The 144179-nt window shown below is 40.9% G+C and overlaps 1 protein-coding gene across 1 annotated transcript; it reads right to left on the bottom strand.

The window, feature by feature from the left end:
* Positions 1–37213: 37213 nt before the first annotated feature.
* Positions 37214–132020, bottom strand: LOC124720437 (zinc finger protein 93-like). The gene is made up of 8 exons (XM_047245791.1): positions 131987–132020; positions 128331–128393; positions 111462–111533; positions 109807–109899; positions 90920–90967; positions 71069–71106; positions 38118–39767; positions 37214–37949 (listed from the first exon to the last, which is right to left on the bottom strand). The coding sequence occupies exons 5-8, from the start codon at positions 90965–90967 to the stop codon at positions 37862–37864; spliced, it is 1824 nt and encodes a 607-aa protein (XP_047101747.1). The 5' UTR covers positions 109807–109899; positions 111462–111533; positions 128331–128393; positions 131987–132020; the 3' UTR covers positions 37214–37861.
* Positions 132021–144179: the final 12159 nt, after the last annotated feature.

Genomic DNA, 144179 nt, shown 5'->3' with positions numbered 1-144179 from the left:
TGACGTTAGGGTAAACGAAGATGTCGTGAATGTACGTGAAATGGACGATAAAAATGTAGACGTCGGAGAACAGTCATTCCGTGACAACGAATCTGCGAAAATTGTTTCTGTCATTTGCAAGCCTGACTTGAACGATAATTATTTTGCGCGACTGATGGTAATTCACAAAGATTACAACGTATATGAAGTGCAAGCTAATGATATCACGGAAGATGTAGAAGACAGTTTGGATAAAGACAAACTAAAACGTACAGTACATAATTTGACTGCTAATAAAGATAAGCAAGAGGAACTCGTTACTATCGAATGAATTCAAAAGTGCATGAGCTATGAGACTGGCAATGACCTAGAATTTTCCAATAAATTAAGAAGGGCTTTCATGTTAGAACCAGACAGTGATATTGAAGATTTCGGCTTACAAGGAAGATATCATTCGGTCAAATGATTCAGAATGGGAAGAAAAGAAGCTTACTGAAAACCTCTGTCTTACACAAACAATAATGCCAGAAAATGAGTACATTTCGTGCGATAAGTTGCCGAAACAAGATATGAAACACGAAGAACTTGTTCCAGAAGAAGGAAAAACACTAGAAGACGAGCCATGCGAAGAAGGAATAATGCCAATACAGGAAACGAAAGACGTAACGGGGCCAAAGAGAAAGGAACCACTGTGCGAAATGATTAGTAACAAACAACAACTGAAGATTGTGAAAGAATTTGCGGTAAGAAAGAAAAAAGACCCACCTGACACTGATTTTAAAGAAATTTATATTTCATGGAAATATACAATGTTAGATTAGATGAGAAAAGGCTATGGAGGTAAAAGTAACTAAACAAACCCTTAATTCTGATAGAGGTTTATGGATACTAAATTAGAGCGTTACTGGACATTGGCTCTTAATTTAGTGCTTCATCTCAGTCCTATTACGAGTACATAAAAGATAAACCAGTCGTAATGTCTGTGCAAAGAATGAAAATTGGGGGCGCGACTGGAAGAAAAAGTACGCCGATAAAGATGAAGGGTTTAATAGAATTTGTAATACAAGAACGTGTTTTTACACACGTTTTCCTGGTGATCTCAGAACTTAGCATCGAAGTAGTAATGAGCATAGATTGGCTGCAGAAGCAAGAAGTAGTAATTACCTATGTAAATGAAATAGTTAACATTACGAATGGAGAAGGTGCCGTAAATATAGACTTTGAAGAAGCAAACGAAAGCATCGAACCAGAATTTCAGTCTGTGATGATCGATATAGATACAGAGAATGAAGTATTATCAGAATTATTTGAAGGTTACCATAGACAAAGCATCAAGAGTTTACACCAGATGTTCGAAGAATTTGCTACGTATACGAGAACAAAATTATATCATGTTTTCAGATACTCCTGATGGAGTGAAAAATTTCGAATATCATGTGAAAATACTGCCACATAAACAATTTTTTTGTTTACTCATATGCGGTAACGGCAGCAAAAAAAACAGGCCGTTGAAGCCGAAATTGACAGGATGCTTGGATGGAATGTCAGAGCGCAGCAACAAAGAATATAATAATCCACTGATTACTGTAGGTAAAAAAGATGATGGACTAAGAGTGGTAATTGATACCAGAACTTTGAATAAGACAATTAAGAGAGAAATAGATCGTCTTGAATCATTGGACGAAATGTTACAAAGATATTACGATATCAAATATTTATAATGCCTGAACACGACGGCCCGTTTCTGGCAGTCAGTCCTGATGCTGAGTCGAGAAAGCATACAGCTTTCCTTTTCAGCGGAAAATGTTATCACCACAAGGTAGTACCGTTTTACTTAAATACATCAGATTCTGTGCTCATACGTGCGTTAAACTGGATGTTAGGAACAGAATTAAGCAGCAGGTTCACAATTTATGTAGACGACACAGCAATGCAAAGGATATATTGTGGACAACTCTAACAGGTATTCATTGCATCGCAGAATGGGGAATACGCTGAAATTTAAGAAATGTGAACTGGTGAGAAAATAAATTAATTTTTTAGAACGTGTTATTACAACAGAGGGAATAGAGAAGGCCCCTGACACACTAAAAGCTATTGAATGGTGTCCTCCTCCAAAGAACAGGAAACAGTTGAAAGCTTTTTTAGGTTTCTGGAGATTCTATAGAAAATTTGTAAAGAGGCAAACTTTTAACATTCAAGCTTTAAACAACTTGTTACGAAAGAACAGTTCATTAGTTTGGACCTCTGAATGCCAAAGAGATTTCGAAGAAATGAAAAGCGAATTGCTTACAAACAATATTTTGCACTACGCTGATCATTACCATCCCATATGAGTAAGAATAGTAGCAACTATGGGGCAGGAGTAGAGACCTTTCAGGAAGTCGAATATGAATGGTAAATGCATTGCTTTAGCAAGCAACATTTTTGAAGGATTGAAGACTACTGAACGAGAGGTTATCTCGTTGGGCTTTATATCTACAGCAATATGACTATGAGATACTTTTCGTGAAAAGTTGCAGATTCACTTTCGAGACTACCTGAAGGCAAAGGCAAAACTAATCTGGAAAACAATGACTATAGAATATTTCAGTTATTATATCTGAAACACCTAGCTTGTTGCGAATCTCAATGAGCCACGGGTACAAATTAAATGTATTAGGACTTATTCAGCGGGAGAGGCAGCTGGGTGTACACTCCGGTACGGAAGCACTGCGACAGTGTTTGTCGATGATACGAGCCAGCGCCGTCGAAGCGGCGCCAGGAGACAAAAAACCTTACGTGACCAGCTGGACGCTGCAGCCGAGTGCATAACAGGGATCAAAGCAGCTTTCTCACATCACATGATGATGGAAATATACCAAGTACATGGTCAGCCTCCGGGGAGGAGGTATAGAACAGTCTAGAAGCTTTCCGTGACGCACGAAGGTAGTATAAACAGGGGGTCAGGAGCACCCTATAGGCAGTCGAGATCTGCTGAGTATAACAATGCAAGCTCCGTGTCGTTCTACGCCAGAAGTGGGAACTTAGTACGATTCGCTAGCCTCGGCTCCGCAACAACCAGGGAGATAGATTCCAGAGTAAGAGCTTCTACTGACGGAAAGTAGTGCAAGTCAGTGCCAGTACTGATTCTCAGTTATCAAACTGTAAGGGCTCTTATGAATTCTACCCTGCAGCAGTAATCATTCCTCACCGAATTCCGTATCCTGCACCTTAGCATTAGCTTGCTCCTTCTAGCTGTTGCAATTGCAGATGCTGCCCGCTCCTACTTCTACTCTTCGAGAAGATTGATTGAGGTAAGTCCCCTGAATCCGTGTCAATGTCACTCCCTCTCGGGACACGACAAGCTGGTAGTAAGACAACAGCTACTGTAATCTGGTACTCAGGGAGAGGCAGGATAAGGTTACAACTGTGGAAGGATCCGTAATCGGCTACCGTGGGTTGCACAGCAAAACATACACTTTATTTAAGGAAATAATTTTCAACAATCAATTTAAAGGAATTGACTGTAACACAAACAACATTGACAGCTGAAGGCCTCATCAAGAAAGAATTCAAGATTTTTTTGTCGGCTGAAGGCCACAATCAATACCACTAACAATTAATGGCTGAAGGTCTGAATTACAAGTCAGGAAGGGAAGTACACGCTGAAAATGTTAAAATAAATTTTCAAACAATTTTTCAGTTATTGACTGCTGACGGATGAAGGCCTTATTATGAAAGAACTCATAATTATTTGTCAGCTGAAGGCCACAAGCAATACCACAAACAATGAACTGCTGAAGACCTGAATTACAAATGGTTCAAATGGCTCTGAGCACTATGCGACTTAACGTCTGAGGTCATCAGTCGCCTAGAACTTAGAACTAATTAAACCTAACTAACCTAAGGACATCACACACGTCCATGCCCGAGGCAGGATTCGAACCTGCGACCGCAGCGGTCGCTCGGTTCCAGACTGTAGCGCCTAGACCTGAATTACAAGTGAGTCAGAAATTACACGTTGAAGATACTAAAACATGTTTTTAAAACAATCATTTTAAAAAAATTTACTGGGCAGAAGGCCTTATTAAGAAAATATTCAAAATTATTTGTCGGCTGAAGGCCAGAAGCAATACCACAAACGATTAATGGCTAATGGCCTGAATTACAAGTCAGGAAGAGAATTACACGCTGAAAATATTAAAATAATTTTTTAAACAATTAACACAATCTGACCAAATGAGAATGGAGTGATCCACAGACATTGCTCCAAGGATCAACCTGAGTAAAGTCCCTACAGGTGTAAGCGGTGAGACAGGCGGCCAAGAGTAATGCTCACCTAACAGGATGGTAACTTAAACTAGAGACGGTTTAAACGCCGATCAACCCTCTTACCAAATCCACCTAACGTCAGATAACCAGTACAACGAAGGAGTAATTCAGGCCAGGGCGAAGTGACCGACAGCACTGCTTCTTTAGAATCCGGTGTTTAAAACACCGAACGGCAGAAGGAACCTCTACAACGAGGGTAGACAAGAGAAACAATTATCCACACCCCAATCAAGGAATCTGTCAAATTACACGCCATGCCGGACAGTATCGGCAAGACGAGGAAAAGTCCACTGCTCCAAAATAAGCTAACCTCCAGGGCAGGTAACTGGGGCGTTAGCGGCCACTAGGCAGTAAAATACTGCTGGTAGCACTTGACCAATAATAACCCAAATTCGAAACTAATAACAAGCAGTAGAAGATGGCTAATAGATTCCGCCAGCTTGACACACTCCACTTGCTGCTGTTTGTCTCACCGACCCTGGGAGCGGCAACAGGCAAACAACAGCGAGATCTCAAACAGTGGAGGTTTCACTACTGGATAAAGTTCACTCAACTTGGGTGGACAACGAGGTCGTCACCCTCGCGACTACAGACCCTCGATCCGACAGTGGCTGCACGCCGCCAGAGGACTCGCCCTACCCTCGCACTGTGCAGACCTCCTCGATGCTTCGTCCCAAGCCAACTACTCAGTACGCAGGCAGAGTTAAAATAACTGCCCATTCAAAACCACACAAGATGCACACGGATCCGCTGAAACTATTCCACAAACAACTCAAACAATACTAAAACCAGTCACTGCAGAGCCACAAAGACGTATCACAAGTCGAGGCAAACACAGAGAAGCCAGAAGCGTTCGGTAGCCCAAATACACGTCGTCCGCTAAGGCGACCGACAGAACGACCAACCAACGGTCATCGCCGCTGAAGTCAGGCAAGGGAAAGGTCCCAGTACGAATCGTCGACCGACAGCTTATTCCATGAGGTCACTTCGGCAGACGGACACACACACACACAAGTGAATGTTGCACTGCTCGAATATAACGATCCATTCAACTTGCTGAATCCGGACCTCCAAGTGGTCGTGCATTCTCGCGATCACACCATTCCGTCGGGCAGTGCAAGTACGTCGCCAGTGCTCGGGCGAGTACTGGCTGTGCAGACCAAACTGGTGCTCCGTCCCAACTGAACTCTGACACACAACGACCAGGAAATACTATAGGTCGCTCCAAAGATAGTACCAGAGTACTCGCTATCGATATGCGCTGCTGCTGCCACTCAAGGAAAGACAAAACGAGCAAACGTAGTGCCGCCAGTGAACACACTAAGAAAACGAGAGGTCACAATCCCAATACACGACGCCAACCTGTCAATGGCACAAATGCGATCCGAAGCACGGCTCAGCTACTATATGTAACAACATCAGACGGTTTCAAAATGAATAAGTGTGGAAGTCAGTGAAGGTCAAAGTTGACAGTGTTGACTGACAACAGATACAAAAATTTTACAAAATCTTTAAAGATGTAATGTATAGCAACAAAGGAAATTGTAGTGAAGAATGACAAATTTGTAGTCATCACAATTCGAATGGAGGTAATTGATTACATCCATTTTGTTGAGTGGTACTAAAGATAGGTAAATATATTAGTGAAATCAATGTGAAGTGAAGTATAAATTAGAAAATAAATGAAAAACTTAGTTTAGAAGAATTACACACTGGCAAACACCGAACAGAGCAGCTGTGGTAACGTCCGGCGCTTGCAAAGTCAGCACGTTCTCCCCACATAAGCGGTCGCTGTCGATTCAGCCGTCTGGGCATCGCCCGACCGGCTCACGTGTTTCTTAATTGTCACATGTGATCAAAGGCCCTCGCCTACATGCCAAGAGCCAATGACCGACGTTAAGAAGATTTTCAACGTGACAGAAGAGGCAATGACCGTGAAGTAGTTCACCTCCAGTGAACTGAAGTGAATAAATATACATGAGATGCAATAGGCCCAAGAAGAAGAGTAGTTGTCAGTTCAGTTTCGGAGCTGAAGACCGTCATGCAGGAAGAGACTACATCATACACAGAAACACCAAGTCCGCCACTGTAATGGAATAGCAAGCAGCAGCCTCGGCGCCAGAAGACAGAAGTTAAAGGTATATGAAGTCTGATTTTTATGTACCCGGGTGACTCGTGAGGACGGAAAGGAGACGGCCTCACATCAGCAGTCATCTGTGGGCTGGGATGAAGATCTGACAGCCGAAGACTGGCAAGAGGGAGTCCGTTGTTCGAGTGCGGGACACTGGCCTTCCCCCACCGCGTCGCTCTGCTGGCCGACGCACAACACTCGCAGCTGCTTAGAGAAGAGAAACGCTGGGACGCCACATCCAAGGCATCACCATCCGATTCACGACTTCGTTCTCAATAATTAAACGGGCCACAGCACGATGCGCGTCTCCAGTCAAATGGGTGAGACGGCGACACGAGATACACGCCACCGGTGCCGCAGCAGAAGGCTTCGCAAACGACACAGCTGCTGCTCTCCGAGCCAGAACATCCAGTAAGGAAACAGTTGTACAAAACTTTCAATAAAAGTTATCTTATGTAAAAATGCTGTTTCATTCTACCTCATACCCGAGCCAAGGAAGAACCCACCCTGCCCACATGTTGTTAAGAGAGAAAAATTAATTTATTTAGTATTTTCACCCTCACATAATGCTTTAGAATCAAATGCCCTTTGCGGTAATGCTCATCCTGACAACTGACTAGCATCAAAAGAGAACACCCAGTTACATTTAGTGACAGAAGTGTTACAATTTAGCATATGGACATTGTAAGGTGAAAAAGTGCCATGAGAAATTCATTAGTCTCATTTTTTACTACACTTGCTATTTTCTCAAGGCACTTTTCCTCCATGACAACTATTACGATCCATATCACTTACACCTTGTGCTGGGCTTACTAGCGACAAGTTTTCGACATCAGGAGCAGTTTTGTCACTGGCTTCCTCACCAGGCAACTACGATTCCGGGATTTGTGTCATCCATCCCATTCACAGATGGGGCCACCTTATGCAGAGTAGTATCTTCAACTTTCATAACAGTAATCTGTGGGACAGTATGCAGAACCCCACGGTATGGCGGCAGCGAATCATCAGCATCGGTGCAGCCGGAATGTGTGGGTCGGAATAATTGACGACCGTATTTTGGGGCCAGTCTTCCCTCCATGTCGCCTGACCGACCGGAACTATAGGCGTTTGTTGTGGGTGACTTTGCCTTCCCTGTTGAAAAAAGTGCCATTGATGATTCGAAGGGTTATGTCACTGCTACATGATGATGGTCCAGCCCACTTCGCCGTTAACACCCAGACGCATCTCAATCGAGTCTTCCGTGGTCGATGGATCAGCGAGGGCATCCAGTTGCATGGCCTGCTCATTCATTGGATCTCAACCTGTGCGATTTCTAGTTATGGGGCCATCTCAAAAGTATCGTGTATGCAGAGCCCATTCCAGATGTGGAGACACTGGAGCAGCGTATTCATGCTGCCTTTGACACTGTTTGGATGTAGCTTGAACAATGTGAACATGTGAGACAGAACACGCTACGGCGTGTACACGAACTTGTCGAGGCACATGGAACCGATGTCCACCACATACTGTAACTTTGGCTCCATGGCATACTGCGTATTAGACCGCAGTCTTCATTACAATGTATGATTGAATAAATGGTCTGCAGCATGGAAACCATGCTTTCTGGACATAGGTTCATTACACCTTTTTGTTCCGCATCCTCTGATCAATCCCTAGAGTGTGTACAAGGCAGAAAAAAGGTACTCCAAGAGAAGAAATAGTTCTGCTAATGGAAAAGGCATGTATAACACTATTATATAAGGAATTGTGCATATAGTATAATGTTACGCCTTTCACAGGATTTTACCGTGATCAATGACTAATGAATATGGTAATCAGACTATTAGTTCCTTTTCCTAAGAGTTTTCTAGCTGTTAGAAAGAAACGCAGTAAAAATGGGTTAATACTGAATCTAGAATCTTTCTGCATCAAGTTCATTAAGTGCTTTGTCTAACAGATCGTCATCCTATCTAGGTAAAGGAATGGTTAAGTTTCAGAAAAGCAAGAAAAATAAAATTGTCTACTTTCTTGCTGTTCCCTAATATAACTTCACAAATAAATATAACATTGAAGATATGGTTCTGAGAAAGAGACAGAAATTTTTTAGCTACTACATCCACATACATACTTATATTGCTTCAGTCTAGAAAGGTCACAAATTTTTAATCATTGCTATTTGCTAAAAAAAAAAATTACAAATGTTGGCTGGCGGGGGGTGAAACATGTATATTTTTTATAACCAACAAATTAAATAGTTAAATATTCTAATAGCATAACACACACATTTAAATTTATTAATACACTTTGTTTACATCTTTGCCAAAAGCCAAATATAAGGAGGGTGTGATCACTCCATATTGTCATTCAACATTTATTTGCTACCCTACTTCAGTGTTATTCAGCCACATAAGCAATTTTGTTTTCATAACACTTTGTAATGCATAACACTTTGTATCTCATGTCTGTATTTCACTCAAAACTTAGTTACTCACTTTCACTTTTCAAAATTAGCCACAACAGTTGTTTTCAGACATTTATTCAAAGGTCAAAATTAGTTCTTGTAGATACTGAATAAATCACTTCAAATGTTTTTATAACAGCTTTACTCAGAATAATCAGACACCAGGAAAGATCCTATATAGGTGAATCATTAGTAATAAAGGACAGGGAGCTTCAAACATTATGTTTTAACACAATAATTAATCAAAAAATGTTAATTTATATGGTTCACGCTTCTACAATTCTAATTATACTGTTCTTAAGTTATTGGCTGAAGCCGTTGGATGAGGCGGTATACAGGAAGGCAGCCAGTCAAAGAATATTTTAGGGAGCTGGTTTAAAAATTTTTATTTCAAAGGAACCAGTCAAATCTTTACAAGTTTTCTTCCAGAGCAACTTCCGCTGTGCCTAGGTGACACAAGTTCCCTGCCTTTCATAACCAATGCCGTTCTGTCCAGTTAAAGCAGCTGACAAGAGACGCCTTGAGCTCTCTGCTGAAACTAATAGCCACTGGTTTTAGCCAATGGCGTGCGTGGGGTGCAGGTCACGTGTGTGGACTCTGGAGGGCTCTGCAGTGCAGAACACAGTAGCTTCTCTCTTCTGTGATCCAGACCTCGAGCAGAACAGACGTCTTTCTCGTAAGGCAGGGTCTCTGGCTCTGCGTTCCGTGACTGGCCACTAACACAAGGTAACAAAAATCGCCTCCTCTTCCACTGGCCACTTATTTTGTTGCTCCTCCTCCTAGACTGGCCTACACCTGGTAACTTCCTCCGTAGGAGCGCCACTTATATATCGTACATTGAAATGTATTCTCCTTATTTTATCTACTTTTTTGTACCATTATTTAACGGCACTCCTGGATGCCCACTTACAAGTCTTGACCGCTCGATCTCTTGTACATCGTCGTCCGTAGCCAATAGTAATGGTGGCTACACTGATCGTGATACGGCGTACAAGTTTCTTATAGTATGGGCTAATTAATTTTTCTTGGCGTCGTTTTAACACACATTACCCAGCCCAACAACTTGTACCGAAGCGGTGAGAGCTGAGTTTCTCCTGGCGTATACAACTTTCAAATAACTTCCGGCAATTCAGCCAGGTAACACTTTCAGCGACCGCCGATATTTCGGCGGGAGAACACCCCGCCATTTTCCAAGGCAAACTGCAACGGACAGGCGGCGTACTTGCAAATTTAAAACCTCGGTTCTCGGACTGAAGCAGGAAAGATAACACACACACTGAACACTAGTGCCACCAAAGATGACCGAAGTCATAGCTATCGATAGTGAGACTATGAACTCGCAGGTGAGGTAGCATTGACTCTGTCCCTCTGTATTTTGACAAGGGAGAGAGCCGGATTCCAAACAGAGTTTAAACAGAAACCTCCATCCCTGTTAACGGGGTTGCTTGCTAATTTAATCTCAACTGCCTACCTAATAACACTGTCCCAATAGCTGGACGTGCATGCCAATATCTCGGTGTTATTGTATAACATGAGGTGACCAGTATCCAAGCAATGTTCGGCAATAGCAGATCAATTTGGCAGCTGTAATCGTGTGTGCCGTTTATGCTCAATACATCGGTCCTCCACGGCCCTGATAGTTTGACCAATATATGCCATGCCGCAGCCACAAGGAATAAGATATACACCCGCCTTATGCAGTCCAAGATCATCCTTAACGGAACTCAAAAGTGCTCTAATTTTAGATGGAGGTCGGAAAACATTCGTATTTCCGTAAAATACGACCGATCTTGTTGGACGTGTTTCCTATGTAAGGCAAAAAGGCAGTAGACTTGGGTGTTGACTCAGAATTATTATCAGTCACCCGATGTACAGTTGGTCGATAGCGCAACGCACGTTCAATCTATCACTATAACCATTTTGATGAAATGTAACTACTGCCTTTTTGCCTTACGTAGGAAACACGTCCAACAAGATCGATCGTATTCCTTGTAGCTGCGGCATGGCATATATTGGTCAGGACCGTGGAGGAGCGATGTACTGAGCATAAACGGCACACACGGTTACAGCAGCAAATAGATCTGCTAATGCTGAACATTGCTTTGGTACTGGTCACCCCATGTTATAAAACAACACCGAGATTTTGGCATGCAAGTCCAGCTATTGGGACAGTTATTAGGGAGGCAGTTGAGATTAAATTAGCAAGCAACCTCGTTAACAGGGATGGAGGTTTCTGTTTAAACTCTGTTTGGAATCCGGCTCTCTCCCTTGTCAAAAAACAGAGGGACAGAGTCAATGCTATCTCACCTGCGAGTTCATAGTCTCACTATCGATAGCTATGACTTTGGTCATCTTTGGTGGCACTAGTGTTCAGTGTGTGTGTTATCATTCCTGCTTCAGTCCGAGAACCGAGGTTTTAGATTTGCATGTACGCCGCCTGTCCGTTGCAGTTTGCCTTGGAAAATGGCGGGGTGTTCTCCCGCCGAAATATCGGCGGTCGCTGAAAGTGTTACCTGGCTGCATTCCCGTAAGTTATTTTAAAGTTGTACCGAAGCTGTAATAACACAGGAGTCGTCACCCGAGACAACTACGCAACAACTTCCAGCAAGGCATCGCCTGCTCCTCCACTGCCGCCTGCAGACTGCGTCCTCTCGTTCCCGCTGGCGCTACAGGTGGTGCGACAAAACCCAAGCTAGTAGTAGAGTACAAAAGCACTCCATCTTTTACATAACACCCAACCTACACATCATCCCTAAACGTGTGTTAGTTTACACAAATGACAACTTGCACAAACATATAAAATTACACACACAAACATTTTCATTTCATTACTCCATGACGAAATAGTATTTAATAAATTAAACATTTCACATTTTTCTTCACGCAAGTTTCAAACATACATTTGAAAAGCACTCTAACATCACATATATCATACTTTCCAAATAGTCTTTGCATATCACAGTTATATTACGGCAATTTTAAGTGCAAAAAAAGTATAAATTCAGATGAATGAATGGATAATGTTATAGCATGCCTGCAGGAGCGCCACGTGGTTCCGTCATGGGCCCTGTGCTGTACTCTGTACACGCGTCAAAGCTGCCGGTAACTCCTCGTGCCTCTGCAGCTGTACACACCGACGACACTGTCTCCTACACCACGAACAGACGGCCGCACGTGGTCCACCAGTGGTTTGCAGGAAGCTTGTACAATCCTTGAAGCATGGACGGCTCGATGGTGAATAGGATTTAACAGCGCCAAAATTCAAACATTGATACTCACAAAACGCCGGAAACCAGAGGTACAACCGGTCCAGTTTTTCGGTACCCCAGTATGACGTACATCCACTGCAAGATACTTGGGGGTCTTATTGCGCACTAAACTGACAGTGGCCCATCAGTGACGTCAACACCAGGACACTGTAGTGGTTAGGAGCCCTCTACTCACCACTCAACCAGAACTTTGTGTAGTCCACTGACTACGGTCTCCACATTTGCAGGCTCCTCATACGTCCAGTGATGGACTGTGCATCAGCCACGTGGGGAAATGAGGCTCCGACTCAGATAAAGATGCTTCATATTACGCAAAACATTCATACGGATTTTCCACGCTCCCGCTTGCTTTGCGGCCGAATATATGAACCAAGCCGCAGGAGAGCAGGACGTTATGCACCTGATTGAGATGCCTGCTACGAACCTGTACGAGACGACTCGCAGGTCTGCTTTTTTTTGGTATTATGGTTTTAGGGCGCCAAACAGCTAGGGTCATAAGCGCCCATTCTCTTGCTTAGTGAAGATTAAAAATAGGTACTTAAATCATCAGTAATGGGAGCGAAACTCAAGAAGAAGGGAAAATAAAACGGAAGGAAATCCCAAAAAAGTGCTGTTGAAGAGGTGTTGTTTTCCTCGAAAAGAGCTTTAAATAACCGATGTCATCTCACTAACACCTATAAACTCACGGACGCGATCGGCTGAGCGTGCATCATCCGCTAAAAGGCAATATATATTACGCGATAGCTGTAAGCGGGCGCGTATCGAATTAAAATAGGGGCACTGAAGACAAAGGTGTCTCGTCGTCCACGACTGAGAGCAGTGGGGACAAAACCGCGGGAGGATCGGCACTTAAAAGATGTCGATGGCTAAAACGACAGTGCCTAGTCCGGAGTCTAGTAAAAACTACCTCCTCCCGACGACGAGGCCGGGAGTAAGAGGTCCAAGCGCTGAGAAGAAGTTTTATGTCCCGTAATTTATTATATAGAAGTGCAGACCAATATGTGTGCCATAAAAGAACAACACGACGACGGAAAACGCTCTGTAGATCGTCAAAGGGAACCATGCGAACAGTGGGCCGAGGAAGACAGACAGTAGCCGCTATATTGGCTGCTTCGTTTCTGTGTATACCAACATGCCCTGGGATCCAGAGGAATGCCACAGAAATGCCCCCCAGGTGGAGCATGTGGAGGCAGTCCTGAATCCGGTGGACAAAGGGCGGATGCGATAAAGAGCTTGGAGGTTGAGAAGAGAGCAGAGCGAATCTCAGCATATAATATACTCCATCCACTGATGGAGACGGATTTATTGGACAGTCTTGAGAACAGCGTAAAATTCTACAATAAAAAACCGAACACTGGTCGGGAAGGCGAAACCTAATAGGGGTGTCGTCAGTAATATTGGCACTCCCACTACCAAAGGTGGTCTTGGAGCCGTCAGTGTAAATAAATGTGGCATCCTCCATTTGTGTGCATAGAGCAGCAAATGACAGACGACAAATTATGTATGTGCATATTATTATCTGTAACTGAGAAATGCTTTTTGTAAACTTTTGACATTATTTTGATACTCAGAGCTTCCACTTGATCTTGTAGACTGAACGTTAAGCAGTTGCCTTTTGGATATCTGATGTGCTATCACACTGACTTCGGACCTAAAATTTTGGTCACTTGCAACTGTTTGCAGATTGCAGTCTAATCATCTGCAGTCTCTCTTTACCTGAAAAAGGAGACATCTGAGAACTACATGATCACCATAACCTTCCTCTCCACATTCACAGATTCGTGTGTTACCACATCCGACTGGTGCAGATGTTTGGGATATGGACAGTGCCCTCGACCTCGTCCACCATACCTCGTCGTTCAGTTTGAATCTGTTCCTGGTGCTTGACAATATGCGTTAAACACTTCTTGTAGTGCTCCTAGCGTTCGAATAAGACTGCTATTCATTTAACTCCCAGGCTCATAAATGTCTTTTATCAGTAATATGCATTCCTCTGATCTCATACACAAGATCATATTGCTCACACCCTCACCAAAACAGCACTGCCCTGTAACATACCACGATATCCATCAGACATATCCCGATTATCACCAACAAACCCTCTACAGGCGTAGTGCGAAAGGCACAGTGAGCTGCAGAAGTATGCTCCACTGAGTTCGTAGCAGTACGGTTTTGTTGCTCCCTAGTCTAAGACAATATGTCAATACGATGAAGTCCATAATGGTGTCGAAGTTAGCTCCGTGTTATAACCACACCACATGAAATGGTAGTTTATAGTCAGCACAGGCAATATTATGCATAATTTTGGCCGCTTTCTGAGTAACAGAGCGGGCCGGTGTGGCCGAGCGGTTCTAGGCGCTTCAGTCTGGAACCGCGCGACCGCTACGGTCGCAGGTTTGAATCCTCCCTCGGGCATGGATGTGTGTGATGTCCTTAGGTTAGTTAGGTTTAAGTAGTCATAAGTTCTAGGGGACTGATGACCTCAGATGTTAAGTCCCATAGTGCTCAGAGCCATTTTTTTAGTAACAGATTTTTAGTGTTCTTGACAGTTTCTTTCCTCGACTTGAAGAAACCGTAAATATGTACTAGCAGTACTGCATTTTGCAGGTATTCCGTCAAGCCTCAGGGAAGGATTCCTACTAAGAGAAAGCCTTCCGTTCAGAAGTATGTATGTGCTTTTATGAACAACTATAGTCAATTTGTTTCTCTTGCACCAACGCTGCAACTGAGCAAGCACATCGCTCGCCACTATCCCGACAAATGAGAAGTCAGCTACTACAGATCATTTATCCATTTTAAGGCACAAGATGAATGAAGATTTTGCTGATCAAATACGAGCTGTCTCAGGTGGCACATATGCGTTACGGTGGGATACCACACGTAACAACGTGTTAATTGAGGTAGCTACAGCCAGAACAATTGACGTCTTCATATGTGGAATAAATCTGCAGATATGTAGTGAAGTAAATGTGGCCTCACCTACTTCACTACATGAGGCAGTAAGACTGACACTTTTTTGCAAGGTTGTTGCAAGGTTCGTCTCTACTCTGTCGCAAAGCAGAAAGCTGTGCATCGTTTTTGTAAATGACACGAATTTCAAACGATGAAATGCAAGTACTGCCTGCCCAAAAGATGAGAGACAGAATCTTCAATAGCGCAATTCTCCACATGATAATAGACAAAATGTGAGTACACATTGGGGAAATGGTCGATGAGGCCCCACCACCCATCCTCCACGTAACGTGGGTAATGTATCCAGTCCAAGACAGAAGTGTAAATCACGTGACTAACATAACTTTAGAGGCCAATATCAGAGGAAGAGCTGCCAAAGAGTCAATGGTCAGTAGATACACGGACTCAAATTAGAGCATTATTTGTTTCTAATAATGATAAGAGTGCACTTAAGTCGTTGCGCTGTAGCATTAAAGGATTAAGAGAAGAAGTAATACTGCCTGCAGGAATATGTTTCGTAAAACCTGCAGACGCATGATAAGAATTATGGTTTTGTAAGGCAAGTTTGGAGAAGACGCAGAAGGGATTTCAGTGTCGTTCTAGAGAAGGATTTCCTACACTGGCACCGGGTGGTGGTAGATTATGGTGCGCATATTGTTCGATTCAGTGAGGCAACTATTTCGGTGGAACTCGCTACCCTCAATAGCTAGGAATTTGTGGGGTGAGGCCTCTTCCACAACCTCCAACAGAACCACATACATGGGCATTTGAAACTTACAAAACTGGTAACAATCAGCAGTGGCACAGCCCAGTGTTCACAATCCAAATGCTGCCTAGATTGGACTTTAACGTTGATACAATCGGCCTAAACAACGTTCTTTACAGGTCGTTGATTCATGTGAGAAGAGGTGTAAATAAAATAGAGACACTGGTAAGGAGATATAGAGATTACACGTGAAACAATACTTATTAGTGGTCAGGAAGTTGTAGAGGAAGAATTTCAGTGTGAAAATAAGTTAAAGTGTAAGAGCAAGCAGTTGACAGAAGGAGAATTTGCACAGTAGCACAGTAGCGACCTTACTTGAAAATCAGGCCTATGAGAAGTTAGCACATTTGCCAGTGTAAGTGTAATCTTTTGTACTCGATATTGGAGGAATATGCTTGGTTGTTCGAGGAACAGCAGTATATGTCAGTCACTGACGTTGTTTAACAAGAAATTCGAACTTAAGAGATGAGGCCAATAGCTTAGAAAAGGGACAGCTTCGGAACCGGACAGATTCCTATTTTATCTACAATCCATTGTTCAGAATGTTACACAACAACAGCTGGATGCAGGGATAGATCAATCCTCTGCGAACCCTTGCTTGGTCCCTATAGTTGTGGTACCCAAAAAGGCAATCAGCAGAGAGAAAGCCTATCACCTATGCATTAACGTAAAAGCAATAAACAAGGTAACTACCACTGATACCTACCCTCTACCCCATATCGACGAAACATTAGACAGACTGGGAAACTGTAGGTATTTTACTACCTTTTACATGTATTCTAATTACCACCAAATTCCGATTGCATCAGAATACCGAAAAATCGCATTTGTGGTTCCATGACGTTTGTATTAGTTTTAACACATGCCTTTCAGCCTTAGAAATGCGCCTGTCACTTTTCAAAGATTCGTTGACTTGTTGCTGAGATGACTGAAGCGTACAACGTCTTTAGGCTAGGCGCAAATTCAGAAGCGTACAGCACGTGTGACGTGACACGACAGTACAGCGCGACACGCACGTGCCCCACTGGTCGCGCGGGTGCAGCGCATATTGCGACGCTCTGCGCTGACTGAACCAAAGCGAGCGCAACCTCTTATCTTTCTCAAACGATTTTACGGAAACTATTCTCCAAAAATATATGATTTTTGCCTTACTTGTAGCGTTATATGTCAGCTTCGAGACGAAGTGCCCATCACCTCGCTAATGACCATTCTTATTGTAATGTACACATTTTAGTAAGGCATTACGCAAAACTCAAAAAGTTTGTAACGAAAATTAGGGGTCGCTATGATTTTCCGTTTGGTGCGTATTACACCATATGTTGCTGCGTATGAAATTTAGCTAACATGCTGAATTTTTGTTTAAACTTGGGAGAAGATCTCTATCTGCCTCCGATCTCGAGGAAATGGATCCCATGTAGCGCGCTCACTTCCGATCTCACGCCAGCGAGAATGAAATACTCGCAACATCTATCTTATTTCATAAACCGCTCGAGACATCGAAACGAAAGTTTTGCGAATGATAGCACACAAGGAGGAGAGTGTTTTGCCAATTATTAAACACACGGAACTTTCTTATCTATGGCGATATATCACTACTTATACTTCTTTTTTTATTTATTTCACTCCAGTGACTGTAATTTTTAAGAGTTATCGACAGCTAGCGAAACAAGAGCTTCCTAGTATGAAAATAAATATGAAATTTCTTCTTTTATGTTACTGCAAACCGATACTATGAGGTTTCTCGTAAGCTATTGAGCTCTGTGATTGCCAATTACTTGTTTAATGAGGCCCTCCGTTTCGGAATTCGGTCTCAATAGCTGCTGTGAGATGAGTTTGGCAAATTACATTGTGACAAAGGAAATACAATTAAACCAGTCACCAAGACAAATGTGGCCTTTCCTCATAAATGGTTATGCTTCTTCGAATGAGAAAAGGTTAACAACTCACACAAAAACAGATTGGCAATTCTGTTGGAATTTTGGTGGAATCCTCGTAACCCATCGTATTTTTAACACTGAGCGACTGGAATGGAAACATAGCAAAGGATGTTATTCCTTCTCTTGATCTGGGCAGTATTTAAGTAATGACGAGCGTTCCTTCAAGCGGAATGATAGGCACATGCCAGATGCTGTTTACTCACCTACGGCTTGCCAAACTGACAATGCGTGATCGCGAATAAAATAGTTGTTATTGAGAAAAATAAACAGTTGCTCTGTCGCACAACACAATGGTCAGTGTATTGTCAGCAGCGAAGGATAATGCCCGCGACAGGAATGCACAAGCTAGCCATGTGTGCCTTGTGAGATGGAGTTCGAAAAACATTGTCATGAAAGTAGATCTGCCTTTGTCAGCAGCACATTACAACAAATTAAATATATCTAATCATAACACTCTTTTAGGATATTCCTACCATTTTCTTTATTTGTGTAGCCTCTTGTTGTATAATTAGTTTATTACTGCTGATAATGTCCATGCAACAATTGACATGCTTTTTCTCATCACGGCGAACCAATTAAAACATTGTTATTTGTGACTGCTTTTCGACTGTTTCTAGTTTGCAGTGGAAATATGTTGTTGACATGCATGTAGTACAGCCGGCCGCGGTGTCCGTGCGGTTCTAGGCGCTGCAGTCTGGAACCGCGGGACTGCCACGGTTGCAGGTTCGAATCCTGCCTCGGGCATGGATGTGTGTGATGTCCTTAGGTTAGTTAGATTTAAGTAGTTCTAAGTTCTAGAGGACTGATGACCTATGATGTTAAGTCCCATAGTGCTCAGAGCCATTTGAACCACATCGTATTACATTATTACATTATTACATCCATATCAGAGTAATCACAGTGAAACTTCTATACTTCAGATCTTGGACGCCTTTTACCAGAAGCACAAAGGGATCACACCTGTGGAGATTATCCCTTTCAAAATTTTTGTAACAGATCGTACAGATACGCTAACTTACTAGGCAGCGAGAAGATAACCTTGCTTTACTTTCCTGCCTTGATTCTTAATCACATGATTTTATAAATTCCTTGCTTTCTTATTCACTACCCTCTGTCCCTTCTTGCGATCTGAAAACATCGTGGAGGCATATGGTGCAATTCCAACGGCCAATGGCTCATCAGTTACTGAAGTACACATTTTTCTTGACAGAAGAAAAACAAAACAAAACTGTGCACATATAAATAACAGAAAAGTATAACGTGGTAACGAAGAAAGCTGGAGCGTTTAAATGGCGAAAAACGAAACACTACCCAAAGGCAATAAAATTCAGTACACAGTAAGGCAAAATTTATCGAATGGGCAATATTACCACAGCTCATATGCGCCGTTCCGATGTGAGCATATGGCCGGGCTACTTTTCCGCTCCCCACCTCAAATTTCCCACGGTGCTAGCGATGCAAGCGCGACGCGCGGCGCGAGAAACTGTGCCGCAACCACAACGCGGCGCGACCTGGCGCAGGCGCGAGTCGCGTCCCAGTCGCGTCGCGTCGCAATTTGCGCGGCCCCATTTGAACCTGTGCAGTTACAAAAACGCGCGCTGCGCTGCGTCGCGCCACACGCGCTATACGCGCCTCAATTTGCGCCTAGCCTTAGTGTATTTAGATAATATCATATTTTCAAGGAGTACTGAGGAACATTTGGTGAGATTAAGGTACGTTTTATCAAGGTTAACAACGTACACATTTGAATTTAAAGTTTTTTTTCTGCACAGTCAAAGGCTAAGTACCTGGGACATATTATACCAGTTCAGGTGAGGTTAAGACAGATCCACAGCTAACCAAAGCAGTTGAGACTCTTCCAGGCCCACTAACGTTAAGGAGATTCAACGTTTCTTGGCCTCACTAATTATTATCGTCTTTGGTAAAGGTTTACACAATAACATCCAAACGATTAAATAAGTTGTTAAAGTAAGGTGCAGTGTTTGAGTGGACAGAAGGATTTGAATTGGCTATGAGGAAACTTAAATATGATTTGACAGGTTCTCATTATTAATATACTGATTCTGAGAAGCCTTATATCCTTTGAATAGACACCTCGAATATGCTGTTAGTGCTGTTCGTTGTCATGTATAATTGCTAGAACTTAAAGTTGGAGTCAACTATTTCGGATGTTGTCTGTACAGAAGAAAATTCGCTGTAGTACCTGATAATACTGCTCTTTTGTAGAGGTTCAGTTTAAAGCACCCCAGTAGTCATTTGACTCGTTGGGCATTAAAACCGTCAAAATCGGATTATGACGTATGCCACAAACAAAGCTGTTCACACCTGAACGCTGATGCACTGAGCCATATGGTCAAAATGATTCAGACTGACAATGTTTTAATAAAAGAAATGAGAGATGTACAGTGTCATTGGTACAATTCTCTTCCACATTTTGTCACAGTTGATTATATTCTATGCCATATAAATCCCCCTGAGCAACAGAGTCATAATTGCAGAGAGAGTTGCAAGCATGTATACTATCTCAGTATCATGACAGTTTGCAGGCATGTCATAATGGACATAAACCCATGAATGCCAGAATAGACACACGGTATTGATGGGAAGATAGACAGACTGATGTTCAGAAGCACATACAAAACTACTTGTCTTGTGGTCAGAGGTCAGTCCCACCATGAACTTAAATTGCCTTGCAAGCACTTCTAGACGCTACAGACGTTACAAACCCGTTTCAGAATGTTACCTCAGACATTGTCAGACCGTTGTCACAGACGACATAAAATAATAAATATATCCTATCTATCACTGATCTTTTCCTAGATATCTAATTCTAGTAAAAGTGTGCAGATATGACTACAGGAACAGTAACAAGAGCCTTTGTCAATAGTTAAGTTTAATCATTCGGAAGTCCTGATGATATTTTGAGTGAACAAAGGACTAATTTCTTGTACACCCTGTTTTTACAAGCGGACAAATTTCTAAGAACCAAAAATAGAGAAACACACCTTTTCATCCAAAAGCTAACAGCCACCTCCAATGTGTTCATCAAACAACAGTTCGGATTTTGTCTTACTACATAAACCACACAGTGACTGGGACAGGTAGGTCGCCTATGTAACGTATGCGTAAAATGGTCATATACATGAATCAACTAGGTATACATCCTATGAGGAAGTATATGGACGGCCTATGAGCTCCACATTTGAATATGATAAACTCCCATCTGTCGTGGATCTGGCAAAATTTGTCACCTCAAGGCTATCTGTAAGGAGATAAAGCAAAATAAATATAAGCTACGCAGAAACATGATGAACGAAGTAACAAAGGAACTGTGCTTTCTCAGTATAAACCTGGAGAACTACTTTTGATTCGTAACCCCATGATTAAGAAATGGAGGACTAAGAAATTCATGCCTCAATATGAAACCCCTTATTCCATCATATGAGTGATTTCTGTCAGTGCAGATATTCATTGTCTGACCATACAGTGGTAGTATATTCTGACTGGTTACAGCTATACCATGGTCAAGCTCTGCCACCCTCTACAGTGTCACTTAGTCCAGCTCAAAATAATTTATGAGAAGGCACATGTACTATCATGCAGAAATGCAGGAAGAAAAGGACAAGTTGCTGTCAGCATATCCTCAGTATGCCTTGGGAAATAAGCACCCTTATGCCTTAAGGTCATGGGATTGAGGTATTGTTTGTTTGAACAAGTTTCATGTGGTATTTTATTCTGTGTAGGAGTGATTTCACTATGGGAAGAAATGTAGCTTATTGATGTGGTTGTGAGTAATATTTCTTTTGTTCAGTCAGTCATTTTGACTGACTGGTGCAAACGAATTGTGCTAGACTGTAGAACCAGTCTCCAGTTGAGGCTAGATTGCCATCTTCCATTTGCAGTTTTTTATGCAAGAAGTTGCAAGAATTGCTTTCTAAAACTGGAGTGTGCCTTGCTGTTTTATAAGTTACTGCATATTAACAGCAAAGTAACGAGAGCAGTGATAATGTAAATGATTAAAGTGTGACCAGAAGTAATTGCTTATACAGTGGACAAGAGTTTAGAGAGATCAGTTATTTAGTAATAATAATGTACCAGTAAAAGAGAATGTGAGGGGTTACTATTCAACATCATCAGGAGGTTACTATGTTACTCAGTAAGGCCTTAGACGTTCCTTTAAGTGAGAAACACACTGTGGTGATACATGAAATAACTGTTTTCCGTTATATGCACTAAAGATTTTACGTCATGTGAAGTGAACTTTTTACGAACGAATTTACACTATTGCAAACGAGGTTTAATCAGTACTACATTCTTATAAGATGAGAATTACAGTTTTGAGGTAGAAGAATGTTTTACTGAACCAGTTCATAAGCGGCGTTGACATGAAATAGATAATTGGAGACATTATGTAACGAAGTGTCTTTCCAGTAGCTGCTATTAATAAAATGGTTTCTTTATAGGAATACATATTTTTCTTTTGCCGAGTTTCGTACGAAAAACACATACACGAAATTTCAATTATTATCAGATGTCATGCTATTTCCACGTTACTATCAAAATTTACTTTAGAATTCATAGTTCTCTTGTCCAAAATAGGCAAGTAAACTTCTTAATTAAATACATGAAGAGACAAGAGATAAGTGCATTCATTTATAAAACAGTTTAGAACCAAATTTGCAACAATCAGAGGACCTCTACATGAAGTGTTTGGCGTTAACACTAAAGACCAATTAATGCAATGAGTAACCTACAGAGATCATGTACTTGACACACTCGCCTAAAATCGGCAAACCACAGTTATTTGAAATTAACTAAAACTCTCGTAGTATACACTAGTGGGAAGTTATAATGTATAAAACAATATTATCTGGAAGTTGTGTTAGCCCTTTTGTAAACAAATAATAACTCACACTGCAACATTTTACTAGCAGTCAGGCTAACGCATGCACATAGTGTAGCATATGTTACTGTTTGGCAGCACCTTTGTACGTCAGATGACCTATATTCTTTGTATGTAAAGGATAACACAGCAAAAATAAGCCCTGGTCTTCGTAATTTGTGGTGGAATGTGTTGTGCCTCACGTGGATTGATCTGGTGAAACAAGCGATTTATGGTTACGAATTTTGCCATATGCCATTATAGGAAATGTATTACGCCTTTAAAAAGTACACTTTCCTTGATTCTCCACCTAATATACAATAGATTTCCGACGTGAAATCCTGAACATCACAGGTAAGTCCATTGTCAGAAGACACTCCTACATGTCGAGACCATAGATCCAGCATGACAAAAATATAGGGTATGAATGGTACCTCAGGAGAAAGAAAGCATAGATAAGTTGAATTGTATACTACTGCTGTATCAAAAATGACTTAACTCCATTACCAAACAATGATACTTAAAAGGAACTACGAACACAGAAGGTGTCAAATGTAGTTTCCCAGCAATGGTTTGCGAAAGGTAATGTTTAATTATGCCCAGTTCTATATGAAGTTAAGAGACAAACAATTTTCTAACAACAGTAGCACCTTCACTGTCATATGGATGAATAAGATTTACTTACGGTTCTGCAAACAAGGGTAGATGCATTGATTGTTGTAATTACACAGTGATGGGCTAACTGCTCTTGTCACTGCGACAGTTACTCTGAAAGCACGCCATTCATAGATGGTCATTTACATTTCACTTTAAATATTTTCATGAGTACCTCTTTTTATGCTTTGTGTTACTTTTTCTGTATTTTGTTTACTGTATTTCATGTGTGATAGAAATGATGACATGACAGTCACTCTCCCCTGAAACTAGCCAAAACCAGTAAGCTGGTTTGTTACACTATAATGTGATAGATTACCTTCCTTTAAGCTTCAACACAGTATTTCACTTGAAATACTCTGATCAGTCAGTGTGCATATTCTTATACAATAATTATTTTGTTTCTTTCTTTTATGGGTTACCCAGTGATTGTGATTTAATATCCTCCTGGGAAACCTTACTTACTACATTCACTACAGTGACGCATGTTATCTCTCCATCCACTTTTGGCATCATTAACTACATTGTGTGCTCTGGCCAAGTAATATAGTACTATATCTTAATTGTAGTTGCGCTTCTATTGCATCTGCCACTATTAAAATGTGTAGGCATCATTAAAACGAGTTGTTCCCACAAGACCTCGTGGTAGTTACCTGTATTACATATGGTTAATGTCCAAGTGTCATAATTTTGATACAACCCCACGGTTATGAATAAATATATGCATGAATCCATAGTTGTACCATTTTGTCGTTATACAATCCTATGGTGCTGGCATGTGATAATGAAGATTATGGTAGCCTCTTTTAATCTGGCTATCTGCTAAAAAATGCATGTAGTGTCATTGGTTCTCATATTCAGTAAACAAAGAGGAATAGGGACAACTTCTCAATGACGTGGTTTCTTACACTACTGCTAATGCACAGTCATCCTGTACTGCTGGAGAAATCCTGTAATCAGATATCATTGCAGTTAGTTTCTTAACCCTTCCCTGTTATTCCTGTCCCTACCACCATGTTCCTGAATCTGTTCTTCCGCTAAGAAGGGACTAGTCTGAGCTCATCTTGACCATGTCACTCTCATAGTACCATAGTACCAGTTCTGTTTCACTATTCCAGCCAATACAACAGAATTATGAGTGCTGCTTTGTTGCAGTGTCCGCTTTAGCTATTCTCCAGAGACTTACTGCATGGTATGTGCCGTCTCTCAGTTGATCAGTTAAGCAAGGAGGCAGTGTTATTTTCTATAGGAATGATTTGACACATCAGTTGTCAAAAAGTAAGTGTTTGACCAGTGACAGGAAAATCGCTAAGCACTCTATCTTGGCCTCCACCTACCTGTGATTTATTCACATCATCTTGGCTCATATATCTTGGCAATGGGAATATCGTCACTCCATTCATGTGTTCCGCAAATTAGATGTATGCCCTGTTAATTTTGGACTTACCACACCATAAGAGAATGATCTGGAACCTTGATCATTCTTTCAAGATATTCATATGGTATGTTTCAATTCGACAAAGGTGATTTCAGCAAGTTTAGAACTGGTTCCTGTGTGCATCCTAATCTGAAACATAATAGTACTGCTATCTCTTACACTCTCTTTCTTTACAACAACTTACATTTAACATAAGGATGTAAGACCATTAAACAATTATATAGTGTGAGCAATGTGATATGCCTTGTTCGATGCACAGACCTCTTGTTTATTCCATATCATTAACTGCTCAACAATTTATGTGTGAAAGGAACCAATGAGAATCGCTAGATAGGCAGTTAGCGTCATTCAACATCCACCCCATGCAAATGAGACAGGAGGATGTTGCTTGGCCTTCTGGTTCCTCCAGGGACGTCCTCCTAACACAGTGTGGTTAGCCATCACAGAGACTCTGGTCTGGTCACACCACTTACCTATGATTGTACTATGGTCGTTTCTGCCATCATTCATCTTGCTGTCACACAAAAACATGAGTGCCCCACTTGCACACTGAGAACTACAGTACCTCAATTATGGTTGTAGTGGCTCCACTCACACTCAACACAAATACCTATGAAACATAACTTTCGTCTCAAGACACCTACAGAGTGTTCCCTGAGTAGGTAACTATCTCTAATTCCTACACTATGGTGTTATTTTTATTCGTAATGTTTCACTAACCACTGACACTTTCCAGTTTGAACACTGATCTGCCCTTGGATATCTATCTGTTTAGTACATTTTTATAATAATACTGGAGCCTTCATTTGATGCTTATGAACACTTGTCCTACATTACTCGTCGCCATCGTGCAAAAGGGGATCTCAGACATTATCTACATACTCCATTGAATTAAATATGACATTCAGCAGCACAGAATCACATTTATCGAGCAGTTTCTAGCTGATGCACCTGACAGCACACGAATTTTAGACTTGTTCACTCCTTCAAGAAGAAATATGAATAATGAAGTCTTTTCCCTATGTGGCCACCACCAATGTTATCACTTACGCTCATACACTAATTAAATACTCACTAACCCACAATGTTGTGTACTTGTCCCTCCAGTGATGTGTTTCACCTGCCAGTTAGGCTCTGCTATTTTGATGAGATGAATGCAAACTCATCTGATGACGTTTACAGAAAGCTTTAGAATGGTTCGTGCAATCTGTTCAACTGCTCTGTGGTTCCCCATCTGTAACTAACCAAAAGAGCAGTGTATCTGGATATGCATACATTACTGACACAGGTTACTTTTTGACCCTTTCATTTCCGCTGATATGTACCACATTATACAATCACATGTAGTACATATAAATATTTATACAGTTGGACACACCACAGCTCCTTACACACCTACAAAGTCAATGTAGTACTTGTCAGCAATGCATCACTGAAAAAAAAATTAAATTCTTTGCCTCTTTTAACTCAATTATTTACCTCATGTATCTATAAGCATTTATGCACATTTCACGTTCCTTTACCACCTTTAGCTTTGCCATACTTTTATATCAGTAGATCAAAATTCTATGGCTTCATGACACAAATCTTGTATGGCAGCAGCACACTCACTTCGATTCCTACGGCTCGTAAGTTCATTACACCTTGATAGGCTGATGAGATGACGAAAAAACGTCTGATTCATCTAGCAACAAGGTACTGCCCTTCCTTTTGCTTCCCTTTATGATTAAATGTCAGTTGCAGTAATTCTAGTGCACAATGTCACCTCTTTTCCTGTTAATGTATTTCTGTTTTTCACTTCATACTGTCATGTTCTGCCATCTGTTTTTATCACCTAATTTAATTAGGACTGGCATGGACCAGTTAGGTCCCTCAACAGTCACAAGACTACAATCATTTTCAAAAACTGACTATTGTGAACGCCTGTTTTCAGTTCATTATATAGGCTACCCTGTGTGGTGCACAACATGGAAGTTTGCTTGAGACATCATAAGCTTGGACAGTTGATCATGGTTTCCTTCCTTGTTCACCTCCCATCCTTACGGCACCTTCTGTTATATTTTAATACATTATAATTATAAATGTAACCTATACTCTCAACTTTAACTTCGTTACAGATAATTGATGCTGATTTGGCCATTTTCCTAACAGCTAAGCCCTCTATTCTTTCCCATAGCTCACCAAGGAAGTTATCACTACTGGGTAGGTCTAGTGGCTCCCATTTTGACATGCTTGTCCTAAATCTAACATCTCCATAATCATGCCAGTTTACATAATGGACACTTCCAAAATTCAGTTTCATTCTCATTAGATTGTCAGAAAAATGGGAAATAAACTCACATTTGGTTTCCCAACAAAGTGAAGAATTAGCACAACTACAGTAAATCATACACGTTAGCGAACTGCTGACCTAATCCTGCAATATGCCAGGCTATAACGTCATCTGTTCTTTCTAAGAGCATGCCAAAAACAACTGGCTATGAATTCAGTCCGCTCAACATTCAGCCATACTCTGCATAAATCATCACTATTTTTTCGAAACAATAATAAACTTTTAAACATGTGCAAAGTTTCGAGACAACTAGCACCCGTGAACACACTATAAATACTGCTGATTAATAATCTTGACTGTGAAGCCATCAAACCTTGGTACCATGTTGAAATTGCCTCTACATAAGTGGTAACTCTTGCAATATGCAAGCAGAAACGACCCGACAGTGTGTACTGCGATGTCTGTCTTTTCACACTGATTTAATTCTCATTCACTGCATTACAGACACTGTTCATCCTGTGAACAACCAGTCACAGTACCACTTCACAATGTTATGCGAGTTTGCTTTAATGGAAGTGCAGCTGTGCTGAAAACAAATTTGGTACCCCTGATCAGATCGATGCTGATCGCTGTTATAAAGTTCCCCAGCGAGCTTCATTCTTTGTTACGCAGTATCATGAAATGCTAGTATGCTGACATGTGCAGCACAATCACACGGAAGACAACCTTTTGGCTACCAACTGACAAATCCATAATATAGCCACTGTGCTAATAATGCAATATTACCAGGGTGACATAATGACTGTACACAGGGAATGTGTAAACTGGCTGCAACTTTGGAAGTAACCAAAGCCTTAGAGATCTTGTTGTATAACACACATGCAACAATTGCATGTTAACACCCTGCCCACTACCATCAGCCAAGACTGCAAGAGAGACTTAGCCGTAACTTAGTGCCAGCTGAAATCTTCCTGTAAACCATAACTAATAAACTTTTTCATACATCAGTACACATGCAAATGATCTACTCCACGCAGGAATCAACCTTGTTGTAAAACTTCCTGGCAGATTAAAACTGTGTGCCGGACCGAGACTCGAACTCGGGACCTTTGCTTTCATGGGGAAGTGCTCTACCAACTGAGCTACCCAAGCACGAGTCTCGGTCCGGCACACAGTTTTAATCTGCCAGGAAGTTTCATATCAGCGCACACTCCGCTGTAGAGTGAAAATTTCATTCTAGAAAGATCCCCCAGGCTTTCTCCACAACATCCTTTCTTCCAGGAGTGCTAGTTCTGCAAGGTTCGCAGGAGAGCTTCTGAAAAGTTTGGAAGGTAGGAGACGAGGTACTGGCGGAATTAAAGCTGTGAGGATGGGGCGTGAGTCGTGCTTGGGTAGCTCACTAGTATGATGAATTGTGAAATTGCACTGTTTTAAGAGGAAACTAAGGAGTTCCCTTGCTCTCACACTATTGTTGCAGTGCACAAATCTTTATTTATGCCCATTGGGAACATATTACTTTATGTGCTAGCACAGTCAACTGTAGTAGCAGTTCTCTGCTGTGACCATGCATTTACACTTCAGACTTACCGAGTTTCTCTATTGGTAGACTTTTATTCAACGTTCTTATTATGATGTACCACACCCACCATTAGGTTATCTGCTCATTTAACTTACACACACCACAGCTTTGAACTTTTTCTGCTGATATTCCTGAAACAGCTTTTGTGCTGGCACCCAACCAACAGCCTGCCTACACTACCAAAAAAATCAAAGACTCGCCTTCTGCAAACCACTGATGAATGTTAGCTTGGGAAAATTGCAAGTTACCATTGACCATGGCACTGCTCACATCACTGAATGGAGTAACCTGGAACACCTATATAGAGTGGTTGCCAAGTGTCATCTCTCTTCCAGTCACTGTAGTTGTACTCAGAATGGTTATATGGGCCATATATGATCAAGGATAATTTGAAATATTCAGATCACCAAAATCAGTGGCGCACCTGTTGGGTAATTTTATACTTCAGTGGATTTTGGATCCTGGCGCAATTCAGTCACGACTGTCGTTTATGACTAAGCATTAGGAGATGAGATGCTAATATGTATTAGTTTGTTTCCATTGTATAATTTTATCATTTTGCGTATTTTGAAACATGGGAGAGCATTACATTTCACTTAGTTAAGGTCCAAACCAATGGCGTAGGGTTTAACAATCAATAATTAAGTACATGAAATAAGATTTAATAAAACAATGATTGTGTTGCAGTTGTCTTAATGAGATTAGTTCATTATGCATATATAATCAGTTTGTAATGTTGAAAGGTCTCTGTTGGATTCCTTTCATGTTTGATTTCTTAAATCTGTTGTCATTTATGGAATAAATTCCTCTTCTAAATTTACTGTGGCGTTTCTGACTATCTGGGAGAAGACTGAGTAGTGGAACGTGTTACTTTTACACGTAAACAAGAACGATCTGACACACTACTACACTTTAAAACACAGTTTATATGTAATTCATGTCACACAGTCTCATACGGAACCTACATCCGCTTTCTGTTATATACTGTATATGATAAGATACTGTCATCTCCCTTCCCTTCTGTGTGAGAGTATGAATGAGCAATTGTATTTGTAGTTGCATGCTTGAGGGTAGCAGACAAGCCTGTCTGCTAGAGAACAGTAGGACCAACGTCGGAACAGGTAGCTACGCTTCCTAAAAGCAAAGAGGTTTCTATCCTTAGTATGGTTCTGTCCGTCCGTTGTCATGTTGGTATAGGAAGCTGCCCCTCTGGCCACTTCCGTTTGTCTTTGTGAGCCACCCTCAGGAAGAACGCTCGGCAGTAGGCAGTGGCAGTCTGGCGGTGGCGAGCGTCTGAAGTGGTAAGATCTCCGGCTAAGCGCGTGTCTGCTAAGTCCATAGGACAATGGATTTGTTAAGTTCAGCCTAACTGAAAATTTAATCATCTTTATCTCGGGTTTAGCTCTAAAATATCTAAGGTTATCTTAAATTGCAGCGTAGTGTAATTCTCGTGTGAAGTTCAGATTATTTTGGGGTAGTTGGTTTGTCATTACTTTGCGAGTAAAGTGGAACCACGTGTTGATCAGTAACTCTAACTAAGTTCATCAATCTTAAATGTGAATGCTTGTGTGATTATAACGTCTCGTCTGGACAATATTTTACAATATAGCAACTTTTCTTTATGCTTTTCTTTATGTTCAACCCACGTGGAGTGTACTTTGCGAGACCAGTACCAGGTGCTTATATAACTGTTTGACCCATCAGGTTAATAGTAAGACGTTAGTAACCAGTTCAAGGTTTTGCTTTTGTCAATTGCTTTTCGATCTAATGTATTTTAATTATCAAAATTATTGTGGAGTTGTACGCTTTGTGTAAACCAAATTGACCACGTGGAGCATGTGGTGTAATCATCAAAGTAGCCCTCAGCTATTCTTTTTGCGAAGACTTCACAAAGAGTTAATATGAATTTAGTATACCAGTGTGTGGTAATTACATGACGGACAGGATTGTGGTATGAACGTAATTTCTTTGGGTATAAAAACTGAATCTGTTGGTTGTGGTTAATTTCTTCTTGCTTATGTTTCAATGTTCTTCGTGAGTTATTTTATGAATGCAGTGTCGTATGCAGTCTCCCAATCTTGGCTCCATATTTTATGTGTTCCGTAAGATTACAATCTCACATTTTTCAATCGTAAATAAGGCACCAGCTCAGTTATAACTCACGTATAATATGCTGAAATTTCAATGAACAATTTTAAAATAAATTTCCAAATATAAACTGATTTCTTTCTTTTTATTTAAATTCTCCTTTTTATATATAGATATATTACCGGTTGTTGTATGACTGTAAAAGATTATAATCAATGTTAGTCTGTTTGGGAATTTGGTAAACTTAGACTAGATACCTGATGAAACAGTTGCCCAGTAATCCACGGTTAACGTCCCCAGACAGATCACGGCTTTTAACCCACTTTCATTGTCAATTAGCACCGATATCAGCATAGCAAATTCATGTAACAATATTACAATGTATCCTTCAATAACCTTGTAATTTTAACTTTTATGCTACAATCCGCAAAGATTATAGGAAAGGTAACGAATCTTATCAATATTATTGAGCTAAACCTCTCTTTGTATTGAAATACCCAGCCAACCTTTGCTGATGCACCCTTTGATGCAGTTTTACAGTCTTTCGTGATCTGCAAGGCTAGACCTTCACAACTGGTAACAACACTTGGTGGCCCCCAATGCTGTCACTCCTGGCCAGAATACTCCATCACCACCCATAGGCATCACCACTGCAGCAGCCTAGCCACTGCCCAGCTGATGCATCTTGACAGCCCTCATCCTCTCCCAGCTGGCTCAGTACATGGTCGGAGCACTTGCTGCCTCTGCACTACCACACCACTGTACCAGTTCATTATCTCAGTTGGCTGCATATATTTCTACAATAACCAAAATTGGCCAATTCAAACTATAAATTATTGTACTATTTTCTTTAACTTCTTAAATTCTTTTGAGTTTTCTATTCCTGTCCACTTTTTGTACTACATTTTGGGAATTATTTGTTTCCCCTATTAAAACCTTGCATCGCTTAGCAAGAGCCACCTGCCCAAAGGAGCATTTTCAAACATTAAACTACTACTTTTGTGATTTTGAAATAATTAGCCTGATGCTATGGAGGGGGAGTGAAGTGTCCATGGTAGACTGACAGACTAAGTCAGAAACACTTTATGAAATATGTTTCACTGCAGAGCTGTGGCTAGGCAAGGGATGGTTCTGTACCAATTACCACTGTATATGCCTTGTTCACGTTCATACCATCCTGGCAGTGAGAATGCTGATGGGGTGACACTTCTGAGAAGCATCGCTAGTGAGGAATAGCTTCTAGAAAACCATCCAGCAACCAATTAGACAACTGTTAATGGTCACATGGGGCCATAAAGCATTGCTGGGATCAATTTGGCTCACTCTTAGCAACCAGCTTTCAGTCTCATCAGAGGTGCCCTTCCATCCCATTCTCCAGCACTATGCTCCTCAGTCTGTTAGTGGCCTTAGAGGTAAAGTTCTGATGTAAACACAAGTCAATTGTTTCAAAGCACTCTACATTGTTGTTTTTTTAAACAATATGCTCGATTACCATGTACTCCTGGATCCACATCCTACAATTTAGTTGTACTTGACAATTCTTGTACAACAGTTTATTCTGTCATGATTAGCTTAGGTTATGATTTTATTAGGTGCAGTTACACTCTTTAATTTATGGGTATCTACTGTGTTTATGTAGACTCAGTTCTCTGGGTGGTTTTCCACACAACCACTGAATATGTTTATTTTCTGCTTACATCTCGTGTACCAGAGAAACGCTAAATGACCCATCTTTAGCTGACACATTCAATACATATTGTGTACCTTTTTTAACATGTTACTACAAATTTTACTGTTTTACTTAGAGATTCACAATTTGTATAGTCGCCACACTTAGTAGTATATTTTCAGATTCAACTGAATATAAGCCTATTGGCCAGACACCCTGTTTTTCTTCCGTTTTAGTGGAAAATAATATTTAATACGAATGTATGTGGATGTTGCCTATTATGAATAACGTATACAGCAATTGTGGATGTCCTATCATGTTAAAGATGGAATAAAATGTAATCACATCACTACAAAGTGCCATAGCTAAAGTGTAGCAAAACAGAACAGTGCCAATCCCTTAATCACAACTATCTCCAGTTCCTACACATATGATGGGACATACTAAACCACTTTCACCAATAACAAATAGATAGGAAATCAAAAATAAAAACAATCGTTCTGAAATTAAAAATGAAGCATAAATACAGATTTCCAAAAACGTCATTTATTTATACAAATTAAGAAAAATATCCACAATGGAAACATCTTTGAATATAACACAAGAAATATTTAGTACAGACGTTCTGATGTCTCCCAAGTGTTTTTCTTGTGTATAAAAATATATGGAATCGAATTGTAACATCTAATGTTTGTTTACCTATTTCACTTTTAGAGAACTTACACAGTATTAAACGCAGAACAAATAATTAAGAAGTTTGGTGCATAACACTTATCTACATTATCTCTGAATCATGTACAAAGCTTTGTGAAACAAAAAAATTTCACACAAAATACGGCAGTTGTGCACTGGTGTAAAGGCAACCAGGCACAATGAATTTGTTAGATTACACATTTTCGCATCTGACCCATTGACGTGAAGATGAACAGATGAACATAAATGCCATGAACACTGCCCATCAGGAGACTGAATGCCGCATGTTGTTACACACATGATGCAATAAGCAGATTACAGGTATATAAACACACGAGAGATTAACAAGAAATTGTTCCACCAATTAGATAGGTTGTGAGCATATGAATCCAATGCTGTAAGTGACTTTAGCAAAGGGCAAGTTACAGAGGCATTGCAGTTGGGAACTAGCGCCTCAAAAGTGGTGAAGCTGGTTGGCTGGATCTATGCTACTTTTGTGAACATCTGTGGAAAGTGTCTGAAAGATGATAAATCCATAACCTTATGAAAAGGTGTAATACATCTATACTTCATCACAAATCATGGCGGTCAGAGGCTTGCCTGCTCTGTAAAGCTGGACATGTGGCAATGTGTGGCGTATCTAATGACAGAAAACAATGATGCAGCAGCCATACATGTTTTTGAGACACACAATTCAATGTACATTTTTTAACATGGGGCTCCACAACATACAGTCACTGTATGTTCCATACCGATCCACCAAAACGTTCAATTGCAACTGCAGTGGGCAAGGGATCATTGATGCTGGAATGAAGGTCAATGCAAATGTCAACTGTCAGGATGGGTGACATTTCCTGTTAGACTAGATCAGTTGTCACATCCAGATATGCTATCATTTAGGTGAATGATACCAGATGGAGGGCCAATTGTGCATGCGACAGTCACTTGGGCTCCTTTGGGACATCTGGTAGTAATCGAAAGCATCATGGCAGTTGCAGACTATGTGACCTATGTTGCAACTGATAGATTCGTTCATGCCTGATGTGCTCTCCCATGGTGAAGGCATCTTTCAGCAGGGTAACTGTCCATGTCACATGTGCAGAACGACTCCACAGTGGTCTGAGTAGCATGGTAACTAACACTGATGTCTCGACTACTCCATTTAGCTGATCTGAACGTGTGGAATACAACTGGTGCAACATACATCCAGAAATGTGTAAAAGACATGTCAAATCCATATCATGTAGAATTGTCATTGTATTGTGTTCCACAGGTGGACAAACATGCTATTAAGCAGGTTGCTATATCTTTTGATACGTTTACTAATGCAGGATTAGTACTAACAGAACATAAATGTACACACTATTTACCCATCAGTGCCGTGCGTTGCCATAATGCAATGTTTCTAACACTTTTTTAAAATCGTTGATTCCACGACAACAATGAAGCGAGAGTGTTGGCAGCACTGGATTCCGTTCCACAAGACTGTATAGATAACTACAATGCACCAGTTTTAACAATACATTTAAATTCTGCGGCGCAAGCAGTGTTGGAAGTCGTTGTTTGCTGTGCGACGAAGAAATATGGAGTATAATTTCGAGTAAGTATGTTTTACACAGTAAGTTACGATATATAATTTGGGTTTTTAGTATGGTTGTGCTTTAAATACTCAAATATATATTTTTTTGAAGTTACTGCTTGCTGTGAAATAAATTACGTTCATTTAGTCCGTTTGAACGTCAGTGTTGCCATATGGCAACCCTAGGCGCTTGTACTCAGTAAAAGGACGAATTTTTTGTTTTGTTTTACAAGAGGTTTCTCGCTTGCTGAGGCGCTGGAGATTTTTATAATGACGATATTGAAGGTGATGTGTTTCTTAAGCCCCCAGATCCGAATGTAGACACAGATGATGATTCGGGAGATGAACATGTTGGCGGGTGAGTATGCCTATCATTGGTTTGTAATTGTTTGTATACTGATGCCGACTTTATTATTATTTACTATTTCATTTCTTATTTTTACAGATCATTAGACAACCTGTCCTCTCGTCAACTATGAGCTAATGCCGAAATAAGAATGCCAAATAACGAAAGGATTGGTGTTGATTATGAGCACTGTAATCCGCCAGCACCATTAATGCGTACTGCACAAGATCCAATTGTACCTGAAACAGCTACACAACGTCCAAATATACCAGAGCCATCTGTATCTGAGGTAAGATCTACCCTATTATCGGACAATATCGTGATCTGGGTTTCTGTAAAAGATACGTGTGGGAGGCAGTGGGAGAAAGGAGCTGACTTTGAGAGTCCAATTACCTCTACATTTCCAAAACCTGACTACTCAAGCTATGGAAACATGTCGATCATGACATATTAGAACTTTCCATTGGCCAGGAATTTATTGAGCATTTAGCGAAAGAAACAAAGCTTTATGCACTATTTCTCAATTGTCAGGACTCAAAAATTACAGCAGACAAAATATCGTGTTTCATCTCCGTTTTGTATCTCAGTGGCTACAATAAGTTACCTTCTAAAAGAAATTATTGGGACTCAAAAGATGACATGAAAAACTTGGCTGTGTCTCAGTCTATGAGAAGAGACAGATTTCTACAAATATGCAGGTTTCTGCACTGTGCAGATAACACTAAGATCCATGGAAATGACAAGGCATGGAAAATTCGTCCAGTTATGGAGATGTTGAAGAAGTGCTGCATTGAGAATTTTGTACCTGAAGAACACCTGTCATATAACGAATTATATGGTGAAGTACTACGGCCACCATGGATGCAAACAGTTCATTCGTGGTAAGCCAATTAGATTCGGCTATAAAATATGGAGCCTAAATACTAAAGATGGATATTTGGTGAATTATGAACCGTATCAGGGAAAAGTTCCTAAGGGAAAAGCAGTCTATGAGCAGTTGTTTGCAAGTCGGCAAGTCCATTACCTGTTTTATTGGATGAAATTCCTGAAGTGAACAGAAAAATTTGCTACAACTTCTACATGAACAATCTATTTACAAGGGCATCTCTACTTTCATTTATCAAGTACTGTGGATACTCTGCCATTGGTACCATCAGAGAAAACAGACTTCCTAAGGAATGTATACTGGAAAACAAAAAATTATTTTCCAAGAAAGATTGGGGATATTTTGAGACAGCAATAGAGAAGAGTGATGGATTATTGTATGTGCGGTGGCTGGACAACTCAGTTGTCACAATGATCTCTTCTTTATGTGGTGCACAAGAAGTTGGCCAAGTCAAGAGATTCTCACAACTAAAAAAGCGAAATATATGAGTCCCAGACCAAAACTGGTAGCCAAATATAATACGTATATGGGAGGTACTGATCAGATGGATCAGAATCTAGCATGCTATCGCATTGCAATAAGAAGCAAGAAATGGTACTGGTGTCTCTTTACATGGATGTTAGTTGTCGCCATACAAAACAGTTGGATTTTGTATAAATAAGCAAGAAACCAAACCATTTCTCAGCTTGATTTGAAGACAGACATAGCAACAGTGTACTTGCAAAGACACCAAGCTTTACCAAAAGGAGCCGGGAGACCATCTGCATCAAGGGCATGTTCCAACAGCTGCATATCAGATTCAATTAGGTTTGATAAGACTGACCACCTCGTCCAGCACAAAGAAGGGAAGAAGAAGAAAAGGTGTGCAAACAAGGACTGTAAACCTATTGTGAGAACAATGTGTTCAAAGTGTAATGTGGGATTGTGTATTGACTGTTTTATTCCATTTCATGTAAAATAACGCTGAGTTCAGAGTTTGATGTTTGATTCTTAATTGTACTGTGCTATAAAGTATCAATTGTATGATGAAGACTGAATAATAAATTTGCACAAAACTTGTATATGTAATAAGAAATTTCAATAACCTACTTATTTTAGTTGAAGTTGTAATCCATATAAAATTAGGTAGTGAAAGCACCTATTGTTGCCATATGGCAACATCAAATATTTTGCTAATGACGGTAATGACTTTCGTCAAAAAACTCTGTTGTGTAATTTATGCCTTTTACAGACATAATAACGCAATTTAAAGAAAAATCACGAAATAATTAATTCCGGTGCTAATGGGTTAATGACATATACAGCATATTTCTTGAGGAAAAATACCTGAGTAAAATAATTGCCATAATCATGGATCTCCCGTGTTCAGTTTATGAACCTGAGTGAAGGAAGTGCCATGAATATATTTTTGCTGTCACTTTCTCAAATGCAGAGTTACAAGTACTACATAATGACCATGTTTGGAATAATAAGCAGCAAGTCATCACATTTCCTTGGCCTTATACTGAATATTGCGTGGTAATTATAACTATTGACAGTGTTAATGACAAAAACACATTTGATTAATGTTTCTGGAGTATTTAGTAATACAATTTCTTAACATCTCAAGCTGCAGATAGCGATTTTTATATTTCACATTATCTCTTACCTCAATATAGTACAGATTATTGCACTTTTTTCACAATTCTACAACACTTTAATGTTATTTCACAGGCATTACAATTTATTGTCCCCCTACTACAGTCATTATTTTATAGGCCTTTAGGGCACCAACCAGGAATATCTATTTGCATAAACTAACATTTACTTGTAGTTACTTTCTGATGTGAAGTAATGCATGTGTCTTGAAAGTACCCAACTGAGTGAAACTTTTGTCACAGATATCACATTTGTGAGGTCCCCTTCCCATGTGGAGTAATGCATGTGTCTTGAGATCACCTGATGTAGTAAATGATTTGCCACAAATATCACATTTGTGAGGTCTTTTCTAGATGTGAAGTTTCTTTCCAGTGTGAATTGTTATATGCCTCTTGAGAGTGCCTGACCTAGCGAAGGATTTCCCACAAATCACACATTTGTGAGGTTTCATTCCAGTGTGAATTAATGTTTGTCTGTTAAGATAGTTTGACGTAGCAACAGATTACCCACAAATATCACAGTTGTGAGGTTCCTTTCCAGTGTGAATTAATACATGCCTCTTGAGATTCCCTGACCTAGCAAAAGATTTCACACATTTCACACATTTGTGAGGTTTCTTTCCAGTGTGAACTAGTATGTGATTCGTGAGATAACCTGATGTAGCAAAACATTTCCCACAAATCTTACATTTGTAGGGTTTCTTTCCAGTGTGAATTAATACATGTGTCTTAAGAGAACCTGATGTAGCAAAACATTTCCCACAAATCTCACATTTGTAGGGTTTCTGTCCAGTGTGAAATAGTACATGAGTCTTGAGATAACCTGATGTAGTAAAACATTTTCCACAAATCTCACATTTGTGAGACTTATTTCCAGTGTGAATTAATACATGAGTCTTGAGACAACCTGATGTAGCAAAACATTTTCCACAAATCTCACATTTGTGAGATTTATTTCCATTGTGAATTAATACATGAGTCTTGAGATGACCTGAAGTAGCAAAACATTTCCCACAAATCTCACATTTGTAGGGTTTCTTTCCAGTGTGAATTAATACATGTGTCTTAAGAGAACCTGATCTAGCAAAACATTTTGCACAAATCTCACATTTGTAGGGTTTCTGTCCAGTGTGAAATAGTACATGAATCTTGAGATAACGTGATGTAGTAAAACATTTTGCACAAATCTCACATTTATGAGGTTTCTTTCCAGTGTGAATTAATACATGAGTCTTGAGATAACCTGATGTAGCAAAACATTTCCCACAAATCTCACATTTGTAGGGTTTCTTTCCAGTGTGAATTAACGCGTGTGTCTTGAGATAACCTGATCTAGAAAAACATTTTCCACAAATCTCACATTTGTGAGATTTATTTCCAGTGTGAATTAATACATGAGTCTTGAGACAATTTGATCTAGCAAAAAATTTTCCACAAATCTCACATTTGTGAGGTTTCTTTCCAGTGTGATTTAATGAATGCTTCTTGAGACTGCCTAACAAAGTAAAAGATTTCCCACAAATTTCACATTTGTGAGGTTTTATTCCAGTGTGAATTAATAAGTGTCTCTTCAGATCGCCTGACCTTGCAAACCATTTGGCACAAATACCACATTTGTTGGTTCTGTTTGCAATATATAGATCAGCCTGGGCACTGAGATTAACAGCTGTAGATAAAATTCCATAAGCACTTGTTTTCTCTGCATCTTTTGTCATGTGTCTGTTACACATGTCATTAGAGGCCTTCTTTGAAATTTTCCAAGTTTCCTTATATGAAGACTGTTCAATGTGTTCTGTAAAAGAAACTTCTGGCTCACTATCCAAGAAGATACTGCTTTGATGCTCATCACTATAGTCATATTTTTCATGGTGGCCAGCAGTTAAGACATGATAATTCTCTCTCATTCTCAAATGTGTTTTCAAACTAACCTTACTGTGAAATACCTCACCACACCACTTACAAACATACAAAGGTGGCTGCATGCCATCAATGTGCATAAACACATGCATTATGGGTCTGTATTTTGAAGGAAAGTTCTGTTGGCAGAAATCACAGCTATATAGAAGTAATTCCTTTTCTCTCTTACTACAGTCATATTGGGTGGCAACTGAGCATTCCTTGTCAATAGTCACATTTTCTGTACCAAACTCATGTGCTGACTTCTCCTTGTCTATCACCGAATCATCCTGGACCAGCCCATGGTGATAAATGTCTTCACATGATATGCCACAGCTCCCACCAGTAGTCTGAGTCAATCTGAAGAGTCAAGACAAGAATGTTAAATGTTGATATATATACAACAAAGAAACAATATTTGAGTGTCGATAAATGCAGTACTATAGGCCACAAGTCATAAAAGTGCATAAGAAATTGCATATTTAGTAACTGTTAATGATTTAAAATTACTATCTTCCTCCAGAAGGAAAGAACTGATGAGATAAAAGTGGTTTAAAACGAAATTAACCACAGGAAATTCAATAATGATGAATCTGAGTCACTGCTGATTTCATTTGAAATTTTAAGTGAGAGTTAAAATAATTCACTTTCATGTGTTACTATCTTTTCAAAATACTGTACTACAAGTTAACAGTTTACACCAATTTATTAAATGTATCAAAAAAATTCTTACATTCAAGGCATTTAAGATTTGAGTAAGAGAGATAATTTTTAAATGTTCCTCTTCCATTATCTTTTTCTGTTTCGCAAACACTTTCACCTTTGGAAATGATAAATTTATTTCACCTAATTAACAGATTTTTTTTGTTTGATTCCCAATGACTAAAGAACTAGTGCAAGCTTCAACATTTTGTTAGGTATCTAGAACGGATGTTAATCAGGTGAATAATGATGGTTCATGAACAAGAATCAATGTCACATCAATCAAGGGAACAATCTGCATACTGATGAATGAAAGTGAATGACACACTTGCAGATGGTTTTAATCTAAGACTGTGTTTTCGGCACTGCAACTTGTAAGAAGCCTTGCACAAATGGAAATACTGTCTGAAAAGATGGAAATAGTTGTAAATTTTCCAGTATATTTGCACTGAGCCTTTTTGAAAATTTCTACATCTTCCTAACATCTGATCATCTGGCATTGCAGAACACCATTGACTGAAGGACACACATATAAATGGCCACTTCATCACCCATACGACACTGCTAGCTGACACCACATATTGTGTGGCAGTGGTAACAGCTGATGCATGAGCTGAGTATCTGGGTCCCATTATTCCACCTGCAGTTAAACCCTTTCCCACAGAACAGAACTGTGATGCCTTTCAGGTCCCCAGTATGTGCATCATGTTGGACATGAAAGAGTATGAACTACTGAAGGCATGCATACCCAGTGTTATCTTTTGCTCTGCAACTTTTGACTTTTTTGCGTTTTGTTGGGGATATAGTTTTGCGTGGCATGATATCTGGTAAATTTCGAGTGTTTTTAAACTCTTAATTAGAATCACACGATTTTTTTAACGTAACTGGTATCATGGTGTGTGTCAGTTTCTAGAAGTTGACAACTGTATAACTAGATATTGTAACTTTTTTAAAACTCAATTAGTTACAACATGTATTTTCATACATATGGAAGAAAAGCAACTGAATGTTAATAATTAAGAAAGAAATCAAAAAATATGCAAGTAAGGTTTCAGACAAATAGCTTTCTTTTTCTCAAAGTACTAGATATAAAACTTACAATTAAAATTTTATGCTATGCCAGTGAACCATAAACAAACCAGGATAAGGAAGAGAATTTGTGGAAAAATTCAACAAAAAATGAAGTTTGATGTTAATTATTTATCAATTGTTTTAGAGACCTCCATGCAACCATTGTGTAGGTACTGGGTACTTGTGTCATATCCTTAATATTTACTGCATAACATTTTTTGTGGCAGGCACATTCATAAACTGTTCATGCAGTGATAATGGAAGTGCACATGTAATTTATCAACACTCATACTACAGCCTGGACAGTAACAGTGCTGATGGCTCACACCACATTTGTTCGAAATTTTGGCACTAAACCTGTTACCTCTACTTTATTCCTTCCTTTGTTCTCTCGATTCTCAAACCAAAGAGCTGTCATCATGAACAAATACCATTTCTTACATTCTATATATCTATACCGGTACCCTCAATCCAACCGCCGGATTTTATACACCCCAACTGTCTGCATCCAGTGTAATTCATGGGAAAGTGCGAATGTCTGCAAATGTTTGCCAGTTGTGTAACTGAGGTGAAACGTGGGGACCAGCCCGGTATTCACCTATTAGGATGAGGAAAACCGCCTAAAAACCCCTTCCAGGCTGGCTGGCACACCGGCCCTTCATCGTTAATCCGCTGTGTGGATTCGATCCAGGGTCGCTGTACCTACCCGAATCCAGGAAGCAGCATATTAGTGCTCTTGGCTACCCTGGTGGGTCGTTTGATACATTGCCATGAAATGATAACATCTGCTTCCATCTACTAAGGAAATATTATCAATGCATTTGATGTCAGGGTTGGAGACTGCTGTTAATGCAAGCAAGCCTATAAAAAGTTTTTATCTCAGAAACATCAATATCATGCAAAGAAGGTACGTTCTTTTGAACATTTTTATATTATCAAGATTGTTCCCACACTGTTGAATCCCATCTAAAATTCCTCAAGGGAAAAGTACACCTGATTTGTTGTTCAGTGTCTCGATTTCTACCCATCACACTACCACTGAGTAACAGGGCAGAAATCTGCAAAGCAATGTTATATTGTCTAGCACAAACATTGCTTGGGTTGTGCATTTCTCCATTTGAAATCGTTTCCCCTCCCATAGAAGTAATCATGGTGATATGACTATGTCCTCTGTTATCACCACCACCACCACCACCACCACCACCAAGGCCCTGTTGTGAATTTGTATCACCAATTTTACAGTCTACTTTTTTTACACAGTCCATTGTAGCCAATGTCACGGATGATGATGACGACGATGATGATGATGATGATGATGATGATGATGATGACAACACAAACACCCAGTCACCAGGCAGAGAAAGTCCCCAACCTGGCCACGAATCGAACCCGGGACCCCATGATCCAGAAGCAGCAATGCTAGCTACTAGACCATGAGCTGCAGACAGAACTCATGGAGAATAGCATGTCCATTCAGGCAGATTTTAATGATTAGAGAGACGTGGCACACACTGCATATTGTAAAAGACACTAACAGAAGACACAATAACTATTACACTGTAATAACAACAATAAACACAAGCTGTTGATAAAAACCTCTGCCGAGTAGCAATCATAGAATGAGTGTGGTATCTCTGCAAGATGTCATAGCAACTTTATTATGAATTTATTGAGGGGAAAATTGTCTGATGTTTGGGTGCTGCAGTGTGCGCTCTATACTTTGTAGGATGCTGTAACATTGTAATGTAGGAAAAGAGGAGAAACGATCAGAGCAATGATAATGGTGGTTCTGGTACATTTATTAGGATATGATCAGAAGTTACGTGTTCAAAATGGTCTACTGATTCTGCAACATGCTGTATCCATGACATGACATGGTTAACAGTTGCCTTTCAAGACACATGCTTTACTTCACATCAGAAAGTAACTACAAGTAATTGTTAGTTTATACAATATCCCAACATGCACATGTCGCATGAACTTAGGTTGGGGGATCTCTAAGGCCACATATTTTAAACTGCCTAGATATAATGCGGGTGATACCAAAGATTTCATGAAACCAATAGTTCACTCGACAACTGACGTATCATGCCACCCCATCTCACATCAAAATAATGGTGCAGACACTTGTGGTCTTGAAATGCTTGAATCACGTTACATAACAAGGTCCTTATAAAGTTCAGATGTCTCTGTACACCTAAGAGGTGCTTGACCTGTCACCTACAAGGAACGGTGACTCAGAATGAAGGGGATTGTGAAATCACACCACACTGTCACATAAGCTGAGTGCAGTGGATGTTCCTGCACAAGATTTGGGAGGACAACCCCACATGTAATAGTTCTGTGCACTCATGGCCCCATACAGAGTAAAATATGCCTTGTACTTCCAAAGAATATTCCCCAGCCAAAAGTCACTCTTTTCCAGGCATGCCAAAAATAAAGACAAAGTCACAGCGTTGTGGCCTATCCTGGGGCTTCTTTAGCAGCAAATTCTGAGCCTTATAGAGATACTAGTGTGAAATGTGCCACAAAATCTTTTGAACTGTTGACTGGGGGAGGCACGGTAAGAGGCAGTGTGTGAGTGTGAGTGTGAGTGTGAGTGAGAGAGAGAGAGAGAGAGAGAGAGAGAGAGAGAGAGAGAGAGAGAGAGATCCTGTGACAACTCTAACACTTAATGCAGAATTTGAGGCATCTGTTGCATGGTCAGCTAAAAGCAACTTGAATGACCGCTATGGGAATCTGCTGCACCACTCAATTCACCTATTTCTTCAAATTTATTGCTTGTATTCTTCACCATATTTATTGACATGGAGCTCTTCTCGGCCATTTATGTCAATGATATTCTTGCAATGCAGTGCTGCTGTTCTGATAAAACAACTGTACCACCCATACAAGGCGTCTCTTCTCAATAGGCATTTCATTTCATATGGAAGCCTTAAACCTTTTTAACTGTGTGTATGTCCAGAAAAGAAAAATTCACAGATTTCCCAGTTAGAAACGCGCTTTCCAGGGTGAAAAACGTTTTAATGGGTGGAAGTACATTTTTCCATCTTGAAAGATTTCGTTACCCTAGGAGCTGTAAACCTCATCAATCCCTTGAATGGTTATGGGTTTATAAGATTGTATAGAACTTTCTGGCAGTTTAGCAATTTCAACCTAGCAAAAATCAAAGCATTTATGAAAGATCTTTGATGTGTGGCAACATGTCCACTACATATTTTCGTATGACGAAAGTATGAACACGAATTCCAACAATTACATCACAGTAGCTTCTAAAGCACTGAAAGATTGTGACGTGCTTTTGTGGGCCAAGCATAGCTTGTGTCACATGATCTCGCCAGCTGATGACAGCAGATATTCAGAGCATAGGAAATGTGATGTCAGCCAATAACAAAATGAATGTTAAGCTGTGCAAACACACAAGCGAAAGAAGTTAATTGTTTAAATTACTATGCATCAGTCAACTACAAGGAAAGTTAAGTTTTCATATATAATATTTACTTCCTAACAGTTTTTGCTGTTTTTCTGAGGGCACCAGTTTCAATTTTAGCAGCTTTATATTTCTGACAAGTACGATTATAAATTTCACTGATGTGCACCAGACACTTCGTGGGTTACGTGGCTGGATACGTGTTCTGTAGAGCACTTCGACTTCTCCCATAGTAAAGCCAGTTACATGTGAAATCACTCAAGAACTTCGCTCTTGTTTTTGAAAGGAAACTATATTTTTTGCCAGCATTATTGCATAATCTGTCATCAATGAACAAACTATAATAATTATGAAAGACTAAACTCGAAACTTCGTCATTTTTTGTATTACCTTTTCAACATATAGCAAATGCAAGTGTCTCACCAAAATTTAAAATATAAGGCATAAATGGCTTGTCCTCTGGGCCCAAAATTTTTTCACATTTGCTGGTGGTCAGCGTTAAGTCTTGAATGTGAATATAATGCTCCATGATTTAAGAAAATCATCACACATTCTGACATGCATGATCATCTTACATAAAAGGAAATTTACTTCAAAAGTAATGCCTCTGAAACCAACATTCGAGATATTTCACCACGTCATGTAGAAATGTAATCAGTTGTGACTTCACTCATCAAAATGTGCCCAGGAATCAGATATATTGAAAGTTCATTGTTAGAAAATATTGTAGAATCTTTAACAGCGCTGTCGGCAGATGCCTGTGTGTGCATTTATTCTGTTTATGTGAATGGCTCATTTTCTTTGCAACGAAAGATTTATTTTGGTGATATTCCCTCTTTTGCGTTTTATTGCTGCAGTATTATTCTGCAGTGGCGAGCTAAACTAATTTTTTTATTAGTGTATCAGTTCTTAGCAATCAAAATTACAAAAATTTAACTGAAAAACAAAATTACAAAATTCCTACAATTCTGAAAAATTCCTTATCCGGATCTGAACAGATCTGAGTCCTTTTTGTGTGGCTATATTAAAGACAAGGTGTACAACAGTAATCCCAAACCACTGCTGAGCTGAAAAGCGACATTCAGGTGGTCATCGACGACAATGATGTTCTGACACTTCAGTGGGTATAGCAGAATTTTGCTATTTGGCTGAGCCACATCATCGGCAATGATGGCAGGCATATCGAACATGTCATAACCTAAATCTCAATATCTGTGGTGAAGTTTACATGTTGAATAAAGTGTGTGAACGCTGTAGTTTGTAACTAATTTACGATTTTTTGATATAGTTCAATAATTATCACCTTGTATGTTTGCTAAGTTACAGACTGGGTCCTGGGCTACATATCCCTCACTGCTACCTGTGTTTTGACTAAGTAATTCAATTACATATGTTAGTGTGGCTTTCTGCCCAAGTTGAAAGTGAGGTTATCACTTCCTTTGCCATAAGGCATAAGAAGTTGAAATCACTGTTAATGTTTGTCATCCTTAACACACAGTATCACTCCTTCACTCTCTCATTCTTTCATGGAAACAATTTTTGGTCAAGAGAAAATTTGAGGGACCACTGATTGAAGCTTTCCGCTTTTGGTGAGGTTTGTTTACTGGAGAGTGTATATCATCCATGTACACACACTTTAGAACCATTTACTCTAAATGTCTGATTATATATATTTATTTTGTGATTGATCAAAATGTTTGCAGATAATCACTTTATCGGTTAGTAGTATTAACTGCTCACAATGTTACACATTGTTTCAATGAATTAAAAATTGTAGTTTAATAATAAAACAATGAAATGGGTTTTCATCCAATTTTCCAAGTCGGCAGGTTAATGTGTAATATCATATCCTACTGAATTCTGTACTCTGTCTTCAAAAAATATATGCCTGTCTGGTACCCATGTAGGTACATTTCTTATACACCGGCTGTCAGATAGGACAAGTTACACAGCATAGAGGTCTAGTGAATCCCTTTTAGATATTGCTCAGAAGACTAACTTTCATGATCTACAGATGGCAAGTGCTGACTATCTACTTGAGTGTCCTCTGAACACAACTAATAAGACTAATAAGACCATTACAAACTTAATTTATCACGCACTGCTCAAACGTAACATTGACACACAGGTGGTCAGTGCATTCTGGCAATCATAGTGTACATAATAGAGTGATACCTTTTGAACCCCGGCAGAAAGTCAATCAGTACTTTCTTGGATCTTTGACACAGGTAAACCACATGCTGACCAAACTTTCAACATGATGATGTTTACAGCTGGTAAGATACAAATTATGATAACTATAGAGTTATGTACAGTCCTTGCCTGGTTTGATGATATTACACTACATTAATACATGTTCCACAGATCCTGAATATGTCACTTTGCAATGTGGAACTTGTGAGTTTAACATTAGGTTTCTTTACACAATGTATTTTTTTTTTCCAATTACTATTTCAATTTAAAAATTTATCTTCTGAGTAGATGATGTCCTCATTCATAAATACTTTTGATTTGTTTTTAGAAGCTGGTTGGCTATCTGTCTGACTGTTAATGCTACCTGATAGACGAACAAAGATTTTTCTGGCAGCGCAGTTCATCTCTTTCTGTGGCAAAGTCAGATTTAGCCACTGCTCTTTGCTACTATCTTTGAACTGTGATTCTTGTATTGTGAACCTCCCTAGTTCCTTAAACAAGTGTCTGCAATGTGATCTTCAGTGCTTCCCGACTATTATTCTGATTACAGGCTTTTGTGCAATGAATACTTTTTCTCTAAATGATGTGACCCTAAAACTTCATGGTATATGAAAGCAGTGAATGGAAATATGCATTATAAGTTAATTTACTGATATGTTTGTCACCAAAGTTTGCAATAACCCTAATGGCGTAAGATGCTGAACTGATATGTTTCATAAGCTCATGATGTGCTTCTTCAAATTAATTTTTTATCAATGCACACACCCAGAAATTTCAAATACTCTGCTTAGCAACAGATTCCTGTTCTAAATCTATACTTATCAATGGTATTCTGCCATTTACTGCACAGAACAGTGTACATTGTGTTTTCTCAAAACCATCTGTAGACAACCAATTAATTTACTGAAAGACATAATTCAGAGTTTCCTCAGCTAATTCATATATCTTTGGTGTGATTACTGCATCATCAGAAAAAGAACTAGCTTTGCATCTTCATGACTGTAGAGTGCCAGGTCATTAACAGATATTAAGAAAAATATGAGGAACAAACGTGAACACTGTGGGACACCATTCTTCATACCTCCTCAGAGGATGTAGTGTTATCAAAGCAACATTACCATTTCCGCTCATTCACATGACCGCAATGCAGCCATACCTGGATCGACACTAATAGACCAAAAGATTTACTGACCTTAAAAGAAAAGCAATACTACACAATAAAAAAAAAAAGATTCAGAAATGAAAGGAGAATGGTAGTGTTCCTCCCTGCCTCCATGCTGTGTTGGGTCCATCAGCATGATCGTAGGTTCTGGAGATAAACTGATACAAAATGATTGACATTAAAGTAATGAGGAGATGCAGATACTTATGGATAATTTGGCTATATAAGCACACGTTTTTAATGCTACGTACCTTTTAATATTAAGTTACAATGGCTGGTGCGTATTAACAAAAGCTTTGTACATAACAGGCAATACTTCATACTAATGTCCTCTCGATGGACCCTGTTAGTAATTAATTACATAAAACTACATGTTCTCTGATTGAAAAGACAATTAGGACATTTACGGAGTATTTTACACAAATTTTAAAATTTTTGCAGAACACAGCAAGTCTGCCTTTCATGGAATAATAACAGTAAAAGGTGAATCGCTCAAGGCTTCATTTGTCTTGAAATAACAGAATTCTTTTTTTATATCATTAATCGATAAGTGTACTTAGAGATTTACGACCGCCGGGTGAGAGTGGCAAAGATAAAGAATAATAGATTCTGCCACTGCTATTTGACGGTTAATTTCTTTTACATTACAATTGTTTGATAGCTTTAGGCCATCAGGCGTTTACCATTGAGCGTATACTAATGTTTGTAGGGCAAATATTACTAATATTACAAGGACTGCAAACTTTAGCACACTATCTCTACTGTTAAAATCAACCTTCTACATTCTTCCACTTAAATATGATTTAAACCGTTTGTGCATGTCCTGCTCACAACAGGCTTTTAGTACTCTGTTGGAAGTGCCATCAATTCCATGTGTGCTTCTACATTGAGTGAATTAATTATTTTCCTAATTTCAGTTCGAGAGGTGGTTTGAATTTCAATTTTATGAAATTGCATAGGTATTCCTTCCTCCATGTACAACCTTGTATTTCCTAATGAACAGCTGTATCCTAATTTCCCTACAACATTAAAAAAAATTATTATACAATTACTTCTGATTTTTGTTAAACTTTTCATTGAGTTTGATAGGAATAAAATCTTTCTGTGATTTCCACTGTCGTGTTTCCTTTCTAGCAATATCCCAAATTTTTTTCATTTTATCATCAGAGGTGCTAATCCGAGACATGGTGCACACACTTCTTGGCTTTTTAATAACTTTTCCTAATACAGTGCAACAGTTTTTTGTAATATTTGGCTCTTACTCGATAATTACTCCTGGCTGTAAAATAAATTTCGATTTTCTGTTTACAACATATTATCTGTTTAATAAGTCACAGCTTTTTAGATTGTTTCTTACAATTACGATTTGACGTTTCCTTTGGGAAATTATTTTCACATTAAATTTGAAATTAGCATCAGCTTCCCTGTAGATTTCATCCCATTCTGTTTCTAGCTGTACAATTGTTAAATTGAATGCACTATTTTGGAGGACTATTTTGCATTACTTGTATGGAACTATGTTATATAGTATACCTAGATGTGCATCCTGATCATAAGGATCATTCTCAAAAGGGGTAAGTATTTGACTAAATTTATATTCAGTCTGTAAAGTATCTTTCTTAGTGCTGCTTTCCTGTATGCAGCAAAATCTATAACTGACATCAAATTGAAAGAACCAAGAAATACTCCAATGTAGTTCTATCTGATTTCTTCAGAATATCTACATTGGAAACCCCGCAAACTATAATTTGCTTGTCTGACTGGCAGATGGCACAATAAAGATTCAAAGTATTTCAGAAATCGTTGGAAGTATCTGACTGGGGACCTATACACAGCTAGAATTATACAGGTTCCATTTAGTTTAAGCTCACAGGCACATGCATCTGCATGTTGCTCTAAGCAATATGTTTTTTAGTTTATGAATTTTTCATACTATCTTTAATTTTAACGTATGAAGTCCCCTCTACTTGCCCACTCCCATCCCTCTTGCCCCTCTGCTCGACACCTTTTCTCCACTGCATTTCTTCCCCCACCCCTTCCCCTCAATGGTACCTCATCCAACTTCTCTGCACTAAGAGGCAGTCTCACAATCTTGTGCTTCATTTCTGGTGCTAAGCTGTTCAGTTCATATCGATTATAAATATGGCAATGACACCTAATCACCTCCAATATCGCCACCTTGGTATATCAGCATTAAATAGAGTTACTCTTCCCTTCCAGCTAATGTGCAATTTCCTCCTACTTTGTTCTTGAATTAGAAAATTTCCCCTTTATTCTGTAAATTTAACTGGCATTGTCACCAATCAGAGCGCCCTTATTGAATTGTCTCAATAAAGGCAAACACAAGGATTCAAATACGTCACTGTTGAGTTCTTCGTGATAGTCATTGATTTTTGGGCATGTTCAGATCATTCTGCATGACAGACAGTGTGTGTGTTTCCTCTGCCATACAGTACTTTCTACCCATCATTTCTTTTTGAAGCTTGTCACATTTTGTTTATTGCACTATTTTGTTTGAGCCACATCTGATCAAAATAAATAATATGGAAACGGTTATTTCTTTTCCTGATGCTGTGAATTTATTTCAGAAGTAGCAACATTTAATACAGTATCGGATCCTCCATCAGAGACCATCTTTCATCTTTGCATTTGCTGAATGTGTATGCCAAAGGTTTCAGAACTCTTCCTCTCAATAATTAGCCCCCTGTGAAAGGTATCTTACAATTAAAAACATTACCTTCATTTTGTCTTGTAGGTTACTCGCCATGGTCATGAATTTTCAATATAATACAATGAAGAATATCTTTCTAGAGATCTTCCAAATCCGTTTCCATACACAGGTTTCCATCCACTGCACTTATGTATATATTCTCAGTAAAGTTCATGGTCGAACACCAGATACTTATGTTGTTGAAGTCTGCAGAGCTGATAAGATTCAGTCTCTTTTTGCTTTGTCTTTAAGGTCATGAAGAAATTCGTTTACCTTATGTAAAATACTCTTTTCTGGCTCTGTGTGTTTTGGAATCAAATCATCTTAAATCAGAAATAAAAACGGCAATATTAATAAATGGAAATCACTGCTCTCTTAGCAAACATATGCCACTGTCCAGTGAGCACAAGTAAAAGATGGATAGTGAGTGTCAAATTGTCTGCAAAGCCATGGCAACAGCAGCATGAATTAACCACAGCATTACCGTATGAACTTGTCTGTCTATTTCGAAGGCACCTGTTGTGGAAATGACACTGTGGCAGAAGTATGAGCTTAGAGACATGCACCAAGCAAAATATGCCCAAGAGTGCTTGTTGGCATTCAAAAAATGGAGGGAAGATGAAAGCTGTGAAAACTGGCATAACCCTCACAACCACTACTTGTTGCTCCTTGATGTAGAAAAGCAGAAACTTTATGCAAGGAAGCAATCTTGTTTCCTTTCACAACTTACATGTGACAAGTTTTTTCCAAGTCCTGTACACATCTTAGTGAAGTGAGAGATGATGTAGGATCATGGTGCAAGGGCTTAAGAAGGCAGCATCCGGATGTCATAATGGGTGGAACAGGAACTAGTATTGACATGAATCAGACCTATAGTATTGAGTATGACCTGCTACAAATAGGAACTGCAACAAATCTTACAAATGCAGGCTTGGTGCCTGCTTTCATGGGATTACATTTGCCCCAATTGAACGGCATTGTCAGGATGACCACGCGCGCAGGGTGGGGGGGGGGGGGGGGGCGGGCGGGGCGGCTGCGGGCGCGGGCTGTGGGGGGGGGGGGGGGAGGCGGGCGCGCGCGGTCGGTCGGGCAGGGGCTGTAGGGGGGGCAGGCGGGCGCGCGCGGTCGGTCGGGCGTGGGCTGTAGGGGGGGAGGCGGGGGCGGGGCAGGGGGCGGGGGCAGGGAGCGGGGCAGGGGGGCGGGACAGGGGGGGCGGGGCAGGGGGGGCGGGACAGGGGGGGCGGGACAGGGGGGGCGGGACAGGGGGGGCGGGACAGGGGGGGCGGGGCAGGGGGCGGGCGGGCGGGCGGGGGCAGAGGGGCGGGCGGGCGGGCGGGGGCAGAGGGGCGGGCGGGCGGGCGGGGGCAGAGGGGCGGGCGGGCGGGCGGGGGCAGAGGGGCGGGCGGGCGGGCGGGCGGGCGGGGGCAGAGGGGCGGGCGGGCGGGGGCAGAGGGGCGGGCGGGCGGGCGGGCGGGCGGGCGGGGGCAGAGGGGCGGGCGGGCGGGCGGGGGCAGAGGGGCGGGCGGGCGGGCGGTGGCAGAGGGGCGGGCGGGCGGGCGGGCGGGGGCAGAGGGGGGGCGGGCGGGGGCAGAGGGGGGGCGGGCGGGGGCAGAGGGGGGGCGGGCGGGGGCAGAGGGGGGGCGGGCGGGGGCAGAGGGGGGGCGGGCGGGGGCAGAGGGGGGGCGGGCGGGGGCAGGGGGGCGGGCGGGGGCAGGGGGGCGGGCGGGGGCTGCATATTCGTATTGTAATTCCTATGTATTTAGTTGAGCTCACAGCTTTTAGGTTTGTATTATTTATCGTGTGAACGAAATTTAGCACATTCCTTTCAGTACTCATGTGGTTGACTTCATACTTTTCATTAATTAATGTCAATTGCTATTTTTCACATCTTACAGATATCTTTCTCACTTCACAATTCGTTTTGATCATCTGATGACTTTACAATAACGTAAATGACTGCCTAATCTAAGAGGGCTGCTCAGATTGTCTCCTACATCGTATTTTGTACATCAGGGACAAGACAGGGCCTATAACACACACTTGGGAAACGTCAGATATTACTTGAATTACTTTCTATCAGTTATTACGAACTGTGACCTTTCTGGCACAAAATCACGAATCAGTGCACACTACTAGGATGATACTCCAGGGGCACACAATGTAATTGGAAGTCACTTGTGAGGAATTGAGTCAAAAGCCTTCTGAAAAAAAAAAAATGGAATCAATCTAATGTCATCTGTCCATATGAGTTATTACCTTGCGAGAATAAAGAGCTTGTTGTATTTCACAAGAATTATGTTTTCCGAATATGTGTTGGCTATTTGTCAACAAATGACATCTTCCAGGTAATTCATAATGTTCAAACAGATTATGTTTTCCAGTATCCTACTGCAAAGCGATGTTACTGGAACGGGTCTGCGTTTCATCGGATTACTCCCATTTCCTTTCTTGGGTTCTGGAGTAATTTGCGCAACTTTCCTGTCTTCGCGTACCAATCTTTCTGCAGATGAAGAGTTGTATATGACTTAAGTATCGATCTATTGCATCAGCATATTCTAAAAGGAACCTGAATGGTGTACAATTTGGACCAGAGGCATTGCCTTTCTTAAGATGCTCCACTGCATTTAGGATACCAACGCCCGAAGTTACAGACAGTTATTCTTGATTAGAATTCAAAATGGTTCAAATGGCTCTGAGCACTATGGGACTCAACTGCTGAGGTCATTAGTCCCCTAGAACTTAGAACTAGTTGTATGTATTCACGGTGTATTTGGATAGTATTAATCCAAATATACAATTTACTACGGAGGAAGAGAGAAATGGACAACTAAATTTTTTGGATGTATCAGTAATTAAACGGGCAGATTGCAGTCTAGGGCATAAAGTGTATAAAAGAGAAAAACACACACACACACACACACACACACACACACACACAAAAACACACACCGACCATTACCTCCATAAGGATTCGAACCATCATCCCAGGCAGAAGAGAGGCGTCATTAAAACACTGGTGGACACAACTAATAATATCTGTCAGCCAGTTTACTTGCAAGATGATCTAAATCATTTGCGAACGGTTGTTAAGAAAAATGGATACGCTGACAACGAGATAGATCAAGCACTTCATCCCAGAAGAAAAGCGTGTGACAACATTCAGCAAGAACAACTGTCAGCTGGAAGAGTTTTTCTTCCATTCATTTGCAATATTACGGACAGTATTGGGAAAGTTCTGGCAAAGTTTCAAGTTATAACAATCTTTAGACCCACGAAAACGATTAGTGAGTGTAAACGCAAGCTTTCACGGCCCTTGTCACAGTCAAAAATTCTTCTGGGGTTAAGGCCGCATTGTCAACTATAAAATTCTGACGTTTCAGCGGCTGTTGCAAGACGCCTTCCTCAGGGTGTCTGAGGAAGGTGTCTTGCAACAGTCGCCGAAACGTCGGAATTTTATAGTTGACAATGCGGCCTCAAATCCGGAAGAATTTTAGTGACCAAGTTTTAGTGTTTAAGATCGGCGAAAGATGCACTACACCTCTTAGCAACTCCTGAGGTGTATAAAATTCCGTGTGGCTGTGTGAAGGTTTATATTGGAACAACGATAAGAGTGTTAATACCCGCTAAACCGAACACAAAAGGCAGTTTCGACTGGAATATACCGACAGATCAGTTGTAGCAGAACATGTTTTTAAAGATGTCGACGATGAAATAAAATTTAATGAGAAAAACGTGCTAGCCAGGACATCGATTATTATGCACATATGTATAGGGAAGCTATAGAGATTCAGGAACACCACAATGATTTCAGCACAAAAGGGGACGGCTTAAAGTTAGGCAGGATATGGCAGTCAACTTTGCACCAACGATGTGACGAACTATTACATTAAATCGAGAATAATGACGTTAGTCAGAGACAGACTTACAGTCGGCCCCACGTGACTTACGCTGGTGCCCTCTATATAAACGGGAAATCCATGGCCTGGCAGCCATCGTTGACTCACCTCCAAAGATGTTGCCCGCAGTTGGCAACGAATTACAGATAGACTATAGCCTCTCAGCCTGGAACTTTTAATTGATTGCTATCTGTACTACCTCACAGGAATATCTACTTAAGTTTCATTACAAGGTAAACTACTTCGAACAGCAATGAACATTATACCAACTGAATTTCATCCATTCTTTGTGAACATGGTTAGGTCTCTTGAAAAATTTCAGCTGAACTTATTTCAATACCTACAAGGATTTGAGATTCAGTGCTTTTTGTTACCGCTTTGAGCTCTGTTCCTTTTATAATGCAGCTACCACAATTTACAACTACAATACTTATTGTGGTTGTATCTACCCTCCTTGGGTGTTCTACTTCAGCCTTTGAAACTGAAGCCCTTTCTGCACTTACCTGAGACCCTCTCACCTAGAAAAGCCCAGTCTCCTCTACACATCCCCTATACTCGTGGAACTGCTTTCTTTGCGTAGTTTACTCCTGACCCATTTAGCAGAACCTGTAAATCCACCACCTTTTGGCGCAGGTTGAGGAATCTGCAACCTACCCAGTTGCAGAACTGTCTGGGACTCTGATTCAGACCTTCACTCTACTCTGTACGAAATAACCACGTTCAGTTTAGCCCATGATGGTGAACTCCACCTTCATCTCTCAGGCAAGAATGGCAGTCTTTATTAGCTAGGCGCTGAAACCAGACAGAACCTATTTCATTTCAATGTGACACATGTAAGTTGCGTTTCATAAGAAATGCGACCCAATTCATAAAAAAATCATTTATTTAATATATTCGTACAAATAAAAAATTTTCAAAATAGCACCCTCTTGCGTCAATACACTTCTGGAGGCGGTGTTTCCATGCCTGGAAGGCATCCTGGAATTTCTTTAGAGCTGATGTAACATGGGCCTGGATGCTTTCAATCGTGTCCCAGTGTTTTCCTTTCATGACTTCTTTTAACCAAGGAAACAAAGAAAGTCAGCAGGAGCCAGGTCAGGACTGTAGGGAGGCTGAGGTACCAATGGGGTCTTGGTCCTGGCAAGCAAATCTTTTAAAATGAAGGCACTATGACTGTGTGTTGTCGTGGTGAACTTTTCCACTTATTCTTGCTGTCGCTTCGGCAGCACGAGACCCTCCTTTTCAGTCTTTTGAGCACTTCCAAGTAGAAAACTGAGTTCACTGTAGTCCCAGTAGGTAGGAATTCGTGGTGGACAATGCCCCTGACGTCCAAGAAGGCAATGTGCATGGTTTTGATCCTGGACTTGCTCATGCATGCCTTCTTGGGATGGGGCGACGATGGGGTGTGCCACTCTGAACTCTGCCTTTTTGTCTCAGGGACGTACTCAAAAATCCACGACTCTTTAGCAGTGATAACTGATTTTAAAAAATGAGGATCATTTTCACACATTTCCAACATTTCTTGGCAGCGTGCTTGTATTCTTCAGTCAACACTTTTGGGACAAGTTTGGCACACATCTTTCTCATGTTCATATCTTCGGTCACAATGCGGAAAAGGTTCTTTTTGACATGTTTAAAGTTTGTGCTATCAATTGAAGGCTCAGCTGTCAGTCAGAGTTCAAACAATCGCGCACAAGCGTCACATTTTCGTCGACTCATGCGGTTGATGGCCATTCACTGCGAGGTTCGTCAGTGATCTCCTCTCGGCCCTCCATAAACGACTTGTGTCATCGGAAAAGTTGCGATTTGGACAAGCAATCATCCCCAAAGTCATGCTGAACTAATGGAAACATTTTGGTGGCGGACTTCCTAAGTTTAACGTAAAATTTGATAGCGTACCATTCCTGTACAGAATGATCCATTGTGCCGAGTTACATAAACTCAAAACGGGGTTGACAGAAACGCACGTCCTGACTCTCCGGCAGCTTGCAACCGAATGAGACAAAGAGCATTTTGAAACTAACACCCCCATCCACTTAGCCCAGCAGGTTACAACACACTGTGGTGTACCATTGTGTTAGAAAGACATTGGTCTCATTACTCATGGAACGCAATCTGTATTGTTACCACCAACGTGAGTCACCACTTAGAGCTGGCTATGCCATGGTTTTCATGGCATTCAGAATCTGTAAAGACTCCAACCAGTATGCACACAGAATGCACATTGGATTCCTTCCCCTCCTATGCAGTCTTATCTCTAAATGGCGCCATTACACACCTAACATCGGAGATTCTAAGTACCAGTAATACTACCCTCTGCGAATGCTCAGTCTTGCACACTGAGAGGCTTCCTTTGGAACATGGCACACGACTTCATCTGGCTCATGGATTCCATCAGCCATAGACAGCTCCCAAATCTGTTCATCAGACGAACAGAGCAGGCTCTTCGATCAGCAACATGGAAATTCTTCCACTGCCTCCCACACGCTTGAATGACTTTCCACTCAACCACAAGTGAGAGGTCAATCTCAGTGTGGACAGTACCCAATATGACTGCAGCAGTGGACCAATTGGTGTACAACACTGCCTGGAGCTGTGAGCGAAGAATCAACTTGATTCACATCTGAACACAGAAATTACTATATCTGTCCATACCAGAATTGGTATGGTAGATACACAGACATATGCGAAAAATAGGAGTTGAAGGTAAGGAGCATTGACAAAATTTAATATAAGTCGCTTCTTATGGAAACATGTGTCAGCCCACAGTACTCTGATGTGCTACTGCTGCTACTATGAGAGCTACCACTGGATTGGGCGATCTAAGTGCTGCAAGTAACACAAAACGAATGATTCAATGCAGACAGTGGTTCTATGCACTACACAGTTACTAAAGCGTATAAATGTGCCTGATAAATACACAAATGTGCACAAAATACAGGGTTTGAAGCTAAATAATAACAACAATATTACAATTATAACTATAATGATAGTAGATGTCACGAAATATACTTACATCAATTGATAAATAATTTGCTCTCTTGTGACAAACAACAAATGATAAGGATGTCAAGTCATGCATCAGAAGTCCCTGTTGTGAGCCAGTTTAAGTATTAATGCTGACCCTGATGAACAGATAAAATGAGCAAATAAGCTTCTAACTAACACTATGTGCTTTCCTTGCGGGAAAGGTGAAGTCGTTGTAGCAGCAGGCATCTGGTGTCAACATAATGCTGTTCAACCAAACCTACTGTTTGAATACCAGTGGGTGTACGCATGTTAGTGTCAGTGTAATATCGAAAAGGGAGTTCTAATAAGTGGTATTACTTGAAAACCATCAATTTAGTGCTGACAAAGTAATATTCCCCCCCCCAATGAACCATGGACCTTGCCGTTGGTGGGGAGGCTTGTGTGCCTCAGCGGTACAGATAGCCATACCATAGGTGCAACCACAACAGAGGGTTATCTGTTGAGAGGTCAGACAAACGTGTGGTTCTGAAGAGGGGCAGCAGCCTTTTCAGTAATTGCAGTCTGAATGATTGACTGATCAGGCCTTGTAACATTAACCAAAATGGCATTGATATGCTGGCACTGTGAATGGCTGAAAGCAAGGGGAAACTACAGTTGTAATTTTTCCTGAGGGCATGCAGCTTTACTGTATGGTTAAATGATGATGGCGTCGACTTGAGTAAAATATTTCGGAGGTAAAATAGTGCCCATTCGGATTTCTGGGAGGGGACTATTCAGGAGGACATTGTTATCAGGAGAAACAAGACTGGCGTTCCACATATTGGAGTGTGAAATGTTGTGCAGGTACGTTAGGTAATTTAAAAAGGGAAATGGATAGGTTAAAGCTAGATATAGTGGGAACTAGTGAAGTTCCGTGGCATGAGGAACAAGGTTTTAGGTCAGGTGAACAAAGGGTTATAAATACAAAATCAAATAGGGGTAATGCAGGAGTAGGTTTAATAACGAATAAACAATAGCATCGTGGGTAAGTTACTACAAACAGCATAGTGAACACGTTGTTGTAGCCAAAATAGACACGAAACCCACACCTTCCACAGTAGTACAAGTTTACATGCTAACTAGCTCCGCAGATGAAGAGATTGAAGGAATGTATGATGAGATAAAAAAAATTATTCAGATAGTGAAGGGAGACGAAAATTAAATAGGCGTGGAGGACTGGAACTCGATAATAGGAAAACGAAGAGAAGGAAATGTAGTAGGTGAATATGGAATGGGGAAAAGGAATGAAAGAGGAAGCCACCTGGTAGAATTTTGCACAGAGCATAACTTAATCATAGCTAACACGTGGTTTAAGAGTCATGAAAGAAGGTTGTATACTTGGAAGAGGCCTGGAGACTCTGGAAGCTTTCCGATTGATCATGTAATGGTAAGACAGAGATTTTGGAACTAGATTTTAAATTGTAAGACATTTCCAGGGGCAGATGTTGACTCTGACCAAAATCTATTGGTTATGAACTGTAGATTAAAACTGAAGAAGCTGCAAAAAGGTGGGAATTTAAGGAGATGGGACCTGGATAAACTGACTAAACCAGAGGTTGTACAGAGTTTCAGGGAGAGCATAAGGGAACAATTGACAGGAATGGGGGAAAGAAATACAGTAGAAGAAGAATGGGTAGATTTGAGAGATGGAATAGTGAAGGCAGCAGAGGATCAAGTAGGTAAAGAGGTGAGGGCTAGTAGAAATCTTTGGGTAACAGAAGAGATATTGAATTTAACTGATGAAAGGAGAAAATATAAAAATGTTGTAAATGATGCAGGAAAGAAGGAATACAAATGTCTCAAAAATGAAATCGACAGGAAGTGCAAAATGGCTAAGCATGGATGGCTAAAATACAAATATAACAATGTAGACGCATATATCACTAGGCGTAAGATAGATACTGCCTACAGGAAAATTAAAGAGACCTTTGGAGAAAAGAGAACCACTTGTATGAATATCAAGAGCTCAGATGGAAACCGAGTTCTAAGCAAAGAAGGGAAAGCAGAAAGGTGGAAGGAATATACAGAGGGTCTATATAAGGGCGATGTACTTGACAATATTATGGAAATGGAAGTGGATGCAGATGAAGATGAAATGGGAGATATGATACTGTGTTAAGAGTTTGATTGAGCACTGACAGATTTAAGTCGGAACAAGGCCCCAGGAGTAGACAAAATTCCATTAGAACTACTGATAGCCTTGGGAGAGCCAGCCCTGACAAAACTGTACCATCTGGTGAGCAAGATGTATGAGACAGATGAAATACCCTCAAACCACTCTAAGAATATTATAGTTCCAATCTCAAAGAAAGCAAGTGTTGATGACGTGTGTGAAAATTACCAAACCGTCAGTTTAATAAGTCACAGCTGCAAAATACGAACACGAATTCCTTACAGACCAACGGAAAAACTGGTGGATGCCGACCTCAGGGAAAATGAATTTGGATTCCATTAATATGTTGGAACACGTGACGCAATACTGACCCTACGACTTATCTTCGAAGACACATTAAGGAAAGGCATTTGTAGACTTAGAGAAAGCTTTTGACAATGTTGACTGGAATACTTTCTTTCAAATTCTGAAGGTGGCAGGGGTCAAATACAGGGAGCAAAAGTCCATTTACAATTTGTACAGAAACCAGATTGCAGTTTTAAGAGTCGAGGGGCGTGAAAGGGAAGCAGTGGTTGGGAAGGGAGTGAGACAGCAAGCAGTAAAGGAAACTAAAGAAAAATTTGAAATAGGAATTAAAATCTATGGTGAAGAAATAAAAACTTTGAGGTGACTGTAATTTTGTCAGAAACAGCAAAGAACCTGGAAGAGCAGTTGAACGGAACACACGGTGTCTTAAAAGGAGGCTATAAGACGAACAACAAAAGCAAAACGAGGATAATGGAATGTAGTCTAATTAAATCAGGCGATTCTGAGGGTTGAAATTAAAATTTAAAACAGTCTTGATCGCAATCTTGTTAAAATATTTTTTTATTGGGGTATTTGTATGGAGTGTAGCTATGTATGGTTGTGAAACGTGGATGATAATTAGTTAGGACAAGAAAAGAATAGAAGCTTTCGAATTGTGGTGCTACAGGAGGTCGAAGATTACATACGTAGAATGCTACAGGAGAAGGTTGACAATTAAATGGGTAGATCATGTAACTAATGAGGAGGTACTGAATAGAATTGGGGAGAAGAGAAATTTGTGGCACAACTTGTCTAAGAGAAGGGATCGGTTGGTAGGACATATTCTGAAGCATCAAGGGATCACCAATTTAGTACTGGAGGGCAGTATGGAGGGAAAAAATCTTAGAGGGAGACCAAAAGATGAGTACACTAAGCAGATTCAGAAGGATGTAGGTTGCAGTAGTAACTTGGAAATGATGAAGCTTGCACAGAATAGAGTAGCATGGAGAGCAGCATCAAACCACTCTGGGCTGAAGACAACAACAACAATAACAACAACAACGATATTCTCCTCGGATTAATGACATTGAGCATGCAGTGTGTCAACGCAGATTTCAGCCTTGTTCCACAGAAAAGTTTGCTCTCCCCTGATGTTCCCTGATGTTACAAAGTGATCATACCATCTCTGTAGGGGATTCAGTCGGTACAGTTAAAATATTTAACAGAGGGAGCACAGATCTACAGGAGCTGATTTTTAACATTTAATGAAATGCAGTACAGGATGAGCTAGAGTGTTGGCAAAGATGGCAGTCACATATTCTCCAATTCTACGACACACTGTGCAGTAATTTACTGTCGATAGCTTGCCAAACTCTCCACTCATTAGAAACTGCCATAGCTCTACTCCATGATGCATTCTGTGCACTGAGGTAAGTGTCAATGTATTATTCAACATTACCAGATGTGGGCACTGAATTATGATCGTATTTAAGTTTGTTTATATGCCCAGCTGTAACTAATACTTTATAAAACCCCTCCATTTCAATGTAAATAAACAGTTACCACCATGACCAAGTGGACGAAAGAAACAGTCTCACCCCAAGGGTCTTTAAATGACTGGTCCTGCAATGATGAAGGTATAAACCAGAAGAACGAGACGAATGGATCATTACTTCCTGATATTAGAAATGCTTTGGTTATTGGGGCTTCATGCTGTGGAAAATAATCAAATTTTTACACTGTTGACATATCCTGTGGGAGTCCACTTAGAGCATGTACATATTTTTCAAAAATACTGTTTCAGTTAAAATATCAGCTACTGCAGGAGATTTTGCACGGAATTGAGGGACTAACAGGCAGTGATATTCACCACCTGAAAAAGTAAAACAAAACAGCACATTCTTATTTGGCAACATCTCTGTGGGAAATCAGGATATGTGCAGATATTTCTGCTTTGCTCACCACATGCAAGTCAATATATTTTATTTCAGTGAGACATACTTAAGCATCCAAAAGCTGTTGGTCTGGAATGCACCAACCTTGTAACTTTCGAACAGGCAATCTGAATTAAAGCGTATTTTTGAAGCACATCTAGGAACAGAAATGTTACTCAATGAATTCGTTATATGTAAGGATTGCTGGATTAACTCTCAGCATAGCTTGCTGGTTACAGATAAAACTAGTAAATTGAATGAGAGTCAATAGAAACGGAACTTTATCTAGATTCTTCAAAAAGGCAATGCACCAAAACGCACATGTGTCAGTATATTGTACACTATGTACAAATTTGCAGATGTGTTGCACATTCATTAAGAGGACGCAAAGCACGTGCATTTGACAAAAAAATGGAGGCAATCAACACTAAATTAATGGAACTGAAGGTCTTGTTAAGAGAGGTGTTATGAATTTGAGGTGTTGAATGTTCATATACAGAAATATGAACTGTGTGTCAACGAGAAAATTAAAGGAGTCAGTATAAAACTAATGTATGTGTGAAATATCGATGTGATAGCTAAGGCACTTCATGCCCGTCACCACCAATTGTCTCAAAGTGTACACAAGTTGTAAACTGTCTCAAAAATGGTGTAATTCAAAAATGGTTCAAATGGTTCTGAGCCCTATGGGACTCAACATCTGAGGTCATCAGTGCCCTAAAACATAGAACTACACTCCTGGAAATTGAAATAAGAACACCGTGAATTCATTGTCCCAGGAAGGGGAAGCTTTATTGACACATTCCTGGGGTCAGATACATCACATGATCACACTGACAGAACCACAGGCACAATGTCGGCACCAGTACAGTGTATATCCACCTTTCGCAGCAATGCAGGCTGCTATTCTCCCATGGAGACGATCGTAGAGATGCTGGATGTAGTCCTGTGGAACGGCTTGCCATGCCATTTCCACCTGGCGCCTCAGTTGGACCAGCGTTCGTGCTGGACGTGCAGACCGCGTGAGACGACGCTTCATCCAGTCCCAAACATGCTCAATGGGGGACAGATCCGGAGATCTTGCTGGCCAGGGTAGTTGACTTACACCTTCTAGGGCACGTTGGGTGGCACGGGATACATGCGGACGTGCATTGTCCTGTTGGAACAGCAAGTTCCCTTGCCGGTCTAGGAATGGTAGAACGATGGGTTCGACGACGGTTTGGATGTACCGTGCACTATTCAGTGGCCCCTCGACGATCACCAGTGGTGTACGGCCAGTGTAGGAGATCGCTCCCCACACCATGATGCCGGGTGTTGGCCCTGTGTGCCTCGGTCGTATGCAGTCCTGATTGTGGCGCTCACCTGCACGGCGCCAAACACGCATACGACCATCATTGGCACCAAGGCAGAAGCGACTCTCATCGCTGAAGACGACACGTCTCCATTCGACCCTCCATTCACGCCTGTCGCGACACCACTGGAGGCGGGCTGCACGATGTTGGGGCGTGAGCGGAAGACGGCCTAACGGTGTGCGGGACCGTAGCCCAGCTTCATGGAGACGGTTGCGAATGGTCCTCGCCGATACCCCAGGAGCAACAGTGTCCCTAATTTGCTGGGAAGTGGCGGTGCGGTCCCCTACAGCACTGCGTAGGATCCTACGGTCTTGGCGTGCATCCGTGCGTCGCTGCGGTCCGGTCCCAGGTCGACGGGAACGTGCACCTTCCGCTGACCACTGGCGACAACATCGATGTACTGTGGAGACCTCACGCCCCACGTGTTGAGCAATTCGGCGGTACATCCACCCGGCCTCCCGCATGCCCACTATATGCCATCGCTCAAAGTCCGTCAGCTGCACATACGGTTCACGTCCACGCTGTCGCGGCATGCTACCAGTGTTAAAGACTGCGATGGAGCTCCGTATGCCACGGCAAACTGACCGACACTGACGGCGGCGGTGCACAAATGCTGCGCAGCTAGCGCCATTCGACGGCCAACACCGCGGTTCCTGGTGTGTCCGCTGTGCCGTGCGTGTGATCATTGCTTGTACAGCCCTCTCGCAGTGTCCGGAGCAAGTATGGTGGGTCTGACACACCGGTGTCAATGTGTTCTTTTTTCCATTTCCAGGAGTGTACTTACACCCAACCAACCTAAGGACATCACAAACATTCATGGCGAAGGCAGGATTCGAACCTGTGACTGTAGCGGTCGCACAGTTCCAGATTGAAACACCTAGAACCGCTCGGCCACAACCGCCAGCAATGGCTTAGTTTACATCAACATGTTGATGAGAAAGTATAATGTTAAAAACTGGAAATTTGACCGAAGTTACTTTGGTGAAAGTAAGGTCAACTGCAACAAGACCATTATCTCTCAGTAATATTTAAGCCAGTAACTGACAGGCTGAAAGAGCTCTCATGTACTATGGATAGAATCAGAAATAGGAGGAGGAGGAGGAGGAGGCATGCTGAGTTAAGACAGAACATATGGGGTCATCAGGGCGAAACCATATTTCTTAGGTAAGCACACAATATGTTTAACCACGAAGGCAGTAAGAATTGTTAACAAGGAATTTGAAAGATTGCCTAGGCTGTTACAGTTAATAATTTTGAAAATGGCGAATGTTAAAAATATACCCTGTAACTATAAAAACACGTGGTGCAATATTAAGCATGACCAATGCATGTAAAACCCCGAAAGGATGAATGGATGTCTCATAGAGCGACAAATACAGGACTGTAACTACAGCAGCAGTAGCAGCTCCACATAGTGTAGGTAAAAGTCGAAGTTCAGCAAGAAAGACTAAACAATCTGCCTCTGAAGTATATAAATTATGGTAACTAAATGAAATCATAGCTCAATTATGACTGTTTACAGCTTCAGTTAGGCAAGAGATTGCAGATTACATGAACAAAATGTTATTGATCTTACCTGAGTTTAGAAAAATACGCATCGTCGAGTAATTGCGAAGAGAGTAGTTCACGAGCTTTACAGACCTGCATGCAGAATATATCTGATAATACGAGGAATGGATTATGCATGGCAGGCTGATCTCTTAGATACACAGGACTGCTTACAATCAAATAATGGTTTCAACTACATTCTCACAGTCACAGGCACACACGGTCACAGGCACAGAGGATTCTGAATAATTGTTGCACACAGGACTAAATCGACTGCCCAACCGACTTGACGCATATGATGGAAGTGAATTTTACAACAGGCATTTCAAAGCAGAATTGGAACAATGTGGGATAAATCACTATTCAACATTCTCTCATTTGGAAACTATTATTGCCAAATGGTTGAACTGGATAATTAGAAACCGAATGTAGAAGCAATTTAATCTTCAACGTACGTGCAAATGCCTGAACATACAGCCACAAATCATTTCAAGTATAATCACATTATTCACCACAGAATTAAAAACAAACCTATTGATGTTACAAACGAATTATGGGAACGCTTCGAACCCAATATGTTCCTCATACAGCAGGTCATAAGATGTTGAGGGAACAGGGCATTGATGAAATGGCTTAGTTTCTCATCAAAGCACTACAGCTGGGTGAACACTCGCATTTTGCTATGTAATACGAAAAGGAAAGCTCAAACCATGCAGTAGTGTGATATGAGTGCTAGGAAACGTATCAACAAAGTTGGAGGTGGTATTCTCAAGAATCTGCGATCAGAAGTTTGTATATCTGGATACAGTTTCTGCGGAGTTGGAACAAAATTGAAATAGCACCTAGCTTATGGTGATAAGGGCTTTGATGCTTTGGACAATGTACGCAAAGAGCACATGATCGCCTACACTACAAACAAAGATCACCATATTGCAGACCAAATATTCATTGATGAGGTTGTGCAGGTATGTCAAGAGATGGATATTCATGTAGGACAACCTATGTCTGCATATGTGGTTGATAAGGCGATGTTTGCTCGAACTTAAATTGGGTACTGGACTAACCTTCAAGCAAATACTGAATGCAGCTCACTGCATACTAAACAACAAGAAAAACCTATGTGATGTTTAAAAAATTCGTGACAGCGGCAAAACGAGCCTAGAGGCAGAAAGAAGGAAGGAAACGATGTGTTAAAAGGCATAGGTTGCTACCAATACCAAAGAGATCTGGTGGACCAATTCTGTTTATGATACCTCCATTTGCTGGGCTGTCAGCCACTGGTTTCATTAGCTAGGAGACCTGATATATTTCAAGCAGTACAGAACATCCAAAAATGCGAAAAGTAATTACAAGCAGCTAAAAGGCATAATATGACCATGGAGGCCATTGCTATGGGTAAAGGCTTATATTTACAATACAGGAAATAACTTTGGTTGTACATTTAAGAAACAGCCCACAGCAGTGGTACTGGAAAGAAGGATTAAAAACATAGATCTGCTTAAACTCGTCAGAAAATTTAAAATCGCGATATTTTACAGCATGTTTATGTAGGATACATGGCCTGAGACAGTGTGGAAACCCAAGAAACGTGGAACTGTCAATTTAGATGTTGTTCAGGGTATGTAGCGCTTTGTGATTTAAGGCCACATGAAAGATTGTGTTGTCATTTTACCAATAGGAACCAGCTGTTGTACAATGTTCGACACTACCATAACTTCAGTTCATACCTCTGAGGATATTTCTGCATGGTATTTTTCCAGAAAATTACATAAAAACAAGCAGTATGCAAGTTTCCACATCATTTGAGGCTGCAATGTAATTACGTACACTCTAATGCTAATTGGTCTAAATTGAAAGCAAACTACTTTCCTCCAATAGATGAGCATGGAGTAGTGATGTACAGAATCAACTGGTCTGGAAACACACATAAGCATAGCTAACGTCACTGAATTAATTATGAATTGTGTCTAGGGAATGGGGAAGTTGTGGCAATACTCCTGGCTCTTGCCACATTGTCAATTCATATGTACACTTGAAACGTTTTGCTGAGGGATTTGAGGTACATGTAAACGTTAATATGTTTAAATCAGAGATAGAAACGAAACACATTGCGGACTTCAGTCACAAATATTCAATAGGATGGTTACTACATTTCTCAAAGGGTCAAGTGATGGTGTATAATACTGATAAAATTTTTGAGTTATCAACTGGTGGCCATACTGTCAGTAAGTATAATTCGCATAGAGCATAATATTGCGACGAATTTCGTACCTTGATGACAGGTTAGTCCATACTACTTATCCATTTTTTCCTACAGTGGGTCCTGCTTATAAAAGTGAAGAAAATGAAGTCCACAATGAACATGGGCTGCTACACGAAGCCAAGGAGGTGAAGGGTTCACAACCATCACGAATGTGGCAGATACCGTGAAGTTAGGCTGCCAAAGCAAAAGCCAAAAGTGAACTCTGGGATGTAACAGAAGAATGGCATGTCCCATACTGGCAGGCAAGGGAGTCTTCAAATATGAGGTAATAGGATGAGTGGCCACACGTGAGAGAGATACAACATGCCTATCCACTGAGGAGGACATCATGCCAGTATGACTAGTAGTTCAGCATCTTCTGCACAGACACTCAACTGGGCTAGTGAAAAAGCCACCAGTGGCGAAACGTATTCCATGGTAGTGGAGTGTGTTAAGACACCATATGATGGACAGAGGTGCAGAGGAATAAACTAAACACCAATAGTCTAGTTATGAATGGACATGGGATAAAGAAAACGGAGCAGGGTAGTCTCATCAGCTCACCTGGAAGTACCACTTAGGAGATGCAAGACACTGAGGAACTAGGTACTATGTAGAGCCAAGTAAGAATACATGGGAGGACCAAGGAAGTTTCGTATTAGACATGAGCCCCAGGAATTTTCTAGTTTCAGCAAGTGGAAGAACAAAAGGCGCAAGATGTAGGATGGTTTAAGAAACTCATTTCACCGAGAAATGAGATAAGTTGATGTAGAACTGCAACAGATCGTAAAATCCTTGACAAAAAGGGAGGTGAGATGGCTGGTGGGAGAATCGATAATATGGTTAATGGGGATAGCAAAGACAATGATACTCAGATAAATGTGTCCGACAAAGCCAAACCATATAAACAGATGTATATGGATGATGGTTCAAAATGTGGAGAGCACATCTCCACAAGCGAATCACATTCCTGCACACCTCAGTCCACCAGGGACCAGGACATGCTACAGTAAACTTGAAGTGCACGGTATGGAACAGTCTGCAACGGAAAAATAACGTTCAGAAGATTCCTTACTTGGTCATCACAGCTATGTGAAGGTCGTGAGGGAGGAGTAAAGCCTCCAGTCGGCCTCAGAAACCTACCAACTGGGTTTGCACTCAGGTGGGGTAGAAGTCGGAAAATGGATAGCACACAGAAAGTGATCACTTGAGTATGTGTCAGAGGGAGTGGGCCATTCAAGATGACAGGTGAGCTGGACAGTGCAGAACGAGAGGACGAAATGGTAATAAATGTGAATGGAATCTGAAAGAAACATGGGTGCTCCAGTGCTAAGAGGGATGATTCAGAAGGTCAGCTAAGAGGTAACCTCTTGGACAGGTTCTCCGGGAGCCTCAAAGCGGATGGTGGGAACTGAAGTCACCAAGTAGCAAAAAGGAGTGAAGGAGCTGACCAATGAGCTGGAGTAAGTCTGACTTGGTAACAGCAAATAACAGAGGGGTGTAGATGTTACAAAGAGAAAAGGTGAAATGAAGGAGGAAAAAGGAGACTGCAACAGCTACCCAACGAGTGTTCAGTGAGATGGATGACCAGCATGGCTCCATGAGGTGGAATGCAGTCCTCGGGGGAAAGGTCACAGAGTCCCAGAACGAAATATGAGAGGTCAAAGGGGTTGTGAGGACAATTTTTTTCTTGGAAGCAGAAAACAAGTGAACACTGCAATTCCAAGAGCAGCTGTAATTCCTCCTTGTTGGATCAAGTACCACAAATGTTCCATTGGAGAAGAGTCATAATGGGGATTGGGGAGGAGGGAACAAATGAAGGTTAGTCACCTTGCGGTTGCTGAGTACCAGCCTTCAAAAATTCACTGCTACAGGGACAGAGGTTGGAGAATCCTGTTCATGAGATCTACAAACATTTTGTCATTCTCCTTGGGTCAGCCTTTGAATTCCATGGCAGAAAATCAGTAGGCAGTGGGCACCAGCAAAATGGAGGTCAGCTGGGTGAGGGTATATGTGCCAACAGCACTGAAGGGGATCTCTAAGTCAGGGAAGGAGAAAACTGTTCATTTTTGTTTGATTTCATAGAACTTTCTAGTTGGCAGATGAAGACTAGGTTTTTAGCTGTAGAAAGTATTTGCGGGAGTATTGCTTTTGTCCTTCCAGCCTGATAGTTCTGTAGCAAGCAATTTCGTCATCAGGGGCAAGGATTTGATGGCTTGTTGTGCAGCCGCAGGAGGAGAAGGAGATGCTACTGTGACCTGAGTGATTTCACTACTGCAATACTGAACTTGAAGTTGCAAGTCTGGGTGGGCATATTCTCCATTATTCATGGCATAGCAAAAATGATACTGTAAATGCCAGATGGTAAAATGCAAGGATCTTGACTACCAAACAACTGTGAGTGACAAGGTGGAGTTTGATGTCCTTCACTCAGATCTCCTGGATGGCTCACTCATTAAGACACATGGGACATTCATGGGATTACAACTGATACAGCAGAGAGGAGGCAAACAGCTGCCCTAATGAGCATCTCTGCCAAGAGTAACACATTTGGCCATGTTTTGACAGGATATGTGTTTTATTATAATGTTGAACTCATTTTGTTTGTAATGTATGGTTGGACCATGATGACTTCATAGCCTGCCTTAATCTTTGAGGCAAACACTACTTGAGCAAATGGTAGAAAAAGAGTGCATGTGGGCTTTAAGTTTGCATCCATCTTTTTCATTACTCAATGGGGCACAGTGATGCTATGATTAGAGGGAAGTGTGGATTTCTCCCTCGGTGAGGTCATCTAGCATCAGAATGTAAAGAACACCATGTGAAGAATTCAGTGAACGATAGTCCTCAACACAAACAGGATAACTCTGGAGGAGTGATTCTGTAAGCAATTGTAGGGCCTGAAAATCACAATATGTCTTCAGAAGCAAAGTTGTATTACATAAATGACAAAAGAATTTCACAGGGCCTGCAACTACAACAACACCTTTCAGAATAATGCAAGCATGAACCGTAGCAAAGGACTGACCACCTCCGGTACGTGATACCATGAGGAACTGATGTACAGCTGGTATGGCTTTGAAATCTTTAGCCTCATTCTGTTTATGTTTAGTAGACACACTCTAAGACGTTGATTGAGCCACTGCAAAAAATCCCCATGATTGCCAACATCTGCAATGGCATGCTCCTTCCAATTGGGTGCCCCCTCAGAGGGGGATTCACACACCGTAAATGACTGTTCACACTTCCCGAACTCCTGACAGAGGGACCAACTGGCATTTGGGAAAAAACAGTCACCCCTCTCTGGGCCTGGCCTGTATCAGAGGGTATGTGTGAACCCTACTGTTGACCCAGAGCTAGGAATTATGCATTACCTTGTCACCTGTAATGTGTCTAATGAAAGAGCCAGCCTTCAGGAACACACCAGGATGATGGAGGAACAAAGAGAATGAGGATTTACCAGTTAAGTCTTCACAACCTTACTGAAACTGGCACCAGCTACTCACAATTCTTCTTGATCATGGCCCATAAACTGTCACCACTACAAGCTTGTGTGTTTCCTGAGCACCACTGTGGCACAGCATTGAAAGAGTTGTCCAACACTATATTCATTCATCTGAAAGGCTGGGAATCAGCTCCAATTTTTTGATTTATAGCCACTCACCCTTTCTTGTTCTACTGCAGTATGACATTAGCTTGTGGCTATCAAGATGAATTTGTTGAATGTCAGTGATTTTCAAGTGATGTTCTAGATTAAGCACAATACAGCTGCTGATATACCACCTGAACATTTGTCTTCCTGTACAGATATTAGACATGTGCTCTATTTATTTAGGAACAGTCACATAATGGTTGTTGCACAGAACAGCATTACTGACCATACTGCCTTGTAATGTTGGTGCTTATTGGTAATTCTAAATAATTAAAGTAGTGTATTTTATTTCTGAAGTACACTCACAATAAATAAAAATTAATATTTCTCAAAAAGTTCTGCAGTGAATTATGAAAACTTACCTTGCACTATCAGATGCATATCTTGTTGAGGCTTCCACCTGAAACATTTCAAGAAATGGTCAGTGATTTACAACTGATGGGACAGTAAATAAATAGATTTATATTAACACCTACCAACATGTGATTAGTCCACCAAATGCTGTAAGTGAAGCTTGAAAATATCATTAAAGAGGACATGATAAACTGTTGCAGTTAATGAAACACAATATTAGTCAGAATTCCCTTTCCATTTTCTCAATTTGTCTTCAGTACTGTAAATAACTACACAAGCTAGTAATTTGGTTGTAGCCATACTTCCTACTAGACACTTCACTTCACATTTTTAACCTGTCATGCACTTCCGTCTTGTGTAAAATTTTTGTTCACGTTTTTTTATTATGAAAACTGCCATTCACTGACAGAAGAATCGATTATCATAAATGACACATTTGGGCCTTTGTGCTCTGGGCAGCCCAGATGAACTTGCAGAGGTGAGGAGCGACTTCTAAACCCAACCTTAAGTCCACACCCAGAACTACATACAGACCTGGACCATTAAATATACAAACATTAATAAATATTGGCAAACTCAAAATACTTTCACACACTATAAATGTATAACAAAATTGGTATTACAAAACAGCACATTCACAGATGAAGAAATACCACATTCAGAGAACTGTAGATTTTTACATAGAACACAGGGAAGAAATTCGCGAAACTATCCCAGAACTAGGCTCTGCATTCATAAACGTCAAATCTATGTTGCAATCAGTACCAAATTTTTCCATTACCTCCAGAAAGACTCACTCCCTGCAGTAATCCAATATTTAGATGAGAGGTACACAATAATTGATGCACAATAAATCATGTTAACAAGAACAATGCAGAAAGCAAAACAGTCCTGAGAACTATGTTGAGAAGCATCTGTTAAAGTTCCAGAGGAAAACGTAAGTTTTTATTAAATTTTTATCCTCAGATTGGTACAGAATGGAGATGAGAACACTTTCTGCCTAAACTGCTATTAATTAAATGTATTCACAACTGGAATTTTGACTTATGCCATTCTCAGGTGACAGCTTACTATGAACTATGTCGAAGTTATTACATGTCATGATGCCTAGTCATTGGGGAGTGGATATAAAGATGTGCAGTATGATATGACTGACAGAAATTAGTACATTAAGTACTAACATTGTCTGGACATACAGATTATGAAGACTCCAGTCTTGTAATGACTATGGAATTTGCAAACACGGTTAACACAAGGAAAATACTATCTCAAAAGGAATTATAAAGGTTTCAGACATACACTGACTTACCACTTGAGAATCGTACAGCTGCCAAATTAATTTTGAATAAATATGTACCATAACAGTCCAGGGAGAAAATGTTTTCATTCATAAATGTCTGCCTGACTGTGGATGTAAGAAAAAAGGACAAATGGTAAGAAAAAGACAGTTAGCTAAATTGTTGGCAGATAAGCATCCCCCCCCCCACACACACACACAGATATATATATATCACTAAATAAATAAATAAATATGTATATATATATATATATATATATATATATATATATATATATATATATCACTAAATCAATAAAAAGATATGCAATCAACACTAATATGATTTGAGAATATCACATAGCTTATGTGCCAATAACAAAGCACAATTCCAAGAACTTGATAAATTTCATAGTCAGATATAGATACCTGTTGAAACTGACCATTACCACTGATTAATAATAGTGGTTCCTGGCCTAGAATAACTGATAATCATGTTCACAGAAGATTCAAAGAAATTCCATGAAAGGTTCAAGGAGAAAACAACAGCAGAAATTCTAAAATACAAGATATATCAGGGATGGCTTAGGACAGGAAGGTCCTGTGATGGGCAGATTGATGAAGGACTAAAGTGGCAAAATACTATTGGAATACATTTGTAAAATTTTAGAAGGCTTATGACTATAAAGCACGACTGCTTTTATTCAAAATACTTAAAAAATCTGACATGCAGAATACAACATGAGTCCTTTTAAAAGAACTTCAGCCTCATTTGATATAAGAATAGACTTTAGCCAAGGCAATGGACTAACTCCATTCTTCTTTCAGACCATAATAGAAAAATGAACATTGAACAGATGGAGCACTTGTCAGAACATAATACCACAAGTTGAATACTACTCAGTTAGAAAATGAATGTCAAAATTGTCTGTTATACTTTTGTAGATAATTTAGCAATACTGATAGCGTAGAGAAGGTTCAAAACAGAGAGAAAGAAAAACAGTAGGAAAAGCATGACTACTCATCTCCTCTGATAAGAAGCAGTAATGGGGGAACAGCAATACTGCAAAATCCCACTCAAATACTGAGTATGAGAGTATCAGGGGAAGACAAATTTAAGGATCTATGATAAGTCATATAGCCAAATGGTGGAGAAAATGGAGCCACAAGAGGAAGACTATGAAAGATGGACTTTGCATTACAGTAAACAGAAGATGTTCATAGTAAAAATTCGTTCTCCAAAATTGCAGAACCTCTGACTCGCAAGGCAGTCATTTCGCCAGAATACACATCTGTATCATAAACACTGATTTCAGATTTAACAAATGATAGTGAAAATTATGAAAAAAGAAAAGATATTAGGAAACAGAACACCAGTACATACATTTAAATTCAGAAACAATAGACAAGTATACATAAATATGTAGGAAAATAACTGGGGCCAGAATTTGGCAAAGAAGGGTAATGAGTCTTAGCATACTGAAAAAACTCATTGGCTTACAGAAGTGCACAAAGACCTACAAGACACTTGTATAAATAAGCAAGAAATTGAAAACCAAACCAAATACAGAAACAGAATTGAGTTGATAAATTCTCCACAGCAAAATAGTTCCAAAAAGACAAGATAGAAACTAGACATCAGGTGAGTGGAGAGAAATACGTGTACAGATGAAGGAGTGGCATAAAGAAATGTTAAACCTTAGCTGGCCTGTAACTGAGCAGAACAAAAAAATTTGTTTCTCATTTGTAATACCTTCGCAGTACAGCATAGTGGTGCTGTATGTACTGCAAATGAACTACAGCAAGGAGGTCAAAAAGTCTCTGCAAATATGCAGATAACAGTATTTGGAGTGTTTTGTTAGGCTACAGCAGTGCTCAGAAGTATTTTTCAGTTGCGTTGTTATGCTGTCAGTACTGCTTGCATGCAGTCACAGAAGAGCAATGCATTTAAGTGTCACTCCATCAAGCACTTCATGCTGCTGTTGTTACATATCTAGTAAATGAGCAAAATCATACAACAATGTAAGTATATATTCTTTTAGCTCAAAAGTATGTAACTTGCCTTGATGGTATGGTATTCATTAACCACAATAACTCAGGTATTTAATCAGTGATTGTTTACTTGTAGAGAACTAGAAGTATTACAAAATGGAACACTTGCTTGATGTGAAACAAACTGTTTGGCATGTCTTCAAGACTGGGAGGTAACAGTCTAGCACTGCTACAGAGTATGGCATATTGCAACAACTAACAAGTGTGCAAAGTCAATGGCATGAATAGCAAGTAACAGTAACCAATAAGCTACGTCCGATCATCCTTGATGAAGAGCGAGGATGAAAGACATTGATTTATTGATTTATTTTATTTCATTAACAGTACAGAGCAACCCACCACCTAGAAATTTAAGGTGGGTCAGACGCTTCTGAATCTAACAGCAAAGACTTCTCATTGTTACAATCTTATTGGTATACAGCTGCTATGCTTTTTTAAAAAATAATATGAAGAAAATAATATATAAAATTTTCTCTTAGGTTACAGTGAATGAAATGCTTAACAATTGTTAAAATGGTTCAAATGTCTCTGAGCACTATGGAACTTAACATCTGAGGTCATCAGTCCCCTAGAACTACTTAAACCTAACCAACCTAAGGACATCACACACATCCATGCCCAAGGCAGGATTTGAACCTGCGACTGTAGGAGTCGTGAGGTTCCAGACTGAAGCATCTAGAACTGCTCTTAAAGTGGTTCCATATAATTTGTTACTACCTAGTTGATGAGAACATAATTTATAATATGCACATATCAAAGAAAAATAAATGAAAAGAATATGTAATACAATGAGTGCAGCGAAAGAACATGCCGTATTTGGAAGTGTAATATAGTCTAAGTAGCATGTTGGCTGATAATGGCATATTTCTACGTATTTCAGATGATAAGGTCTTGGTACAACCTCGAGCTATTCTCATCTGAAATGGTTTGTGCTAAGGACAGAATGATTTGCAGGCGATCAGCTGTAACTCCAGGAGAAACACCTCAACAAATCAGGGATGATCTGAAGCAACATAATTGACTGAGCCCACACACGTCTACCATAAAAAGTCACTTAGTAACAGGCGATTTACATGATAAATGAAATAAACCAGCTCATAAATTCAAAAACTAGGGACAGGATAGCCTTTCCAAGGAAACCCTGAACTTGGAATGCCAAAGACAGATTCAAGGTTTTATGGAGTGACAAAAATAAATTTAACTTTTTTTTCTGATGGTGTGGAGTATACAGGGTGAGTCACTAACTATTGCCACCAAGAGTAACTCTGAAAGTATGATAGGAGTTGAGAGGTTTGTGGGACAAAAGTTGCATGGTACAACAGGGGCCACAGTATGAAATTGGTTGATCGTTGCTTCAGAGATATAAAGGTCAACTTTGCTTTTTAAATGGAATGCTGCAGTTTGATACTTATTTTCTGATAGCAGCTATGGAGATGAATCCGACGATGTTTAACACTAACGTCTTTGAAGGTCAATGAAGGTCAAAAAGGTGGCTTGAACATCCATTTACAGAAGGTGTTCGAAGTGATGACCATTGGCATCAATGCAGTGCTGTGATCTTCTTACCATGGATGGAGTGGTATTTCTTATCACATCAGCACTTATGGTAGCACATGCTCTGACAATTGTCTCATATATCATGCAAATAGATAAGCAGACTTGTAATAAATAGATTACAATTTCATATCCTTCAATTACCCAATGGCAGTTTTTTGTATTAAACACTTATGTTTATGTAATTGTAACTAATGCTTTCTATAAAACATTTTTGAGTGCTACTGTAATAGGACTGTATTAAGACCAATGGTGAGATGAAAGAAGGAGATAGTAAAGAACAGTGGCAGAGTACAAATACTGTTTTGTTCTGCAGATCACTATATGCAATCTGGTGACCATCTGGACAGCAGCAACAATTCTTAAGTACATTGATGTGAGCTCATCAGATCAAATCAAATTGTATTCGAAGAAAACAACTACCATATTTTACAGACTGTAAGGTGCACCTTAATTTTCAATCAATTTTTAAGGAAAGTACATTTTTACCATTTTTTTATTAGATTGCAAAGTCAGCCAAAAAATTTCTTAGTTTATAAAACCAAAATGACCTTGTAAGATCACTGACATTCATTATCTCAACTTTCCTCAGCATCATTGTCCTCTATATATATAATGGTCTTCACTACCATTATGAGCATTATTTATGTCGACCTACTAAAAGATTTAACGATGATATTTTCTCTCACCCTACATCGCAACTGCTTTACTGACTGACACACTTGTTTGTTTGTAGATCATTTTAGAACTCCCTTTGTCATGAATTCATGTTGGGCTTAATCCATCACCCATTTGTTCCAATCCTCTTCCATTTACAATTTAAATGCACTGAAATGCCATGGAAACTGGTATACACATGCGTATTCAAAGATAGAGGTATGTCAACAAGCAGGATATGACACTGCAGACTGCAATGCCTATATAAAACAAGAAGTGTCTGGCACAGCTGTTTCATCAGTTACTGCTTCAACAATGGCAGGTAATTAAGATTTAATTGAGTCTGAATGTGACGTTATAGCCAGTGCATGAGCGATGGGACAGCATTTCTGAGATAACAATGAAGTGGAGATACTCCCGTATGGCGATTTCATGAGTGTACAGTGAATATCAGGAATCCATTAAAATATAAAATTTCTGACATTGCTGTGGCCAGAGAAGGATACTGCAAGAATGGGACCACCAATAAATGAAGAGAATCATTCAACATGATGGATGTGCAATCCTTGCACAAATTGCCGCAGGTTTGAATTCTGGGCCAACAAAAAGTATCAGCGTGCAAACCATTCAACAAAACATCACTGATATGGGCTTTTGGAGCCGAAGGCCCACCGTGCACCCTTGATTACTGTACGACACAAAGCATTACACCTCAATTTGGCCTGTCAACACCAGCATTGGACTGTTGAGACTGGAAACATGTTACCTGGTCAGATGAGTCATTTCAAATTGTATTGAGCAGATGGATGTGTAAAGGTATGGAGATAGCCTCGTGAATCTATGGACAATACTTCAGCAGGGAACTGTTCAAGGTGGTGGAGGCTCTGTAATGGTGTAGGGCATGTGCTGGAGTGATATGGGACACCTGATACATTTTGATATGACTGACAGGTCACACGTACATAAGTATCCTGTCTGATCACCTGCAGCCATTCATGTCCATTGTGCAATCTGACAGACTTGGGCAATACCAGTAGAATTGCTACAGAGTGGCTCCATGAACACTCTTCTGAGAAACACTTCTGCTGGCCACCAAATTCCCCTGGCATTAACATTACTGAGCAAAACTGGGATGTCTCATGACATGCTCTTCAGAAAAGATCTCCAGTCCCTCACAGTCTTTCTGATTTATGGTCAGCCCTGCAAGATTCTTGGTGTCAATTCTTCCCCTGCAGTACTTCAAACATTAGCTGAGTACATGCCATGTTGTGCTGCAGGACTTTTGCATGCTCACTGGGGCTCTACATCATATTACACAGGTGTACCAGCTTATTTGGCTTTTCAGTGTAGTGTATTTTTCAAGAAGTTGCAATTGTGAAGTAAGTCCTCCTGCAATAACAGCAAGCTCTGTATTTAATTGTCTCCATTTCTCTTTCACAGAATTTTACAAATGACTACTGAAGTGATCTAGCACAAGAAGAGAACTCATCTTCAATGAAGTGACTTTCCTTTGCTTCTGTTAATCCACAGTTTCATACCAGCCTCATCCATCCAACTCCTGTCACATACATGAACAACACCTGCCAGTATTCCACAAGGTTTTGACGTTTTTTAGCACTTGAAAATGATCACTGGATTAAGTTTAGTGCCATCAACACAACACGAAAGAACAACAGTGTAGTGCATTTTTTCATGTTCACCTGTTTTAATAGTTACCATTTTAGCACTTTTCATGGCAACAATTTTGTTACTTGGCAATCAAGTCTTTATGCACTAATTAACTTAGTTTCATACTGGTTTTCTTTCTATGTTGTATAATAATGTGATGGAAAGGTAATACTATTGTCATACTCTTGTGGAATTTTATGAGATGTTTTGGTCTTGGTTCACATGCTATGTCCATGACACTTTATAAACCTGTAGCACCAAATATTTTCACCCTTAGTATCTGTTAAGTTCCACTGTAGCACTAGCTTACAAGCATGTATTCGAGACTTTTTGTAGCAATTCGAACACCATTTGGATGGTGTGCTTGAATCCATTTCAGTACAGCATCTTCTAGTTTTCGCCATTTTGTATTCAGTCCCCTATTTGCACATTTGGCCTTCCTCATGTTTTTCTGTTCTTCTTTACTAGCCTGCCAATAGCAATTTTTTTTTCTGTTGCTGGAGGACTGGAATGCTGCTCAGCTGCTGTGTTTCCACATTGTTCTGCATATGCTTTTACTTTCTATTTATAGCCTGCATCATATGAGTACCTTTTATTTTTTCCACTGTGAAGCTAGCTACTAAAGAAAATATTCTTCTGTTACCAATAACACAAATCACTTTCAATTCAAGTTTGCTGGCACTGTAGACTGCAATGACACGTCACAGGCTAGACAGTGCTCTTGGTTTGTGATTGTGGGGCATGAGGGAGACACTGTTAGCAAGCTTGTGAATCCCATTAACTCATGTTCGTTGCATTGGTGCAATTGAATCCAATGTTGCTAGATAGAAATAGATTTCCTGCAGCATTGAATGTGTGGCAAATTTTAAGGCAACCAGGAATTTTGACGCCAACACTGGACTTGTTATATTAAATTCGAGTATAACACACCTCAACTTTGAAGGCATTTTTTTGAACAAAGAAATGAGTTTTATAATCTGTAATATATGGTATCAAGTCTCTGTAAGTACGACTGGAAATTAATTTGAACAAATAATTAAGGTAACTTAAAATTTATCTTGCATTCAAACTTTCAAATACTACGAGTGAGATATTAATGTGAGTATCATCAAATGTACAGGATTGATTGTCACTGAACATTTGTCAGTTAACATTGAAACACGAACAGATATGTGGGAATGTCTGTGTTACTGATAAGTCGCATATATGTACAGTATTTAACAATCACTTTCTGAATATAGCAGGTGAACTAAATAGAAACCTAGTCCCAACAGGGAATCATATAGCGCTCTTAGAAAAAAGTGCTCCGAGACTGTTACCTGATATGCTCCTCCATGATACTGACAAGAGGGAGATTGAGTTAATAATTAAATCACTAAAGACCAAGAACTCTCATGGATATGACGGGGAATCTAGCAGAATACCGAAGTATTGTTCTATGTATGTTAGCCCAGTACTTAGCCATATATGTAACTTTTCCTTTAGGAGTGGTCGGTTTCCTGACCGATTAAAGTACTCGGTAGTGAAGCCACTTTATAAAAAGGGAGACAGGGATAATGTTGACAATTATAGACCTATTTCTATGCCATCGGTGTTTATGATGGTTCAAATGGCTCTGAGCACTATGGGACTCAACTGCTGTGGTCATTAGTCCCCTAGAACTTAGAACTACTTAGAACTACTTAAACCTAACTAACCTAAGGACATCACACACATCCATGCCCGAGGCAGGATTCGAACCTGCGACCATAGCAGTCGCACGGTTCCGGACTGCGCGCCTAGAACAGCGAGACCACCGCGGCTGGCCATCGGTGTTTGCTAAAGTTATCGAGAAGGTTGTATATGCAAGGTTACTGGAGCATTTAAAGTCACATAATTTGCTGTCAAATGTTCCGTTTGGTTTTAGAAATGGTTTAACAACTGAAAATGCTATATTCTCTTTTCTCTGTGAGGTTTTGGACGAATTAAATAAAAGGTTGCGAACGCTAGGTGTTTTCTTTGATTTAATGAAGGCTTTTGACTGTGTTGACCACAAAATGTTACTGCAGAATTTGGACCATTATGGAGTAAGGGAGTAGCTTACAATTGGTTTGCCTCTTACCTTAAGAACAGAAAGCAGAAGGTAATTCTCCGCAATATTGAAAGTGGTAGTGATGTTCCGTCCCAATGGGGCACTGTTAAGTGGGGCGTTCCCCAAGGGTTGGTGCTGGGGCCACTGCTGTTTCTTATTTATATAAGTGATGTGCCTTCTAGTATTACAGGTGATTCAAAAATATTTCTGTTTGCTGATGACACCAGCTTGATAGTGAAGGATCTTGTGTGTAATATTGAAACAGTATCAAATAACATAGTTCATGAAATAAGTTCGTGGCTTGTGGAAAATAATTTGATGCTAAATCACAGTAAGACTCAGTTTTTACAGTTTCTAACACACAATTCAACAAGAACCGATATTTTGATCAGACAGACTGGGCATCTTATAAGCGAGACGGAACAGTTCAAGTTCCTAGGAGTTTGGATAGATAGTAAGCTGTTGTGGAAAGCCCATTTTCAGGATCTTGTTCAGAAACTAAATGCTGCTTTATTTACCATTAGAACAGTATCTGAAATAAGTGACACTTCAACACAAAAAGTGGTCTACTTTGCATATTTCCATACGCTTATGTCGTATGGTATTATTTTTTGGGGTAATTCTTCTGATTCGAAAAGGGTATTTTTGGCTCAAAAATGGGCTGTTCGAGCTATATGTGGTGTAAGTTCGAGAACCTCTTGTCGACCCCTATTCAATAGTCTGGGAATTCTGACATTGCCCTCACAGTATATATTTTCTTTAATGTTGTTTGTTGTTAGCAATATTAGCCTATTCCCAAGAGTTAGCAGCTTTCACTCAGTTAATACTAGGCAGAAATCCAATCTGCATGTGGAATGCACTTTCTTGACTCTTGTGCAGAAAGGAGTGCAGTATTCTGCTGCACACATTTTCAATAATCTACCACAAGAACTCAAAAATCTTAGCAGTAGCCCAAACACTTTTAAGTCTAAACTGAAGAGTTTCCTCATGGCTCACTCCTTCTATTCTGTCAAGGAGCTCCTGGAAGAGCTAAAAAATTAAACAAATTCCAGTGTTAGATTGTTGATTTTCTTTCTTTAAATTTACGACTTGTCACCTGACTATGTTTTTTTATATTTCATTTTATCTGTTTCTAATATCGTGTTATAATTTCATGTATTGACTCGTTCCATGACCATGGAGACTTCTCCTTAATTTGGTCCCATGGAACAATAAATAATAAATAAATAAATATACATTTAATATTTTTCTCTGGTGAACTATGTTCCTCCCAAGCCAAGAGAAATACCATTAACTGGCTATCCATTGGAAATACTTAACTGAGAGAGAAAGCCGACAACTGTGAGGCAGTATTTAAATTCCCATTCATACAACTTTTGCAATAGTATCTTTGAGGAAGTTTAGGACGTTTCGTAGGTCAATGCTATGATGGCAAGTAGAATTTGTCACACATTTAAACATACTCATCAACCCATTGACAAACAAAAGATGAATGCAGCCAACGTAAGTGAGGAACAGCAATAAGCAAAGGATTCAACATATCAAATATTCTAACTCTGCTGACTGATCTCTCAAAAAATCAGATGCATAGCCAACTGCTAATTTGTCACTTTCCAGCTATAGAACATTATTCACAAGTATTATATAGAAAAGCACTAAAACTGAATTCAACGCTATTATATCAAACTGTGCATCTGAACTTCAGGAGTTAAATATAGCACTGTAAAGTTTTTCATTAATTAATTTTTATAAACACTGATTACAATAATGCTGAATTTTACTACTGTTAAGCCAAAACTGCCACAAGCACAAACCACACATCAAACTGTACAGTTTATCTGGAACTCAATTGTATCCAGGGTATCTAAAATTTGACTAAAACTACTCAATTAATTTGACGAGAGCTAAATATACTCCACAATTTCATACACCAAAAGACAGTATATTTTACACTACACCCTTACCTTTATCCTTGGTCAGTATGTGTTCGCACGTTTTTGGAAAATTAACTATTATACAGTGTGAACAAGATATGTTCAGTTCAATTGGTTGAATTCAAACTTCGTATGTGCTACATAGTAGCATAAAGCACCATGTAAATAAGCAGGAAATTATGATCTAACCTGATAAGACGCATTTCTTTGTATACAAATATTCCTTTGTGTTTACTTATTTTAACAGTTTCATGATGGCATTTTATTATGTTTCCACCAATATTTAATGTAATATTTATCTTAGAATATTTCATAAGGTTTTAAAGTGACAAGCATGGGGAGGTGCTTAATTCAAGCCAGGCTTCACAAACTCCTCACTAGGGTACGAACTAATCCAGAAGGTATGTTGAGGAAGGAGGATGGGGAAATTATAAAAACAGCATGTGAGACACTGGAACTGCTCCTCAAAATTCATTTTCTTCAATATGGTCTGGCGGATAACATAGGCCAGAATGCGACCCCTGAAAGACAATGGTTCTCAGCCACTCAAAGAGAGGACTGCGACCTGCCAAGGCGTGTGTCGATTTCAGTAAAATCCAATGGGCAGTGGGAACATTGTAACTGGTCAAGTCACCTGGCCCCGATGGAATCTTTCCAGCTCTCTTGAAACAAGCAGGAGAGACTCTTGTAAGAGCGCTGTGCAGGTTATTCAGGGTTAGCCTAGCAGCGGGAGTCATTCCCAATGCTTGGAGGGCAGTGACAGTTGTCTTTATTCTAAAGCCAGGGAAAACTGATCATAACAGGCCCAAGGATATGAGATCAATCAGTCTGGTTAATGTACATGTTGGGGAGAGGAGGCTAACTATGGCTCATCTATATTCAAACCAACACACACATCAACCAGGTAAATCACCAGAGAAAGCTTTCTGTCAATTTGTTGTGAGGGTGGAGAAAGCCCTTTGCTTTCAAGAAAGAGCCCACTCCATCTTCCTGGACATTGAGGGAACTTTTTGTAAGACAACCGTTGATTCCATGATTAGGGCAGCAGAGATGCATGACCTAGTGACCACTATATGTAGGTGGACTAAGGCCATGCTTAGTAGGAGGAGGGTAGAAGCCACCGTGATGAATGAAAAGATGGTAATTAACACCACTAGAGATTCTCCACAAGGAAGAGTTTTGCCCACTTCATTGTGGAATCTAGTGGTGAACAAACTCATTGAGAAACTAGATTCCAGGCAATGATTTTGTGAAGGATACACAAATGACCTTGTCATAGTAATACTTGGCAAATTTACTGACACAGTTAGGAATATGGCACAAGGTGCACTGGACATTGTGCAAGACCAGTGCATTAAATAGAACCTAAGGGTTAATCCTATGAAGACTGTTGTGGTATCAGTCATGAAGAAGCATATCCAACACTGAAGTTGGAATCTAAAGCTTTTCGATGAAACTCAATCTGTGAAGGGGATAGTGGAAAATCTAGGGGGTACCCTTAGATGAGGAACTAATATGGACCCCTCACATTAAGAGCATCTGCTCCAGGGCGAAAGGTACTCTAGTGAGTACCAGAAGGACTTTTGGCAAAAAAACTATGGCCTAAGACCCTGAGGTATGCACTGGATATACAGCACAGTGGTTAGACTTAGGATCTCCTATAAGGCCGTGGTGTCCTGGAAGAAGGTAGAACAGCAGGTTGCCGCTAAGAAGCTTGCTAAGGTGCTGAGCCTGGCCTGCTTCATCACAAGAGGCAGAATTAGTAGCACACCAACCACTGGGGTGGAAGCCATGCTGGACATGCCTCCACTAAACCTTTGGGAAGTAGCTGGTGCATACAGACTCAAAACTGGTAAAAACTGGATCTCATTGAGATATCCAGACCCACACACTAATATAGTGAGTGAGGCAAATATAGGAATGGCTGGGGAACTGCCGGCCGACTATACAATAACTCCCAACTGCTTCAACAAGCTTTACAATATAATAATTTGAAGTTGGGAACAGTAAGAAAAACAGTTTGACACCATACTGGGGACACTGTCTGGTTCACTGATTGGTCGAAATCAGACCAAGGTGCTGGGGCCGTGGTATATGGAATTCAGCGAAGACTGGAGGGCATCATCTCTCTAGGACAACTGGCCTTGGTATTCCAAGCTGAAATTACTGCAATCAGGGTGTGTGTGTGTGTGTGTGTGTGTGTGTGTGTGTGTGTGTGTGTGTGTCGAGGAAAAACTACATAGGTACTAGAAGGATCGTAGCATCTACATCTATTCAGACAGCCAGACAGACCTTAAATCATTAGCAACTCCTGTAACAAGATCTAAAATTATTGCAGAATGTCACAGGGCTCTGGTGGAGCTAGGGGGAAGCGATTGGGTAAAACCAATGTTGGTCCTTGGCCACTCAGGGATCGGTGGCAATGAACAAGCTGACAAATTGGGGGCACAGGCTCCATTCATTGGACCGGAACCTGTCCTGACAATCACCAAGGCTATGATCAAACTAGAACTACAGAACTGGCTTAGAAGACAGCACATAGAATACTGGTCCAAGGTCGATAAGTAAAAACATGGCAAGTTAATGATGCCAAAGCTGTGTTTTGAAAGAAGCTCTGTAATCCTGGGCTTTAACAGCCAAGAGATTAAACTCACACCCAAAGGTGTAATGGAGGCATGTCCAGCACGGCTTCAATCCCAGCAGTTGGCGTGCTACTAATTCTGCCTGTTATAGCGAAGCAGTCCAGTCTCTGCACCTTAGCAAGCTTCTTAGCTGCAACCTGCTGTTCTACCTTCTCCCACGACACTATGGCTCCATAGGAGATTCTAAGTCTAACCACCGTACTGCACAACCAGTGCATACCTCAGGGTCTTAGGCCCTAGTTTTTTTGCCACAAGTCCTTCTGGTATTCACTAGAGTACCTTTCGCCCTGGAGCAGATGCTCTTAGCCCCTAATCACAGTCTTGAGTACTTCTCACGCAACTACAGTCATGCAGTCCCGTGGACTGCATTCAGAAGGTGGGAAAAATAAGTAAAAATCACCAATCTAGTGCTACTTTTTGAATTTAGTACTACATACTTATTCTTCAATTATACATAAATGGTAAATTATGAACAAAATATTGTTTCGGTGCTGTGAAAAAGACTTATTCATATTTCACTCTAAATTCTCATTGAAATTTACAGTAATGGACAAATATCCAAATATCTAAGTGTAGTTCTTTACTTGAAACTTGGTTGTTGCAGGTTAATGTTGATCAAGTACCACCGGTGTTAAATTTAATGAGTATTCTTGACAGCAAATGAAACAGAAAAAATCTGCACTACTGAAAGCGGCTACATTACGCACCACCTTACACGCACTGCGGACGCACCTTACAAGAGCATTCCAAACAAATTGGGACCTTGCACTTGCAACACAAGTAACTTGTCTTTCTCTTCTTTTTTGGTGGACAAATGCGACATGGCTTCCTTCCATCCCTAGGTAGTTTGTCCTCCTTTTCCAGCTCTTCATGGAGATGTACTTCAGTTCCTAGAACTCCAACGATAGAAAACCTCAATTCTCATGGGAGGCATTTATTCACTATCCTTTCATGCAGTGAATGTTCGATTAGTTCTTTCGCTAGGGCTTTCATGAAGTTCATCCTGGTAAGCACAGTTCTTTCCTTGAATGACTGATGAACAATATATGCACTGACAACACTCATGTCAAGAATATGGAAAACCACGGTCATGGTCCCACGTTGTGTGCGGCAACTTTAACAATATTTGACACACTTTTCATCTACAGTATCAACAGCACCCTTTGTGTCGTTATATTGGGCTATTATTAAAGGTTTTTTTTTACTTTCCACGTCATCTTCTATGGAGTGATGCATTGTTGATATAAGAAATACTGCTCTTCCTTTCTTAGGTACATGCAAAATGAGCGTGATGTGTTTGGTAAATCCATACAGCGTTGTTCCAACTTCACGCCTACAGGAAGGCAAGAAAGATGCAGGAATTTCCTTTCGGTTCTTCCGCATTGTTCCCACTGTGGACAGATCATTTTTCTGTAGCACATCTGCAAGTTCAATTGACACATACCAGTTATCAGCAGTGTTGTTTCGGTTAGCATGTGCTATTGGCTTGCACAATCTGAGGACAGCCTGAGTGATAATGGCATATTTCTTCTCATCTGGGGAAGGTCCTACTCCATCAGTACCGTTTCCACAGTAGAGATAGGTGTTGAAGATGTAGTCAGTCCTGGAGTCAGCTAGGCATTGAAGCTTCAGGCCATACTTCGCCGGTTTAGATGGAATATACATTTTGAATTTACAGTGTCCTCTGAAACCGATTAGCATTTCATCAACTGTAGCATTAACCCCAAAAATATAGGATCGCTGCAAATTTTCGTTGAATTTATGTAGAATGTTTGTTATAGCAGCTGCTGGATCAGAAACCTTACGTAACTCCATGTCATCAGGGTTGTCAAATCTCAAGCAGGTGAGAATTACAGCAAATAATGCTGAAGATATAGTGATACGGAAAATAGCATGGACAGTCCCATCAATACAAAAGAGAGAACATATGTCTTAGTTAATCAATTTGAATACTGAAGTGTACATAAGAAGGTCGATGAAACTCTTAATTTCAGACATTGTACAAGGTCTGATTTCTGTTCTCTTCCTGTAGAAATTGGTCAAAATGGAACTGAATAAGTTCTCTACACTTTAATTACAATCCAAAGTTATATACAAAGTCCTTGTGGACACTAAGTACAATCCGTTCTTGTAAATTTATTTGCACTCTCAAATTTTCCTCTGCCTCTCTTTTTCTTGTCTTTTATGAAATATTAATAAATACAGTACACTAATACACTGGACATTATTTGAGTTTATTTGCAATGTAATATAAAAATTGAAAATAAAAAGATTAAAAGATCAAACAATGGAAAATCCAGCACAGAATGGAACAATATGGTGAAAAGAGCAGTTGCTGTGCACCATATAGCAGAGATGCTGAGTCGCATATAGGAGAAACAAAAAGACTGTCACAAACATAGCTTTCAACCAGTGAGGCCTTTATCAAAATTATAGACAACAAACACACACATACACACTTGTACCAACATAACTCCTACACACATGACTGGAGTCTCAGCCAACTGAGGCCACACTGCAAGCAGCAGCATCTGTGCATCATGAAGTGAGCGGCAGCTGGGTGAGGGGTAAGGAGGAGGCTGGGGTAGTGAGGGAGAGGGATAGTAGCATAGTGGTGGCAGACAGTGATGTGCTGTTGGGTAGCATACAGCACTGAGGTGGAAAGAGGGTAAGGCAGCACACTATCTGATCAAAAGTATAGAGACATCCCCGAAAACATACATTTTTCATATTAGGTGGATTGTGGTGCCATCTACTGCCACGGTCTCCATATCAGCAACATCAGTAAACATTATACATCATCAGAGAGCAGAATGGGGCACTCTGCAGAACTCACAGACTTTGAACATGGCCAGACGATTGGGTGTCACTTGTGTCATACGTCTGTACACAAGATTCAAAACTCCTAAACATCCCTAGTGCCACTGTTTCCAATGTGGTAGTGAAGTGGAAATGTGAAGGGACACTTACAGCACAAAAGTGTACAGGCCAACATCATCTGTTGACTGACAGATACCTCCAATAGTAGAAGAGATTCGTAATGTATAATAGGCAGACACCTATCCATATAATCACACAGGAGTACCAAACTGCATCAGGATCCACTGTAAGTACTGTGATAATTAGGCAGGAGGTGAGAAAACTTGGATTGCATGGTCAAGCGGCTGCTCATAAGCCACACATCACACCAGTAAATACCAAACAATGCCTCGCTTGATGTAAGGAGTGTAAACATTCAACGACTGAACAGTGGAAAAACATTTTGTGGAGTGACAAATCACAGTACACAATGTGGCAATCTGATGGCAGGGTGTGGGTATGGTGAATACCCAGTGAACATAATCTGATAGAACGTGTAGTGCCAACAGTAAAATTCGGAGGCAGTGGTGACATGGCGTGGTCGTGTTTTTCATGGAGGGGGCTTGAAGCCCATGTTGTTTTGCATGGTACTATCGCAGACCAGGTGTACACTGATGTTTTAAGCACCTTCTTACTTCCCACTGTTTAAGAGCAATTTGGCCAGAATACCAAGGGTATTCTGCCATCCACCAAACCTACAGAATATATTCATCCATCCCCGTGGTATTCCACCATCCACCAAACCTACACAATTTACTCATCCATCCCTACACAACCCCTTCTTCTAACCCCTTAACCTCGTGGCTCATACCCCTGTAATAGACATAGATGTAAGACCTGTCCTATGCATCCTCCCACCATCACCTACCTCCAATCCAGTCACAAATATCACCTATCCCATCAAAGGCAGGGCTACCTGTGAAACAAGTCAAGCACTCTACAAGCTAAGGTGCAACCACTGTCTTGTATTCTATGGGGGCATGACAACCAGCAAGCTGTCTGTCCACACGAATGACCACCGAATAAACTGTGGCCAACAAACAAATGGGCCACCCTGTTCCCGAGCATGCTGCCAAACAGGACATACTTTATTTCAATGACTGCTTCACAGCCTGTGCCAGTTTTTCTGAATTGCGCAGGTGGGAACTTTCCCTGTAATATCTCCTATGTTCCCATAACATCCTGGCCTCAACCTTAGTAAGTCATTGTCCTCTCCCATCCAGTCCATTCTCTGATCCCATTCCAGCATTACACAGCCCTCATTTCTCTATCACACCATCATTTTACATTTCCTCTTTTCTGCATTCCCCTCCCCATCTCTCCACTGCCCTTCGTCTAACCTCCCAACTGCACATGACTGCCCTGCCCTCTTTCCACCTCAATCCTGTGTGCTCCCCAACAGGATGTCACCCTCTACCTCCACCACCCCTATCCCACTATTTCTCCCCATCCCCACACCAACCTCCTCCTCACCCCCACCCAGTCACCATTCCCATCATGCACTGGTGCTGCTACTCACAGTGTGGCCTCAGTTGCCTGACACTGCAGTCATGTGTGTGCGAGTTGCATTTGCACAAGTATATATATGTGTATGATTGTCATTTAATTCTGAGAAAGGTCTTACTGGATGAAAGCTATATTTGTGACAGGCTTTTTGTTGTTCCTATCTGTGACTCAGCATCTCTGCTATATGGTGAGTAGCAACTTTCACAATATTGTTAGAAGATTAAAACAATCATCCACATAGGGCTTGACCTAACAACCTTCAGACTACATGAATGTTGGTTGTCTACCATTTTTGACATGTCCGAAACAACAGACATGACACAGAATCTGCACCTCTTATAAATCATATGTAAATTAAAGGTGGAGAGGGAATAAAAGGAAGGAAAGGGAATCGATCACAGCTATCGGCTGCATTGGGACATTACGGAGTGAACATGTGTACCTGGATCTCCTGCTTACTAGGCAGGTTCAATAACCACTGCACCATCCAGGACATAACTGCATGGACTATCTTGACTTGCCCCTCAGCTGATCCACACTCCCATCGAGTACCACCTACCCACAGCTCCTGTCCATGTCCAAAAGAGCAGACACCACACATTCATATAATTTTATAGGCCTAGCTAGGCAATGAATCCAGCTACTTCAATGTGGATGCACAAGTATGTCCTACCTCCTGTGGGAATCTCAGATGAGTAAATATGGAGAAAATGGACAGGGGCTGAGGATAGGTGGCACTCGACGGGAGTGTGAGGCGAGCCAAGATAGTCCGTGCAGTTGTGGTAACACTGTGTCCCAGATGGTGCAGTGTTTATCGCATCTGCCCTGTAAGTAGGAGATCCCATGTTCGAATCACAGTCTGGTACATACTTTCACTTGTCATCGCCGATTCTGCATAATGTCCCAATGTAGCTGACAGCAATTATCGCTCCCCTTTCCTTTCATTTCCACCCCCCTTGACCTTCAATTTACATATAACCTTCAGATTATTGTTTTGTATTCTTTTCACTGTGCCAACCACTCCCTATAAACTATACTAATATAAATGGCCCATGCCTTACCCGACCTGTACCAAAATACTATTCCTTCTACATCCTTGGGCATCTGGAGTTCCCACTTCTGTCATTCTCATTTCTGGCCAAGCCCTGCATGTATCATAAATTTGTGCGAAATCAGAGATGAAGAAGTACATTTACTTCTCAGTCATGTTGTCCTCTAATCTGCCAAGTAGGGGAGTTGAGACTTTCTTTCATTTCAAAGACGTCTGAACATTTTCCAATACAAACTACAATGGTGAGTACATAAGTTCAGAACTTGGGTTTATGGTTCCAAAAAGCAAGGAGCCCTATTTCCCTGCAGAAATCATGTACAATAAAACTACCCTTTCATCTGTAATCTATTTGACATTCCCACGCCTCACAACTAACAATGGATTAGCAGTATGAATTTTGTGTTTCCCCAAGTATCCACCTGCTGTATAAAAAATGCAGCACCTAAAGCTGAATGTGTTTTTCCTTGTGAATACTACACCCTCCTCCTCTGGAATTTGAGGTTCCACTAAGTGCACACAGAAACTAGACAAGAGATATATCCCGAGAAAAGAAAGACTTAAAAGACCTTAAGACATAGCAGTAGCTTACCTCCTCCATCTTAACTCCCACAGGATCATATTCGGGATTGCTGAACATCTGTAACAAAGAAATAATGTAAGAGATTCATTACTATTGTTCAACATGCAGTACATGCACACGCTAAATTCACAACATTAGGAATCTCTCATATGAATTATTGTATAAAGTGCTTTTCTTTAAGAGGATGAGGAGAATACACTAATGGCATGCACCAAATTAAAACATGACTCAAGATCACACACTTCTCTTAAAGTATAATCTCAGTGTTTTTATTTATTCATTCATTCATCCATTCATGAGGAAAAAACTATTTAGCATGTAACATATATGAAATAAACAAAATATTCTCAGAATTTAATAAGAATGTGATTATTCCAGGTCCAAAGAAAGCAGGAGCTGACGTGTGAATATCCTGAACCATCAGTTTAAGAGGTCGTTATTGCAAAATACTGTCATGAATGATTTACACACAAATGAAGTGACTGACAGAAGCCAACTTTGGCAACATTAATTTTGGTTTCTGGAGAAATGTAGGAACACATGAAGAAATACTGACCTCACAACTTAACTCAGCAGGTAAGAAAGGCTAGCCCCTGTTTATAGGGCATTTAGATGTATGGTGAGCTTTTGACAATGCTGACTGGAACACACTCTTTGAAATTTTGAAGGTAGCACAGAAAAAACACAGGGAACAAAACTTATTTGCAACTTGTTCAGAAACCATTTTGGTGTTATAAATGTTAAAGGACATGAAAGGAAGACAGTAGTTGAGAAGTAAGTGTGATCAAGTTGTAGCCTATCCCCATGTTTTTATACCTGAACATTGAGCAAGCAGTAAAAGAAACCAAGGAAAAATCTAGTTCGTGAATTAAAGTTCAGGGAGAAGAAATAAAATCTACAGTTTGTCGATTTTATTTATTTATTTATTTATTTACACATCACGTTCCATAGGAGCAAATCTCCAAGGTCATGGAACATGTCATTACATGAAATTACAACATACACATAATAACAGAGGCATACCGACAATCCTCCTTTCCACGAACAATATGAGACTGGAATAGAAGGGAGAACTGATAGAGGTACTCAAGGTACCCTCCGCCACACACCATCAGGTGGCTTGCGGAGTATGGATGTAGATGCAGATGTTAGGAACCCAAGGAAAAAAGTCCATTAGTTTAAGTAAACACAATCAACAATACAATAGGAATCAGCTTACTTTTTCAAGGAACTCCTCAACAGAATAGAAGGAGTGACCCATGAGGAAACTCCAGTTTTGATTTGAAAGTGGGTGGATTACTGCTAAGATTTTTGAACTTGACTGGTAACTTATTGAAAACGGATGCAGCAGTATACTGCACACCTTTCTCCACATGAGTGAAGGAAGTCTGATCCAAATGCAGATTTCATTTCTGCCGAGTATTAACTGAGTGAAAGTTGTTTATTCTTGCGAATAAGCTAATACTGCTAACAAGAAATGATAGTACGGTCAATGTCAAAATACCCTGACTCACGAACAGGGGTCGACAAGAGGTTTGTGAACTTAGACCACTTATTGCCCAAACTGCCTGTTTCTAAGCCAAAAATACACTTATAGAATGGGAAGCGTTACCCCAAAATATAATACCATATGACATAAGCAAATGAAAATAAGCAAAGAACACTAATTTTCGTGTTGAACAATCACTTACTTCAGATACCTTTCAAATAGTAAAAATGGCAGCATTAAGTCTTTGAACACGATCCTGAACGTGGGCTTTCCACAACAGTTTATTATCTATCTGAACACCTATAAATTTGAACTGTTCAGTTTGATTAATCACAAGCCCATTCTGTGAAATTAAAACATCAGGTTTTGTTGCATTGTGTGCTAAAAATGGTAAAAACCGAGTTTTATTGTGATTTAGCATTAGTTTATTTTCTACAAGCCATGAACTTATGTCAAGAACTGCACTACTTGAAACCAAGCCAATGTTGAACACAACATCCTTTACTACCAAGCTAGTGTCATCAGCAAACAGAAATATTTCAGAGTTACCCACAACACTAGAGGGCATATCATCGTCATCTTGGACAGTTTCCAGCCACTGGCTGGGTCTGTCGGGAACACAAGCATCTCCATCGTGTTCTGTCTTTCCACCATTCCCCCTCTTCCACCTTCGTCCAGTTCCCTCCTCTTCTCATCACACATTCCTTCACTCCCTTCACCCATCTATCTCTTGGTCTTCCTCTGGGCCTCTTCCCCTCCAGTTGCAGATCAAACATCCTCTTTGGAATTCTTCCCTCATCCATTCTCTTCATGTGTCCATACCACTGCAGTCTTGATTTTTCTATCCTGTCCTGTACTGGTTCCTCCTTTAGTCTTTCCCTCACATACACATTTCGCAATCTGTCTCATCTTGTTACACCCAACCTGCTCCTCTGGAACTTCATTTCACTAGCCTGTATTCTACTTTTGTCGCTTTTGTGCATTACCCATGTCTCACTTCCGTATGCCAATATGGGGACAAAGTAGGTTCGGTATATAATTCTCTTGGATTTCTGTGGCACCTCCTTGCTCCAAATAAGCCCCCTAATGCATTTGTAGAACTGCCCTGCTTTTCTGCACCTTTCATTTATTTCCATTGCGTTTCCCCCCTTACTTTTAATCACGCTTCCCAGGTACTTGAAGTTCTCTACCACTTGTAGTTTTTCCCCTCCACAAGTTATATCCACATTTGGCCTATTCTTCTTCCTTGTTGTGACGATTATTTCACTTTTCTTTGCAGAGAAATGCATTCCATATTGTGCTGCCATTGCCTCCCATGCATCTAACTGCTCTTGCACCTCCTTCTCGCAATTTCCCCATAACATCAGGTCATCGGCAAAAAGCACTGTTTTCATTTTATGATCTCCAATTGCATCTAATACTTGCTGTAGGATTTCATCCATAACAATAATAAACAATAAAGGCGAAAGTGCACTTCCCTGTCGCAGCCCATTTTCCAGCTTGAACCATGCAGTACGTTCCCTCCCCACTTTCACACAACTCTCACTTCCCTCATACATTTTTCTGACTTTTCGTGTTATCTCTTCATCTATCCCTTTTGCGTTCAGCACATCCCAGAGCTTGTCCCTACAGATACTGTCATACGCCTTCTCAATATCCAAAAAGGCCATGATTAAGTCCTTCCCGTACTCATAGTGCCTTTCCTGCAGTTGCCTTACCGCAAATATGAGGTCCGTTGTTGATCTTCCCGGTCTGAAACTGTACTGCTCCTCTTGCAGTCTACTTTCAATACTGCTTCTTATTCTCTTCTCCAGGATCTTTTCATAGATTTTTCCACAGTGGCATAGCAGGGTGATTCCTCTGTAGTTCTCACATCTCCTTTTATCCCCTTTCTTGAAGATCGGGACTATAATTCCTTTCTTCCAATCCTCAGGAATTCTGTTCTCCTTCCACACCACCCTCAGCACTCTGTATAGCCACTGGGTTCCTACTTCTCCTGCTGCTCGTATCATATCCACTGTTACTTCGTCCCGACCTGGTGCCTTGCCCCCTTTCATCCTCTTTATGGCTTCTTCCACTTCATTCCAAGTTAGATCATCAATTTCCCCACTATTATAATCGTCTGCTGCCTTAGGCTCTCCATCGCTGTTAGTTACCCACTTGGCGGCATTCAACAGATCTTCAAAGTACTCCTTCCAAATCTTTTTGAGCTCATGCATTTCCTCCACAACTCTTCCATTATTATCCATGATCCTCAGGCACTCGCTTCTGTTGTTCCTCTTATTTCTTACCATGGTGTAAAGTACTTTTTTGTTCCCTTCACTGTCCTCTTCTAACATTCTTGTCCATTTTTCCATCCACTTCTTCTTCTCCGCCCTTACTATGGTCTGTGCCGCTTTCTTGCTTTCCTTATATTTTACCCTAGCTTCCTCTGTTTGGGTCTGGAACCATTCTCTGAAGGCTTTGTTCTTTCGAAGTACTGCCTCTTTACATATGTTGTTCCACCATGGGGTTTCCCTACTTCTCCTCTTTGTGCTAGTTCTTCCGCACACAGTCTCAGCTGCCTCAACTAGAGCCCTCTTAAAATCTCCCCATTCTTCTTCCACTGTTCTCTGATCTTCCTTTGGCAGCTTCTTCCTGATCAGTGTCTGGTACTGGGTCCTCCGTTCATCCTCTTTCAGCATCCATGTCTTCAATCTTTTCTCCTGTATATCTGTTGCCCTCCTATCTCTTTTCTCTCTCAGGGTGGCTACCAACAGCCGATGGTCACTGTCTAAGGCCTCAGATGGAATGACCTTAACATCTGTGAGGCTGCTCATCATCTGCCTATCCACTAGTACATAGTCTACTACTGAAGTTTGGGACCAGTCCCCACTGTACCAAGTTATTTTGTGATTACTTCTCTTCTTGTACCAGGTCGTCGAGCAGATGCGCAAAACTATAGACCTATATCTCTTACGTCGATCTCTTGTAGAATTTTAGAACATGTTTTTTGCTCGCGTATCATGTCATTTCTGGAAACCCAGAATCTACTATGTAGGAATCAACATGGATTCCGGAAACAGCGATCGTGTGAGACCCAACTCGCCTTATTTGTTCATGAGACCCAGAAAATATTAGATACAGGCTCCCAGGTAGATGCTATTTTTCTTGACTTCCGGAAGGCGTTCGATACAGTTCCGCACTGTCGCCTGATAAGCAAAGTAAGAGCCTACGGAATATCAGACCAGCTGTGTGGCTGGATTGAGGAGTTTTTGGCAAACAGAACACAGCATGTTGTTATCAATGGAGAGACGTCTACAGACGTTAAAGTAACCTCTGGCGTGCCACAGGGGAGTGTTATGGGACCATTGCTTTTCACAATATATATAAATGACTTAGTAGATAGTGTCGGAAGTTCCATGCGGCTTTTCGCGGATGATGCTGTAGTATACAGAGAAGTTGCTGCATTAGAAAATTGTAGCGAAATACAGGAAGATCTGCAGCGGATAGGCACTTGGTGCAGGGAGTGGCAACTGACCCTTAACATAGGCAAATGTAATGTATTGCGAATACATAGAAAGAAGGATCCTTTATTGTATGATTATATGATAGCGGAACAAACACTGGTAGCAGTTACTTCTGTAAAATATCTGGGAGTATGCGTACGGAACGATTTGAAGTGGAATGATCATATAAAACTAATTGTTGGTAAGGCGGGTACCAGGTTGAGATTCATTGGGAGAGTGCTTAGAAAATGTAGTCCATCAACAAAGGAGGTGGCTTACACAACACTCGTTCGACCTATACTTGAGTATTGCTCATCAGTGTGGGATCCGTACCAGGTCGGGTTGACGGAGGAGATAGAGAAGATCCAAAGAAGAGCGGCGCGTTTCGTCACTGGGTTATTTGGTAACCGTGATAGCGTTACGGAGATGTTTAATATACTCAAGTGGCAGACTCTGCAAGAGAGGCGCTCTGCATCGCGGTGTAGCTTGCTCGCCAGGTTTCGAGAGGATGCGTTTCTGGATGAGGTATCGAATATATTGCTTCCCCCTACTTATACTTCCCGAGGAGATCACGAATGTAAAATTAGAGAGATTAGAGCGCGCACGGAGGCTTTCAGACAGTCGTTCTTCCCGCGAACCATACGCGACTGGAACAGGAAAGGGAGGTAATGACAGTGGCACGTAAGGTGCCCTCCGCCACACACCGTTGGGTGGCTTGCGGAGTATCAATGTAGATGTAGATGTAGATGTAGAATTTGCGATCGCCAGCCCATTCCTCTTGCAGAATTCCAGCAACAATTTTCCTTCTCTATTTCAGTTCCCCCAGCCCTCTGATCCCATTATCTCCTCGAATCCTTTCCTGTCTGTGCCAACATGTGCATTGAGGTCCCCTATTATAATCTGATTTCCTCCATTTAGCTGCTTTTGCATGTCATCTTCAAATTCCTCCTTCTCCTTTTTTGTACACCCCACCTGTGGGGCATATGCTTGGATGATTTCAATGCTTTTTCCTTTCACTAGTACTCTGGCTTTTATCATTCGATCATTGATACCTTCCACCTCCTCCTGCAGACCCTCTCTGACCACTATTGCCACTCCATTTCTTCCCCTCTCATTCCCTATCCAGTACAGTTTACATCCTTTACTTAGTGGTTTTTCACCAACTCCTCTCCACCTAGTCTCAGCAAGTCCCAAGATGTCCAATTTCCTCCTTTCCATCATTTCTACAATTTCTTCTAACTTCCCAGTTAGAGTCCTTACGTTTAAGGTGCCCAGTCGTAAACCTTCTCGTAATCCTTTTCCATTGCTTGGTCGGTTTCCTTTAAATCCGTTCCGTGATCCGAGGCATGTTCCCTTTTTAAAAGCAGTTGATTTATCCACTACTGGCTTGCTAGGCCTATCGCAGCTTCACCAGAGCCCCGTTAGCCATCACGTTTCAGGGTTCCCATAGGGCCTTCTCAGCTACCGTAGAGGTCCTGGGGCACACGAAGTCCCCGCTGTACATCACAGAGGGCATATCATTTATATAAATAAGGAACAGGAGAGGCCCCAACACTGATCCCAGGGGGACCCCCTACTTGACCTGTACCCCAGTCAGACCCCACATCACAGCCATTCTCAACATTGTGAATAATGTCCTTTTGATGTCCGTTGCTCATGCAAGAGGTGAAACAATAGTGAGCTACTCCCTGTATTCCATAATGGTCCAACTTCTGGAGCAATATTTTGTGAACAACAGAATAAAATGCCTTCGTTAAATCAAAAAATATGCTCAAAATTCAAAACCTTTTGTTTAACCTACCCAGTGCCTCAAAGAGAAAGGAGAATATAGCATTTTCAATTGTTAAACAACTTCTAAAGCTTAACTGTACATTTGATAGCAAATTGTGCAATATAAAATGATCAATTATCCTTACATACACAGCCTGTTTAATAACCTTAGCAAACACTAATGGCATATAAATAGATCTAATGTTGTCTACATTATACCTTTCACCCTTTTTACAAAGAGGCTTTACTACTGAGTATTTTAATTGTTCGGGAAACTGACCATTCCTAAAAGAAAAATTACAAATATGGCTAAATACAGGGCTAACATTTGCAGCACAGTACTTTGATATTCTGTTAGGCACTCCATCATGTCGATGAGAGTCCTTAGTCTTCAGTGATTCAATTATTGACTCAATCTCTCCCTTGTCTGTATCACAGATGAGATTTTCAGACATCAATCTCAGAAAGGCATTCTGCCAAGGAAGTTATGCGATTCCCCGTAGAAACTAAATTTTTATGTAATTCACCTGCAGTGCTTCAAAAATGATTGTTAAATGCTGTAAATATATCTGATTTGTCAATAACAGAAATATTTTTACTATGATCTGACTTTGCATCATCGACCTTGTGCTGCTGACCACACACATCCTTCACAACTGACAATTTTATCTGTGAATCAGCTATTCTATTTGCATACCATATACTCTGTCTTCCTAATAACATTTTTAAGCACCTTAAAATATTGTTTGTAATGGGCTACTGTAGCTTGACTGAATACTTCTAACATTTTGATATAATTCCTTATCCCACTAGTCAGCCACCCAGGCTGCCTATGATTGCTAGTACCCTGTTCATGCTCTCAAAGAGCATGAGAAATGTGTTAAGAACAGCATTATATTTATCATCTATGTTATCGACACCATAAACATACTGCCATTTGTTCCTTGACAAGGTTTAAAAAACTCTCTACTGCTATTGGATTAACTTTCCTACATAGTTTGTAATTATGTGTGACATTTGTGTGAGTACAAAAGCCTTTTAGTGTTAAAATTTGTGCATCATGGTCTGAAAGGCCATTCACACTTTTGTTAACAGAATTCCCATCTAGTAATGAAGAATTAATAAAAATATTGTCTATGGCTGTGCTACTGTTCCCCTGAAGCCTAGCTGGAAAAAAGGCATTCTGCATCATATCATATGAATTTAGGAGATCTACCAACATCCTTTTACTTGCACCATCATATACAAAATTTATATTGAAGTCACCACACATAACTAATTTCTGGTACTCCCTGCAAAGTGAATCAAGAACTCTCTCTGGCTTGAGCAGAAGTGCTCTGAAATCAGAGTTAGGGGACCTATAAACAACAACAATTAGAAGTTTAATTTCACTCAATTCAACTGTCCCTGTGCAACATTCAAATATCTGGTCAGATCAGTGCCATGATAGTCTATGGACTCAAATGGAATACTGTTTTTTTACGTATATAGCCACTCCCCCACCCTGTAAGGGACTCCTTGAAAAACAGCCAGCTAATCTTTATCTTTGTAAAGGAAGCCTCTGAGTTGTCAAATTATTTAAGTGGTGCTCCGATATACCAATAATTTCAGAGTCAACATCTATAAGCAGTGCACTAACTTTATCTCTAATACCTCTTACATTTTGATGAAATACGGTAATTCCTTTACTTGGAAATATGTCCTCTGAAGGTGATCCCTTAGTTAGTGGGACTTCCTTTAAGTAGGTATACCTATCAGCTGACTTCAGTCTAAAAAAAGGTGCAGCTCTCACACCAACTACTACAGGAATTTTTCCACAAGTGATCCCACCGCCATCAACTACACTGTCACACTGGATAACACTGTAATCCTACCAAAGACAGAAAAAGACTTGAAAGTAAAACTGAACGGAACTGACACTTTCTTAAAGGAGCTTATACGATGAGTATCTACAAAATCGAAACAAGGGTAACGAAATGAAGTCAAATTAAATAATGTGATGCTGACAGAATTAGAGATATACAGTCATTAATTGCAGAAGATGAGTTTTGCTGTTTGTATAGGAAACTGACCGATGATGGGCAAAATAGGAAGGCTATAAAATACAGACCTGCAATAGCATGAAAATACAGTTGCAAAAAAGTAACTTTTGTTAAGAGTGAATAAACAGTTATCTGTTAGGCAGTCTTTTCTGAAGTGTAGCCTTCTACAGATGTGAAACATGGAAGATAAGTAATAAAATGGATGATAATAGTGATTGATGACGAGAGATGAGAAGCACTTGAAATATGCTACTACAGAAGAAAGCTGAAGATTGCAATTTTAGATCAGATTACTAGTGATGACTGAATTAAATTTGGCACAACCTGACTACAAGAAGAAGTCAGTTGACAGGACTCATCAAAAGCAATGCGAAATTGTCAATTTGATAATGGCATAAGTGTGGCTGAGGGGCAAAATTTGTCAAGGGAGAAGACAACTTCACTAGAGTAATCCGATTAAAATGAATGTTAGTAGCAAATTATTGTTTACATCATGCACTACTGGTCAACTGAAAGCTATGCTCGCCAAGAGAAGTGAATAAACAACCTTTGTCTGTCAATATGTGTTACAGCCTTTTGAGGAATTGTATCTTGTGCACCTGTTTCATTGATAGTGTTCTAAGTAACTACAAGTCTCTGCAGTTCATAAAAGATATGTAGCTGCACTTACTGGAAACAGAGCCCACTGGCCACAATGCAATCCATTTAGTACCACCACAACAAATGTACTATGCATTCTACAAAGGTAATTACAGATATACTTAACAGAAAACTTTGAAATTGTTAGTGTGATCATTTGTGAAATATAAAATGGCCTACATCTTGCCAACCTTAACGCTTCTGGTCTTTTATCTGTGACGAAAATTAAATTAAGAAGCCTACAAGTAAAACCAAAAATCCTGAAGACATGATGTGCTATACAACACAGGCCATTGCTGCCATAAGGTCCCTTGAAATTCAGCATACAATGCTGTCGGTCCAGCAGTCTGAGCACTTGTTAAACAACTGTATTAATGAAAATATGAACTGTGCCAGAGTTACATGTTTGCTTACATTTGGTACAGTAGAACAAATGTTGTTCTCCTAACGGTGGGGAAATGGTTTGCAGTACTGTTATCTTGTGTACACTTGGATTAAGTTAAACACGTGTTGTCCCATTAAAAACCCCTTTGGACACACTTTCTGATGCAAGTGAATAAAACATGTAATTCCATTTCTTAAAGTCAGTGTAATAATTCAGCAGCTATAAACATTAAAAATTACTGAAGTCAGAAAATTCGCCACATTCTCTGCTATATCTCAGCTAACACCACAGCTCGCTAAATTTGCCCAGCTTTGCTTTGTCTTATTTTGTTATGCTAATTATTGCTATTCTGATCAGATGAAGTTCCATCTGTCAGACTTTTTTTGAACGTTTGTATTTTTTGGTTCTAATAAAACCCTATGTCATTCTAAGCATGTGTGTCAATTTGTACCTCTCTATCTACATTATTCCGTGATTTATTCAGTTTTCAAATTTATACTGAATTTTTGATCACCCGGTATATCATTCATCATACTTCTCAAAATCTTACTGGTGGGATCAACATAAATTCTTCACCCCCTCCCCACAATAATGAAGCAATCTTCACTTTTAACTTGGAAAACAGGTAATCATTTTATCTGCCGACATTATTTGTCATAATATTTTTGCTCAACACATCACTACAAAAAGAACGGTTTGGTGCATTCATTAATGTGGTACATCAATTAAACTACATTTTCTGAAGTATGCGCATAGAAATAATAAAATGACCAAATATGGCAGTCTAGGCTACCCCATTGGTTGAGCACTAAGAGTTAATGTTATATTTGTGGTCTAGAAGTTATCAACTTTATACTTTTATGTATTTAACTGTAGCCTTCAGTTCCTACAGTCAGAGGATCAATATGTTTATATTGTGGGAACCTCTGAGTATGTTTAGTTGAATTATTGGGTAACTCATTGAAGAACATACATAGTGAGGTGATAAAAGTCATGGGACAGTGATATTCACTTGTAAAGATGGTGGTATTATCACATACACAACACGTAAACTGAAGGTGCTTGGCAGAGTTGTCATTTGTTCTCGGATGATTCATGTGAAGAGGTTTCCATAGTGATTATGACCCCACACTGAGAATTAACAGATTTTGAATGCGGAATGGTAGTTGGAGCTAGATGCTTAGGACATTCCATTTTGGAAATCATTAGGGAATTATATATTCCAAGACGTATGGTGTAAAGGGTATGATGAAAACACCAAATTACTTACATTACCTCTCACTTTGGCCATCGACCTTCACTTAACAAATGAGAGCAGCTATGTTTGTGTACTGTTGGTGCTAGCAGTCAAACAACACTGCATGAAATAACCACATAAATCACTGTGAGATGTACAGCAGACATATCTGTTAGGACAGAGCAGCAAAATTTGGTACTAATGGACCATGGCAGCAGACAACCACTGTGAGTGCCTTTACCAACAGCACGACATTGCCTGCAGTGGCTCCCTGGGCTTATGAGAAAATTGGTTGGACCCTAGGTGACTACAAAACCGTAGCCTGGTCACCAGACTACAATTGTTCATGAGTGGTTTGAAGGACATTATGGACAATCCAAGAAAATGACTCGTCCAAGGCATCGGGAGAGGCTTAAAAAGCCAAAGCTTATTCCTGTGAAGGGAGGACCCTTGGCGATGCCAAAGGGACATCACCACCTGACACACAGCAATGCAGAGATCATCAGAGGGAATAGAGGTGCTCACAGGCTGAAGTAAGAAGACTGCAGCCTTGGCAGCAGCATCAGCGGCATCGTTTCCTGGCAGAACGACATGATCGGGGACCCACAGAAACATGACATTGGCTCCACGAAGAGTGAGCAAATGACAGATTTACTCGACCTGCTGCACTAAGGGATGAGTGGTGTACAGTGCACAGATACTTTGGAGGGTGCTGAGTGAGTCAGAACAGAGGATACAATCGGGGAGGCTGTGTCACCGGATGTACTCCACAGCCTGATACAAGGTAAAAAGCTTGGCTGTCAATACTGAGGAGTGGGCTGGAAGCAGATATCAAAAGACACGGGCGCCAATAACGAATGCACACCTGACCCTACAGGTGTGAGCCATCAGTGTATAAAAAGGTACTATCGTTAAGTTCCATGCGAAGGTCTTGCAACTGGAGGTGACAGAGTGAGGCTAGAGTAGTGTCCTTAGGAAGTGAACTAAGGCCAAGGTTAACATGGGCTGCTTCACGAACCCAAGGTGGTGAAGGGTTCACACCCACAGGGAAAACTGAAGGTAGCATGAAGTTAAGCCACTGTAGCAAGTGGCAAAAGCAGATGCTAGGAGGTAACAGGGAAGAGGGACAAGCCCCATACTAATGGTCTAAGGAGCCATCAAAGAAGGAGGCATTGGAAGGGTGGCCACAGATGGCAGACAAATGGCATGCATACCTGCTGAGGAGAAAGTCACAGCAGTAGGATAGTGGTAGTTCAGTACCCAGAATCTCAACTGGGCTGGTGTAAAATGCATCTGTGGCCAAATGGATGTCATTATGGTGGATAGTGTTGAGACGGCATAAAAGGGATTGGCGAGCAGATGCATAAACAAAGCACCCATAGTTGTGTTTCGAATGGACAAGGGACCAGTACAAACGCAGGAGGGTGGTTTGATCAGCACCACAGGAAGTACCATTGAGAACACGGAGGACACTGAGGGACTGTGTACAGCGGGCTGCCAGGTAAGAGACATGGGAGGACCAAGAGTGTTTCCTATCGATCATGAGACCCAGGAATTTTGTAGTGTCAACAAACAGAAGGGCAACAGGTCCAAGATGTAGAGATGGTGGGGGAAACCATTTGCGCCACCAGAAATTCAAACAGATGGTTTTGTGATTAGAAAAGCGAAAGCCACTGTTGATGTTCCAGGAGTAAAGACAATCAAGACCTTGCTGAACACGCCACTCAGTGAGACAGGTCCATGGAGACCTGCGATAGATGGTAAAATCATAGACAAAAATGGAGCCGGAGACACCCAGTGGGAGATAGGCCACAATAGGGGTAATGGCGATAGCAAAGAGGATGACGCTCAGGACGGAACCCTGAGGCACATCATTTTCCTGAATGGTATCTGACAAAGCAGAACCCACACACACCTTGAATATTTGGTCTTGTAAAAATGCTCGAAGGAAACGGGGTAGGCATCCACGGAAGCCCCACGTGTAAAGAGTACGGAGGATAACAGTTCTCCAGCAGGTCTCGTAGGCCTTCTGTAAATCGAAGAACACTGCCACAGTCTGGGATTTCTGCAGAAAACCATTCATGACATGGGTGGACAAAGTAACGAGATGGTCAACTGCAAAATGCTGCACTCTAAATCCACACTGTGCATTTGTGAGTAAATGGCGAGTTTGAGCCCCTACACCAGCCGGGCACGAATCATACATTCCATCACTTTGCAAACGCAGCTGGTAAGAGAGATGGGGTGGTAGCTGGAAGAAAGGTTTTTGTCCTTACTGGGCGTAGGTATGGGTATGACTGTGGCTTCACGCTACCATCCAGGAAATGTGCCCTCAGCCCAGATGCGGTTGTATGTGTTAAGCACGAAGTGCTTGCTGCAAGAGAGCAGAGCTGCAACATCTGAATGTGGATAGCATCTCGCCTTGGGATGGAGGATCTAGCTCCCTCATAGTGAAGGTGGCATTGTAACACTCACTATTGGTAGAAGAGAAGGGTACCGCCCCAAGCACCTCCACTCGTTTCCTATGGATAAAGGCAGGGTGATAGTGGAAAGAGCTTGAAACTTATGCAAAATGGCGGCCCAAGGTGTTGGAGATAGCAACAGGATCCACAATCCACCTACTGTCAGGCTGGAAATGGGGAAATGGATCTTGGTTCCAGAGAGCCATCGAAGGTTTGCCACACAACAGAGGAAGGTGTGGAACTGGTAAAAGAACTAGCGAACGAAATCCAACTAGCTCTTTTGCTATACCAAAGAACGACAACACTTCACATGCATGTGTTTATAATGAATGCAGTTTTCCAGCGTAGGTCGGTTGTTAAAAACACGGAGAGCACATCTCCATGCGTGAATTGCGTCATGGCATGCCTCAGTACACCATAGGACTGGGACACGATGTGGTGAAGATGAAGTGCGAGGAATGGAACGTTCTGCAGAAGTAAGGATAACGTTTGTGAGGTAGTCCACCTGGTCACCACAACTGAGGAAATCTTGTTCTGCGAAGGTCGCCAGGGAGGAGTAAAGCTGCCAGTCAGCCTTAGTAAGCTGCCATTTAGGTATGCATGTGGATGGGGTAGGAGTCAGCAGACGGAGAGCACACGGTAAGTGGTCTCTCAAGTAGGCGTCAGATAGAATGGACCACTCAAGATGAGGGGCACTCTAGGCAGTGCACAAGGATAGTTCCAAATAGGAATAGGGGTGCAAGGAGTCAGAAAGGAAAGTGGGTGCACCAGTGTTAAGGCAGAAGAGGTAGAATTGGTTAGGAATGTTAGCCAAGAGGGATCCTCTCTGGCAGACCCTGGGAGAGCTGCAGAGGGGATGATAGGCATTAAAGTCACCAGAAAGCAAAAGGGGTTGCTGTGATGCTAGAAGCAGACATAAATCCTCTGTGGGACCGCAGGCCATGAATGTTCCATAGGAGGGCAGTCATGAGGAGGAAGAGAATGTCTGCGGAGGGACAGCCGGTGGAAGGTCGCTACTACAGGGCTCAGAAGCAGGAGGATCCTGCTCCAAGGGGTGTACAAAAGCATCGGAGTGCTTGTGCGGTTGGTTGGTGGAGTCCAATGCCAAAAAACAAATGGTGGTGTGCACCAGCGAGACAAAGGCCAGCCGGGCTAAGCGACCACGTCAAACAGGATCTTCGAGTTGGTGAAGGGGCAGACCGTTTGTCTTTAGCGGACTTCTTTGAGCACTTCTGCTTAAAGGAAGACTTGGGTGTTAGTTGGCTGGAGGGATGGACGAAGTCTTCCCACGAGTACTCCTTCTGGCCTTCCTGCCTGCCAGTTGTGTAGTGGGTAGCTTCGCCTCATGAGGTGAGAGTCTGATAGTTTGTTGCACAGCAGGACTGGGGTCAGTGATGCTACCTTGACACTGGGCAACTTCACAACCTCAGAGCCAAATTTGAGGTTGCATATCTGTGTAACCATGTCCTTCATGGAGGGAGGGGTAACAAGAACTGAACTATAAGTGCCTGACAGATGAACACAGAGCTTGTGGCTAGCCAGCAAGCTACTGGGTAAGGCACTTTTTCCTTTACCTGAATCTCTTGAACAGCCTGCTCGTCGAAATACACAGAACAATCCTGGGAGGAGGCGGCATGGTCACCATTGCAGTTGATACAGCAGGGAGGAAGAGGTAGACATTGCTCGTGTGCACCCCTGCCACAGGTTACACATATGGCTGGGTGTCAAAAGATGTTCTAGTGTGATTGAACCAATGACACTGATAACAGCGCATCGGATTCAGAAGGTATGGCTGGACTGTGATGATTTCAGCTGGCTTTAATCTTGGATGGCAGCACCACCCTATAATAGGTGAGGAAAAGAGTGCGGGTGGGCTCCAAAGAAGAATCGACCTTTTTCATGACATGATGAATGACAATGATGCCCTGATCGGAGAGGTAAGATTGTATTTCAGCCTTGATCAGACCATCAAGAAGCCCGGTGTAAACTACACCACAGGAGGAAATCAAAGTTCTATGTGTCGTGACATGAACAGTGTAGCCGTGGTGAAGTAAGGCAGCAAGAAGTAGTTGTGCTTGAGCATCAGAAGCCGTCTCCAAAAGCAAAGAGCCATTCCGTAAATGAGAGCAGGATTACAAAGGGCCAACAATGGCAACACCTTCCTAAATAATAAACAGATTAACTGTGGTGAAGGACTGACCATCTTCAGTATATATATAATGAAGTAATTACTATTGAGAAGAAATACGCTGTTAACTGTTTCTCTGAGAACTTGCATATACTATTTATAACTGCTAGCATCACTGTACCACTTGTCTGATTATAGTAGAGTTCACTGCACTTCATTGGGTAAGAAGTAATAGTAGCTTCCCTTTATCACAACTCTATACAGATTATATAAAAGTAATGTTCAACATTAGTATGCCTAATTAGGCTGGTGACAATTTTTATTTCATTTTAGCAAACTTGGTTTCTTAAAAAAAATTCCAAATTTCAATCTTTAGCTTTCTGGTTTCCTCCGTAGCACTGAATTCAGGTTCAATAAGACAAACCCATTAGGTAACTCATGGTCAGTTTTACTTAAATCCTCCCAGAGGGTTACATTTACTGCATCGTAATAACATATTTGGTAATACACATTGTATGTTAATATAATATGTGGTGCAGTATAGAGTTGTATGTTTTCAGATGTTCTGCTGTGAAATGTTCATCTGAATTTGATAATAATAATGGACAATGTGCCATACCACTCTGCTGTGGTGGATCACGCTCTAACAACGAGGAGGCGAAAACTAAATATTTTGCTCTGTGCACAAAGAAACATTATATCAGATAAAGTTGAACTTGGCATGAATAAACCATAGTTAATGGATCTTGCACTGTAGAAGCCAAAACCTCCACAATACAAAGTCAACAAACCAGTTAACATTAAAGAGCATAATGCAATCAAGGCTTCTTCCATATCATGCTCATTTGAATCCAGCTGAGCATATATGGGCCCAGGTGAGAGGTACTGTGGCAGGAGACACCAAGAAGTTTGGGCTCATTGAGGTTGAAATGCAGAAAAAAAAAGCCGTTGCAAACTTTACCCCACAGTAATGATACTGAGTTGTCAGCCATTCAAAGAAGGTAATTGAAGAGACATGGATTTATGGACTGCTGAAAGAACAGATGGAACAGAGAGTCAGTTCAGTCAGCTCCAGTGCCAGTTCCAGTTCTGAGGGAGACAGCGATGATTCTTCCCTTGGTTTCACTTAACTACACTGTAAATGTGAGTACATATGAAAAATTCATTGATGTAACTGCTCCGTTTAGTATTGTATTTCTTTACGGCCAAAGAATGTTTGCTTGGAAGCTGACTATAGGTCATAACCTAAGATAGGCATTGTGTTGTTGCTACCCCTTGGAAACTATGCTTCCCTGCACTCTTTCTTCACCAAATTTCCAAAAGTTGCAACTTCTTTTAAACACACTATAGTAGTTTACTGCCTCTGTATTTCTGTTTTGCACAGTTCATCTGATTATAGCTTAAACCTGTTAATGATACCATGTGTCTGACATGAGGCTAAACTATACAATTCAAAATTTATATGACAATCACTATTTCCCCAGTTCACTGTGACTAGTCTGTGTACATATTAGCACATTTAATAATTTTCCCTGCGTGGAAATCTTTTACCACAAACTCACAAATACAGAGACTCACTGACCAGGTAAGAGCCCAATGAATTTGCTTACAACACATTAATCGAAGATACTGAAATGCATAGTCTTCTTCAAACAATGTGAAACTTCTGATAGGAATATCAAAACTCTAGAAAAAGATAGATTGCTACTAACGTAAAGATAACATGTTAAGTTGCCAACAGGCAAAATTAAAAGAGATTTACACTTAAGCTTTTGGCCTCAGCCTTTATCAGAAAAAGAACTACTTTCCAATACATATAAAATTGAATTAAAAGTCAAATAGTACATTGCTCTAACACAACAGTTTAAGGCTCAAAGTTTTAGAGAAGTTTGATATACTGTGCATAAATAAAGTTTTGTATGCTAGTTACAAAATACAATAAGGACCACTGATTTGAGGATATCAAGAAGCTAATTAATAAAGATTATAGTCAATAATGTGGTGCAGTTTAGTTGTAATCACTGTCTTAGACACAGTACAGATATCTGACAGCCTCACAGGCATGGAATATGCCAGACTGGTGTCTACCACCGATGGTTTAGCTGATATTATCTTCAGAACACCCTGAACATTACAAAAATTCCAAATTGTTTCTTGGATTGAGCGCTTTTTTGACAACAATTATTTTGCTTGATGTTCAGATTCACAACTTCAGAGGCACCATATTATTGTCTTCAATTAGTGAATCTCACTAAAGTGTCTAAGGCTTCCATAGTGTCAATCCCAGATACGTTAGTTGCAGACATTTTGCCATAATCACTGTCAACTTCTGGTGCCTCCTGTGACTTCAAAACACTTTTATAATATCACATCATCCACTCTCCTTCAGTAACTGAATTTCTACCTATGTCAATCCATTTTAATTTCACCTGAAAAAGCACTCACTTCATTGGTAGACACAGAATTTATCATCTGTACAATTTCAGAGCGATCAGCTGTAAACTACTCATCATTTAAATTGCTTTCCATCTCTGTTTCTTCAATCATTTTAGACCATAGTTCACTCATAATACTGTTTTGGTTCTCACTTTTTCCAGTCTGCTTATGATGACCAGTTTTTTGTGGCTTGTCAACATCACGTTTGTGTTTTGTTGCTTTAGGTGCACTTTTGCTCTGCTTGGAAATTTTTCACTGTACATACAAACATTTTACTGTGATGTAGTCTAACTGACAGTCATACAAGTAGCTGAATATTAACACAGCACAATGACTTCATTAAATAATTAAAATACCACAGCACTGATGTAAACATAAGTACTGTAAACTTAGGTTTAGTGAATGAAGAATCACTGATACTGACAAAGCCAGTAATGCAACTGGCTTATCTTGGCAAGACTATAATCACACAGTTAGGCAAACAATTATTGCTGAAAAGTTGTCACGCCATGGCAAAATACCAGACGCATGTTGGACTATTGGGTCCGCTGGATTATAGAGTGCCAAATTATCATGATCTTACTGTAACTGATATCAACCTGTGACAGTGAAAATATGATTACATATATTGTTACAGCTCTGTTGAAATTCTACTCATAACAGTCAGCAAATAACCGAAGTGGAATAATACAATACTACAAAACTTCTAAGGGGTATAAACGATGCTAATTTCACTGTAATGCATTCTTTGTATTCCACAGTTACCAAATGACATATTTTTACTTCATATGCAATCCATCTGTAAAATGTGAATACTTACAAAAGTCTCAATTTCTTCTGCTCCTAAATTTAGTACTGAATCCTCCTTAATATGATCAGTGGACCCCGAGGCTATAAATGGGTCTTCCAGATACTGACAAAAGAAAACAAAACCTCTGATTATGTACATACAACATAGCTCTCAATATTTCATTATGAAGATGATCACACTTTTCAGTGACTCATCTCTTATTCAAAGAGTAATTTAATAAAGCTAATTTTCTGATCAGATATTTTAGTACCATACGCTGTTGAGCAAACTCATCAAACCATCTGTTTTGTAGTGTGTGGATCCATATCTGCAACACACTACAGCAGTATTTCTGGATAGCAAAGATTTGACAATTTCTTGGTAGGTTTCTGCAGGTATATGGCACTAGATGTGCTAGAATTTAGCTCATGCAAATCCCTTGAATTACTGGCTGTTGGTTTGTGGGTTCAGATTGGCATGTGTTCCACAGATGCACATCAGTTGGATGTGATGGGCAAGTCATGAATGTGCATTCACTGTAATACTCTTCAAACCACTGCGGCATGATTCTGGCCTTGTGAAATCAACAATTACCCAGCTGGAAATATGTGATTACCATTAGGAAAAACAAAGCATCAAAGGAACCATGTTCACACAATCCACAGTAATTGTAATGCATTTGGTTACTACTAGAGGTTCAATGATACCCAAGGCAAATGTTTCCCTTAGTAGCCCTGTGTCCACAGCACTGCGCATTGACTCTCATGGTGGGCAGTAGGTGTAATGTTTGCCTTATCTGTGTATATCCAAATGATGCCGTGCTGTACTGGTCAAAGGTTAGGAGGAGTTAGATTAGGAAATGATATACTTAAAGTAGTAGACAAGTTTTGCTATTTTGGTAGCAAAATAACTGAGAATGGCAAGAAAAGCGTTTCTCAAGAAGAAATATTTGTTAACATTGAACACACACACAAGTGTTAGAAAGTCTTTTCTGAAGGTATTTATCTGGAGCGTAGCCATGTATGGAAGTGAAAGAGGGGTGACAAACTGTTTAGACAAGAAGAGAATATGAGCTTTTGAAATGTGGTACAACAGAAGAATGAAGATCAGATTAGTAGATCACAGAACTAATGAAGATGTACTGACTCATATTGGGGAGAAAAGAAATTTAAGGGACAACTTGACTAAAAAAGGGATTGGTTGATAGGATGCATTCTGAGACATTAAGGGATTACCAATTTAGTACTGGAAGGAGGTGTAGGCAGGGGATGGAGGGGAGGAGGTGGGCTAAAAATTGTAAAGGGAGATCCAGAGATAAGTACAGTAAGAAGGATTCAGGATTCAGATGAATGTAGGTTGCATTAGTTGTTCTATAATGAACAGGGTTACACAGGATAGAGTAGCTTGGAGAGCTGGGTTCAAAGCAGTCTTTTGACATACCACCACCACCACCACCACCACCACCACCACCACCACCACCACGGATAACATATAACGCACAAGGATAATGAGTCATGGTAACTCTACAAAAATACTAAAAATTACTGATATTGTAGGTTAGAATGGCTCTCCATCTATGATTTTTTTAACTATATGCAGCAATTACATTCCACGATTGTCTTGCTGTACCTCAAGCATAAAACAACACTGACTTGAAAACTTACACTATGTTCAGAGAGACTCACATTCAATTTCAGTCCTGGATCTTCCTTTGTGTTGTAAAATGGAGCCTCAATTTTTAATGGATCTTGAAGTAACTGAAAAAGGAGAATAATTTTACCCATTTAAAGTTTGCATATAAAACACTGTAACAACTGTGTAACTATTAAGAGTGATGGAGAGGTTTGTCTTCAACCACACCTCACATAGAAAATTACATTGCTAAAAAAGCAGTAATCATCCAAATAGAATAAATTTTCATTCTGCAGCGGAGTGTGCATTGATTTTAAACTCCCTGGTAGATTAACACTGTGTGCAGGACTCTTACTCAAAAGTAAGACCTTTCCCTTTCACAGGCAGGTGCACTATCAGTAGAGCACTTGCCTGTAGAAGGAAGGCAAAGGTTCTAGGTTTCTTAACTTGCACGCATTACACTTCATGATTTGGATTGCTCCCTGGACTGTTTATATATGCTTAAGAAAACTTTTGCTATGGTCTAGACTTTGGCTCCTGTTAGCAGTTTACTTTGTCAAGAAGACGAAAACATGCTCTTTAATTTCAGTGAACAGCTGAAAGTAGCCAACAGTGTGGAATGAAACATTTAGTTTCAAATAAATTGACTGCCTCTGTGGAAAGGATCAATAAAAGCCAAAATTTCTTTAGCAAACCAACAAAAACAGCTTCACTGTTCTGCAAGGTGATTAATGTTTGACTGCCAAAATGCTGAAATAAAATAAAATGAGAAAACTAAAATCAATATGATATTTTAGACTTCCATAATTATGTGAATGCATTGTAATTCATTTCATAGCTCCTGGCCAAAGAAATTCATTTTGTTTCCATTTAATGTGAGAGCTGTAAACGAAGAAGAAACCGCAAAATCACCCTGGCAGCTTCGGTGTGCCAGAAAAACTTTTCAAGTAGCTAGAAGCAGGAAAAGGTACTGCTCCTACATGAATAAACTGAGCATGTGCATGAGCCCATTCGCAACCACTCACTCGAACCTAACAGTCACACTGATTGGAAGCTGTTTGTTATTATGTTGCACAGTCTTCATCCCGAAGCTTTTGACGCATTTTGCTGTTGGCAGACACTTGTGTGTACACTGTGTTTGTGTTGTTGTTGTTGTTGTTGTTGTTGTTGTAAATGGCACATTTCCTTTGCAATGTTTTATTTTGGTTTTATCCTCTTGTTTATGTTTTATTGCTACAGTATTATTCTGCTGCAGCAGGATGCTGTAAAATCCTTTGTTAGAGCATCAGTTCTTACCAGTCTTAATTACAAAAATTTAACTGAGAACTAAAACAATGAAATATTTCCATAGTCCTAAAAAATTCCTAGGTTTCCCCAGATGAAAAAATTCCAGGATTTCCCAGTTTTCCCAGAGTGTATACATCCTGTATAATATAACTGGCAGAATTTCAAGTCTTGCATGGAACACTTGCTGTGTGAAAATGTTCTGATCACATCACAAGTGCCATGCAGTTTGAGTCTGATGGTGTAGCTGTCAGCTTATGGGCTTCAGACCTGCCAGTTCTCTGTCAGGGTTGGTTCCTTAGCCATTACCAAGGTGAGAACAAAAGTAAAGTATGATTTTTATGGGATGGGACCTCTTTAAATCTAAAAACAGTGCTGAGCAATACAGCAGTACAACAGGTCAGCTATTTTAACTATCTGAAATGTGATATCACATACTAACATGACAAAGATACAAGTAAGAAAGTAACAAAATTTGGAAACTACATGTAAAAGCAAACAGGTACTTTAGAAAAAAGACAGAGAAAATAACACGAAGGAAATTTTAGAAAATGATGACCATCCCCACATTACCCTGTGGAGGCGAATCATTAGTCATTTACAAATGACAAGGCAGTAAGATCCAGGCAGTGCAATGGGATTCTTTACACCCACAAATGGCTGTATGAGAGAAGACATTATGACAGAATTTAAAATGATTAACACGCAAAACAACATTGATGACAAAGAGGAAAACTGAATCAATATCTTGACACAATGAACAGTGGCAGACAATATTACAACATCAGAGATTATAGCCCAGTAGGTTGACGGAGCTGGGGAAGGCCAAGGAAGAGTGAAGGCCTAATACTCAATGCACAAAAGAAGAAGTTGTTTATAGTGCATTTAAAATTAGTTGTGACTTTTGACAATTCGGTATGGAGCGAGTGGAGGGGCGCATAGTTGCTAGCATGGATGATATCAGCAGGCAAAGGTAATGTCAGGCCTGCTTGGCACATAACCTGTCAGCTGCACGTCTGGTTGATCTGTAATCTTTCTCACACATCCTATAGCTTCATTCGTCAACTTTCTGATTAATTCCCTATCATTTCAAGAAAGGTCATAGTTATTGTGATATTTCAGTATAAGCTAAATTACTGCAAGAAATTCTTAAAGTTTGCAAACAAACATAGGGGTAAATGTGAATGTATGCTTTCCCGGCGTATACAGCTGGGGAAGAGTTCTCGGGCATCCAGCCGGGTGGCGGTGTCTTCAAACTGCGACGTTTCGACGAGTGACATACTCATCATCTTCTGGCGAAGTGCCGAGACTTTGCAGATGCCAGTCCGTTTATACCTGCGGTGTGCGCCCCACCACCTGGCCGCGTGAGGCTGGGTCCAGAGGAGCCAGCGGGCGAGGTGGAGGGGGAAGCGGGTGCGCCGTTTGTGTCTCCGTCAGAGCATTCTGATCGCGTCTCGTGAGCTGGACGGTTCTTGTTGCATTCCTGGCGTATTGCGGCTAATGCTGGACTCCAGGCCACGCTCAGTTGATAGCCTTCGTCCCTGTTCACAAGATTCTCATGGGCCCGTATTTCTATTGATTCTTTAATGACGCTATCCCAATAGATCCCGGCTCGGCATAGCACCCTGGTGTTTTCAAAGTCAATTTTTTTTTGTTTGGTTTTAGGGCGCAAAACTGCTATGGTCATTAGCGCCCAGCCCGTGACTTAGGAAACAGTAAAAAACCGAAATTGAAAACCAGCAGCAATGGGACTAAGTCATAAAATTGGAGAAACTAAAAGCAGAAGGAAGGCTTAAAAATCCACTACAGAAAGGGGTTGGTTGTCCCCAAAAAAAGCTTCAAATGACTGACATCATTTCACTGGCACTAATAAACTGGAGAACGCGGTCGGCTGAGCGCGTGTCACCTGCTAAAATCGACGATAGATCAGCTAAAAGGTGTCTTACCGTCCACAGCTGAAAGCAGTGGGGACAGAGTGGGGGAGGATCGCCGCTTAAAAGATGTCGATGGCTAAAAAGACAGTGCCCTATCCGGAGTCTAGTTAAAATTACCTCCTCCCGACGACGCGTTCGGGAGGAAAAGGTCCAAGCACAAGGAAGAGCTTTCACTCCCCCCAATTTATTATGGGGAAGTGTTGACCAATGCGCATGCCATAAATGAACAACACGACGACATAAAACGCTCCGTAGATCGGCGAAAGGAATCGATGGAATAGCTGGCCGAAGAAGAGAGACTGCAGCCTTGGCTGCAATATCGGCCGCCTCATTTCCACAGATACCAACGTGTCCCGGGAGCCAGAGGAACGCCACCAGAGACGCCCCCCAGGTGGAGCAAGCACAGACAGTCCTGAATCCGGTGGACCAAAGGGTGCACAGGGTAAAGAGCTTGGAGACTGAGGAGAGAGCTGAGAGAATCTGAGCAGATTACGTACTGTATCCGCTGATGGCGGCGGATGTAGTGGACAGCCTGGAGAACAGCGTAAAGCTCTGCAGTATTAACCAAACACTGGTCGGGAAGCCGAAAGTGATTTGGGGTGTCGCCAACAATATAGGCACTCCCTACACCTAACGATGTTTTCGAGCTGTCGGTGTAAATAAATGTGGCGTCCGTCATTTGTGCACATAGAGCAGCAAATGCCCGACGATAAACAAGTGTAGGGGTACCATCCTTGGGAAATCGACAAAGGTCACGGAGCAGGCAGATCTGGGGACGGAGCCAAGGCGGTGCTGTACCCCAAGTTGTCAAGAAGGTTTTAGGAAAGCGGAAGGAAAGAGAATGGAGCAGTTGACGGAAGCGGACTCCCGGGGGTAGTAGGGAGGAGGAGCGGCCTGCATACCCTACATCAAGGGAGGCGTCGAAAAAAGGTCATGGGCTGGATTAGCAGGCATGGAAGACAGATGGCTAGCATAACGACTCAGAAGGACTGCTCACCGATTGGACAGCGGAGGTTCAACAGTCTCAGCATAAAGGCTTTCCACAGGGCTAGTGTAAAAAGCTCCAGACACTAAACGTAATCCACAGTGGTGGATAGAGTCGAGACGCTGAAGAATAGACGGCCGAGCAGTGGAGTTGACTATGCTTCCATAATCCAATTTTGAGCGAACTAAGGCCGGCCGAAGTGGCCGTGCGGTTAAAGGCGCTGCAGTCTGGAACCGCAAGACTGCTACGGTCGCAGGTTCGAATCCTGCCTCGGGCATGGATGTTTGTGATGTCCTTAGGTTAGTTAGGTTTAACTAGTTCTAAGTTCTAGGGAACTAATGACCTCAGCAGTTGAGTCCCATAGTGCTCAGAGCCATTCTAACCATTTTTTGAGCGAACTAAGGCGCGATAGAGGCTGAGAAGGACCACTCGGTCCGCTCCCCACGAGGTACCATTCAGGACACGGAGGGTGTTAAGGGAACGCAGACAGCGAGCCGAAAGATAGAAAACGTGGGAGGACCAGCACAGTTTTCTGTCAAACATAAGACCCAAGAATTTAGCGACGTCTGAAAACGGAAGGTTGACAGGACCTAGATGTAAGGAGGGCGGAAGAAACTCCTTACGTCGCCAAAAATTAACACAAACGGTCTTACTGGGAGAGAAACGGAAGCCGGTTTCGATGCTCCAAGAGTGGAGGCGATCGAGACATCCTTGAAGACGTCGTTCGAGAAGGCTGGACCGTTGAGAGCTGTAGTAGATCGCAAAATCGTCCACAAAGAGGGAGCCCGAGACATCAGGAAGGAGACAATCCATAATTGGATTGATGGCAATGGCAAACAGTACAACACTCAGCACGGAGCCCTGGGGTACCCCGTTTTCTTGGTGGAAAGTACGAGAGAGAGTAGTGTTCACCCGCACCCTAAATGTGCGCTCTGCCATAAATTCGCGAAGAAAAAGGGGTAGCCGACCTCGAAAGCCCCAAGAGAACAGTGTGCGGAGGATGCCTGTCCTCCAACAGGTATCGTATGCTCTCTCCAGATCAAAAAATATTGCTACTGTTTGGCGTTTCCGGAGAAAATTGTTCATGATATAAGTGGAGAGAGCAACAAGATGGTCAACGGCAGAATGATGCTTTCGGAATATGCATTGGGCAGGTGTTAAAAGACTGCGGGATTCCAGCCACCACGCTAGACAGTAATTCACCATACGCTCCAAAACGTTACAGACACTACTCGTGAGAGAAAAGGGGCGATAGCTAGAGGGGAGATGTTTCTCCTTTCCAGGTTTCGGAACGGGAACGACGATAGCTTCCCGCCATCGTCTGGGAAAAGTACTGTTGGTCCAAATTCGATTATAAAGGCGAAGGAGGTAATGCAGACTATGGGTTGATAAATCGGCAACATTTGGACGTGGATACCATCCCGTCCTGGGGCGGAGGAGCGAGAAGAAGAGAGTGCATGTTGGAGTTCCTGCATGGAGAAAACAGTATTATAGCTTTCGCGATTTTGAGAGGAGAAAGCAAGAGGTCGCACTTCCGCTGCACGTTTCTTCGGGAGAAACGCTGGCGGTAATTGGAAGAGCTTGAAATCTCAGCAAATTGCTGACCCAATGAGTTAGAAATTGTGATGGGGTCCACTAATGTATCATGCGCGACAGTGAGCCCAGATATCGTGGAGAAACTAGGCGCGCCTGAAAACCGTCGAAGCCGACTCCAAACTTCCGAGGAGGGAGTGAAGGTGTTAAATGAGCTAATAAAGAATTTCCAGCTTGCCTTCTTGCTATCGCGGATGACGCGACGGCATCGCGCATGGAACTGCTTATAGCGGATATAGTTGGCCAAAGTAGGATGGTGGCGGAAAACGCGGAGAGCACGTCGCCGCTCACGTATTGCATCACGGCATGCCTCGTTCCACCAAGGAACTGGGGGGCGCCGGGGCAATTCGGAGGTGCGTGGTATTGAGTGTTCCGCAGCTGTAAGAATAACGTCGGTAATATGGGTGACCTCATCGTCGACGCTGGGAAAGTGACGGTCATCGAATGTCGCTAGAGACGAAAAAAGTGTCCAATCAGCGTGGGCAAACTTCCAGCGTCGGGGGCGCATGTATGGCAGTTGAGGCTGCAGTCTAAGCACACATGGAAAGTGATCACTCGAGTGTGTATCATCAAGGGCGAACCATTCGAAGCGCCGAGCTAGCGGAACAGTACTGACCGCAAGGTCCAAATGGAATAAATTTGTCGTGGAGGCAGATAAAAATGTAGGGACCCCAGTGTTGAGGCAAACTAGATCCGCTTGGTGGAAGACGTCTAGCAATAGTGAGCCACGTGGACAAGGATGTGGAGATCCCCAAAGCGGGTGGTGGGCATTGAAGTCCCTAACCAGCAAATAGGGGGGTGGAAGCTGACCAAGAAGATGAAGGAGATCAGCTCGTGCCATTGGTGCGGATGACGGAATGTATACAGTACAAAGAGAGAACGTGTATCCAGAAAGGGAAAGACGGACGGCGACAGCTTGGAAGGAAGTGTTTAAATGGATTGGGTAATAATGGAGAGTTTCATGGAGAAGAATCATGAGTCCTCCATGTGCTGGAGTGCCTTCAACAGAGGGGAGATCATATCGGACGGACTGAAAATGAGGGAGAACAAAGCGGTCATGGGGACGCAGCTTTGTTTCCTGAAGACAGAAGATGACCGGCGAGTAGGATCGTAAGAGGATCGACAATTCATCCCTATTGGCTCGAATTCCGTGGATATTCCAGTGGATAATGGACATGGGGTAAACAGAAAATGTAGGAATGTGACCAAAGTTGCTTTCAACTCAAAGACTGCTTGGAGCTAGCGACCGACAGCATGGAATGGCATTCAGCCGAAGGCAGAAGATCCTGATCCATAGGTTGGTCAGGAGCAGCTCCTGCCACCAGCGATCGGCCGGTTGACCGGCCACCAGCAGTGCGCCTCGGCGACACAGAAGACGGCTAGGGCGATTTCCGCCAGTTGGTGCTGTAGATGGGACACGCCTTGGCGGAGAAGGAGAGGAACTGGGTTTCTTTGTAGCCTTCTTGGAAGTATGATCTTTAGATGAAGGAGGAACCGATGGTTGTGAAGTTGCGGTACGTAAAAACTCTTCACGAGTATGCTCTTTTTTGGAAGTCTTGGTGTCTGACTTTTGGGCTCGAGATTTAGCAGAACCCGACGAAGGGTGAGCCATAGAGTGGGCAGGCGAAAGTGGTGAAGTTGAATGGGCGATCTTTGCGCTGGCTGATCTGACGACCGTGGCACTAAAGTTGAGGTCGCAAGTCTGCGTGGCCACCTCATTTGTTGGCCGAGGAGAAGCAAGGACAGTGCTGTATTTTCCTGTCTGAGGCACGGTGGGCTGTCGACTGGCGAATAATTTTCGAGCAGCAAAGGTCGACACCTTTTCCTTCACCCTTATTTCCTGGATGAGCTTTTCGTCCTTAAAAACGGGGCAATCTCGAGAGGAAGCAGCGTGGTCACCCATACAGTTGATGCAGCGAGGGGATGGAGGTGGACAAGCACCCTCATGGGCATCCTTGCCACACGTAACACATTTGGCCGGATTGGAACAGGACTGGCTGGTGTGATTGAACCGCTGACATCGATAGCAACGCGTAGGGTTTGGGACGTAAGGGCGAACGTAAATTATCTCATAGCCTGCTTTGATTTTCGATGGGAGTTGAACTTTGTCAAATGTCAAGAAGACAGTGCGGGTTGGAATGATGTTTGTGTCAACCCTTTTCATAACTCTATGAACAGCCGTTACACCCTGGTCAGACAGGTAGTGCTGAATTTCTTCGTCAGACAATCCATCGAGGGAGCGTGTAAAAACGACGCCACGTGAGGAATTTAAGGTACGGTGCGGTTCCACCCGGACAGGGAAGGTGTGGAGCACAGAAGTACGCAGCAATTTTTGTGCCTGGAGGGCACTGACTGTTTCTAACAACAGGGTGCCATTCCGTAATCTGGAACAAGACTTTACAGGACCTGCAATTGCGTCGACACCTTTCTGAATAATGAAAGGGTTGACCGTGGAGAAGTCGTTACCTTCGTCAGACCGAGAAACAACAAGGAACTGTGGCAACGATGGAAGAACTGTCTGTGGCTGAGACTCAGTGAACTTGCGTTTGTGAGCAGACATAGTGGAAGGTGAGGAAACCATTGCGGAAGAATCCCCCATGATTACCGGCGTCTCCGATGGCGCGCTCCACCCTTATGGGGGCCCTCACTGAGGGCACTCCCGCCTTAGGTGATTGTTCACACCTCAGGTCACACCTCCCGACAAACGGACAGAGGGACCAATCGGCACTTTCGGAAGGTATCAGCTCGGGTAATCACCCCTCCCTGGGCCTGGCCGTTACCAGGGGGTACATACGTGTCCTACCTGTCTACCCGGGGCGGGGAATTACGCGTTACCCCGTCATCGGCTACGCATGGAAGTGCGTGGGTCGACCTTCAGACACGCACAGGGAGGAAAAAAGAGAAAGGGAAAGGAAAGAAGAGGGGGTCTCAAACGCCGCAGCGGAGAAAAGGGCAAAGAGAAGAGGGAAGGAAAAGAGAAGGAAGGACAAGGACTTGCTAGTGTAGAAAGCAAGGAATTTGGAACAGTTTCGAGCGTCCGTCTCCGGACGTAGGCACAAACCATACTCCCAGAGGGGGAGAAAGGGAAGGAAAGAGCCAGAGGTGAGAGTGGGGGGGGGGGGGGGGCGAAGATGGGGGACGGGGAAGGATGAGGAAAGGGAAGGTATACAGCTCGGAAAGGAAGGAGGGCCACATTAGCTCGGGTAGTGGTCGTAAGTGCAATGGAGAGCATTATGAACAAGTGGATGGAGTGGCCATGGGATCTCCCCTTGCTCCAGGGATGGCGAATCTTTATATGGAACACTTTGAGGAGGTGGCACTACAAACTGCTCACCGTAAACCCAGGCACTTCTTCCGCATTGTGGATGACACTTTCGTGATTTGGCAGCATGGCAGGCAGGCACTGGAGGAGTTTATGGACCACCTAAATGGCATACATAAGAATATCACCTTCACGATGGAAGTAGTAGAGAATGGCTGTATTCCATTTCTGGACATACTGATCAGGAAGAAAGCGGATGGTACGCTGGGCCATTCAGTATATAGAAAAAAGACGCACACAGACCTGTACCTCCATGCAACCAGCTGCCACCATCCGGCGCAACGCCAGTCAGTACTGACCACCTTGCTGCATAGGGCGCACGTCATTTGTGACAAAGAAAGCCTCTCAGACGAATTACACCACCTAAGAGAGGTATTTCGGAAAAACGGGTACAGTGAAACACAGATTGGCAGGGCCTTCAAGAGGAGACAGACTGACAAATTTCAGGAAGAGGAAGAGGAAGTTAACAAGAGACTCGCCTTTCTTCCATATTTGGGGCCCACATCAGCCAAAATCAGGAGGCTATTAAGAAAATCTAACATAAATACTGTATTCCGACCACCGCCAAAGACGAAAGAGCTGCTGGGCTCAGCTAAAGACCCACTCAAACTAAACACACCTGGTATATACAACATTGCCTGCGAATGTGGTGTGAAGTACATTGGTCAAACGCAGCGCTGCATCTCTAAAAGGTGCGAGGAACACATCAGGCATGTTCGACTTGGACAGATAGAGAAATCTGCTATAGCTGAACATAGCAGCAAAGAAAACCACACCTTTGACTTCGAAAACACCAGGGTGCTATGCCGAGCCGGGAGCTATTGGGATAGCGACATTAAAGAATCAATAGAAATACGGGCCCACGAGAATCTTGTGAACAGGGACGAAGACTATCAACTGAGCGCGGCCTGGAATCCAGCATTAGCCGCAATACGCCAGGAACGCAACAAGAACCGTCCAGCTCACGAGACGCGATCAGAATGCTCTGACGGAGACACGAACGGCGCACCCGCTTCCCCCTCCACCTCGCCCGCCAGCTCCTCTGGACCCAGCCTCCCGCGGCCAGGTGGTGGGGGGCACACCGCAGGTATAAAGGGACCGGCATCCGCAAAGTCTCGGCACTTCGCCAGAAGATGATGAGTATGTCACTCGTCGAAACGTCGCAGTTTGAAGACACCGCCACCCGGCTGGAAGCCCGAGAACTCTTCGCCAAACATAGGGGTACTATGAATTTGCATTTGATTTGTGTTAGGTCATATTATGCTGCATATGAAATTTAGATAACATATTGAATTATTCTTTAAACCTCTGAGAAATTGCTATTTATCTCCAATGTCAAGTAAATGGAATGTTAGTAAAGGTCTCCATCACCAACGCACATGCCAGTAAAAAAGCCAGAATGAAATATTCATAAATCCCTCATATCTCATAAATGGTCTCCCCCTCAGGAGACACCACCTTAATGAAACACCATCCATGTGGGCGAGGGGGTTTGTGTGATCCAATGAAGTGGAGGGCTATACCAGCAGTAGTGTAACTACAAGCAAGGCCTCCCAAGCTGGACAGATCTCCATAGAGGATCCAGATGAAGTGTGTCTCACAATGTCCCGCCTAGTGTCCTGCTCTATTCTATCGTGGCCCATCCTATACTCTCGCTTCCTTTCCTTTTCCTCCCTGTGATTGTGTGGCAGTAGGCACAGCCCCCTAATGTGGACAGCAAAAGATCCTTGGAAACCATGACAACATTGATGCACATAGGCCTTACTGCAAAGGGATGGACAGCATTCTTTAGTTGTGCTGAAGACAAGCTATCTAGGGGGTAATGTCCTGAAATAAAACCTTGGCAGGTGTCCAGGCCATGAGGTGGCAGCCCCACCTGGACACTCAGGTGCTGTGGGCTGATAACCCACACCACCAAAAAACACGCATCACAGAAACTAACGGGAGAAACAGCCGGATGGATCTTAAGGAAATGACCTTTGGCTGAAAAGGAAAACCCGTATTGGTTTTTGGAATGTAAGGATGTTGAGAGAGGCAGGGAGGCTAAGAGAGGTTGAAAACCAGATGGAGAACTACCGACTAGATATATTGGGACTAAGTGAAATAAGGTGGCCAGAATCTGGGGAATTACAAACACAAATTGGTGGACTGCTGCTGTACGCGGGTCAGACAGGTGAGGACGTGATGTGTAGGAATGGTGTAGTGCTCTTACTGTCTAAAAGCAGCAAGAAGAGCTTACTGGAGTGGAAACCACTCTCAGAACAGATAATAACCGCATGCTTTAAAACAAATGTGTGATATGTCACTGTAATTCAATGCTAGACACCTAATAAAATAGCTAAAGGAGAATTAAAAGATGCAATTTATACAGAGCTTAATGGAGTCCTTAGACAAACAAATTCTAGGGGCCTAAAAATTTTAATGGGTGACTTGAACACAAAAGCTGGTTCCGAAAATGAAGGGCTTGAACATATCATGGGTGTGTACGGTGCTGGGATAAGGAATGTAAATGGTGAACTGCTGATAGACACATGCACTGAACATGACCAAGTCATTGGAGGCACAGTGTTTCCACATTGTAACTGCCATAAGAAAACGTGAGCTTCTTCAGTCCATGTTACTGAAAATCAAATAGACTACATAGTCATAAGCTGCAAGTTCCAACACTCTCCGTTAGATGTCAGAAACAGAAGAGGAGCGGACGTTGGAAGTGACCACCACCTAGTTTTGGCAGAATTCAGACTGAAAAAAGAGGCAAACAGAACCAAGCTCAGTCACAGGAGCAAGAAAACAGATCTAGCAAGGCTAAAAGACCAACAGATCAAAGAAACATTTGCCCTTGAACTACAAAACAGATTCCAGATCCTCTCTGAAGAAAACTTTATGGAAGAGGGAATTGAAACATGTTGGGGAAAAAAATCAAAGACAGTTATTTAGATGTGATAGAAAAAATCATAGGATGTAAGGCACATCAATGGAAGGAATGGACCTCCAATGCTACATCAGATGAGATCAGCCACCAGAAAGAACTAAAACTTAAGTTAAATCTTTGTCTGACAAGAGTGCAAAAGAGCGAAGCACATAAAGAATACACAGAGAGATAAAAGGAAATGGAAAGATGAGCAACCAAAATTAGTAGAAGAGGCAGCAAAACAAGGAAATATTAAAGGGTTCTACAATACAACCAAATGGTTGTCAATGAAGAACTTCAGACATGAAGGACCAGTTAAGAACAAGGATGGGGTGATGCCTACCACTCAACAGGCACAGCTACAGAGATGGGAGGAGCACTTCAAGGAACTGTTAAATTTTGAAGACAACCAAGATGAACAGGTAAGAGATGTTCCAGAGTAAGTCGAAGAAGATCAAGATATAAATTTGCAGTGTCCCAAAATGAACAAAATTAGGGTTGCTTTGAAAACCATAAAGAATACAAAGGCTCCAGGCCTAGACAACATAGCACCAGAGCTCTTAAAAGCTGATATTGAACGTACTGTTAAGATGCTCTATCCCTTGATGAAGCATATTTGGTTTGAAGAGAAATCTCCAAAGGAGAGGAAAAATGGTTTGGTCATAAAGCTACCAAGAAAGGGAAATTTGTCAGACTGTAGCAACTGGCAAGGTATTACATTGTTGTCAGTGCCAGTAACATCATCACCAGAATTATTTTAAACAGAATTAAAGAGTCTCTTGAAAAGTGACTGCGTAAAGAACAGGCCAGTTTTAGGGCACAACACAGTTGTATTGATCTTATTAACACTCTTAGGATAATTTTAAAGCAAAGCTAAGAATTCCAAGCAACCATGTACCTGGCATTCCTTGATTTTCAAAAGGCATTCGATTCCATGAAACACAAAGTGCTCTGGCAGGTGTTGCAGAAGTATGGGATACCACAGAAGATCTTAAACATCATGAAAGATCTATATGATGGTTACAAACATTGCATACTCCACAAAGGAAATGTGACAGAGCCCATGAAAGTAATAACTGGAGTCCGGCAGGGTTGCATTTTATCACCAACACTTTTTCTACTTGTTCTAGACTCAGTTATGTGAAGAGTCACAGCAGGCAGGAGACGAGAAATCCAGTGGGAGATCCATGAATGTCTAGATAATTTGGATTTTGCAGACAACATAGTTTCACTAGCCTAGCTGACAGATATGCAAGCTACATTAAACTTGCTGAAAGAAGTAGCAGAGACTGCTGGCCTCAAGACAAATACAGGCAAAACAAAGGAAATGAGAGTAAATTCAGGGAACATCGGAGGTGCCACTGTTAATAGAGGAGCAGTGGGTGGAGACTGTCAACTCATTCCTGTATCTTGATTGTATAGTGATGGAATATGGTGGAGCTGGAGATGACATGAAAAACCGCATTAAAAAGGCAAATACATACAATTGTATCCAATACAGAAAAACAGAAATATCACGTACAAAACAAAAATCCATATCTTTAATACAAATGAGAAGGCTGTCCTTGTGTATGCCAGTGAAAGCAGGAAAATGGATAAGCTTAATAAATAGATGTCTCTGACACATCATGAATATCTGGTGGCCAGAAAAAATATGTAATGAGGAGCTCTGGCGAATAACAAACCGAATATCTATAGAAGACCAGATGTGAGAAAGTGATGTTGGTTGGGGCACACCTTGAGATGGAACCATCGAGAAAAAAGCATTGGAATGGAATCCCCAGGGAACAAGGAAGAGAGGAAGACCTAAGGGCACATGGAAGAGGACAATGGAAGAGGAAGCAAAAAGAGTTTGCAAAACCTGGGCAAAATTGAGGCAAATGGCCAAATACAGAGACAGATGGCGAGTTCTCCTGGATGCCCTATGCCCCCACAGGGGCCAAAAGAATTAAATCAAGTCAGTCATAAATGGTCTGAGATATTAAAACAAGCTTGGGAAATGATAGCATGCAAAGAGGAGAGTATTTTACCATATGGTTAATATCTGAAATTGCCATATATACTGACATAAGCGAAGAAGCTGCACATTTACTTTTATACTGAGAACTGGCTTTCTTATAACTACTGATATGTCTCGCCCTCAGTTGCTTGGTTAATAACACACCGTTTTAGGATTCTGTTACCATTTCAATTGCCTTACAATGTTAGTGAGATGTGTATCTGTAAACTATACTGTGTTTAGGCAAAATAAGCAGATGTTAACACAGTAACAAGAGAAGTACCATATTTCTCAAAACTCATCACGGTCCATGAATCCAGCTCTCCTCAACTACATTCTTGATATGCCTGATAACGTGAGACCAGTCCAATATAACATTTGCAGTGATCTCTCTTGTCAACATTTCAACATCACCGAGTATAAATTTCTTGTTGTTTTTTGGCCACATTACTTTTCACCTACGACCACATATTCCCAGCCGGATTTAAATGAGCATAATATGGAGAAAGCCTGATTAAACAATGCCCAAACATTAGCCAGTTCACTGACCTGTTAGCATGGAGTTTCTGGCTAGTACAGTACTGAAAGTTCCATTAAGTCTACCTTACACAAGATGGGTCCAACTTTATCCACTCGAATATTTCTTTGTACCCTGAGAAAAATAGCTGCTTTCCTCTGCTGTATTGCTGGGACTTTACCCATCCCAACTGAATGGTATTGTGCATTGTCCATTACTACTGTCGAATTTGGAGGAAAATTTTGCAGCAGAACACTTCACAGCTGGTGAACGAGTTCTTGGGTGATCACTTTTACTGTGAATCTCATGTTCAGACATGCTGCAATGTTATTATTAATGCAATGGCAGCACGGAACACTTGTTTACAATACCTGACAGCTGTAAAACACTTCACTGCCAGAAATTATCAATTTACAATGAGAGGAAATAAATGTAGGTGCCTCTGATGCGTGACACCACATGGTACTGTTTACCCATGGTGTGGCACCATGGGCACTTTGCCAGCTGAACAGCTAACCATTGGTGCTACCTAGGCAATGGCACACAGTGACCCAAACATCAAAAGTTGCAACTGTTTTTAAATGCACTATAGTGTAAACTGTGTATGATCCAAATAACATTGGCTTTAGGGACCAACTGAATGAGGCATTGCAGTTGTTAAGAACTCATATTCTGGAGGATGGAGTTTGCTCCATCTGTCAATCTTTCTTTAGGTTTCCCTAATGGAGGAAATGTTAAATGTAGAAATGAAAAAAAGAGTAAAAATATTTAATGAAGGAAAACACAGAAACGAAAAAAGAATAAAGTAAATTTAATGAAGACAAACAGAATTGCTCCGCAATTTAAGTAAATACCTTGATAACAAGGATAATGAAATAAATTGAAGCACATGACATTGCAAGGGTTTATTAAAATGTAGAAGAGGGGACAAAGAAAAGAAGCCTACAATAGTGCTGTAATTTTAATGGTAGATAATACTTTGGTGTATATTATGAAAACTGCCACATTGTTGTAAAAGTGGGTATTATATAGTATCATGCTGATTCAGATGGTGATGTGAATGATAAGAGTGTTGAGAAGGGTCAAGATTCACTTTGGATTTCCGGACATAATGGAGTATTTTCAAGCAAAAGCATTCATATCTTGAATCGTACTTTGTCATCATTTTCACAGTATATGATGAATTCTCATTCTTGCTCTGCCCACTAATCAAACCTCCCATGAGAATGACAACTGATTCAGTCAAAGAAGTATCTGTGGATAGTTTACTCATCAAGGCAACTGGTCAAATACGTAGGAAATCACTGTTCAGGTCCAGGGCATTGCAGCAACTATCATGCGTCATTTTATTTAGACATCAACACAATGACGCGTAGTTCTCATTTTTGTTTGTATATACAAGAGTGTGCTAAAAAGTAATGCCTCCAACTTTTTAATTCTGTTTGCAGTATCGGTCGAGATACTACATGTCACATATATTACTCGACTGAGTAATGTGCACAGGTTTTTTCACTCTGCTGACCCAAATTGGAACCATCTGCTGCTAGAGGGCTCTGGATTGTAGCATGTAACATGAACAAGTGTAGCTTAACTAAGTTGGTGCGTGAGGAGCAGCGTACTGTGATCAAGTTTCAAATTCAAAGAGTCTGACCATACATGCACCACCCTGTCCTTCAGCATGACAATGCCAGACAAGACATGCGGGTTGCAATGTCTGCAACAATCCGACAGCTTAGGTTCACTGTCATCAATTATCTTCCATACACTCCTGACTTGGCTGCCTCCAGTTTTCATCTGTTTCCAAATCTAAAGAATACCTTCGAGGACTTCCATTAGATAGTGACTGAAGCAGTGAAAGCAGAGGTGAGGTTGTGGCTCTGTCAACAAAGTCAGTGTCAGTATCAATGAACTGGTCTCTCAGCAAGAGAAATGTGTTTATTGTGTGTGTGTGACTGCATTGAGAAATAAATACGTCAACATGAGGAATAAAGACATAAAAAATTAACAAAGCTTGTTTTATTTGAAAAGCTTTAACAGTTTCTGCATAAAAAATGTGGAGGCATTACTTTTTACCATGTCCTTGTACAAGACAATAATTCTACTAATGTAGATATTAAAACTATTGTTCCTGTACAAAGACAATACGTCAACCTATATAGAGCAATGCCTAAAAAATACTATATTTAGGCTTTTGTGCCATATTTGACAATAGTGGGCAAATTATGATATTGTGAGTCAGTCATAATTACTAGCATATCTGAACAAACCTTGACAATAATGCTCACCTATATTGCTTACCTCTTCATTTACATTCCCCACAACTGTAAATAACAAATCAGTGATTAATTCCATTCCGTCAAAAGAATTCTAGAATTACCTCTTGATTCCCAGTCTCCTGTGGTTCTTCCTTTATTTTCACACTACAGGGGTATACCTGGACCTGTGGTGAGAGTAACACAAAGCAAAATGAGTACATTTAAAAAGTCATGATCTCCACACACTGTTAGCAACTATCACAACTTCTATGCCACAATTAAAGTACTTTTCATGAATAATTAACACCACATAATTTAGCAACAACTATTATTTTATTGCCAGTTCTCAGTGTATGTTCTTTCGTGCGACAGTAATTCTGGTTGATGCAAAACTGATTTGTTTTATTTCAATTAGAGAGAAAATAAAATTATGTGAATGACAACATTATTTTCTAGATATTACTCACTACAGAACTATTCTAAAAATAAATTCCCACTGAGTGATGAAATACCCACAGCTTTTTCATACAGCACTGAGTTATTGAAAAACACTCTTATACAATGGAAGTAGTGTAAAAGATAAATGTCATGTGTGTATTGGTTTCTGTAGTTACTCCAAATAGGAGTGGCAAAAGATCATCATCACAGAAATTGTAGGTTTTATTGCATCACAAATTATTCAACTTGCTCATGATTCGCTACCTACAGCAGACACAATACCATTTAAAGAATAAAAATGTGCAAGATATTCCTCGAGTTTTCACATCAATGAAGAGAGGTTAAATATAATGAAGAGAAGTGAAATATAATCAAGGTGAAAAGGTAGAAAGCTGGACAACACACATCTCTGTACTGTTGTTCTTAAGTCAGGCTTACAATAAATGTGAAGTCTAGCTCCACTCAATGCAGACTGTCTGCTATGCTGTCAACAAACACACATAATCTGCCAACACAATTTTTGCAAATCCAATCTATGGAGCATGTTCTTGCATTTGTATCATTACCAATTCTGCAGAAACATTCAAGATGAGGGAGGCAAAGGAAGCAACAAATATTTTATAGTGGAACAAAAAGTTTGGGTCAAACTTTAAGTTACATTATTTACAACAAAAATTCCTTAATATTTCTGTAACATCCTTGCAATTTAACAAATATCATTTATCATGAAGTGATGTATATAGAAGAGGTAGTTACAAAAAAAAAAAAAAAAAAAAAAAAAGAAAAGAAAGAGAGAGAGAGAGAGAGAGAGAGAGAGAGAGAGAGAGAGAGAGAGAGAGAGAGAGAGAAAGAAAAAAACCACATCAATACTGAATGTACAACCTCTTAGTTTTGCCACAACTTTGCTCCCATCACATATATACACACTGGAACATATCAGGGTGCATGTACACTGTGTTCTAAAAATTAATTAATGTGAACTAAAGACACAAATCACAATTTTCTGTCATGAGTCTTATTGACACTTGGTTTACATATTCAGAGACAAGTGCTAATGCAAACAAAATATTATATGAAACTAACTTCTTAAACCAGTGTTCACAGTAAATGTCTCTTCAAACTTCTTTCAAGGTAACTATGAGAACTTGACTGATAACTGGTAGACCGATTATGTCATTAACACAGCAGAAATACAACCCTTAAGAAATTATCAACAGATAACTTCACTAACCACTTGCAACTATCAGAAAAATTAAAACTGAATAACTATCAGAGTTTGAGTGTGATTAACACCTTCAGATGTATTGAAAACCTGAAAATACTGGACTACGGTAGGAAAGCAAGGGTTTTTATCAATGGCATAAATGTAGCTATGGAAAAAGATTGTTATAAAAACTTCATTGGGTTTCCCAACCCACAATTAGACTTTCACCTCCCTACTTAACCTAGGCCTTAGGCTATGCTGCAACTCTATAACCACAACAGGTATAGAATAGCACTCAATGCAAATTCATTGCTTTCCTCAAGTGATCATCATCTCCACTAGCCCTATACAGGTATAGCAAAAAGACAATCTATGACACCACTCAAGTAGTGACATAAACAAGGAAATATGGAAGCGTCCGATCCCGCCCGTCTGCTTTGACCCATGACGTCACAAATATGGCGAAAACAAAACCAAACACACACACTTTCCACAAGAAGCCTAATGACACTAACGGGACAAGTGCTGGAAATGGGGTGTTTTGGGTGGGGGGCAAACTAAATATAAACAAATTAATGATATGATTATAATAGAGGGAAACATTCCACATAGGAAAAATATATCTAAAAACAAAGATGATGTGACTTACCAAATGAAAGTGCTGGCAGGTCGACAGAGAAACAAACAAACCCAAACATACACACAAAATTCAAGCTTTTGCAACAAACTGTTGCCTCATCAGGAAAGAGGGGAAGGAGAGGGAAAGACGAAGGATGTGGGTTTTAAGGGAGAGGGTAAGGAGTCATTCCAATCCCGGGAGCGGAAAGACTTACCTTAGGGGGAAAAAAGGACAGGTATACACTCGCATACATACACATATCCATCCACACATATACAGACACAAGCAGACAGCTGTCCTTTTTTCCCCCTAAGGTAAGTCTTTCCGCTCCCGGGATTGGAATGACTCCTTACCCTCTCCCTTAAAACCCACATCCTTCATCTTTCCCTCTCCTTCCCCTCTTTCCTGATGAGGCAACAGTTTGTTGCGAAAGCTTGAATTTTGTGTGTATGTTTGGGTTTGTTTGTTTGTTTGTCTGTCGACCTGCCAGCACTTTCATTTGGTAAGTCACATCATCTTTGTTTTTAGATATAAATATAAACAAATTTAGACGCCTTGCGTAGCTACAACGTGTAAGTGAAGACAGCCATGCATGAATACCCACCCACCTCCCCAGGGGTCGTAATCCCTGCAACCCATAGAAGATAAAGATGCTTCAGTAGCTGATTAGTGATTTTTGTCTTTTGTTTAAAAAAAATCTCACGGGATAGAACGAACAGATCAGAAAGATAAATATAATAAACTAAAACAGAAATTGGAGGAAACACATAATTAACATAAGTAATAAGTGTTTTTAAATTTAAAATATATATATATATATATATCTCACGAGATAGAACGAACGGATCAGAAAAGTAAATAAAAAAAAGATAAAACAGAACTGGAGACAGCCACACTCAAACCAAACTCCGCGCCGTCATGACGTCACACGCGACAACACCGTCACGGGTCAAAGCAGACGCGTGGGATCGGACGCTTCTGTCGACCCCATAAACAAAACAGACAACCACAGTCTACAACAGTAACATACAAACACAAGATCCAAGGTGCCATCTATGTAACCTATGATACACTTTTAAAAAATTACACTTATAGCTCATACTGATCACTAGTAAGTGCACAGTAAGTTAGTGCACTGGGTGATGGCAATGTGGTCACTTGCTGAAATTTTGTGCTCATTGGAAATGACATCCAGCCAATGACTATTTTTATCATAATAGTTCAATTTTATGTAAATATATTATAACTGCCAATAAGCAGCGCATTACAAATTTGTCTAAATTTACAAAAATTAAATTCAAACCCTCCCCTGCATCATTTGTGAATTTTAACACACATTATAATCTATGCATAGTGCTGTAAATGTTGAGTGTAAACTTAAAAACTCACTGGAGATTTTATTGCACTTAATTCCTCATATATTCAGCAAAATGGCATGAATTCTGTTTATTCACACAACATACTGCACACTGAAATTAATGAAACAACAGTAAAAAAAGTACTAAGAAACTACTTACAATGGAACCTGGTGAACCTGATATCTCACTTGTTTCCTCTTTTAACCAAATAATTTTTTCATGGTCCATTACTGCAGTCAGGCTGTAGGAAAGACAAGGAACCAGATAATAAAAGTCACATTCAATTTCCATTGTTAATGTGAGATACAGCTGAAAGGCAGTATGTTCAGTCGGGACTAGTATAGCAGGGGATACAACCCGTCGGCTTTGGACAATGACGTCACAAGTGGCCAATCGAGAAGCGATTCTTCTTAGTGTTGTAGCTCCCTTCAGTGGCTGATAAGTGTTTTTTGGCTTTTAAAAAAAAAATCTCACGAGATAGAATAAACAGATCCACTTTATTAAGCAATCAGTAAAAAAACGAAACTGAAACATAACAGCAAAAGCGAAAATGGTAAACTGCTCTCTGGCGATTTGTGACGTCATTGTCCAAAGCCGACGGGTTGTATCCCCTGCTGCACTAGACCCATTCAGTCCATTACTGGGTGCAGCAGATGAACCACTAAACTATAAATAAATTAAAACTAGGTGAAGAAAAGAGTCTAATGTCAAGAACTGATTTACAATTCTCTCATAATGAAGTGTCATAATATATAACCTCAAAATGATAGAAAGTCCTGTTTTGCAAAATCCATCCCACAGAAAAAAATGCTAGACTGACTGATACTGTTTGTGTCTGTCATTGGTTTAAGGTATACTCTACTACTGTGAGCATTATTTGAGTTGTGTCTTGCTTTTTCCCAGAGGAACTCTAACTAGGCGTACAGCATTATGAGCAATCAAAGCAACTAATGAATGGAAAGGATATTTTCTACAGAAAATAAGTAACTTACATCAACCACAATTTAAATTTGAAGAAAGATAAGTTGAAATAAAGCCTTCCATCTTTGGGATTTAGTTTGGGAATACCCTAATGCAAATGATTATCCAAATGTGTTATAATCCTGTTCCCATCAATGTAAAATGGAATTTGCGGGTCTTAATCATGTATGTGGCACTTTCAGTACTTAATCTCTAAACTCAGACATTAGTCTGCAGTTTGTCTTCAGTTACTCAGTATCATCTTGATGTGTACAAAATTAAAACCTAACTATAAGAGGTGTTCAGCAGCCTACAAACCATCATTTTGTCATTTGTTTAATGTGTGTTTTTGACACAGTTGCTCCTTTAAGGCTTTCCTTGTACAAGGCATTACTGAATACCCACAGTAGAGCAAATATTGCCATGCAGATTTTTTTTTTATCTATCCACTAAAGAAAACCACACATACTGTATTTTATACGAACTGTCGAAATTTTTTTTAAATGTCGTCTATTTTTAATATTGGTTAACTTTCTATTGCTAAACATATTTACTGGCTCTTCACCCTCTTAGCTGCAGACCCATGGTGAATGTTCTGTTACAGTCTGATGATGTGTAATGTTCTTTGTCAGTGAGAATTGCACTTACATAGTAGCTTTTTCCACACCAGCTAATTTCTTTCTACATCTATTTGCAACACAGCAGTATTACCCTTATACTAAACCACATTCATATACGCATGTTAACACAAACTGTTGTTGATGTAAGATTTCCAGGTCTGTGCAGCAGATCAAATAATAGGATACTAAAATGATTCTAAATAGCCACAACAAATTAATACATCCAACATCATCTTTTATCTGCAGATACCGGTACCCAATTCCTGAAAAGAGGTAGTAACTATGTGCACTAAAGAACTGACGAATACTGTAAAGTTACTCACGCTATTATCGGGAGGAGCATCGCATTACATCATAGCAAACGCTATTCTTATTCCTCGTCGTTCCTTCACAACAAATATTACATAACAACAGTGATACTGATTAAGATAACGAAATAGTGAAAGTGAGCACTTCGCTGTCTTCGGTCGTCCTTCCCTCAAAAATTATAAATGACTAGCACCACAGCAATTATAAATGACTAGCACATTCACTGGAGATCACAATATGTAAAAACTATTGAAAAAAAGTCGAAAATACAAATCGTCTCTTTTGCAAAGTTACAGAGTATACATGTAAAGATTTTATCGGATGGGACAAAAAAACATGTACTTCACAAGACGCTACAGGCTACAAACGGCACATGAACTTTTCGTAATTAATGAACAGTATACGTAGAGTACTTAGCGCGCTCCAAAATACTGGTGGAAAAATTATTGATCTCTGACTATTGAGAAAAATTACAAGCTCATGGAAAACAAGCTGTTTGTTTTGAAAAACATAACCTAAAACAAGTACACACCAAATTCGCACGCAAGCCCAGACCATAAACAAATCCAGCAACGATAATTTAATCATGGCCGTTTGTATACACAACAAAGTAAATTTCAAATGTGCCGCAAAAGCCATTAAATTAATGCAATATTGAAACTATTGCCAGAGCATCGTAACAAAAAACATGTAAAATGCTTCGTGTTATCCATGCAGTTATAAGAATAATAAAAATGTGATCCAATGAAACAACAAGTTTACTGTTACCTCTGCTTATCTATCTCCACGGTGTTCATTTTTTTAGTGTGACACACAGTCTAACATTAACAGTCGCGACACTCACTGCTGTTAAAGTTGTTACCGTTTGACAGCTGGAGCGACACTAGCGCTCCAAACGGCGAAAAAGATGCGTCGGCAGCACTTTTGTTATGCATCCCTTTCCTACGTGATTGACGAAATATTTGATTTTTTTTTTTTCTTTTTGCCTACCAGAGTTTGTGTAATATCGGAAGACAACGATGTTTCTAAAAATGATTCTAACATAAGCGCAAGTAGGGATAAAAATCATGAACCAGGGGCAAGTTACGATACATTTGTGAAGAAACACTTGTAACTGTGGATAGAGCTGCAGCTTATCACATGGATATCAACCGAATACAAACACATAGATTCAGAACTGGTCCAAGTTCTTGTCAGCCTTCTGTCGCCTTACCGGAACTAAACCCTCCCCCTACTATCCTCTTCTCCATGATGATCACCCCTTCCCTGACACCCTTAGTAAGGCCAATCACTTTGCATCCTACCTCTCCGATGTCTTTTCCATCCCCGATGATCCCTAGTTCGATTACTCCCTCTTCCCGGATGTCTGCGATGGAACTGACACCTCTGTCCCTCCCCTCGCACCTGGTATCCAGTACTTGGACAACATCGCACACAAGAAACTCAATGCCCCTATCACTACACAGGATCTCATTGCTACACTCCGCACAAAACGCAACACCGCTCCTGGTCACGATCGTTCCACCTACCATCACCTTTGTGAAGCTCCTGTCTCTTTCCTCTCCACCCTGGCCAGGCTCTACAATGTAGTCCTGTCCACTGGTTACTACCCCGACCTGTGGAAAAACCTCCCGTATCCTGATGTTCCTTAAACCTGGTAAACCGCCGTCCACCGTCTCCTCCTACCGTCCCATCAGCCTTACCTCAGTCTTCAGCAAGGTCCTGGAATCTATCCTCACCCGACGCATACGCCAGCATCTCCACCAGCACCGCCTCCTTCCCATTACCCAGTGTGGCTTTCGGCCGCCCTTCTCTTCTGACAACCTTCTCATTCACCTCACACATCTCCTTTCCGAACAGCTTAATTCCCGTCGCTCCACAATCTTACTCTCCCTGGACCACGAACGTGCTTATGACCGTGTATGGCATTCCGGTCTCCTCTTCAAGCTCCAAACCTTCGCCCTTCCCATTAACTACTTCCATCTGATCGGCTCCTTTCTCTCCCACCGTCCTTCCTACGTCACCATCCATAACACGGATTCCTACACCTTTTTTTCCCTCCGCCGGTGTGCCTCAAGGCTCCGTCCTCTCCCCGCTTCTGTACCTTTTGTATATGGCGGACATGCCGCCGCCGTCACCCCCCTCCACCTTCTCCAGTTTGCCGATGACACCGCCTTCCTTGCTCTTGCCCCCACCCTGCAGTGCTCCCAACACCTTCTCCAGTCCCATCTTGACCGGTTCACCGCTTGGTGCAACCAGTGGTTGCTCAAGGTCAATCCCTCCAAAACCCATTATTGTAAGCAAAACCACACCCTCCTTCCGCCTCCTTGATTTCTATTTCACCATCTATGGCTATCATATTGCCCTCACCCCCACCCTTCAGTACCTTGGCGTCACCCTCGACCGTCGCCTCTCCTGGACCCCCCCATTTCCAGACAATCCAAGCCAAGGCACGCTCCCAACTCCGTCTCCTCAAGCTCCTTTCAGGCCGTACGTGGGATCTGGGCCACTCCACCACACTCCACACCTATAAATACCTCATCCGCCCTATCCATTGTTACGCCCATCTGGCCTGGATCTCCGCCTCCCCCCCCCCCCCACCTATCTTTTATAAATCCCTTCAAATCCTTGAATGCCTTGCTCTCCGCCTCGCATATCACATTCGTCTTCTCCCCTCCCCCACACGGATCCTGTATGATCTCATTCCGTTTCCCCACCTCCTCTTTTTCCTTGAAAGGATACGGATCCTGTACACTTTCCGTAAACTCAATCCTCCTCATCCGCTTGTCTTGCCCATCCTCTCCCACCCCCTGCCTGCTGCCACGCCTATATTCCCATGTCCCACCCGGTCTCCATCTCGCCACCCTCCTTACCCTCTCCCAACGTGGCTTCCGCCAGCTCCCCCTCACTGATGATGTCCTCCTCCCCTCCATCTACCCCTTCTATCAACTTTGATCCTCCCCCGCCCCACTTCCTGTGTCTTTTCCTTTAGGCACCCTCCCTCCCTTCTCTTTCCTTTTCCCTCCATTTCCCTTCCTCCACCCCTCTTCCCCCGGGCTTCCCCTCCCCCTTCCTCCCTTCCCCCTATCTCCCCTGCCCGTGGCATATCTGCTCTCCCCTCTCCCTCTCCCATCTCCCCCTCCTTCTCTCTTGGCAGGTCCCCGGACTTGTGCACGCATAGTGAACATTCGCGCGCTGGAGATCAACGCCTCGTGTTTCTGTGTGTGCCGTCGTATTGTGCTTAAGTGGTTCAGTGTTATTCGTTTTGTGCACCTACGTTCGCGTGTGACAATTTTCATCTATGTATGTGTCGAAGGGTCTGAACAAATTTTGTCTTGGACTCTACGCCCATGAATGGCTCCATGTGTTTTAAAACGTGTTTGTCTCCGTTTATATGTCCACCGTGTTTTTTCTCTAATTGTCTTCATTTGTATCTTTTATGTTTCTCTGAGGCCAAAGAGCAGCATAGTATGCTGCTGCTGGCCTGCCTGTAAACAGGTTTAAAAATAACAATAAAGAGAAAAAAACATAGATTCACACATAAGAAGCACATACATATACCTCTACATGCAAAAGGGATTGACGCCCCATTTCTCATTCTGTAGGCCTACTGTGTTTTAATCATTGTCGCCTGTTGCCACAAATTTGACCTTCTTCTTCATATTATTTTAAGTGGGACAAGCAACTGCCAAGTAGTGGGAGAAATATACTGTGAGTGTAAACCCCAAGTCATCAAAGCCAATAGCATTGTCAGAAGTGCTGTCATATGTTAAATTTGCCATTAGAGACTTTTCATCCAGTGACATATGCGCTAGTTTATCAGTATTGGAGAAATGCTGTACCTTCTGCATTAAAAGGTGGAACATACTGTCACTTATCCCACATGTAATTTGTATCCCTTCCACATATCTCCAATGTATGCACTGATGGAACATGAAACAACAAACAGCTTATTTTTCTCTTTCCATCTTGCAGATGGCATGCTAATTTAGCTTAACAACAAGTCAGGGACATCTTTTTTTTAAATATTGCGCCCCTATAGTCTTCAAAATTTGTTGGTCCTTCTTCACGTGATCCTTCCGATACAGTTCCACTATTCAATTGTCCAATGTTTACACTCCTTACATCAAGCGAGACATTGTTTACCATTTATCGGCATGATGTGTAGTTTATGAGCAGCCTCTCAACCAAGATATCCAAGTTTTCTCACCTTCTGCCTAACTGTCACAATACTTGCAATGGATCCTGATGCAGTTTCGAAATCCTGTGTAATGGTGTGAATAGATGTCTGCCTATTATACATTACAACCCACTTCAACTGTTGGCGGTCTCTGTCATTCAACAGATGAGGTCAGTCTGTATGCTTTTGTGCTGTGTGTGTCCCCTTGCATTTCCACTTCACTATCACATTGGACCTAGGGATGTTTAGGAGTGTGGAAATCTTTCATACAGACATATGACAGGTGACACCCAATCACCTGACCATGTTCAAAGTTCATGAGTTCCACAGAGTGCCCTATTCTGCTTTCAAATGATGTCTAATGACTACTAAGGTCGCTGATATGGAATACCTGGCAGTAGGTGGAAGCACAATGCACCTTAAATAAAAAATGTATGTGTTTCGGGGTGTCTGGATACTTTTGATCACATAGTGTGCATCATAACAACATTATTACAGATTAAGTTTCAAAGGATGTGGAGGTTATTGTTTTGAGGCATTGTATACAAGCTTTGGAATAAACATTTTAGGTGGTATATAAATCTGATCCTGTCAAGTTTATACAGCTTCATTCTTGTCTATATAATCAGTTGACTTTTGGCAAACTTTTAAGTACAATAATTATGTTGGCGACACTGGTAAAATTATACATACCGTTTGTCCATGATATGGTGATGTTTAGCGCAGTGTCGGTCGGAAACGGCTGTGCCCATGCAATATGGCTGTCGAGACAATCTTTAGCGACAGTGAAACACAGGAAGTAACGTAGTTAATGGAATTTAACACATCCAGTGGAAGGTATTATGAACCCGCGAGCGTAGCCAAGAGTGCCAACATGCTGCTTCCTGGTCTTAAGTAGGCACTCCGGCCCCGTATCGAATCCACCCAGTGGATCGACGACGACGGCCGTTGTGCTGGCCATCCTGGATGTGGTTTTTAGGCGGTTTATCACATCCTACTAGGTGAATACTGGGCTGGTCCTCATGTCCCGCCTCAGTTACATGACTCGCAGACATCTGATACACATTCACACTATTTCACAATTTACACTAGATGCAGACAGCTGGGGGTACACTACTTCCGTTCCAGGGGGTGTGGGGTGGTGGCAGGAAGGGCATCCAGCCACCCCTTAAATTTAACCATGCCAATTCTGTACTTAACCCTGCCGACCCTGTGCACAATGCAGGGTAAAAGCAGTAGCAAAAGCAAGAAGAAAGCAAGTGGAAGGCGTTATGAGAATAACCTTCGAACACAAAAGTTTTGGCGGGCCGAAAGACCTATGTCAATCTTGTTTTCCCCAAGATAGTAGATGCTGTACTGAAATGTAATAATAAGTCAGCAGTAGGCTTTGAGCTATTCTCATTTCTAAGATATGGTAATCGAAACGCAAAACTGTTGGAGAGAGAATAGGAATCATAATATACATTCACATTTTGGAAGGCAAGTAAGTTGATTGGTTAAAATTATGTTGTTAGAATATTTTATTTTCCGATAGAATATAAATGTATAGGATTTATTTAATAGTGTAATGTATGTATTCAACTTGCAAGTGTAGTGTTGTGTTTATAACTATTATAAACAGCAGATTTAGTGTCATAGATACGTGTGAATGAAAGGGTATAGAGTTATGCTGTATGCAGCTACATACTGTTGTAGTGACTGTTGGAAAACTTCTTCAGAGTTAACTCTCATTTAAACATTTTGAGTAGTTAAGTAATGGAGTTCCTGGAACTATCTCAACAGAAGCGTCCGATTCCACCCATCTGCTTTGAGATGTGACATAAGCGTGCTGTGTGTGATGTCGTTACAGCGCAGAATTTTTGGGTTGGTTGTTTTTGTATATGTTGCTTTGTTGTATTTGATGGTCCTTCTGGTGGTCTGTGTGTATGTGCTGAGTGTAATGCGTTGTATGGGTTCATTTGAGATTTGGTTTAGGATGTAAGTATAAGAATTTCAGTGTTAGAATTGAAAATTTATAGATCTTAGCTGCACTGCTTAAAAATAAAATGCTCTAGGACAGACTGAATAGAAGTATGCTGTCAGTCCTGTTTGTGGGCCACTACAGTGAGAAAGATTTCTAAGTGCAAAGCAGCCAGTATTGACATTTTTGAGTTGTACCAAGAAGGTGCACACTTTGAACAAATTTTCCAATAGTAACTGAACTTCATTCTAGATAATTTAGCCCTCTGCTATTTGGCAATCATTGTCACATCACTATTTACTACCTGATGCTAACGTAAGGTTATTCGCATAAGATCGGATTCTAGTACTACACTCATCTTCAGAGACCCGTGTTGCAACTGTAATGGGGTGAGTAACGAATTTTATAGTTTAAAAGTTGTTTTTTTGTATTGTGGGCTTCGTATTTTGCTGCTGTGTAGGTCAAGTGAAATTTGTGTCATTGTGTTTTTGAGTTTTGTGTGGTTTCACAGTATCCAGGCCTTTGATCTAGAAGGGTGAATTGAAATATTCAACACAATGTTTTAGAGTTGTATGTTTTGTCCTGGTATCAAATGCTTTGTTTGAGATATGTAGGTCAAGTGAAAACTGTAGTGCTGAGTTTTTGAGTTGTGTATGAGTTACTGATATTGTGGTCTTTTTTTGAGATGTATCGGTCACTCAAAATTTACAACACCAATAGTTTTCATTTTCGCAATGTTTTTGTATTAAATTTTGAGGATTTAGTGTACTTGATTTTTGGGAGAATATTTGTTTTGCATTGATATCATTATTCTTACAGTCATGTATTTAGTTTGTGCCTGCCAAAAACCCCCCATATTCATTTGGTTGTACTTTTAGTTTCATTCTTTCTTTTGCTGGAGTAAATACTTTACATATTATTTATGTTTAATTGCAGGTGTAATGAGTGACACCATGGTCACCATATTGTATTTTCTTGAAGTAGATGTTTGCACCACATTGATGACATTACTAGTTAAAACATATTGGTGGAGTCATAATTTTCAGTTATGCCAATCTACCTTCTATTATACAGGGTGGCACACAAAATGTGTTACCATTTTGTTTTTGAATATAAACTTTATTGCCAATACAATCTGAAAGTAACATATACTACAATGAAGAGCCGTCCATTGAGATTTGTTCTAACTCAGCACATGCTCAATATGTCCACCATTTCATTTCCTAACTTCCTTCAAACGAACACTGAAGTTAGTGATTACCCTACGGCACATGTCTTCCATAATTTCACTGCAAGCTTGAAGAATAAGTCTTCTGAGCTCCATTAAATTCCACAGCTTCTTGCTACTGCCTTACTGCCTTGCCCTTCAACACACAGTGGTTCATGCAAAATGGAGAAAGACCACATACTGCAAACTTTGTGTTGGAGCATTTCGACATGTCACTCAGGTTTCCGGGTCGCTTCAATGATAGACAAAATTGGCCCCCCAATAGTGCAGACCTCAATTCATGTGACTTTTTTCCTTTGGGGGTACCTACAGGAAAAAATTTTCCCAAAATGCCCACGTGATTTAATGGAGCTCAGAAGACTTATTCTTCAAGCTCGCAGTGATATTATGGAAGACATGTGCCGTACGGTAATCACTAACTTCAGTATTCATTTGAAGGAAGTTAGGAAACGAAATGGTGGACATATTGAGCATGTGCTGAGTTAGAACAAATCTCCATGGATGACTCTTCATTGTAATATATGTATATATGTTCCTTTCAGATTGTATTGACAATAAAGTTTATATTCAAAAACAAAATGGTAACACATTTTGTGCTCCACCCTGTGGTTAGAGCAGTAGATACCTTTGTATAGACTGATTTTGTTTTTCAGATATAGTTTGTGTGTGTTTTGATTAATTAAAAATAATGCTATGTTCCAAGGATCATTGGCCTGTTTCTATCAAAATGGTGTAGATTACATTGGTTTTACACTCTATGCCTTCCTTGTGTTTATGGCTTCATACTAACCAGCTGGCTCAATGGCTGAAAAGTAATGATAATGAACCTATTGATTTCTTTCACTGCTCATGTTACAGTTTAGGAATATTTACATCTACTTCTTAACAGCACAGGCAATCATTGTAGTCTTTTATGTCACAAGGTTTTTGTTAAATATCTATCTTCCAAGTAGGAGTTGCCAGGTCAGATTTAAAAATTGTGTAAGGGTTTCCAGCAGTCAGTCAGCTTTACTTTTAGTCTTCAGTTTTTATTTACCATGACTGGTTTTTAAATTACAAGTGATTTATCATCAGATGGTACATATTTATTGCATATTTGCTGCATTGTGGTGGATCATGTAGCTGTGTCAAGATGTGAGAACGAAACCTGTATGCACTGAATGCGATGAGAAGTATGTACAGTTCATGCCTGGCCACAGGTGCCCAACTGCAACAATGCTGCAAACATGCATTAAGTATGTACTGCCTGAGGATGGTGATACAAAACTGGTCATGGTAAATAAAGATCAAAAAATAATACAGAAGGTGGCGAATTGCAGTAATTTCTGAAAACCTTTATTCATCACTGCCACAGTGTCCCACATATGTAATGGATATACCTTAAAGTATTAAAATTGTATTGGTACCTGTCAGAACTTATTAGTGGGAAAATAACAAAAAACTGTTGTGGCTATTGTTGAATGCTTTTGAGAGCCTTTGGCATATTTAGTGATAAACAATTATTACATTTTCTTCTAAATTAGGATTGAAATAAACTTAGTGGCTTACAAATAACCATGGAAGCACAAGGTTGTTGGTTGTATACAACATTCCATGTGCTTAGAATGAGCAACAGCTGCACATGCAATGCAAATGGAGCAAAACATACATTTGGATTATTTTTATTGTTGTCTTTGTCAGCATCAGTGGGGGTGGTGGATAGGGAACCAGTTGGCTCTCCCCTTCCTGTATCCTACTGTGCCATAGAAAGTTGTGTGATGCCTAAAAATCAGTCATTATAGTGAGCACACAGGTGTCATGAAAGAACTACAGGTGGCTGACTCCTTTCCTCTTCCACAATCACAGATTTATTTTAGTCAAGGTTTAGTGTGGTCTTAAAAATCAGTTCAAGCTGAACTGTGATTTTCACTATCAATACAAGACAGAAATATAACTCTTGTGTAAACTTTGCATCGTTACCTAGGATTTAATGAAGTTCTGTGCTACCTAATAATGTGAAAACATTCTAGAAGCTCCTATCTAACATATACCAAGTAATTGGTTATCTCAGCCAATTCAAAAGAAAATTTAAAACATACATCATGAGCAACTCCTGCCACTGATTATCTTAGTGCAAGGATGTGACTCCTTTAGCTAGATGGCAAGCTGTGTGTTGTAAACTATCCTGTGTAATTAAATATTTAGATCTCTGTTTTCTTTGAAAAACACCTGAATAATCAAGTAAATATTAAGTTTCTGATAAGAAAGTTAGCAGATACCTAATATAACTACAGTAACTGCAACTTTCTTTCTAATTCACTAATACTCATTTAACTAGCATAAACAGAACTAGTATTAAGCAGTATTTATTCTTAATATAGCGTACAGCGTATGCTATGTTTGGTTGTCTTTTGTTAATGTGTACCTTTACCTGTTCCATGGCCCTGTGGGTTCACCTTGTTGGTGGGTTGTACAGAATATGATAATGAGTGGAAAAAATTACTGTACTTTTGAAATTGTGATGGTTTATTTACGTCAAGCCTCATTAGTAAATGTATATGTTGTGAGGGTGCTGTTAGAATGCTTAATGCCTTGAAGATACACCTTCAAAATGATTATCAGTAAACACTAGCATCTCCAGCTGTCCATGTACAATGTGAATGGAATACCTGATCAGATTAACTGATTATTTGCTTCACCATTTGTCAACTTAATATTTGCTCAAATGCAGGAGTTTTTACTCCTAGGTACTTCATTTGAGATTGATTAGTGCCTCATTGGTGATGGAGTGGTGTACTTTACATACAAAATTCATGTTAGTAATCAGTATGTACTTAACTCTTTTCTAATTTGACATATAGTGATGTTATTCTACTTGTGTTCATTCTTTCCATTACTGCCAGGTTCAATCAAAAAATATTCAACAGTTTATTCAGTATACCTTTGATTTATTTTCAGAAACAGATTCCAAATCCAGTACCGCACCAGAATGACTACAGGATTGCACAGCCAAACATTCTCTACCACCACACTATATTTTCTGGGATGGTTACTAAGGATAAGCCATGGCCAATACCAAAGAACATTATTTTATATTTTACCATCTGTGCCAAATT

The sequence above is a fragment of the Schistocerca piceifrons genome, chromosome 11 (assembly GCF_021461385.2).
Source record: "Schistocerca piceifrons isolate TAMUIC-IGC-003096 chromosome 11, iqSchPice1.1, whole genome shotgun sequence".
Taxonomy (NCBI): domain Eukaryota; kingdom Metazoa; phylum Arthropoda; class Insecta; order Orthoptera; family Acrididae; genus Schistocerca; species Schistocerca piceifrons.
Note: the sequence above shows the minus strand (reverse complement) of the source record. Positions and strands in the feature narration are given on the sequence as shown.

Bases quoted from the DNA above. Each gene is read 5' to 3' on its own strand.
- LOC124720437 (XM_047245791.1), bottom strand. From the start codon at position 90,967: ATGTTCAGCAATCCCGAATATGATCCTGTGGGAGTTAAGATGGAGGAG. The intron at 71,107-90,919 runs GTAAGCTACTGC...GAAATGTTTCAG, and splicing joins TGGGAGTTAAGATGGAGGAG to GTGGAAGCCTCAACAAGATA. The intron at 37,950-38,117 runs ATGTGTGAAATG...GAAACCTCACAA, and splicing joins ACTGGAAAGAAACCTCACAA to ATGTGTGATTTGTGGGAAAT.